General features: G+C 41.3%; 1 protein-coding gene across 3 annotated transcripts; it reads right to left on the bottom strand.

The window, feature by feature from the left end:
• Window positions 1–25,706: 25,706 nt before the first annotated feature.
• On the bottom strand, window positions 25,707–143,328 carry LOC126392819 (neuropilin-2-like). 3 transcript variants are annotated; one of them, XM_050048476.1, is made up of 18 exons: window positions 142,312–143,328; window positions 127,503–127,683; window positions 109,990–110,171; window positions 100,026–100,253; window positions 96,481–96,636; window positions 96,210–96,379; window positions 89,686–89,841; window positions 77,726–77,870; window positions 73,840–74,015; window positions 72,046–72,219; window positions 70,445–70,589; window positions 53,620–53,694; window positions 52,430–52,594; window positions 45,781–46,049; window positions 44,814–44,910; window positions 41,353–41,385; window positions 30,362–30,424; window positions 25,707–27,565 (listed from the first exon to the last, which is right to left on the bottom strand). In XM_050048476.1, the coding sequence occupies exons 1-18, from the start codon at window positions 142,385–142,387 to the stop codon at window positions 27,237–27,239; spliced, it is 2,820 nt and encodes a 939-aa protein (XP_049904433.1). In that variant the 5' UTR covers window positions 142,388–143,328; the 3' UTR covers window positions 25,707–27,236. The 3 variants fall into 3 exon arrangements, with proteins under 3 accessions (XP_049904433.1, XP_049904436.1, XP_049904435.1); XM_050048479.1 differs by lacking the exon at window positions 41,353–41,385; XM_050048478.1 differs by lacking the exons at window positions 25,707–27,565; window positions 30,362–30,424 and adding an exon at window positions 30,588–36,558.
• Window positions 143,329–144,179: the final 851 nt, after the last annotated feature.

Here is a 144,179-nt window from a genome sequence, read left to right as displayed (position 1 = left end):
TACTGCAAAGTCTTACTCAACAGTACAAGCATCAAATATGCTTCAAAGTAAAATTATTAATTGTGCAGAATGGCCTATTTCAGAGTATTCTACATTATATTATTGGATTATTGATGCAGTCATGTGTACATTACATTAATGTTGTAGCTGGTAAAGGTGGAGTTCATTTTAATTACTTCATATAATGCTGAGTAGCTTAACCTATACAATAATATGAAATCATGATTTATTACTTGATTTATATTCTGTATTATTAATCTGAGTCTTCAGAGTAACTTGTAACTAAAGCTGTCAAATAAATATAATGTAGTACAATATTTCGCTCCGACATTTAATGGAGTAGAAGTAAAAATTAGCATAAAATTAAACATTCAAAAAAAGTACATGTGCCTCAAAATTGTATTTAAGTACGGTACTTGAGTGATTGTATGTTTCACCGCTGAAATATTGATTTAAGTATCCGTGCTTATCTGTATTTGATGTTTTAATCTTTCCATCATCTCTGTGTCCACACACACACACAAACACACATATCTGTCCGACACTGAAGTCCCGGAGACGGTTTGCCATCACAGAAAGCAGGGTGGAAATAGCATGAACAATCTCTCTTCTTTTCTGTCACAGGGTCACTGGAGCAGCGCGGACATAAACATAATAATCCCTTTGAGCACCGCGGGGGGACAGGACGCCCATATATGGAAGCGAGGAGAAAGGGAGGCGTGGCGGGCCCTACAGGGCCGTGTTGGGGAACTTGACATAGCGGAACGGGTGAATTATATTGGAAAGCCTGAGAACATTCGAGCATCCAGACTGTTGGAGTGGAGTGACTGTCTGTCTGAGGCTGGTACAAACACACACACACACACACGGACACACACAATCTGCGTGTCTGTCTCCTTTTCCTCTTTCCATTTCCCCCTCTCCACGCCTCTGTCCTTCATGCCTTTTCTTTCTGAAACACTTATTTTTTTCGAACCCATCTGTCATCCACGCCAACTTTTACTTCCTTTATTCTTTCTTTATTTGTGACTTCTCTTCTCTCTCTCCAATCCTCCCACTGTTTCCACCTCCGTGTCCCACACCTGTTAGCTTTCTGTGTAACGTCCAACATCTTACACCAGCATCGGCTGAAACACTGAATGATCACATTTCTCTTGCCAAAACCGTTTCACCTCCCTCGCAGTGCATAAAAACAGTTTTGTGTCAGCCAAGTAACCCAAAACTCCACTATTTAAAATAAATGATGTTTACTGTTACAAATGTCTCACAGGGCTGCCAGCAGTTTGTTTTTCAGTGCAGTTCACCCAAATCATAAAAACACAACAATATACATTTGTCTTCTTACTTTCTACCAAACAAGTTTTTCCAAGAAAAACTGGAGAAAGTAGAGTTTTACGATTATTGAGTGTCACTGAAATGTTGTTCCTGGAAAAACATGTCACTGTGACACTTTCAGAAGGCCAATAACCTACATTGTACTGTGTTGGCAGCAAAAATATCAAATGCATAAATCTCAATAACTGGACAGAGTAGACTGAAACTATCAACATGGCAATACTATTAGGAGTGATTTTTTTATAGGCAAACTGACCCTTTAAGCTCTAACAGCTAATTTATCTGCAAGGCCATGGTAGAGGGGAGGTTGTGTCTCAAGTCCTGCCTGTTTTAGCAGCACCTGGAAGTTGCTCAACGTCTTACCGGATGCATATACTTATCAACCTAATATTTTCATTCTCCTTCTCTATATTGTAATTTGATTTGATTGAATAATTGACTCGATCTGATGTGGGAGGCTATTTATCAAATTCTGAGCAATGAACCTGTGCTTTCAACACTTAAAGTAAATCCACTCATTCATTTCATGTGACCTTTCTGCCTGGGATGATTTACACATCACAGGTTAACATGCAACAGTGTCAAATGATCCAAAATGATCATATACCGAGGCTTTGTCACACCCCTTGGTATTTGATAGTGATACAGAAGGCAGCCTTTAGTGCATCTATGTGACCCACAGCTGAAACACATTGTAACACATTGTTAATGTTGTGAAGCAGTTGCGGTTAGGTTTAGGCAACAAAACTACTTCGTTAGGTTTAGAAAAAAAGATAATGTTTTTGGTGAGAATAAGTATGCTTGTTACATAACGTGACATAAATGCATCATGTAAGTGACATCAATTTGTGACTACTGTATGTAAACTGTGTAACATAACATTAAAACAACAATGACTTTTGGTTTCACTTGAGATGTAGGTATGTAAGTGACCTAGTGTTACGTTCAAACAACTTGACTCCTGGTTTCAAATGGGACATGGATTTATAAAGCGCTTTATAAATAAAGTTGAGATGAGGGACACAAACAGCAGTCACCTGGATGAAAGTCCAATTTCATTTGACACATCCACCTCTCCTTTCGTCCATCCTGTGCTGACTTTGTCACTCTTAAGACTACATCAGTTGCTCTGAGCGTCAAATATTGCTGGATATATAAAAAATAAAAAATATTGCCTCCCAGGTGAAGTCGTGTCGGTGGTTGTTGGACCCATTCAACATCCCTCCTGCCAACCCTACTTGGACTTTCACCCACTTAACTTACGTTGTTGTCCCGCTGCATTTCCCCCGATGCACTGCGCAAGCTCCAGTATTTGACAACCTTGGAGTGAGACCGGGCTGGACAAAGCATCAGTATGTAAAGCCCTAGAAATGAGAATGGGCTGCAGTTAGGGTATAGACAGATGTATGTTCCAAAGCCAGAAACAAAGTCATTCTAATAATAGATTACTTTTAGAATAAACACAGTTGATTAGCTTCATGCACATACAAGAGATTATCAATCTTCTCCACTCACTCTCGAGAAAGAAAGGAAATATATGTACTTGCATAATTCCTCAAATGCTGAACAATTTTTTTTTAAAGCAGCTTCCTTGCCTTCAGAAAACCATCTACCCTTCTAAGACAGGGCTGCTTTCATGGACTGGATTCCATGCTAAATTTACCCAGTTATATCCTAGACCATTTGATTACAACAGGACTGAAATCTTGACAGTACTTTAAAGAACAATGTTATATTTCTCTCTGACTTCCCAGTTGCACTAAATGACTCATAAATCTGTGGCAGCAGGAGCAGGTTTAATTTCCACGCATTCTAAATGGCTTAAATTGGCTTTGATCAGAGACTTTCCTACTTCGTAATGTGGTGAGTCATAAGCAAAATATAGCACTTTAAAAGCAAAGTCAGGTTGTATTGTTACATGTGGGACTTACATTTCTTCACTGGTAAGGAGTGTGAACTGCGGTTGAAAAGAGAGGCTCGACAGCGATGGTGTTGATGTGGATTTCTGCTTATGTAGGCGTAAATTTGATCATTAAGACCCTCTGCACTCTCCATCTTTCTTTTCACTTCTTCTCACCATCACTCTCTTCCTCTCCTCCCTGCTCCCCTGTCCTGAAAGATTTTAAATGTTTAAACAGCGACTGTGGTCGGTCATCAATCACACTGACACAGATGATTACTGAAGGCCTCTGTGCGCGCGCGCACACACACACACACACACACACACACACACACACACACACACACACACAACCTGTCATTACTAAACACCTAATGGACACACAGCCAGGCTTTGGCCTTTAAGCACTACGTCTATCATGTACACTCACACGCACACACACACACACACACACATGCACATTATACTCTCAATCACTCAAGCTCATTAGCCTTCTCTTTCACTTCATCTATCTTTCTCTCTGCTTATTTCTCTTCCTCTTACATTCATTTCTCCACATCCATCTCTTCCTCCTGCCAAAAACACCTTTTTCTATCTTTTTGGTTCTTTCTGTTGACAGGTCTCCATCTTTGCTCCCTCTCTGTCTGTTTTTCTGTCTCTCTGCCACATTTCAGTCTTCATTTCTTTCCAACTGCATCTCCATCTCCCTCTGTCTCTCCTTCCACCACACATGCAGGGCGTCGTCCTCTGTAATAAATCTTGTTTCCTGTCCGTGGAGGCTGATGCGGCCCGCAGCTCTATGCAGAGTGATAGATGATACAATATTGAGCCATTGTAAAGCTGCGACTGAGATCTAGGGTTCTCATAAGAAAAGGGCCTCCGTAGCCTGTAGGGAGGGAAAGACAGAGAGGAGAGAGAGGACAGAAGTGTGTGTGAAGAAGAAAAAGGGACGGCAAAGACAAGCAGAAATGGAGAATTTATACAGAGCTAGGGAAAGGGGTAAAGTAAGGGTAAGTGGAAAAAAATAAGGCATAGTGGTAGGTTTGAAACCATTAATAATTAAGGCGTTTAGGCAAATAAGAAATGGTCTGCCAATTTATTTTTACTACAATGTAAAATGATAATACATACATATAGGAATAGCAAAAATATTACATCTTGAATTAAAAAGCAATATGAAAACATTAACAACCTTTTTTTAACCATATTAACAAACATTTTCCAAAATTAAAACATAAAGGCTTGGATCCAAAAGCCATTCATATGTGAACCTGATATTTCACATGCTTATTTTTCTCAACTTAAAACCAGCGTGCAACAAACAGATGATGAGGATTCCTTGTGATTTTGATTAGGCTGACAAATTCACTTTTAAATTCGGACAATGCGTCTATTCATTTGTGCAAGACTACCCACCTGAATACTTAAAAATAAAAGAAATATAGATTATGAGTCAGGACACTTAATCAGGGTTTACAATTTATGTGTAATAACCAATAACTTTGGGTGGTTTCTCCTTTATTAATACTAATACACCCAATAATTCCATCTTATTTGAGTTGTCCTTAATTTATGATCACGACTGTGTCGACCTCTTTGTCTTGACCTAAATGAGACAGTCATGACCGTATATATATATATATATATATATATATATATATATATATTTAGAGGTGGATTAGCAGCATATCGTTATACAGTGAAAGAAACGTTAGACAACAGTGCATTCAAAACGCTCTGTAAACTCCCTGCATTGCCATAGGTCAGCAAAATATTATGATACCCAATATAAAAAATGGTCATATCTATGTAAATAACATAAAAAAAACAAATGTTTCCATCAAGACACTATTCTACAAAGACCCTAAGAATCTTATTCCTCTGGTGAGCAAAGAGAAAAGGAGGCAAACTAAAAGGAGAGTTACGGCCCGTAAGGTCTGATCTGAGGCAGAATTCATCACCTAACTGGAAGTGCACAGAACAATGTCTTCTGTTAAATCTCTGAGGACGAGAATAGAAGTTTGGAGGAGGATATACTGTACTGCATACAGGGGGAGGGGAGGCGCAAGTGCTGCCAGTCTGTGTCACACTGTTTGCTGCAGTGTTTAGACTGATTAATAGAGCCACCTGTGGTTCTCTATTAGGGATAATGACACTGCACACACACACATACACACACACATACACACACACACACACACACACACACACACACACACAAGCATCCACACTCATCTGAGAGCATTTGGACTACCAAGAATGTACACACACTCACAAACGTGTAAGCAAAACAGGCTGTCCTCACCATAAAAACGACAGCAATGTTCAAATATTTAATATGACTCATGTTTACGTTTTTCTGAGAGGTGATGTCTTGAGGTCGAGACGTTGTTATTGTGCTGCAAAATCTCTAAGGGAGGAGGTTGGAGTGGATGTTTGGCTGTACAAAGTGTCCAACTTTGACAATAGAGATACGTCCTTCTCTCCTAATGTATCCTCATAAAACGGTTCATATACACTCAATAGTACGTAGCCATTCCAGTACACTCGGACATTCTCTGCCATTCTCTTCATTGAAATGCATTACAGAAAGTCAGTTTTGTTCGGTTTTATGAGCTTTTTTTGGAGATTTGAAGTTTAAAGGTCAAACGGTGTGCATGGGGTACATGCAACTCTGACACAAGGTATCCTGAGAGAAACCACATATCAACCAAGAAAAGTGTCAAAGTTGTGTGGTAACATTAGACCACAACATCTACTCAACGTGAATAAGATTAACAAGGATGTCTACATCTGTTTTAAGGTAAGTCAACATTGTGTTTGAGGCAAAATATTGTCAATTTGCTGGAAAGAAATATAAAGTTATCTTTAACATCTCTAGCTAACGTTAGCTAAAGTTAGCCTAACGTTAGCTCCTAGCTGCGTTGTTCATCATGTCACCTTGTTTGCTGGGAGTTCATTAGCCTATTTTGTTCTAGTTTTGTACTTTGGTGATCGTACATCATTGTTAGCTGTTGTCCAAAGGGCTCTAGTTAAGCTAACGTTAACTTCTGGAGCTTAGCTTCATTAACTTATCTGTAATGGCAGAGATAACAAAGGTTGGCAAACGTTATGCTGAATGATTCAGTGTAAATACTGTAGCACCAAACTAACGGAGAGACACTCTTGGTAAAGATGGTAAAAAGGCTGTTATCTTTTTCTCATATTCTGAGCCAAAAACCTTAACTTCAGTGGCACTTTAACTTGTTGTCTTTGATGGCGATGGCAACGAGATGCGGTTTGTCATGCTTACACTGTGACCTGTACATTTTGGCTTGTAATTTAAGCTTTTCATTGACCTTATCAACAATAAAATGATTAATATATCCCTCCAATGCGTAGTTTAGGCCCTTTTGGTTACTTCTCAATGACATCTGATCATTATGTCCCCAAAAAACATCAATTGCCTCCTGCGAAATGCTGTGTACTGTGACACCTGCCATTGCGCCGGTCACTGAATATTGATAGTTTGTCCGAGTGAGTGGAGGGGGGCGTGGCTTAGCCATAGGTCAATTAGCACCCCACAAATGGTGCGAAGATCTTATCGTAAATTTACTTTGGTTTAGGAAAAGAAAATGGTTGGGTTTCTTTAAGTTTAGACAATTTAAGTTACACAAGTTAAGATTAGGCAAGTAAAATTATATAGGTTAGGGTTAGGCAACTAAGGCGGTTAGGGCTAGAGTTATGGATAAGCAAGCAAAGTTACATAGGTTGGGTTTAGAAAAAGAAACATGTTTCGGCATCTTTGGATTTAGTAAAGTAAATTTACATAGGTTAGACTGAGGCAAGTTATGTGAAAAGTGAAGTTACGTAGGTTAGGTTTAGACAATTTAAGTTTCGTAGGTTAGGTTAAGGAAAAAAACATTGTTGGGCGTCTTTGGGTTTAGGCAAGTAAAGTTACGTAGGTTAGGTTAAGGAAAAATATGTCAGTGTCTTTGCATTTAGGCAAATAAATTTACACATATTAGGTTCAGACAAGTTAAGTTACATATTGTAGGCAATTTAAGTTACGTGGAAAGTGGTTATGTAGGTTGGGTTAAGGAAAAAAACATGGTTGGACGTCTTTGGGTTTAGGCAGGTAAATTTACGTAGGTCAGACTGAGGCAAGTACGGACAGTGTCTAAGAACAGCCAGCATCTCCACCTGGCCCTTAACACTTCGTCTTTAAACCTTTAGTCTTTTGTGTGATCATGTCCTTAGTCTTTTCCCTAACCCTGGCTGTAAAGGTTTAGTTACTTATACACACACACAGAGTTCGTAACGATTATTAGAGGTTTGAGGTTGGCAATAAGCTTCCATGACCTGCAGCCTCTTTTCAGCTTACTTTGACTCTGCTGTTTTGTATACTTTTTGCCCCCCTACTCGATTTGATCTGAACTGATTTAGAATACTTTGTTTTAATCAAACAGAGTAAGCAGGAGTTTGCCTACCTTGGTGAAAATCAAAGCCTTTCTGTGGTTTTGAAGCAGGAGTATGACCTGTACAGTTTGCATTAACTGCTGGATACAGAACTTACAGCTTTAGCAGCAAGAGAGAGAAAACTTTGAGACTGTCATCTAGATAACTGTAAGAACAGAACTGTAGTAGCAGACCAAAAATCCAAACTTAAAAAACTGTAGGAAATTTCTAAAAAGATAACTGTTGTCAGTGTTAGCCAATCAATTAAAGGCAATATTACAGAATGGCTTAGCGCAGACTCAGTCATTATTACTTAATGCTGAAGAGTGCTACATCACACCACAGAAAAGGGGCCAGAAATTGCTAATTATGTCCTATAATTCAAGTCCAGTGAACACAGACAGAGCCCTCCAAGGCAAAGCCTTTATACAACAAGCTTAATAAACTAAGCATCACACATCACAGTGCAGTGCAGCTGAATAGTAATAGCAGGATACCAGGTAGAGTTTTCAGAAAGCACAGCGGCATGTAAGCTCAATACTTCCTGCTGCTGTTTCTGAGTAAAAGTCTTTCAGTGGAAACAGTTAAGTAATTAAAATCATGGAGCAACTTATCAAGTATTGGTGCTGGCCACAAACACATAATGAAGGCAAATAAAGAGTTTCTCTGTGTTCTTTACACCAACTCCCCGTCTCTGGCACCATGTCCAGACTTCACCTTCTTTATTTCATCTTGAACTATACTTTTAGTCACCATTTTCCTTTCTGTTTTTGTAGCACAGTGTGAAGGTTCTGTGCTTGTGTTTGCATTTTTGACCTGTTGGTGGTTAGGTGTACATGCAGTAATGCGTGTGTGAGTGTGTCTCAGCCTCAGGTGGTGTGTCTGCTGGATGTATCCAGTCTAATTGTAGTCAGGTGCGGCATAATGAGCCAACAACTCTCCAGGTACACTGCTGCAGTTTTGGACTGGCTTCCCTGTTGTAATTATACTGTGTATGTGTGTGTGTGTGTGTGTAAATAAACTATCAACACCAATATCGCTGAAAGAAGGTAAGAGTTTACAGAACACTTTAAAGCTGAATTAATTTACAGTAAAACACACACTCTAACAGTTACCAGCTGGTTGCAATTTTTTTTATACACATCCAGCAGACATGGAGCGACATTAGCATTCATTTGGAGTCATGTTTCTGTCCAACTGATGACTGTAACTCCAGTATTTACTCTCTTTTAGCTCTGTTTTTGGTCTCCACCAATACCTGAGGGAACTACACTCCCCAGCCACTTTATTAGGTACACCTTGCCAGTACGGGGTTGAACCCCTTTTTTCCTTCAGAACTGCGTTAATTCTTCGTGGCATAGATTCAACAAGGTGCTGGAAACATTCCTCAGAGATTTTGGTCCATATTGACATGATAGCATCACATAGTTGCTGCAGATTTGTTGGCTGCACATACATGATGTGGATCTCCCGTTCCACCACATACCAAAGGTGCTCTATTGGATTGAGATCTGGTGACTGTGGAGGCCATTGGAGTACAGTGAACTCATCGTCATGTTCAAGAGACCAGTTTGAGATGACTGGTGCTTCGTGACATGACACCTTATCGTGCTGGAAGTAGCCATCAGAAGATGGGTACACTGTGGTTATGAAGGGATGGACATGGTCAGCAACAATACTCAGGCAGGGTGTAGTGTTTAAACGATGCTCAATTGGTGCTAAGGGGGCCCAAAGTGTGCCAAGAAAATATCCCTCACACCATTACACCACCACCACCAAATTCTGACCCTACCATCTGAATGTCGCAGCAGAAATCGAGACTCATCAGACCAGGCAATGTTTTTCTAATCTTCTATCGTTCAATTTTGGTGAGCCTGTGTGAATTTAGCCTCAGTTTCCTGTTCTTAGCTTACAGGAGTGGCACCCGGTGTGGTGCTGTAGCCCATCTGCTTTTTGCTCAGAGAACTGCTGCTCATTGGATATTTTCTCTTTTTCGGACCATCCTCTGTCCTCTGAAATGGTTGTGTGTGAAAATCCCAGTAGATCAGCAGTTTCTGAAATACTCACACCAGCCCGTCTGCCACCAACAACCATGCCACATTCAAAGTCACTTACATCACCTTTCTTCCCCCTTCTGATGCTTGGATTGAACATCATTATGATTGCCTAAATGCATGGAGTTGCTGTCAAATGATTGGCTGATTAGCTATTTGGGCTGGCAAGCAGTTGAACAGGTGTACCTAATAAAGTGGCATTTTGGCTGCTAAATGCTTTATTATGTTCACCAGCTAGTCCCTAACGTTGTCTCTTTAATGTTTGGTCTATGTGTAGTGGGCGGGACATAAGGCACAGGGGCCAGATTGATTGAAAGCCACTGTTTAAATCAGAATGAGCCTTTATTTAAAGGTGCACACTGGGGTTCCTCAGGTCTGAACAGTTGTTGCTCAAAATCACCAGCTGTCACTCACTACTACATGCTGAGAGGAGACCAGAGAAGGACACACACACACGCACCATGCTGTGCTGGAGGTGTTCGGGGTCCAGTAACCTTCTCTTAACTCAGCGGGAAATGGAAGAACCTTTGCTACTCTCTTTTTTCAGTCTTGTGCTGACTACAAGCTGTATTGGGTTCAGTGCTATAAATTTGGTAGGAACTTTGAAGATTTTTAATGGATATTGTCAGATAGGTCTGCACTGTGTCGATTTACAGTTGCATGTATTTCACTTGGTGATATACTAGTGTTCACGTGTTTCTCGCTTCCTTCTGTCTTGCAGTTCTTGCATACTGCTTACCACCGACCACGAGATGCTTAAACAAACTATTTAGATCCTTTAGTCTTTTTTTAAAAAAACAAACAAACAAAAAATATTAAAAGTTAATGGTCTGCATTCAAATTATACTTTAGTATCAGTAGTAAAAGTACTTTTTAGTGCAGAACTTCAGGGGGTTCACATCTTGAGTCCTGTGGTTAGGTTTAATCAACAAAAGCACTTTGGTTAATTTTAGGGAAAGATCATAGTTTTTATCAAATGTTAATAAAGTAACACTGGGGTATTTAAGCCAGACGAGTGTCTTAATATAACTACAAGAATGTTAATTATGTATAAGTCAAGATGAGCAGACTTAAGAGGGAAAATAGATGAAGTATTTTGTCTGTGAACATTTTGCTAATATATTCACTGTCAGCATTTTGTAAAAACAGGCAAGAACATGATGTTTCATAGGAAACATGTTTGCTGTTGGAAATTAGTAGAATGTGATTTTTTAGGAGCTCCCACAGGAAAACTTAACTGCTTACAGTAGTCTTATCAGAAATAAACTAGCTTCTTATTTGAAGATTACTAAAATGTATCACCTTAGGAGAAATAAGGTGCAAAATAATAAATCAACACGTGTACTTTTGCTGTGCTCATAGGTTTCTCAGAGGTTTCTCAACTCTGAAAACATTAATATATTAATGTTAAATTGAGCATATTATGTGGCATAAACCTGGTGAAGTAAAAGGAACAGTGTTTGCCTCTGAATCATAATGGAGTATAAGTATAAAGCAGCATAACATAGAAATAAGTGGAAGTACCACAAACTTTCAGTTCAGTTCAGTATTTGAGTAAATGCCTTTGTTTACCACTCATATGCACAGACAAGAAACATAACCTTACCCTCTTCCTCCTCTTCTTGGCTTCTTTTACTCTGTTTTGATTTATAGAGACTTTCTACGCCTCTACCTACCTGTTTCTTATACACACAAAGTAAACAATGACACAAAGAGACACATAGATGTAAGACCATCAGAACACATCTGCACCACCCTCTCTTTATCACTTGTTAAAATGAGCACGTCGATTCACATGCATGGACTCATAAAGGGAGTCATCTGTCACTCTCCATCAGGTGATGAATAATACACCAGTCTGTCACCGAGCCAATAAGCACACACTGCCCCGAGCCGCTGGTAAATGCACGACATGGTGAAACACAGAAACACACTCCCAGGCACAGTCGGGAAACCACACAAATAACCACAAATAACAGCATAAACACACACACACACACACACACACTCTGTGCTGTGATTGATGTGTTGGAGCTCTGTTCACATGTGAAGCCATGGGCGCATTATTAGAAAATTAATGATAGAGGACTTTCATCCCTTAGAGAGGTAAAAGAGTGCAACACACACACTCACAAACACACAAACTGACAAAGAGAAAGACAGACAGACAGACAGACAGACAGACAGACAGACAGACACACACACACACACACACACACACACACAGGAAAAGAGAGTCATTATTAGAAAACTCATGATGAAAGACTTGGCTTGCATCATTACTTACTTTTTCTTTGGTTTTATTATATTCATTATGTGACACCTTTAAAACAAAATACCACAGACCATCAGAAGCCTCTTTTTCAGTCGGAAAAAGTGCAGATTGATCATGATGCACAATGCATGATGCACGATCATGATGGGTTCATGCAGTTGGTTATCAAAAAAATGTCCAGCCAGACTCAAATCCTCTGCTCTGAATTCTTCTGATAGTATATTTAGAGTTTCTCAACTGACCCTTTGCGAAGCCCTGCCCCTTTGCAATGGTCCATCAAGTTGTCCGAGCTGACATGGAACCCACATTGTAACTAACTGCACTCCCTGAAGAAATATTTTCACATTTTTTGAAAAAGAAAAAGCCATATCAGAGAGAAGCAGACAGAGGGGTCTACAGTCTGTGTTTAAAGGATATATTCAAGATGTCAAAACTCACTCAGCAGCAACAACAGGTGAAAGAAGATGAAGATAGTAGGAAGCTAAAGCTTAACTATAGACTATAGATACAGTGTAAAAGTGAACCACCACATCACTGGAGTTGAGACAGAGGACAATGAATATAAAGGGAAACTTCATCAATTTTGAACCAGCTATGTGTCATCGCATTGTGTGCAGATGAACAGTGTCTGGCTTTACCCCATGCGACCAGAGCCTGGGCATCTGCTAGTGGATGTGCGGGGAGCTCCACGGGAAGCCAAACTCCGTTCATCTGCTCACACTGTGATGGCACACAGATGGTTGAACATCGCAGAGTTTCCTTGTTTCCCTTCACTGGTTCCTGTAGTGCAGGGCAGGTCTTTATGTGCTGTTACAATCATAAAACATTCAGAGGGCTAAGCCTTCAGTAGCTACCAACCTAGCTATATTTTTCAGGGTATTTTTGTTTTTGGGATGTTTTGGAAGAAACGTTTATCTCCTTGTCCAGGTAAGGAGTATCATTAAATCAACTCTTACCTTTCTTGCATTTCACACAACACTTATAAAGATTTGAATATCCACAACTCCCGCCTCCCTCCAAAGTCCCATCCCGCTCCTCCTGCAACTCCACCTCCCTCCAAAGGCCTTCTCCCCCCTCCTCCATTACGTCCTCATTACGTCTATGATAGACGTAGGCGTTGGCATGGTGACGTTAGATACACGTAAGAGGAGAGCGAGTGTAACCTTACAACCAAGACAGCAAACGCAACCCCGGAGTTTTAAAACTCAACCGAAGTCAGTGATGACTGATGAGTTTTAGAGTAAGGTTACAGTGCTAACGTTAGATAGTAGCGTTAACGTTACTAGTAGGTGGAAACGCACAAGGAAGATAACGCTAATGTTTCAGAGGCTACATTACAGTAGGCTAACGTTAGCCATTAGCAACTGGATGCTGTGTTGCCATATATCACGTTATGAACTGAACTGAACTTTTTTATTGTCATTTTTATGCGCGGCACATAAAACGAAATGACATTTTGCATACCCCAAGCAAAAAGAAACAAAACATTTAAAAACAATTTGTGCAACATATAAGAAAGAACATATAGTGCAATAGTAAGATGAAAAGGGTCAACATTTCACAGTCAAAAACTCCACATCCTGAGATCCTCTTCACATCACAACACCATAAATTGTTTGTGTATATTGCCCCGTCTGCTCTGTGTAGTGTTAGCCCCGTTAGCTCAACACCAGAGTCTGATGTTACCATTCACCCATGTCTCAGTGAACACAAGGACGCAGCAGTGCCTCACTCCTTGGTGAGTGGATCTCCACAGTCGGATGTAATCCATTTTTGTGTCCAGCGAGCGGACGTTTGCCAGAAGGACGCTTGGAACAGCTGGTTTGATGGGGTTAGCTCTTAGCTAAGAGCTAACCCAATCAATGCAATAATTGGCCAGAGTTTTCTTAGAACCATATGAGAATGGTACAATTATGAGTTTTTATTTCTGGTGGAATTCACTTACATTTTGTGCCATTGGCTTATTAATAGCATTTTAACCTAAACAAAGAAAAGTGTAAAATTTCCAGAAAGGTGAGTGTTGCTTTAATACACATGACCCAGACACAGCGTTTAGCTTGAAATCCACAAAACCATCCTAAAAATGAAAAAAAGAAAGATTGCAAGTCAAAATGCGGTAGAACGCTCTCAGATCATATATTCATTCAGTGGATGTTAAACTCACCTAAACTGGAGTTACTGTTGTTTCTTTCTAGTTCATGCATGTAGGCCTAATAAAGTCCAAAATAATGTAAGAGAAATTGAAATTGTGTTATATATAGGGTACAGCCCCGATAGCAGTTACATTTCAGCTCTAGGTATTAGTAATTTTATCGGTCCATGCACTTTTTATATCGAAGAATAATGGACAAAACACTAACAGAGTAAGCAGGTTTTTCACTTTTGATTTTCTGACTATTGCTTTTACCAGTTCAAATGACAAATATGTCACAGGTTATATTAGCTGAAGCAACTTAATGACAATTTTAAAGGTAACTTGCCAAAATGAAACTTGGCTGCTGTCTGTACCTGGCCAAAGATCATCTGTAAGAGTGGGGAGAGAGAAATAAGTCCTCTTTAGTGAATTGATCCTGCTGGTCACATCACATCACAATCTCCCACTTTCATTCATTCATATCATCAATCATGTTTGCTTCATTAACTTAATAGTTTTGCACCGGGATCTTCAGTATTTGGATGAAGTTGTCAGTGAAAAATAAGATGTGCTATTCTTCTCATTTTTAGGTTGTGAATATAGGCAACCAATAGTGTTTCTGACCTTTTCACTAAGAAAAGGTTATCACAGATCTTAAAATTAACTGATGTCAAGTTGAATTTTCAATCCGGATTATAGAACATAAAAGCACAACTCTATGCATATGTTTAATAAATGACAAAAAGAAATCAGCCCTGTTTCAATTTTCAATTTCAATTTTATTTATAAAGCCCAATATCACAAATCACAATTTGCCTCACAGGGCTTTACAGCATACGACATCCCTCTGTCCTTATGACCCTCGCAGCGGATAAGGAAAAACTCCCCAAAAAAAACCCTTTAACGTTTGCATGTATGGACCCCACATGTTGTCCTGATCCTAAGCTTGACAGGTTTTCACACAAAAGCAGTGAAACTGTGTTTCTGTAAATGATGTTCCTGTTTTGAAATGAACTGTGTGCTCAGTCAGAACCTGAGGTGAATCTAAGAGGCAGGGAATTGCGTTCAACGGAAAGACACAAGTTCAAAATGTTCTGCTTGAGCAAAACTTGTGCATATATGAGAGGAAAATGGAGAGAGACCGTAGGGAAATTACAGAAAGAACGGGAGTTTCTGGTGAGTTCTGAGTTCAGTCAGATGCTCGTCGTGCATCTGTTTCTAACTCGCTTACAGCTAATGTTCGTGCAGTTTGGGTCAAATAAACACAGACAGCACAAATGGTCCGGTGGCCAGATTTGTGCAAATGATGCCAGGCACTGCGGCTACTGTATGTTGGCCTTGGATATACTGTTGATGCTGTAAGTCTTTTTTTAAAACCTAACATTAAGGTATGACTTCACCTAACACTGAACAGCATACAGAGTGAGAAGTTTCTCAGTGGGCAGGTCGGGTTTGATCCAACACATATCGACAGGTATGTGTGGGCATGAGCCTTTGCAGTGAGGTAAAGTTGGTTGTGTGGGTGAGGACAGGGAGTACAAAACACAGGCATTCTGCTGCTGGTGCCAGCAGCACCCGTTGCAACACACACACACACACACACACACATGCACGCCACCTACCCAGATGAAAGCGTTGGCTCTGTGGCAGGCCACTCTGTGGCTCCCTTAGAGGCCCTGTTAAGGGTTATTGTTGCTATTTACAGGATAAGGAGTCAGCAGGAGGCATGCCAATGTGTACTGTACAGTATGTTGTTACTCTTTCTGCCACACACACACATACACACGTACACACATGCACGCACATATATTCGCAGGTGTTTATGTTTACTCATGTTCTATATCTGACGAGAATGTGTGTACGAGTGCTGCACCTATTTGAAGATTTTCAATAAGACTTGCTACAATCACACTGTTCCTGGATATGCATAACACACACACACACACACACACACACACACACACACACTCACCCACAATCCAGTGAGGGGGGAGAAACCGCAGCCTCGGATAGTTTAAGAGTCTTAATGTCAACAACTACCTTTAAAAGCACAAGTGTTTGTGGCTGAGCAGCCGTTTCAGATAAGCCAAAGGCTACCGAACGGAAAGACTGATATCATCATAACAGAATGTGCGCGCTGTAATGGTGACTGATGAAAAAAAGAAGAAAGAAGCAGGCAAGGGAGACACTGATGATAAAATGTTTCATAAGAGAAGCGAGCAATGAAGGACTGAGGGAAGGAAGATGAGATTTTTTAGATTATTCACAGTAAGAGGGAAGCATGAAGTAGAAGAAATATTGTATAAATTTAGGGATTAATGGAGGAAAGGAAGAGAGGAGAGAATAAAAACGGGAGGGAGGACAATACATAATAAAAAAGTACAGTCAGAATGAATAAAAACAGAGACAGGGGTTTTAAACATGCAAATAAAAACTTAATTATATAAAACAAACTAGTTTTACAGGTGAGCCATGCAGCTTTAGAGTAACTTTTTAATTTGGCAAAAATTCAGGGACAGTTGCCAGCACCTGGCAAACAGCCAAACAAATGAAAACCCAGAAATGAGAAAGCAATAAACCTTATACTGTGATTAGATTTACAACAATCATATTTGTACTGGTGTAGTGAGAAAAAAAAGCTTTTGTCTGATGAAATGTAATTTGATTTAGCAGCATGCAGCCAGTGAGTTCGGGACATTAGGAGAGTAGGGTGCTGGAAGCTGCCAAGACCATGAACAGCTCTCACCCAGACGCCCACCCAGGTGGGGGAAGATAAAAAGAATAAATAAATAAATAAATAAAAAACATGTAATGGATTTTATACAGTCTATAAAGGAGACATTTTGCACTTAGCTTACTTTATTTTTCTTCAAATTGAAAAATAAGATTCAATAAGAGGCCGCATGGCATGCAAATTAAATTTGTAGCCCGTTGTTTTAGAAATGCTTTTCAGTCCAGTCGCCTCTCGCCGATATCAGTGCTGCTCTGTTCGCTCCAAATGATATTCAAATAATTAAAGTTTATCAATGTGAGGGAATTAGCTGGGAGCACAGAAAGCAAATGTGGAACAGGTGCAATGATGGAGAGAGAAAGAAGGCAGAAAAGGGGAAGAATGAAACAAATATTGAACGTTACACAAATAATTATTACAGTAAATGATACAATAATCTGGAGGGCTGCAAGTGTGAGGGGAAAAGTTGCAAACAAGCACGGCAGGGGAGGAAGGAAGGAAATAGAGAAAGAAGAAATTGTGCTGTTGCATCAATTTGGTTCCAGTTACTAGTTTCTGTCTCAGCTGAAGGCAGTGTATTTTATCTGCATTGCCAACAAGATGGAGATAATGCAGATAATCAAATCAACTGTTGCTCTGAAAAACTAACAGTGTGGCTTTGCTCACACAAATGAGTGTCAGTGAGGCCAAATGTTGAAATATATCATGCAAATCTTGAGTTTTAACTCATTAGATTTTGCGTATTGTTGTACTGTTGTTGGTGTGGTGACACCCGTTATGCAAATTTGTATTCGTAGTTGACATTATATTAGAAGTAATGGCTCATAATAGAGTAGCTCATTGGTTAATGTTATTGCCTAACAGCGAGAAGGGCTCTGTATCCATCGACTTACTGGGGCCTCTGAGCTCTAGCTGCCTCTCTCCCATTTGCATTTTTGACCCTAGGCAGGTATGGATTCATAATAGAGCACAAACACACATATAAGTCCCTTTCACAGCTGCAGCTTTGTGCAGCACTGAATTTGTTCACCTAGCTGTCAATGCTGCTGCTGAGTATAACTGCGTTCTAATAAGTACCAGGCTGACCACATTTATAAAGGACTGCCTGTTGGTTTATGTGAGAGCTGTGTGCATCTGGTTGTGTGCATTATAAAAGACAGAGAGGCAGGAATGGAAAAGGTATAAGTGGAGGGGGGGCTGAGAGAGGAGGAGTATTACAACAGCTGAGTAATATTTGCAGGGCATTCACCCTTATAAGTTATAAATTGCACCTTATCAAAGCTAAACATGGCCATTAAAATGATACTTTATACTGTAATTAAAAAAAATGTTATTTCTAAAAATATCTTGTCTAAATTGCTAATTCGTCTACAATTAATTGGTTCGAAATAATTACAGGGTTCCTGCAGATTTTCTAAGGTCGCATATTGTGAAAAGTCTGATTTCCATGTCTTTTTTAATATAAAGCAGGTAAATCTGCTATATACATAATGTGAAAATATCAAATCCATCAGTCTAAAGAGACGTCTGTGTTCAAAAACTACGCCTTTAAAAGAGTCATCAGGATCTATGTCGAACTCTGATGTCACAGCTATACTTCAACATAAACATATTTAATGGGTCCATTGCTATTTCCTGTTGGAGTATTTTGCGGTGTATGTGAATTACATCAGCTGACAGAAAGTAAACATGGACCCAAGCTGTTGCCTAGCAATGCTATTTAAGTGAAAAGGTATATAAAGGTACAGTCTGCCGAAACAGTGCTGTTACAGTCATCCCGCAGTTGCAATGATGGAGCAGAGACACGGAGAGTGCAGAATGTGAAAAACCCGGAAACACTGACCAATCAGAGAGGGACTGACTGGGATTTTGCATGAGGGGGGCTTTTAAAGAGGAGTGACTCAGACAGGTGAATACAGGTACATTCATGCAGACAGTATAATTAAAATAAAGTGTTTTTTGAACATTAAAGCATGTAAATGTGTTCTAGTAGAAATCCAAAATACAAGTATGAACCTGAAAATGAGCATAATAAGGCACTAAATTAATTTTTCTGTAACCAAAAAAAGGTCCTAATTTGTATTTAAATGTCTGAAATTATTCTTTCACAGGTCTTTAAAAAACAATTTACAGCATGTGTCTCAATTATAGTAGAAGCAACAACACCCATGTTTTATATCAGCCAGGATGCTCAGAGCAGAGGATCCACTGTCTGCCAGCTAGCTGTCATTGCACCCAGGACAACATGGGCAAGTGCAAATTCAACGGCTGTTCAAACAAGAGATTGCGGCATTGCTAAACTGGTATAAGGCAATGCATACCAGGCTTGGTATATTTAATGCAAAAAGTTTTTAAACCCAGCATGAGGGGAATCTGCCACATGTGAGTGTCTGTTAGGCCTTAATGAGTCTCACAGTCAGTGTGTGAGAGTTGGCAGCCCTGCAGTTAAAGCGGGGACATTTCCTGGGACAGCTCCTTCCGGGGACAGGCCACCAAAAACAGGTACTGTCCATGGAAAAGAGGGCGTCTGTTCTTTCTATAACATACTGTAAAGTGTTTTGCACTAGAGATATCAGTTTTGGTAAATTCTGCTATCAATAGCCTGGAACCTATTAACCGCCAACTAACCTGTTCATTGAAGAAAAAAAAATTTAAATGAAGTGAAATACAAGAGGGCCAGCACGGTGGTGTGGTGGTAAGCACTGTCGCCTCACAGCAAGAGGGTTTCTGGGTCGACCCCAGGAGGGAGCCCTTCTGTGTGGAGTTTGCATGTTCTCCTCGTGTCAGTGTGGGTTTTCTCCAGGTACTCCGGCTTCCTCCCACAGTCCAAAGGCATGCAGGTTAATTGGTGACTCTAAATTGTCCGTAGGTGTGAATGTGAGTGTGAATGGTTGTCTGTCTCTATGTGTCAGCCCTGTGATAGTCTGGTGACCTGTTCAGGGTGTACCCTGCCTCTCGCCCAATGTCAGCTGGGATAGACTCCAGCCCCCCCGCGACCTTCAAGAGGATAAGCGGTTACGAAGATGGATGAAATACAAGAGGCCCTTCCTTTTAGTCTGGTACTCCATTGACTCAGTGAGCTTTAGCATGCTTTAGTTAACCAGTGGAGACCAGAGGGTGGGCAGTAGGTACAATGTTGTGGCATGTTAACGCAGTTAGCCATCTGTCTGTCTCCCACCAGATCATCGTGATGTGCAGTAAACTGAGCAGAGCAGCAAAATTAACCTGTGTAACCTGTCGAAAATTTAATTGGTGGTTAACTGACTAACAGTTAGCATCAATACCATGACAATAAACTATGAATTATATATATGACAGCAAACACAAGTTTAACACTAAAGTTTTTTAAACAACACAATTTTATTGGAGACCTACTTAATTCCCCAGGGGACTAAGTGCACTGAAAACGTACCAACATGACTGCAATACTCTCATTATGTCTCAGAAATGAAGCAAATCAGTGTTTCTCAAAATGTTGAACTGGTCTTTCAAAGGCCCCTATGCAGGATTTGTGGTTTTCGTTAGCAGCTGAAAAGAAAAATCAACCCAAAAAACAAGTGAGACTTTAACTTATTTATGTATTAAATCATAACTAAGGTTTATCTGTGTAACAAATCGTACATTTGTAATACTTTAGAATGCTTTATTTTCTCTTTTTCTTAACATAAACATGATACAAAAAAGTGTGTGTGTGTGTGTGTGTGTGTGTGTGTGTGTGTGTGTGTGCGTGCGTGTGATCAGTGATTCGTGCTGCGAAGCATAGAGTTAATATCTGTGTTAGTAGGTTACACTCTCAGCAAAGGCCGACCACAAGAGACCTGTCTGAAGTGTGTGTTTGCATCTACAGATGAACATTCTTGCTGGCGCATGCGACTGTGTGTGAGCTTGTGTTGAACTGCAGTCAGGATTTGGAAAGATGAGATCTGGAGCACGTCATTATGAGAATGCAAATCATGGATCGGCCTCTACCCTGAAATTCTTGGGTACTGAAACATGTTCTGATCCCCTAGGGGAGGGGACACTGTTAGGCAGAGAAAGCTTCCGAATTTATACACTGAGGGAATTAATCTTTGTCTATCTATCTGTCGAGGCACTGGTTTGAGCTTTAAGTTGGCTAATGTGAGGATCGTTTTCACCTTTAAACCACATTGTTGATGCTTCTGTTCTTGTGTGCATCCACATCTGTGTGCACAACTGTGTGTTTTTATGTCAGGAGAGGCGTGAGAACGGGGTCGGTCTCCTGAGGAGAACAGTAATGGTGAGATGAAGAAGCAATGTATAAATGAGGGCAGGAGCGATGAGAAAAACAAGAAGAAAGAGGTGAAGAAACGCTGATGCAGAGAAATCAGTGATAAGGGCTCTGTAAGCTAATTAGAGGGCTACGACAGGAGTAGCATTGTACTGTATACAGTTACAGCCAATTAGGGAGCATTGTAAAGTGGGCCAGATGGTCAGGGATGTGGGACAGTCTGCAGTGAAGCTATTTGGACCTTAGAAAGAAAGAAAGACAGAAAGAAAAAAACCATGTCTTTAGATTTGAATTCTACCGCGTTCCTGGCTACTTCTTCAATGTGTTGATTCCATAGCATACACACAAACACAAATACTCATAATGTCACACAATCTGTGTCATGAGCAACTGTGCGCCAGTTATCCCAGAATGTCATCATTTTTGTTCCATCATTACTCTCACTTTTGTACTTTTAAAATAAACGAGTTGAGTGGGCGACAAATTTCCTATTGTGATCTTGCAGCTAATCTGCACCAGGCCGGGTGCTTTGGTTTGTGTGTTTTCATGGGTACGTGTTAATTAGGAGCAAGCTTTCACAGCTCGATTAAATGAAGAGAGTCTTTGATCCTTCATGCTTTGGCCTCTCGTGGGTACAAACACTAGAACACCCATGACAGAGAGAAAGGCAGAGAGGGAGAGACACAAAGAGAGATGGCGTGAATGTGAGAGAGAAGGTGAGAGATACAAGGAAGGGCAGTAGGAAAGATGGCAGGAATGAAGGACAGGCCAAGGCAAGTTAAATGAGAGCAAGGGTCACCAGTCAGCACAGTTTTAAGGTGGACATCCAAGATTAGTGTCACCAGTTCAATATCAGACCAAATGTTCCTGAGTCATGGTGTAATATATTGGCCAGAACAGTGTTTTTGCAGAACATCATGATGTCAAAGTCAGGATGACCTTTGACCTTTTTGATATAAAATATCATCTCCATCATTTTATCCTACTAGACATTTGTGTCAAAGATACATTTTTTGAATTATGGCCAAAAACATGTTTTGTGAGCTCACAGTGACCTCTGACTACCAACTTCTGATCAGTTTATCGTTGAATCCAAGTTGGCTTTTGTGCTGAATTTGAAGAAAATTTTCAGGCCTTCTTGAAATATTGCAATCACAAGAATGGGATAGATGCAAGAACGAACAGATGGAAAGACTTATGGACGAATGGACAACCCGAAAACATAATGACTCCGGCCACGGCTGTTGCCAGCACATGGGCATTAAAAAAGATGTGAAAAATGTTATTTAAAATGCAACACTCAACTTTATATATAATGAACTGACGGCACAATGAACTGTCAATGTTACAGGAAGATCTTGTTTCTTGTAAACTATTGTGATCAGTGTCTTCTGTCAGTACGAAACAAAACAACTGTTGTATGTGTGAGGGTGTAAAATCCAAGTACAGACCTGTTTTAATACCCGTCTCACTCCGAAGTTGTTGAAATGGACATTGACTTGCGGCATCATACAATAACGAAAAAGTCATCCTTTAACATTTGGCATCGTCGGGGAAACGCGGTGGGACAAGGAGGAAAGTTAAGGCACCAAAAGTCCTAGTAGGGCAGGTGGGAGGGGTCAAGTATGGTTTCAACAAACACCAACTTTCATCCTGTGAGATTATAAAACCAAACCCTGTTCTGTTTTTCCTAAACCTAACCTCGTGTCTTTGTTGCTTAAACCCAACCACATGCGTTAGCTGTTGAAGGAAAAAACATCAATTTGCGGTGTTGTACCAACGTAGTACATTAGTAAGATTTATTTTGAAAGAGACAGTATGTAAACGGTAAATTTCCTGTGAAAACGGAAGTGTAACTTGAAAGACGACAATGCATGTAACAGGTAGAACTTGACATTGTGTCCCAGAACGTCAACAACCAACGCACCCAGGGTACCTTTCACGTTGTGTCTGGACGTGGAAAGTCTATGACCAAATGTCAAAATGTGATCTGTTGGTTTTAACCCTTTTTCTTTTATAAAAGCATTTTTTTTTATGAAATTTAGTTTAAAACCCCCTAAATTAAGTTCCTCAAATGCTTTGGAGGACTGTGATGTGCTGAGGGCCTGTTCGGAGGTTAGTTAATCGTACTTATTTATCACCAACACTTGAGGCAGTTATGCAAATAAACACACACTTAAAACACACACAAGCAATACAAACACCCAGAACCAAATCACTTGTTATTTAGCCTTTATTAAATAATAATAATAACATTAAAAAAGAAATTTTTCTGTACAAAGTCTACAAACAACAGTTTGAGTTATCTGGCCAGTGCCGTAGGTGTGTGTATGTCATAATGTAGAGTGCATTTGTCTGTGTGTGTACGTCAGCGTGTGCGTGTGTATCCATCGAGACAGAAGAGGTAATACTATCTGGACTTCCAGAAGGAAAGAGTTAAAGTCGAGCAGAAGAGAGAGACAGACGACAGGTGAGTCGTGTGTGTTTCTGTACGGGTGTGTGTTCACGTATAGCCACTGGCACACAAAGTCTCACAATGTACTCGCTGCTTAATGTGTGTTTGCACGCGAGAGAAAGGAAAGGAGTGAGCGTAAGATAGCAGAGGGGAGAGAGGAAGAGAGAGATAGAGAGTATAATGAGAGAGCTCCAAGGCACTTGGAAAACAGTCCAATGAAAATGCAGTTAGATGGACAGAAACCTCCATCTCTCTCTCCATTGTTCCCTCTCTTCATCTCTCCTATGATCTTTCAACACCTTTTAATAACCCCCCTATTTTCTTTGTTTATATCCTCTCAACCGTCCTGGTTGTATCCATGCATGCCCCCAAACAGGGAGAGATGAGAGAGAAAGGCAAAAAGAGAGACCGGGGGCAATAACAAGTGTAACACGTTTAACTCTTTTCCCCCCCTTTCCTTCCTCTCTTTTGCTCTTTCACTTTGCCCCCCAGAGGGGAGCAACTCCTTGACCTTCATCTGCTGCGGCCGAGCAGGGTAAGAAAGCAAAACACTATGAAGACAGGGAGAGGACAGCGTCTGGTCCTCCAGTTACATTTTTAAAGATTTCTGTCTGGATCATTGACTTTCCCTTTTGTTGTGTCTTTGTGTGTCGTCCACTCTGTGTCATGATTGTGTGTGTCTCTCTCACCCTCCACCTGTCCTGCAGACAGTCTCACTTTATCCTTGTTTATCTTATTGGCTGTCTGTCCTCTCCATCTGTCAGCCGAACATCTCACAGGATATGTTTCCATGCAGAGAATCACCTGCCCACCAGCCCTACGCCAACTGTTTTGATGAATATGAATTTTTCATAGACTCAAATTGACTATGTTGACAAGTTAATCAAATGTTACCGACCGAAGCTTGAACAGTCTGCAAGCCAAAAAAATGACATCCATAATTGCAGATAGTTTCCTGCAAATGCAAGGTCTGCTGCCATGTGTTATGTTGTTATTAAAAATGTAGCCATAATGCAACAAACTCACATTATTCAACTTAATTTGCAGCTAGTTTACAATAGTCCTCTGCTGTGTGTTAACTAGCAACATCAATGCTACTAAGGTAGCGTAGCATTCATAAAGCACAGGCAATAGTAAGGGCGTGGAGGTAAGGATGGACGTACAAAGTGCTTGAGTATTACACCAGATTTAAGATTGTACTTCAAGTCAGTGTTGACTTTTTCATTTTCTATGTATTACTACAACTTTTCCCAAAACTGAAAAAAATTATTTGGTTGTTTACAAATAAATAGAAAAACTCAAATAATGCTTTAGTTGTCAGACGTGAAGAAAAAACATGTAAATGTTGGAGATATGTTAAACATAGGCATTTTGTTGATACGTTAATTAGAAAAAAGCATTCTGGTAACCTGTGGAGTTTTCTTGTAAACATACAAAGTTATATATTTACATATGGTGTGTATTTTTGAGGCCTAATAAATTTGTTTTTGTCCTTATAAAAACATTTGCAAAGTGATTATTTTCTCCCGAATAATTTAAAATCCTTGCTAGCTTGCAACCAGTCAGTGGAAGTGTGAAACCATGTTGCTGCATGCTTATGTGCATGCATGAGATATAAACATTGCTCCACAGCGCCACTGGTGGTCAAAAACTCCACAGGGTACCTTTAAGTTCGCCCAAAATGTATCTCACTGAAGCCAATAATGGCATATGGATGTAACTGTGGGGAGAAACAGCTGCATGATGCCAGCCAAACACGTTCACAAGCAACCTGAATATTGTTGTAGGTCCAGGCTCAGCAGGTTTTTGATAATCTGAGTATAAAAATACTTTGATTGATAATGAGAATTCTCCTGCATGTAAACATAACCTTTCTCTCTCTCTTTATTCCTGTCTGTCTATCTTTCTCTGTGGGTATATGTGAGTGTGTGTATGTGTGTGTCCTCCTGTTCATCAGTCTCTCCAGCAGCACTGGCACTCCTCGATGGCTGTCCTCCGATACAGCGTATACTGTAGTTAGCTTAAGGCTCGATTGTGTGTCCAAGAAAGTCGACGGTACGATTTCCACCTCTCCTCCTTTAGTCATTCCTTCTCCTTTGTTTTTTTATTTTCATCTTTTTTGAGCGTCCTTCATTCGGGGGGGGGGGGGGGGGGGGTGACGCTAAGAGCTGTGGATAAAAGGCAGGATGATTTATCACGCTCAGTCCGTTCTCCACCCGGCCTCTTTTAACACTTGCTCAGACCCCCCTGTGCACATACACAGCTCTTTGGCAATCCATAGGTTGCAATAAAACAATCACTGACATTTTGTTCACACAGTGTCTGTCCATCATTTGGGCATCATACAGTCTGAAAAGCAAAAAAATATAGATATATACCAAAGACAAACCCTAGAATACTGAATCTAAAGCACAACTCCATAACAGCATGTTAGATTTAGATAAACCTCTGATTTTCTGTCTTCCATCTTCCTTTACCTTTCCTCTACTCTTTGTAAAGACTGATAAATCTGTAATGGGAAATGTGTGAAAATAGAAAAAGACTGAAGTAACAGTTAAGACCATGGAGTCCAACACAATGCTAAAGAAAGTCTAAAAATGGCGTAAGAGCTCTACAGGGCGGCTACGAACTGAAGCTGGCTTTTCTTTACCTTTTTTTTCCAAACAGACACAAGTCTAAAACATAACAAAAACAGTCACCATTACTCTTCTATGCCACTGGTTTCACAAAGCGCAGACCGAGGGCAGACAAAGGAGCGAGCGAGTGCCATACGGCAGGCTAATGGACGTTTGAAAACTCCCAGAACTCATATCTAAAAACTTTCAGAAACAAACAAAAAGAAAATGTCCTTTTTCATCCTCTTTTCCTTCTTCGCCTCTAGAAATCTAGATTAATTTGAGTAGTGTGGTTTGATATCTTTTAAACTTCTTTAGGGGGATAGGCATTCGCTTGATATGTGTTGATTTCAGTCTAAAGTACCCACATTAATGGTCCACTGGCGCTGAATTCTTCACCAACAGTCAGAAGCTGGAGCTTTTTGATTTCTGCATGCCGTCTCTTTTGGCCACATTCAAGCCGATGAGGACAAATAGACTTTGCCCTTCTGCAAAGTACCAGTCATGGGTACATGTTAATGAAATTCTCGTCTTCATTAAGAATCCCATTACTGACATTTTAACCAAACACACCAGACTGTGCTGTCATTTGTGGTCCAAATGTCCAGATTGTCATGGGTGCTGTAAGTCCGTTTCCTTCCTAGCTTCATTCCAGTGGCTGGTGGGTTATATTCTATGGTAGATCTGTCATTCATATTCATTTATTCATTCCTTCATTCATTCACAGGCTTTTAGAATCGAGCAGGCTCTCTCCTGCAGGCGGAGGAGATGTGGTACTGTGGGTAGGGGAGACTGGGGTCAGGTGTTCCCCCAGTTTAGGCCTCATAGCATGTAGGGGAGATCAAGGTCACAAGTTCCCACTGGTTGGGAGACTCTGGGCTGAATGTTACCCCTTTAGACATCAGAGCAGGATATTAGGTAGGGGACACTGGGGATTGAAATAACAGATAGTGCTTCCTTTTCGTGTTTTCTTTGTCCAAACCGAGAACAAAATTACTTCTGCAGGGGACGTGCCTTTCCCCATCTTTCTCCAGAGTTCTCCTCCTCCTCTTCATGCCTCTGAGCAGCACCTCTGCTGGTTTATCTTTACTTTATGCTTAATCCCATCATACAGCTCAAAGTTGTAGTTCTCCAGTGTTGTGGAGGAGCGCGAGGAAAGCCCGCTGTAGGAGCATGTGCAGTAGAGGAGCAGTCCGGCGCAAACCGCGCCCAGCAGCACGCCTAGGGAGCTCATCACGATGATGGTGAGGAGGATGGGGTCTAGCGTGTACAGCCAGGCGTTGTCCTTGTCTTTCTCTGACACCAGGGTGACAGAGGAGGGGTCCACGTCAGAGGAGGAGGGGGTGGAGAAGGAGGACGGCCACCCTGGGAAGACATAGTCTGGAGAGAAAACAGGAAACTTTAGAAAAGACTATAAATATAATGAAAACATGTTTTTAAAAAAGTTTTTAAAAAAAAGTACAATACCAGTGCTTCTGTATGTGTCAGCCTATTTACTACAAACTCACCTATACTTAATACACAAACTGCACTGATGTAATTGAGGTTTGTGGATGTATTTTTCCTATTATTTCAGGCAACCACTGTGTGAGAATCAAGTGGCAGGCTTTTGAAAGTAGCTGGAGACATGAAATCCATCACAGTAGACGTCTTCATAAGTCTTGCCAGTTGGATTTCTTTTGTTTGACACTACAGTTACGGTACAGATTGATTTGAAAAGTTCACTGACAATTACAACCATAATGTAACAAAAAAACAGACTTGATGTTCATCTCGATGGACTACACAACTGCAGCAAGAACTCTAAAACTATACCGCATGTACTAAAAAATGATAAAAAAAAAATACATATAAATGACTTGAAACTCAAGAGCTGAAACGTTGGAATAATCCTTTATGTCATGTTAGCATCTGGCACGAATAAAACAATTCACGAGAGCGAATTATATGTAAAGTCAACGTAAAGACGCGATTAGATGCAAATTCCCACCAGGTGGCACAATGGACCCAATGAACATTGTGACACAAATGATGCAAATTAAATGGCACAAAGGAAGCCATTTGCGTGATTTACGCATATTTGAGGGAGTTGAAAAACCTGAACTTCAGTGTGCAATTTGCACCGTGACAGCCAATCAGCATTGAGATCCTCTGGGGACGTATGACACAGAGGACGTACCGGCAAAAGTTGATTCATCGATTTATCAATATCATGTGCGTATGAGTCAAGTTATTCTTATGTATGAAGCGAGTCAACACAAAATATTCTAGTGCTCAAACTTAAAAGTGAAACTATGTAACACAGTGCTGCTGTAGCCCATCAGTGCCAATTACAAGATAGTAATGAATGTCAAGATGTAATGTAATCATAGTGCGAACTGAGAAGTGTCATCAAGTCGAAACTGAGTAAGCAATGTCACTTACAAAAGAGTATCCATCTAAAGTTAACTAACATCAGCCACAATAAGCTACTGTTTATAACCTCCCATTCTGGATGTTATCGATCAATTGAATGGCCGTTATTAGTGGTTATCAGTGTAAGATATGGGTTAGAAGGGTCCTGCTACATCGACTAGTATGTTGAGAATGCCGTTATAAGTGCAAAAAATGCCTGTTGCATGAAAAAGACAAAGACTTGATTGATTTCCTGTTTTGAGAAAAGATGGTAAAAAAAGCAGATTGATTACATCATGTACAAACTATGTAAGATAAAAGGAAACCCAACTGAAAATATGTTATTCCTTTGACAGTTTGGTTAAGTTTCACTTTCACTTTTTTTAGGGTTAGGCATCAATACTTTGTGGTTAGCTTTAGAAAAAACACGTCATGGTTTGACTTAAAATAAGTAGGTTGTGACATGAGTCACATACGTCACACAGTTAAAACAATTCAACTTTGCCTTTTGGTTTTACACAAGACACAAACCCCATGAAAGTCCCGTGTTCATCTGATATATGCACCACCCTATGCAGACTTTCTGGCTCTAATATATGTCAGCTGACTTCCTCTGTTGCTGCAGAAACAATTTACATGGCCATTTAATGTGCTGATAACAGCATTCTGAACCTACTAGTCAGTGTAGCAGGACCAGGAGCAATATTTATGAGGCTGATAACCACTAATAACACTCATTTAATTACATGATAACATTCGCACAGGGTGACATCCCAGATTAAGTAAAGCTTTAACAGCAAAACCCTAGAGTGAATTGAAATGAGCAAATTTGGTGATTACATATTTTATTGTGTGAAAGAGGAAATGTGGCATCTCTCCTTTAATGAGTTACATAGTCTCACTTTAAAGAAATTAACATAACTGTAACAGAGGCAAATGTCCCACCTCATAGCTGATTCATTCAAGGGCAGCTAATTCTGTTACCCCAGTTGTTACTGACTTCATAAGTTTGGAAACATAATGAAATTAATTACTGTAAAGGTGCTCTTCGGTGTGTGTTGTGTGTGCCGAAGTGTGCACATCTAGTTGGCATAAGCAATCATGCTAATCCACTTAATGAATGTATACACATGAACAAGCCAATCCGCAATTAAGTACTGCATTTAGAGTGATTTATGGCAGAACACACTGATACACACAGAGAGAGGGAGACACACACAGAGGAAAGCAGTAAACAGACTTGTTTAGTGAGGTAAAGGCTGAGTACTCCTCTTGTATCTGTCAAGGGGCTGGAAGAAACACGGGATAATAACACACACATACACACACACGTTTCACACACACACAGGAAGTAAACCGTGATTGTTACAGACAGATGTTTTCTAGGTGCCCAGGAGGAAGCTGTCTGTCTCACTTTGTCTGCCGCGGAACATGAAAGAGGAGGAGAGGAAACACACACTAGCGTGCCCACATGCGCACACGCAGACACACACAGACTTTTGGATGCTCTCTCACACTCTTCCCCTCTCTATACCCTCTCACGCACACACACCTCGGAGATTGTCTGTCACTGTTGCCACAGGCTTTTTTCTTGTGGAATCATAAGTAAAACGAAGAGCCACGGGCATGCCTCTGCTTAAAGAGCTATTTCACTTTTCTTTGGGTGAGACTTGTAAAACAGCCAGTATAGCCTCAGGCGGAGAGGAGAGGAGAGGGGAGGGGAGGGGAGGAGAGGAGAGGAGAGGAGAGGAGAGGAGAGGAGAGCATGACTCCAAGCCTCACCTCCGTTGATGGGGGGCTTGTGGTTGAAAACAGGATCTTTTCCGAAATCCATAGGCCTGGGATCTGTTAAAAAAGAACGACAGAATAACAGTATTAATCTCAACCATCCAGTCAAGCCAGAACTATTCAGAAGTCCACAACATGTTGTGATAACATCACTTCATTTCTTCTGTTGTCAGCACACAAGCTACATTTGTAGATAGAAATCGAACTCCACAAACAGCTCAGAGAGTGAGTGATCTTATTTAAACTTCCTAAAGATATCAGACAAGAGATCTCCTATAAACCTCCTTTATTTAGAGAGCAAGAGAGAGAAGGGGAGACTGAACCGTTACAAGAAAGACACACAAAACCGTTTCATACAAAAATATCACTTTTATTACTTTCACATTCCCCACAATACATTTTCTTTTTATTCCAAGACCATGAAATTCAACAAGCTAAAATACCACATTATATTTCTGAGGCAGGCCGAAGTGCAAGGCTTTGAAGGGTTTGGAAGCTCAATTCTGCTTCAATTCAGTTTTATTCAAGGAAATTGATATTACAATCCCCAGGAAGAAAAAGTGGAGCAATATCTGGGCAGCTGATAATCATTTATTGCTGGGGCAGAGGAACCAAAAACTTATTATGAAGTGAAACCTGTAATAGATATTCAAAAGACAAGAGGTGAAAAACTAATTTAGTAGATATGAAAAAAAGATATGGGGCCTCATTTCCTCAGTTAGATAAGGTCATTTTTTCCTGTGAGACAATTTTAACGTGGCATCCAGACTATACCTTCTATAAACAGCCTTTACCAACTTCTAATACACTTCAGTCTGTAAATAATAGTAAGAGATGAATGATTTTAAATGAGACTTGCTATCTGTGAAATGAAGATATTTGCTCATGTATTAAATATGAGGTAATTTCCTTGAAATTAAAGATGCAACTCAATCACATCTTTAATTGTTTAAAATTGACCCAAAATTGACTTCCAAACCCATTTAGAGAATAAACAAAAGAAACTGACTCAATTTAATTTCAATTCAAATATTACAGCAACCAAGAAATCCTATGCTAAATGGAGTGTGTTCATTCTCCGATATTTGGTTGTTGGGAATTTAATTATTTAATTATTTGATTGCCTGTATGTGTGTGCCTTTTGGCTTCGTATGTTTCTCTGTAGTTCAATATTTAATTTGCTTGAAGTGCAAGACAGTGAAATCCAGCACAAGTCAAACAAGACAATCATAAAGTTGAGGTCTCTTCTTCACAGAGGCTGAGACAGTGCACAGGAGTAAATATAACAGTGATGTGGCTGCAGCCAGGGATGAAGCAGTTTATCAAGTCAAGGCTGATTTTATTCAGCTTGAGTCTAAACTAGTCATAGTTTGAGTTAAAACTAGTTCAAAAATGATCAGTCTTTGCTGCTTCCAACAAGTTAACATCAAGAAAAGTCTTTCTGATCAACAAGAATAAAAAAAACCAACTCAATTACAGATCAAGAATTGAAAGAATAATCACAACGCTGTTAATTCATTTGATAAAAATGACATCATCAAGGTGGATTTTCCAAAAACTCAACATGTGGTTTCACTTTACCTCCCAAAATATGATGTCATATCACTGAAATTGAGGTTGAAAAGTGAGTGAGCGAAAAAATATCTGACCAACCAGACAGACATCTCAAAGCATGCAAGCTCAGAAAACTCCAGAGTGGTCTGCAGATTAAAAACATGACTTTAAGTAATGTTGGCAGAACCATCTTATTAAATAAAATAATACTGTCATGGTATTCAATGGATAAAGAAATGCAGTTACTATGCAGAGTAGGCAGTTAGCCCTGAAACTATGGATACCTGCTAAGCTAAATATGGCTGATCCCAGGAGACAAGCTGTAAATTATAATGTTCTGGAGGTCTCACTGAAATGTACTCTCCATGTAAGACTATTCTTAGTACATGCACATAAAAGCATTCGATCAGTCTTCTCTCTTGTCTTCTGATAGTGTAAATGTACAGTCTCTCCTTTCTCACAGTCAACTGAAATCACCACAGGAATAAAAACATTAAATCACTTACGCAGAGATAGCAAAAGAAGCAAGATTAAAAAAACAGAGAGGGATGCTTGGACACTCTTTGGACGACTGTTGAACACTTTCTAATGATCCTGGCTTAAAGCCCTCAGGCTAGGATCCTGAGAAGAATCATCACACGGATCTGAAAGGAGATTAAAACTCCCTGTAGCCCCATTTTATCTCCACTCTCCAATTAGCAAAGAGAAGAATAAAAAAAAGGGGGCCTTTTTTTTAACTTAGGAAAAGACATGGATGGCTCTTTGGCACTATACACTGTTCCAGTGGGGGCCTGCGGACCTGTTAGAGTGCTTTCACTCGTAATATTTCTCCAGGAAACAGAGGAGGAGGAGGAGGAGGAGGCAGAAAGGAAAAAAAAAAAGAAATGGCCTGAGGGCTAGAAATGCTTACCGCAGGGTTTTATGAATGCAATCAGCTCCATTAACTAATTAGAAATATTAAAGGGCTTCAAAGTAGTCTGTGATGGAGAAGGGAGAGGGGAGTGAGGGAACGTTGATTTAAAAGCGCCACATGAAAAGACGCCAGCACATTTTCCAAATCTTGCAAAAAGTTTGACAGAGAGAGGGAGAATGGAGGCGAAAAGTGCACGGGTAGCACAACATAAATACAGTCATATATCATTCCTCTGTTTGAATTTCGGACCCACATTGATTGGGTTACAGCACAGGGCTGCTAGAGTGAGTCATATAATGTGTAAATCATACACAAGTCGATTGAAATGGAAGGCAGAGGGGATGGATATGCAAGCATAAAATAAGGGAAATACATGTTGACTAAAGCACAAAACCACATTTTATGAGACACAATCTGATGGAATAAGTCAATATGGAGAGCCGCAGAGTGGATACGCTGTCTGAACATGCATGCAACAATGCATTTAAATGACTGTATTTGTTGGGATTCTTTGCTAACGCAGGTTTGTGTTTGTTCGATTGTGTGCGGCGGCGTGCGCACAGCAAGCATAATGTGCGTCTCCATCACACTGTCTATTCTGCCAAAAGACTTCTTTCATCTGCTTTTGTGTTTGAAACAACCTGCCCTCCTCCTTCAATTCTCTCCCTCCTTCAATCCAAACCCCAACCTGCCTCCCCGTTAGCCTTCCTCTCGGAGTAAAAGAAAAATCTATCTTTAGAAAGTATAGAGAGAGCAGGTTTTTTTTTTTTTTTTTTTTTTTTTTTACTTCTTTCATCTTCCTCCATCTCTGGGCGCATTCTTTGGAGGGAAAGGGGGCTCGCTTAATGGGCCCTTCTCCTCTGAGAGATTTTGCTCTCCTCCATTTCTGCCTCTCATTTTCCCTCCTGTGTTTTTTACTGGGAGGATTTGCGATGAAGGCAAGGAGTAGAATAGGAACAAGCGGGTTTTGATAAAAAGACTGGGGGATTTGAGCATGAACAAAATGATGGGGGGGGGGCACACACAACATAAGATGGCGAGCTGCTGAGAATTCCAGAAAATAAGTACCACAGTGGTGCGCCCAATTTCACAGATGTGGATCTGACTAGAAGTTGATACTGGGCTTCTCAAACCAAAACCAAGCAAATGAATACATATTTAAAGATCATCTGAATAATGTTCACATAACATACTGAATGCTTTCGTTTCATGTCCCTATATGATTTCAACTTGAAGCTAAATGCCTCAAATGAGGGACAAACATTTGTGTTGCCAAATGGCTTCAACCTGAAGATTTGACATCAAATGAAAGTCAAGAAAAGTCGTTAAGATCATCTCAGTGAATACAATCAACATAAAACAAGTCAGTGAGTATAAAAAATAAACATTGTACAACTATTATACATCAGAAGTACATGTAGGCGTACTAAAACATGATTACAAAGGAAGAAATTGTATTTAATTCACAACCAATACATTACTCAACTTATTTTTTTTATATTAAGATTCACAGTAAATGTCATACATTGTCATAAATCGTCAAAGTCTTCAATAAATCGTGACCAAAAAGCAGAAAAGTGCTAAACATTGCAAAAGTAACGTGTAACCCAACTTTAAAAATGCATCGTGGCGCACACATTTTTATGCAAACTCAACTGTGTCAACATAAGGAAATATGAAAAAAAATAATGCTAACACACGTAAAGTCAGACAGGATTTTTAAGAAAACATCAAGAAATCTGTGTGTGGGCTGTGACAGTAGTGCAGCACTGGAATCTGATTTGACAGATCATGGTAAATGAAATAAGCAAAGGAACTGAGGAGTGATCCTGGATCAGTGGTTTATCTAAAAAGGCTTCATAAGTAAGAAGCTCTTTCTCACAGCATATGTTTGGTCTCACCTGTTAAATAGAAACAAAACTGCCAAGTGGATCACTGGGCTAATAAGCAAAACACTCTGATTTCCTCATATTATTCATTTCTTTTCTTATTGGATGGCACACAAATAAAACGGATGTAAAGAGTTCAACTTGCACAGACTTCGAAGAAAAGTAACTTGAGATAGTCAATACATATGATTTTGGATTTCATTCACCCAGTCTAATGTGTGCAGGACATACAACCATGTTTACTTTGAACATTAACAGACACAGGCATTGGATTATCTATGAGATCAAGGCAAAACTGTATACAGTCCATTCATACTCTGATTTGACACTGAGGCACTACCTCGTTCTGGAGGTGAAGAGGTAATAGTTTTAAAGCACATTTTAAGAAAGGCATATCACGATGTAATGAAAAATGCACTCAGGGTAACACGCGATACTCAATCATCAGCCGCTGCAAACTTTTGAAGTGTCCGTGCATATGTGTTTGGGACCTTTGAGCCTTTGTGTGTTTTGATGCTGAGAGAGCGTTCTAGGTCTGCAGGATGCGGTGTAAGCTGTCTCATCCTATCTCTCCCCCTCTGTGTAAACCAGACAGAGAACAGCACAACACTGATTCCTCGTTCACAGACCAAAGGAGCCACCCACGGTGGATGTGTAGCCGTCTATCTGTCACGGCTGGACAGACAGCACTAATTCTCCCCATACCTCTTCCTTCTCTGTTCTTAATCTGTCTCTGTCACTCTCGGTCTCTCAAAGGCTAGTCGACAAATAAACAGCAGCTTCATTCAGACCCAGAGAAATAGCCTCCTTTCTTTATACAGCACACATTCTGACTTCAATCTCCCTGTACCTGTGTGTAAATCCCCTCTCTGTCCGACAGGATATTTGGAGGCAGGCAGTGTCCAAGCTGCAGATCAGAGCGAGGCAGACAGACATATCCTACTCTGACATTTGTAGAAGAGGAAAATGTGCTGTTACAACACTGACAGTGTACGCTGCATGTACATGTGTTTCGTCAACAGTCTGTCACTCTGTCATTTTCTTGTCATTCTGATCACAATCCATTATATTTTCAGGTTGGGGTGCAGCTGTAGAAGCCAGTATGCTCTTAGGTACATCAAAAAAAATGGCACTCAGGCCCTCATCAGCCATCAGACAGATGGAACAGTTGAAGTTCTTTCAACTACTCTCCCCAGTGATGGTTAAGTTTAACGTCAGGAGTTGGTTCTGCCAGTGCCAGCCCACAAGGTAGTTTAGCAAAGGTGCATGCTGATCCGTTAATTAGATCAGTGATCAGCAACAGGAACTGCAGTGTCTCTTCCATGTAGATTCTCGTCAGTGAAGAGTGGCGATTATGCTGCATATCAGGGAGTTTTCACACCCTTTGATTGCTTTAATTTAACAAAGCATTCTAGTAATATTATATCATTCATGTGTAGTCCAGTTGTTTTCTTTTCAACACTGGGAATCACAGCTGTCCTCTTTCTCCAGTCTGATAGTGAGCATGGGGTCAGAACTCAGCCCAGTACCTGGGTACAGGTGGTTTTGGTTGGGGCTCTGGATCAGATTATAGCTCAGGTTTTGGTTCTGGTAGCAGTTTTGGTGATCTTGCTGAATTGGATACTGGTTGTTGTGGTACATCACTGAATGATGATGACTGCTGCTGGTCTTCTTGGGCGCCCAGTGGTACCGATGGCAGCACAGTGTCACCACCACGGTTACAGCGACCAGCAGCAAGAGGGCAACGCCTCCCGCCAACACATAGTACCAGTAGGCAGGGACAGGCTTCATCGCCACTGTGTCTACAGTGGGTTCCATTCCAGACATGGCATCTCCTGGAGGGCAGGAGGACACATTACTGCTTGGCACTATGGACGATGAAGGCAGGCATGCAGGCCGCATTGAAGCTGTTGATTGTCTAATTGACCATTCACTAAACCCCTCCCCCAAACAGTGATTGTCAAATCACAGCTTAGTGACAGGTGTGGCAGGTCTGTCAAGCTTGGATTTCTACACATGCTGAATTGTGTGTGTGGGGCTGTAGTAGGCTAACAGCAAAACTCAGCATTTAACGAAGCATTTATCGGCTCTATCGTAGGATGCAAATTGTTAGCATGTCCGGCTAACTAGCTTACTAACACAGTAGCAACAAGCATTGCTTTCAAGGCCAAGAACCTCGTCATTAACTAGCTACCTTAAACTAAAATGCTAGCTTAGTTTGGGGGGTTTCAAACTGTTTGAAAATACAAACAAGTACAGGAACTTAGCAGCCAGAGACGATTATATTAGAATGTGCGACCTTACTTTTATCCTTAGGCTATCATACGAGGACTTTTTGCTTTGGACATGCTACTTTAATTTTTTTTTTTTTAGCAAAATATTACGCAGGCCTATGTAGCCATCAAGGGCATGTCTAAGAACCAGTCCCTAGTGTTCTCATGTTAAAATAAGTCAGCTGAGGACGGTGTTTTCAATCAACTCATGAAGCTAACATTAGCTTAATTAGCTATCTAGCAACTGCTGATAAAACCTAACCATTTCTGCCAGCAAAAGTGATGAAAGCCCGCTGGAAATGAGAGGCCTGCTTTTGTCTTCAGCTATCTAAAATAAAGAATCTACTGTTTCTGCCCTTCTTATCAATGTAAATTGCATAGGACTATATGCCATGTGAGAATGGAAAGCTTGACAGGCTTAGTAATAGTAACTAAGGGCAAGGTGGGACTTAGGGAATGGTCAGTTTTTGCAGCAATGAGCTGCAATTATTTTGTCTCACTGGTATTTAACTGAACATGAAAGGTATGCTCTACAGCAGGCAAAAAACAAACTGTCCGCTGCCAAATTAAGCTCTTTTTACAATGTTTTCACATCCAATGGCAAACTCTAAGTCAGTCGTCATTCTTCAAAAAATGCCGATGCATATATGTTTCCATTATGCTGCTTTCACTCTTAGTAGTTTTGGTTGATGCAAATGTCACAAGCATTAGCTGAACATTGACACGCAGAGGCTCATGCCATGCGTTCCGACTCGATCAGAGAATGCAAAGCCTTGATTATGCAGTGACTGGCTGATTTGAACAAAGGGTGGGGAGTGTTAAGTGGTTGTATTTGGTAGGACGCAGCTGCTTTTATCAGGGCAAGATCATATTGAAGGGAGTCGAGTGGAGGGAGAAAGAGGTGGAGAGGGAAAGGGGGAAATCAGAGAGAAATTACAGGGGTAGAGAAAGGATAAGAGAGAGAGAGGCATTATCGGAGGAAAGAATGGAGTGAAAAAGAGAGGGGTTGTAGAAAGTGAGGGGAGAGGCTGGGAGGGAGGGGCAGCGAAGGGAGCGAGCTAATCCTGCCATGATATCTTTAATCCTGCATTAGAGGGTTTGTCTGAAACTTCAATACTCTGTCAACTCACTGTGAAAGAAACCCGCTGAGAGAGAGGTGGTGGAAGAAAGAGAGACAGAGAAAGAGAATGAAAGAAAGAAAGAACGTGAAAGAGAAAAGAAAGGATGAAAAAAAAGAGGAAATAGAGCCAGGGCAAGAAAGAACTAGATGGAGACGAAAGAGAAGAGAGAAATAATGAAAGGACAGAGGAAGGAGAGGTGCAGAGAAAAACAGAACCTTAAGGAAACCAGTGAGCTTAATTTTGTCTTTTTTTTTTCTCTAAAGTTCAGACGTACTCTTTAAGGGTTTAAAATTGGCTTTGATTGTAAAGCTTCGCTTTAAGTAGCCTGCACAGAGAGCCTTCCCACCAGTGGATTAAGACACAGATGATTTCTAGGGCTGCAAAATTGACCGTTACTTTGCTTTTTTTTTTTTTTTTTGCTTTTTTCATCAAAGGGGAACAAAGGGGAAAGATTCTCAAGAGCACCACTCATAAAGTGAGCTGAAAAGTGTGGCTTTCAAGGAACCTTGGTTACTAGAGATTCTGAATCTATCTTTCAAGGTCTTACACTTGACACATTAACAATACAGCCTTATCTGAATGAAAGTGGAATTTATTAAGTCTCTCTACAGTCAAACTGAAGCCAGCTTCTTTTCTGTGTGTGTGTGTGTGTGTGTGTGTGTGTGTGTGTGTGTGTGTGTAGCATGATCGGTCATTACGCCACCAACCCTCTCTTTCCAGAAGCCAAATGCCTCCTTGGTTGCCATGGATACAAAAACCCAACAGTGTGCACACTGGCTCATGTCACACCACAATGAAGCTGCCATTATACTGTGAACTGAGGATCATGTTATCAGGCTATAATTACACTTTACTTTTTAATTTTACCTCCAGTTCAATCAACGTTTTTCCCTTAATGTGATTTTGGGTCAACAGATTATTTATTTATTTATTTATTTATTTATTCTATAGAAGAAGATTGTAACAATATAATCAGAATCTATCAGTTGTCCTGGTCCCTGATCCCCCAAGGACATCTCTCTTCACACTGTATTCCTCTCACACATCCTCGCTAAGGATGATCTCAATCTGACTTTTTGATTCAAATTAATTCAATTGAAATTCTCTTCCAATTCAAACTGTCTTTATCACTCAAAATTCAGTTTCAACCTCCCTTTCACCTGCAGGATGTTGGCAGACACTACTGACACCTGCTGCCTTAAAGTCTTTAGTCTTGAATAGAGTTAAGTACATCCACTCACCCAAAGAGAAACACTTAAGTTTTTAGCTCACTTTTCAACAGGCGTCCCAAAGGAGAAATCAAATTCTTCTCAACTGACCTCAGTCTCATGAAAACACACGTATGCTAGAACTGACACTGTTTTGAGTCATATGATACCTGCCCAGGATCTAATAGTCAAAGAAACCCATAAGCATTAGGTCAAATACTTAGCGTATGAGTCAGGTGACTAGAGTATTCTCAGTTCGGCTAATGGCTTTTACTATTTTTGGGAATGGTATTTTTGTTTTTGTTGAACAAAACCAAGTGCTGCTCGAGTTTCTGACAGCATTTAAGGAATGTTTTTGATCTATTCACACATTAGGAACACGTGTACACACACACACACACACACACACACCCGAACTGACTAATTTAAGCACAGGGCAATGGTAATATGGACGCAAACCAACTGAATGGTCGGCAGTTATTTTTGTGCTTTGGCCCATAGCTTAAAAAAACACAAGTCGTTGCATCTACAGTGGTAAAACTTAATTAAAGAAATACATGTAGTCTCTACCATTCATAATCGAAGTGTACACTAATCACCAAATGCAAAAACATCGACAAAGCATAAAGGTCTTGCTAATGAGTGGTAAAGGTCCAACTTTAAGTTCAGTGTCACTGAGGCTCTTTAAAAAATACCACTGCTCATACTTCATGGGTCTCTAAACAAAGGCAGTGTAGCTTTTTAGGTCCCAACCCACACTTTGAAAACAAGCGATCCAGTACCATAATCTGCCTAAGCCTTCTTTATCTGCTCTCAGACTGGCCTATTTAAGGATGAAGGAGAGGAAAGGAAAAAAAGGAAGGAACCGCTCTGCATTTCATTCAGGTGGGATCAACAGCTTGCTAGGCAGAGTTATAAAGTGATGAGAGGAGAGGAGAAAAAATGGAAGAAAAACTAAAAACAAAGGCCAGGAAAGGAATAAAAAAGGAATAGCTGAGATGAAAGTAGAGAAACAAAGAGGAGGGAGGAGCAAAATATAAAAAAGGGCAGAAGAGGGGAATACAAAGTTAAGAGATGGAAGGTAAGAGGCTCCTTTTATGGCACTGAATGAAGAAGCAAATCAGGAAGGAGGAATAAATGAGGAGCAAGTGTGCTGTTTTGTGCATTTAGGAAGTGGTTACAGGTGGACTAAGTTAAGAACACAATAGATTGTCAACACAGTCTCACGAAGCATGTTCTGCTTAGTTCTTTTAGTTTCACTGGTAACCACAGAAAAAGACCAGATGGAGACGGTTTCAATTTGTCTGAGCGGTTCACCCATGACCTCATGATTTAAACCTGTCTGAGTCACATTTTAAGTCGCTTACCACACAGGCAATAGAAAATGAACACTTTCTGTAATTCGCTGTGGGTCTGTGCACGCTTGCTGTGTTGCCTACATGTATACCAGTGACAGATCACACACAACATGGTGCATACCATTAAAGGCTTGAAAACATATCAATCTGTGGGATGTGCAAACACACCCTGATGGCACTCAGTCTGCCAGTGTTGCTGCTGAAGTAAATAATCATGTGTAACTATTTGTTTATGGAGTGGCAAATAGTCATTTTCTCACCGAGGAACATACCAAACTACATAACCAAGAGTGTCAGCCCAGCATGCAGGGAGTCATGCTGGAACAATGCAGTGGATCCATTCCATCAAGTTGCAACGTTGCCACCATCATTTTCTTTCATGTGGATAAAATCCACATATCCAAAATCTATTGATTAAGTATATATCCTGACAAACTCTTACACATTTAAGGAACTTTTAATGTAAGAAACCAAAGGCTCAAAGGTATATTTTTTCTTATACAAAATAACTTTGGTTTATATACTTAGCTGTATGCAACATACAGTATGTTATGCACTAACAAGGTTACTCAGGGCCAGTGCAGTGCTGCGAGCTGAGCTTAGCAACGAGCAGAAAGCACAGACAGTTGGCACAGGAAGTATTAAAATGGAACAGGAAGTAGGACTTACTGGTTATGCCTGGAGTTAAGGCAGGGAAAGGCTCTGGAAAAGAGAGGAAAAGAGAAATGTTACTGATGATGTTTAGTAGCTGATCTTAGTGATAAAGCAATAAAGAGATAAGGACCACTCTGAACCACTGTGATGTAAGTCTCATTTGATGATTAAGGTTCAGATGACTCATACTCGCAGTGAGTTCACAGATTTGTTCCTCTCTGTACTGGAGCTGCTATTGGACAAGACTTTGGATTTTATCATTCACTGTAGTTTAAAGGGGATATTTTATGCTTTACCTTTACCTTTGACTCCTTATTTTCCGTCATGTTACAATGTTGGAGGTTCATTTTAAAGATATCTTTATATTGTTATCTGCTCTAGGTATGTTACTGCAAGTATTAGCATTACGTAGCCTACACTGCTACATGAAGCTACATGCTAAAGGCAGGGAAACATGTAATCTTGGTTGCCAGTATTGTAAATTTCAATCTGATTTCAGATCATATTCCTACTGGAACATGTCCGTGTGTGAAGTTGTTGTTTTAGAAGCTTTTATTGGTAAGTAGAAAGTGGTGCTATTCTCCACTCCACTACAATCATTCCCCAGCTGCAATAATGGTTCAGACTGAGCTTTATCAGGAGGGGGGCTTAAAGAGACAGGCGCTTCAATGAGCATCTCAGATAGAGGGTGAATACAGATGATCCAGCTAGAACATTATGAGGAAAATGAACATGTAAATCGTGTTCTAGTCAAAACCTTTAATACAGTTACGGACATGAAAATGAGCGCAATAGGTCCTCTTTAACTTTTCAACTGCTGGCTTTAAGGTAGATTTTTTTTTTATCCTTAATGTTGTGGTTACTGCAAAAAACTGCAAGACTGCAATTTTGCAAAGGCACTTGTTACTCCTTTTTTGGGGAAATCAGTAAAGATTTGTCGAGGATCTGAGATGATACAGGAGTCTAAAGGCCCATAAATCTTCTTGGATGGCAGTCATTTCTACAAAATGTAGAGAAAATAAAGAGAGGAAGACAAAAGAATGGGCTGATAGGGTTAGAAGACGGGAAGTGTGTCCACCCTGAATGTCTCTGTCTCTCTGTGTGTCTGTTATTTCTGACTTGCTCTCACTTTCTACTTATTGCTTTCTCATTCTGCGTCTCGTCTTCCTGTGATTTCTCTCTTACTCTCTTTTCCCGAGGTGACACACAAGGTGTTAATGGCAGCAGGCATGTCGGGTAGAGAAAGAGAAAGAAAGGGTGGATGGAAGATGGGGGTTAAAAGCGTGTGGCAAGGGTGAAAAGAAGGGAAACAGACGAATGGGAAGGAAGGGTGGAGGTAAGTTAAAGGGTCATGGGAACTGGGAGTGAAATTTACTGCTGTTTATTATTTGCCGGAGGATACGACATCTATTATGAAAGCGAGAGGGAGAGAGAAGATGAAAAAAGGGGAGGAACACAGAGGGAAGAACAGGAGAAAATGGCAGCACAAGTAAGAAGTTGCAGCAGTGCATTGAGAGAAGATGGACAAAAGAAAAATAGATAAGATAAGGCACGAGGGAGTGGCTGATGGAATAATGAAAAAAATTGAAAAGAGAATAGTGGAAACAAATTGGCGGGAAAAGTGAAGGGGGTCAGAGGAAAAATGTTGTCCCTAATAAAAGCCCTCTCTCACTCTTTAAATAAGAGTCCTATACTGATCGGTGTAATTTCTAAACAAGATTATTAAAGGGATACTGTAGCAAGTTAGTACTGAACTTCCTTAAAGTCAGGAGACTTGTAAAAATTAAAATCAAAGCAGCACAGGTCCACATATTCTGACTTTTAGTTTCTAGACTGAGTCAGCTAGAAAAAGCTGAATCCTACTATTCCCATAATGCTACTCGATAACATCTTCAATTAGGGCCCCGACACACCAAGCTAAAGGTCAATTGATGGCCAATGTTGGGCCAACCGTGAGCTTCTGTTGCTTTAGTTCTTGTGGTGTGTCTCACACTGTTGGTACTAGTCAGTCCTTACTTGCTTTTTGGCCTGTTCATCATGATTAATTGGCTTTGGAAACGGCAGAGCCTGTCAGTGAATGAAATTACCCTGATTGGCGATTCAGTTCAGTGCACGAGACGATAAATGGTAGTGAGGAAAGTAAACAAAAGGCTAAAGTCAAGAGGGAGTGACCGAGGCAAACTTGTTATACAAGATAGGATATTTTTAGCCATTGAGCTCTGTAGTAGAAACAGTTTGTAATTGTTTGTGTTATTGTTCACTAGCACATGGTAAATACCCTTGTTCTTTCAACATCGTCTTCCAGTTTCCCTCTCTGATTGACAAATGCAGACTACCACTGCCTGATGGTATGGAGAGTTATTTCCTTTCACACAGGAGCAGAACGTATATGCTAGTTTGCCGTTGGCAGAAATCTGCACAAATTTACCCATTAAGACATACCATCAGCTCCTGACGTGACCAAAATAACAACTGGAGACCTCACCGTTATTTTATTGTATGGATATAGAATTTAAATGAAAAGGACATTGGACGGAGATGAGACAGAATTTATACACGCATTATACATTAGTGTGTATATGCGTATGTGTGTGCCAATATGTGTGCTTACATCAGGCTAACTGCTGCCGTCGTGCTGTGCTGAGTGAAGCGCTTCACTACATTAAATGATAACAATATTCCCATTACTTACCATGACAGGAAGGACAGACTGTGTGTGTGTGTGTGTGTGTGTGTGTGTGTGTGTGTGTGTGTGTGTTGGTGGAAATGATGTTTGTCAAACAAGGAAATGTGAAGGATTTAAAACCTAATCCAGTGTCTAGTCGGTGTGTTTCAGGTAAGTCTGCGTTTTTTTGCTACAGTTATATCGAAGTCTCCATAATTAAAGTCAGTCATTAACGGTAGTCTCACTGGCCAGGTTGTGTCTGACAGACAGACAGACAGACAGACAGACAGACAGTTTCTCAAGCATTTAACACAGAATAACTACATGGGAAAGCCAGTGGGGTTTTTTTTGTTTTTTTTTTGGTCCTCTATGGCCCAGCGATGGCTCAGACAGACTTAAAGACAAGGCTAGGGATGGAGAGAGAATGAGAGAGAGACAGAGAGAAAGCATGAGAAGAATCATAAAGCGTTGGGGTGGGGTGGTATAGGAAAAGACTGAAGGAGATAGAGAGAGGGAGATATGAAAGATAGATTAGAATCTATGCCCGACGGCCGTTTGTGGCCTACTTTCTTTTTTTTAATATTTTTATGTGTGTGTGTGTGTGTGTGCGTATGTGTGTGTGTGTGTGTGTGTCTATGTGTGTAAACGAGAAACATTATGAGTTTTTTCCCTTCTCTCTTGCTCAACCAGTCTCTGGTGAAAACATAGTATAAGCGCTCTGGTGTGAAGGAGTGAAGGAATCAGACAGACAGACTGACTGACTAAATAAAGCCTACACTGACATCTTAGGAGGACAGGTTATGGGACTTACGTGTGCACTGCTCCAGCTCGATGCTGTTGCTCATGTGGATGTTATCTATCCTGATGTGGCCTCTGGTCGGGTGATCAAAGAAGCCCTCAAACACCACCTAGATGATAGAAGAAGAGAGATATTAAATGGTGGTTAATGAATAGTTATAATACAATAGCCATTATAAAAAGTGGGTAAACCCCCAGGAGGTGATGATGATGTTACAACCACCAATAGGCATGAAGCTGCAAGATTTTAAAGGTCCAGTGTGAAAGATTTAGGGGCATCTATTGGTGGAAATGGAGTACAATATAATAAATATGTGTTCTTTAGTCTATAATCACCATAAAATGAGAATCAATGTGTTTTCATTATGTTAGAATGAGCCGTTTATATTTACATAGGGAGCAGGTCACCATATTGGTAGTCACAGTAGCCCAGAGTGGACAATAGTATCGAAAAACACCAATTTTTTTAAAAGTGAAACTGCTTTATTCAGTGTTTTTACAAGTTTTAATCACCTGGTCCATTTGTTTTGGAGAGAAAGACACCATCTGCTACGTGCCAAACAGTGTAGAAAATCACTGATTTATAACGTGAAACCGCTTTATTTAGTGTTTTAACCCATTTAAATCACAGGGTCAGTTTGTTTTAGGGAGGAGGAGACCTCTACTGATAATTTGGCTCCTGGTAAAAACCTCCTGAACAATTAACAGTGACATAATTCTAACCAGGAGAAGATTTATCTTGTTGTAATCTGCAATTCTCACCACTAGATGCCACTAAATCCCCCTAAATCGTACATACTGCTCCTGTAGTAGAAGTGTTCATCTTTCACTTTGCCGTTAACAGTGTCCCTTGATCATATACTTTACATTGCCTTAACTACAAACTCCTCTGTGCCTGGTAATGTGCAGCTAAGATGATTCATCTGCTATGAGCACAGAAGCAGCAAATGGTTGTTTTTTAGTTAAATAACATCACTAACCTGATACTCCTTGGGGCTTTGGGGCAGGATGGTACGGCCCTCCCTCCAGTGAGGCCCCTGGTCTCCTTTTAGAGCCCATAACAGCGTCTCCTCCTGATCGCTATCCCTCAGCAGGACCCTCAGACTCCCCTGTGCCTCCCCCTGGAGCTGGTAGTAAAAGAGGAGGCAGAGCGGGCCTCGCTCCGGCCCCACCTCAGGGCTCAGCAGCCGGGCTCGCTTTCGCTGGGTGTGGGCGCCTGCATCCAGGTGGAGGTAGTTCCCTGAGAAATCTGGAGAAAAGAAGCAGACAGAGAGTTGGCAGATGCTTCATTATTGTATTACTGTGGGACCAGTGATGTATTTCAGATTAATGACTTGTAGCAAATGATAAATTAGTGGCCTTTAAACTGACTCATCACCACTCCTTTTAGCATAGGGGTGTAAATAAGCCGCATATGTGGTTTTCTGGGTGCTATTTGCATATTATTCACTTAATGGATTCCATTTTAATGAATTCTGTGATTTGTGACAGTGTGGTAAAACAGGCCCGACGCACAAGCATGATGTAGTAATGCAATGGAATGTGGTTGCTTAGCGTTTAAGGCATTACCACCATCATTCTGTGGTATGAGGCTTAAACCGCAAATGAGGCTGCCATTTCATCATGGTCGCTAATGGCTATGGATACAAATGAACACACATGCATGCACACACAAACACACGCACACACACAACCGTGCTAAACAGCCCTAATCACTCTGAATGCTGACACCTCGTTCTGTTGCTCTCCCCGTTTTTTGCTACTTAGTCAGCACAGCCATCATACCAATACAGACACAATGCTTATGCGCATCTGTGTGTGTGTGTACGTGTGTGCTTCCCCTACACACACTCACTCTATCAGTTTTTTAAATCTAATTCACTTCCTTTCTCTCCTCACAGCTCAAAGAATTGATGGGTAAAGATGGTAAAAGGAAGGAAGGGGGCGCATGAGTGAGGGAGAGAAAGGCAGTGCCGCAATGTTTTGCCCACCCCAAACAGGACCATAATCATTAGCCTGCTGCTGTGTTTTGCTGTTTGTCTAGTTTGTCTATTATGGCCGTAGAGTAAAAGCTTTGCTAGAGCTGCAAATAGTCTTTTTATCGACAGCCAAACGCTGTGTGTGACACCTCATGAGGAGTGAAAAGAGAAGGAAAAGGAGAGACGAGACAAAAGAATATTCTTTCTATCTATCTATCTATCTATCTATCTATCTATCTATCTATCTATCTATCATCTATCTATCTATCTATCTATCTATCTATCTATCTATCTATCTATCTATCTATCTATCTATCCTCACCTCTGTTCTTCCTCCCTGAGCTAAAAACATTCGACAGGTTTTGCAGCGCATCACACTTAATGAATAATGGATTTGGGTTGAGGTAACTCTGTTTCTTCACTCGGAGGCAGTGAAAAAGGGGACCTCAATTACCGTTGCTCATTAAGTACAGTTAGAGAAAGTTGCAGTGTTTTTCTGTTTCTCCTCGTTTGATCTTGGTGAATGTACAAAGGGAGGGAATTAATTAACAACTCTCCATGGGAGGGAAAGGCAGGGATGTAGAATTGGCTCTGAGGGAGGGAGGGAGATGTGTGTATGAGCGTGTGCTGCTGGTGTCTGTTTGCATGAGTCTTTGCGGGTAACTTTGTTTATGTTTGAATCTGCATGCGTGTGTGTGTGAGTTCATCCGTCAGTCAGTGTGTGTGTGTGTGTGTGTGTGTGTGTGTGTGTGTGTGTGTGTGGGTAATATTGTTTTGCATTTATGTAGATATGTGCAGTATCTGTATTTTCTCTAAGATTAAATGTAGATATGCTATGTCTATGCATCTTCACTTCTACACAGCAAAGGTGTCCACGGGAAAAGAAGTATTGCATGGTGAAGTACACAACATTGTCAGCTCTTGTTTTCACTTGACATAAGTGCACTTAATAAAGCATGAGTGGGCCATTTCTTTTAATGTGCGCCACACTCATTCCCAACATTCCTCATCACCACAAAAAAGTAAATAGCATCTAGTAGCTTCAATGATCTACTTGAACTGAGCTGCCTTCATGGTCATGCTGCATTCATTTCAAAGACGTTTTGAAAATACATCCTGCCTCAAAGCCAAGGATCAACCCTCCTAAACCCAACTGCTCCCTGGATTATTATGTTCCCTGCACAAGACTTTGACACCGAAGGCTGTGGTTGCATGTGTAGTTAGGTTTAGGCTACCAAAACACTTTAACCGAGTGCTTTGAGATGTGCAAACACAATGATAAAAATGCAAATCATGCTTTAGTTGCTATAAGAGGAACAGATGAAGAACATTGTCAGACAGTGTTTTGCAAATTGGTACAATATAGGATAACAAAGTTTCCTCCTTCTGTTTTACAAAATCTGGGCAGCGTTTGTATATAAAAATCATTTTGTTGGAGACAGGTGGTAATTGTTGGCGTAAAATGTTCACTTATGTATTCCTGTCTGTCAACACATCCCTTGGCGAGTTACTGTTTGGTCAAGTAGCAGTAGAGGAGGAAGATATACTTTATTAATCCCCTAGGGGAAATTCAATTCTTTCACTCTGCTGTCATGTACACACAGGCCTGGAATACACACACATGCACAAACAGGACCCACACAAATGGAGAGATGTCAGAGTGAAGGGGGTACCCATGGAAAGGCACCCCAAGCATTTGAGGGTTCAGTGCTGAAGGGCACCTCAGCAGTACCCAGGAGGCGAACTGGCACCACTTCAGCTGCCAGTCCACACTCCTTATTTGGTCTGGATGGGGACTTGGGCCGGCGCCCTTCCACTTCCTGACCCAAGTCCCTATTGACTGAGCTACTGCTGGCCCCCAAATCACATTACCATGGTTACCAAATGATCATGCCTATTAAAATGCAGATTGCTCAAGAGATTTTTTCTTTTATGGTTTCTTCGATCACACGTGAATCGAGTAAAATTCTATAGAAGTTTAGCTTTCCTTTCTAGAGTCACAAAGTTCTGGTTTGCATTCACACCACAAAGTTCACTTGGAAACGACACACACTTATTCAAGCAGTTTAAGTGTAGCTGTTAAGTCTACATGACAGCCTTCACACCAGCCTAAAGGAACCCAAACACTTGCGAAGAGATTGTTTGAATCAAACGTGTATGAAAGCACCCTTAAATTGTTTCAAAATTGATATAGTTTATATCAGCAAATATTTAGTTTTGTATCATTGTACTGCATTATATCATTATTTCAGCAAAAATCTTTGAAAACTCTAGCTGTCAAGATCACAGAAAAGATAGTTGGTTTATAAATTGTATCTCAGCGACACCTTTTGAATCACATCAAAACATCTCAAAGCGACATCACTGGGTGTTAAACTGATATTATTATGTCAATTTTTTGTCTCTTTTTGCCTTCTTTCAACCCCCCTCATACTCCTTTCTTCTCCTTATCAATAACTTAAACCACTTCCTACGACGAGCAGTGTGAAGGGTTTCTTTCGATGAAAATCTCCACAGGGTATAGAATTGCAGTCTTGCCCTATCTGAGATCAAAAGAATAACTTATGAGCTCTGTTCTGGGTCGGATTTTCTCTTTTAAAACCCTAAAAGGGCTTTCAGTGACAAGGGTTGGGGATTTGATTTGCATATCGAGACAGCTTCCAGACAGGGTGCCGCGCTAATGTTGCTGTAGAACAAGACTTAATGTCATGTTGCTGTCGAACACGGAGACAGGGATGCTGCTATGTCAATTACACACACTCAGACACAAGCGTAGACACGCACTCATCACGCACAGCAGCCTAGTGTGATGTAGAGCCCTGCCTTATGTCACGGCCCTGTCTGTTTATAAAGGAGCTGCTCAGTCAACCATAAACTGGATGGCTTCAACAGATACAGAGAGAACCTTGGTGAATGGCAAGGTCGTGTGTGTGTGTGTGTGTGTGTGGGTGTGTATCGGAAGCTAACCCACACACCTTGAGTGTTTAATACACGGGCAGTCCTACCTTGAGTAGTCTGTGTGAGTGTGAGTTAGTGTGTGTGTGTGTGTGTGTGTGTGTGTGTGTGTGTGTGTGTGAGGGAGAGAGAGAGAGAAACGTGGAGAAGTATGTGAGGCAGTGAATGTGTGTGATGGATAAAACAGTCTCGCTTATCCTCCTGCTGTCTTATTAAAGACGGACAGATGTGGAAAAAGGCAAGTACCACTGAGGGAAATGGGAGACAGAGAGGTCAGTGAGGAGAGGAAGAGGTGATTGCAGTGATGGAGTGAGAGGAAAGGAAGAGGAAAGGGACTTTGAAATAACTGAAATTATATACTGCTGTATTAGACAGGACTGAAAAAGTGGTGGACGACTTATAAAGGAAAGGACAACTCAAAAGAAGCGTGGTGAGGGGAGATGATGAGGATTGAGAGCGTACATACATTTGTCATGACATTAAAGGCAAAATGTAGGATAAAGTAAAGCAAAGGGAAACAGAGAAAGAACAAAGAAAGAGTATGAAGTAAGGTAATTAAGTATATGAAAGGATCAAGCAAAAGATGCTACAAGACTGAATAAAACACAGAGATAAAGTGAACAAGAAGAGAATGTGGGAAGGAGTAAAACTCCAAGAATAGACAAAGGAATTTGTGGATTAAAAGGAGGCTGAAAAGTAGCAAAGAACAGAGAATTGGATTACAAAGTAACAAACTAGGTTAGGGAAAGTGAAACTATTAAACCTAACATTTTTTTAAAAACTCCAATTAAGTCATCGTACACACTTTTAGCAGATCAGAGTGAAATCCTTGCATCATAGTTGCTGTCAGTGGTTCCTCCCAGCACTGGGATCTGTAATATTCCACCACAGGACAACCACTTTGCTCTTAATTAGCTACACAAGTCTTCAAACATCCCAAAGTGACGCTGCTTTCTTTTCTGTGTTTATAAAGTGAGAAATGTCTTGAAATGAAGAATGCCCAGAAAGATAAGAAACAAATGGAGTTCTAATGGGAACAGAAAGTTTTCAGTGGTTGAAGTTTAATTAAATAGAAATGATCTTACGGGTTATCTCCCTGTGGGGTTTTTGACTGTTGGTAGGTTTGAGATGGAATTTTGAAAGGGGTGTGTGTGTGTGTGTGTGTGTGAAAGCTTGATAGTGAGGTATCTGATTAACAGTGTTGGGCAGTAGCGTCATTACAAGTAGCAACATTACTAATTTAACTGCATTTCTCAGTAGCGTGGTGATAACGTTACTACTTTCTTATTTTTTTTTAAGATTTATTTTGGGCATTTTTGCCTTTAATGGATAGGATAGTGTAGTGTGAAGGGGGGAGAGAGAGAAAGAAGGGATGGCATGTAGCAGGGGGCTGCAGGCTGGAGTCGAGCCCGGGGGCCACTGCAGCAAGGACGGAACCTTTGTACATGGGGCACCTGCTCTATCCACTAAGCCACGACACCCCAATGTCACTACTCTCTGAGTCAAACACCTTTTCAGTGGCGAAATGCAGCGGACTGTTTTTCGGCAGAGGTCTAGATAAGAGTAAGGATATTTAATCTGAGTATAGGTAATGTGACTGATGCCAGCGCCACACCAAGGCACAAAGACAAGGGAAGCACTTCCGCATGACATCACATACTAATCCTTCAGTTTGTTCTGCCTGCTGCTTTGCTTTTGGCTTTTCTCGGCAAGACCCGCCCTACTCTGCCTCTGATTGGCCACATTGCACTCCTTGAAGCATCTCTAATGTGTCGTGCCCATTGACTGTTGATATTTACTGGATTTGCAGTGGACATTAAAGAAATAGACACAACAAGGGCCAAGAAAAGAGCTCGAGAGACAGAGGCCAAGACAGAGAAATGCATTAAGTAGAAGAGGAGAGCAATAGGCCGACTGATGACGTCATGTTATTGGAGGACATGTTCAAATGTCACAAAGTCTTCAAAAAAAAAGAAGAAAATTTTAATTTAAGTCTGTTGTTTTATAATAAACAGATCAACTGCAATTTTTGCCTACTTTTGCTATTTCCTCGTAGCTTAGCTTGCTACATTTCTCTGGGAATAGCTTCAATGTGGTGAAACTTAACTTTGATGTAGAGTAGCAAGTAGTTTAAAGATCGGAATAATTGGATACCTGGAAGTATTCCGATTTATGTGAGAATAAATTCAGAATGAGAAAAAACTGGGCTAGGTTTCTTTGTATGTGAAATAACTAGTTTCTTTGTAATATTATAAAATGAATTAATATTAGTACTTATTTACAACAGCACTAAACAGTTATACAATTGCTGTAGCAGAAATGAAGTGTTAAGTGTTATGTATTGCTGGTGGTGGAAAATAGGTGGAGTATGCCTTTAAATGCTTGTTGTCAAGCTGGCTTCCACAACAAAAATATGTACATGTCTTTCTGGTTATGCTATTTGGACGTGATTGCTGGAAACAGCAGAGGAAGTGATTCAAATGCTATATTGTTTCAATCCAGAAAAACATGTGTCTAATACAGACTTTAAACTCTCCCTTGCTCCATTTGTGATAATCATAACACATCATTTAGGGAGTGACTGATCTGAAACTCTAGGACAAAGCAACAAAGATTTCCCATGATGTTTCCAGATTACTTAACTGTCTCGCTATAAAATGCAAATGTATGTAATTGCCAACAGATCGGTACTCACTGTCTGATCCCAGCGCCAAGTCCTGCCTCGTTCCATGTGTGCCGTGTCCAGTTGAACTGCTGCTGGCTGTGTGCAGGGACCAGCTAACACCTGACTGGGGATCAGCCGACCAGCCGCACAAGCTCTGCTCGAAGTCGCATACAGCCGACAGCGATGGAGTGGTGGCTGCGGGGCGTGAAAGAGACACAGATTGTGAATAAAGACGTGTGAGAGAGCATCTACTTTGACTAACAGTAAATATAACTGATTATCAACTTCCCTTTTTTGTTGTTAGCACTTTCAGAGTGCTTTTAGCACCATATCGAATTTAAACTTTTTTTTTTTCTCAGTTTCTTTTCAGCCTTTTATGAGTCTTAATGCCATAATGGCTGGCTCCTCTTTATTTTGATACCGCTTTGAGAGGGATTCCCATTGTGTTTAGATGTTTTGGCAATAGTGCTCATGTAATATGACATCTCAATAAATCATGCTGAATACAAATATTAGAGTAAAAGCGAGATTATGTGGCGAGAGAATGGGCTTGACAGAAGAGAGTGGAGAGGATAAAAGAAGGCGAGTCACAGACAGAAAGAAAGTAGTACAGTAAAGTGGGTGTAGATAGAAATCAGAAGGAGAGACATGAGAGGAGAAAAAGAACATGAATAAGAAAGCGTGGGGAATAAAAAAGAATTACATGACAATAAAGAATAGAGAAAGTAGAGCATGATAAAATGAACTTGGCAGTGCTGATGCTGTGTTTAACTACATTCAGTTGAAGTCACTGCATTAAAGTATGTAGCAAACATTTTAAACTGCATCACAATACATTTATCCCAGTAAGGCTGCTTCTCTGACAGTTGCTGACCTATAGCTATTAAATCATATTCTCAGTATGTGTGTGTGTGTGTGTGTGTGTGTGTGTGTGTGTGTGTGTGTGTGAGGAGGTGAGATCCTGACTGTGAGAGCTTATTTTCACTCAAACAGAGCTTCCTGTGGGACCCTTGAATCTAACAGACTTCAAAGCCCAGAGGCCCTGTGGTGCATGATGACATCACGAGTTTGACCTTAAGAGCGCCAGTGTGTGTGCAAGTGTGTGTTGACAAGACACAGAGACAAAATTAATTCATGTTTGCTTGCTGGAAATCTGCATGGTGAGTGAGTGTGGCGATGCTGTGAGTGAGTGTGCTTGAAATAAGCGCGGGAGCGTTTACCGGGTCTCATCGCAGCAGTGGTCTGTTCCACTCTGGGCACGGTGGGGGTCGCGGTGTCAGGTACAGTGGTGGTTTCTGTCAACAGGAGAAAAAAAAAACACTTAAGATGAGAATAGAATAGAATCTGATGACACAGAAGATATCAGATCAGTTAAATGTGTGAGAAATTGGCTGAGCTTTCCTATGGAAGCTCTGTATTCATGTTAAATGGTGTTTAGACCTATTGTTCGGCCCTGCAGGGGCCCACCCAAGTCAACAGCTATCATTATCAGTTAGCGATATGCTAGCCAACAAAAAACAGCTAACAACATGTCAAGCTAACTAGCATGTTGCTATCACTGGCAGGATGCTGCCCAACCATAGACTGTACAAAAATAGTGGACCAAGCCATTGTGACGTGACCCACTGGTTTGTTGACTCCCGTTTTGAAACCTAAAGTTTAGCATTTTGGCCATTGCGATCTTGGATTTCAGAGCAAGTAATGACCGTATTTGGATGAGAGGGTGGAGCTGTGTAGGATCTGACCTAGACCTAGAGTACCAGGCCCCCAGGAAGTGCGCCGGCCTTCGTAGCCAAGTTCTGTAGTGGCCAAACAGTGAAATTAAACCATCACGTGATGCCCTGCGGCCCCAAAATACTTTTTTCCTTTGACTTACATGGCTAAAGAGACGTCTCTAAATCAGTGGATATATTTTTTTGACCATCACAACCCTCACAAAATGATTCATTTCACTATCAAGATCTGATCCGTTCGATCAGATAACATTTGGAAAGTCTAGAAGAGTTGCGCTGTTAAATAATTTTATACCCACTGAAGGTAGCAGAGTGCTCAACCAGAACTTAGCCATTTCTCCATGGAAGTAAGCTGTTTGGTGGCACTTGGCTACCATAAGTCTCTATTGCGCTTGCTCCATGGGCTTCACAGTGTGGAAGTAGTGCCAATTATCCCCAGATCATTCAGGTCATTTTATACACTGTAGTTGAACTATTTTGGCTAAATGCGCCATGGAGTACTCTCATAGGAATTACAAGGGCCCGCCTTCAATGTTGTATCCAGTTCTCTTAATACATCCATGCTGACAACCTGAGGTGACTTCTCGCAGACAGCCTGTCACTCAAAGTGGCCCTTAATTATGAGTAACTTGAAGCCTTAATAAAATTTAAATGGGTGAGTTATATAAAAATTTGCTCTTTTGTAAAGTTGTTATTGACTGGGAAATTAGCAATAGCTTTTTGTAGCAGGCTGTAAACCTGTTCATTTATGCTTTAAAGTCAGGCATTTTAACATGGGTGTCTATGGGGATTGACTTGCTTTTGGAGCCAGCCTCAAGTGGCCATTAGAGGGACTGCAGTTTCTGGCACCTCCACATCAGCTTAATTTTTCAGCCTCAGAGGCTGGCACTTGTGCTTAACCCACCAAGCAATTCTAAACAGTCATCCTCAGCTACCACTTTAGCATGCTGATAACGCATAACACATGTATTACATCACACTGTATTCAATGCAAGCATTGTGTTAAGCTGCTTTAATTATGTTTAACTTCCAACTGCCCCAAACTGTCTAATAAGTACAGACAGCACTGGACGTAGGCTTTTAAATATGTACAATTTGTTCTTCTGCTGCTTCGCCTCACACTGGAAAAAAGTAATATTTTAGCACAGCAGCAGTGATGTTTGAGCAAAGCAAGATAAAGATATTATACGTTAACTAATGATGTTTGTACACACTTCACTGCTGTTTTCCAGGACTGTGTATTAAGGCTGAAGTTTGTCACGATCCAGGCAGTGACAAAGTGAGCTGAGGCAGTGAGCTGGCACTCAGCTGAAGACTGTGCCACACCGCGCATTCTACCCACTGCAGGTTGGCACGCACGCACACACACACACACACACACACACACACACACAAAAAACGCTATGATGATAGATGCTGCACTCAAACTGACCTTGGTGCACAGCAGCATGCGACCAATGTATGATAGATCAAACAGAGGCACCCACACGCAGCCGCGCGCGCACACACACACGTCAGCAGTGGGGTATGTCGGTGCAACCCCAAGACCTTCTGGTCTTAATAAGCAGTTTTCTACTGTTGGTTAAGACTCCTTAAATGGCCCTGAATGCTTTACCAGCTCCCTTTCACACACACTCACACACTGGTCAAAGAAAGTCTATATGTTGACGTAAGGGAACATAAGATTGTCTGGCTTGTGTGGCACAGGGCTGACGCCACAAACCCTCTCGCCAAATTATTCTTAGAAATTACTTCTTTCTCTCTCTTATTTTCTGCCATTCATTTCAAAGTCTGTCTTTCATTTTTCTNCACACACACACACACACATACGGACACATGCTATCTCACACACACACAAAAGTCGATCTCTATATTTTTTCTGCCTCCCCGGCATAGAAGCGAAACCCTATCTCATGTTGTTTCTGTTTTACCACAACCGCAATTTTCTTCTCCATAACTCTTTCTCTCGCTCTCTTTCTGTCATCTCTCCCTGAGGCATATTTTGATTTCCACTCGTCCTTTGCTTTCGTCTGCCCGCAGATCTTTCTCTCTCTTTGTTAAGATTGCATCTCGTTCTTTTGCTCTTTCCCTACGATCTCTCGCTCTCCTCTCAACCTTTCAGCGCTTCTCTCCGTGCTGTAACTCTCGCTGGTGTTATTTTATGTCCGTTCTAACCACCAGCTCCGTAAATCAGAGACCACTGTTGATTTACTGCTCGTTTGGTTGCTCTAGATGTTTCCATGACTCTCTTGGTGATCTGTATGTATGTGTGTGTCTTGTTTAGCGTGAACTCTTAACCTTTGCTAGCTAAAGATAAGAGCTTTGAGTTTACTGCATCCCTAATGTGTATTGTGTATGTGCATAACTTTATTAAGTTGTTAGCACAGTCTGCTCACAGTGAAAGTATGCAGGATTATTATGTAAGCCCAAACAGAGTGGCTTCATATTGCCGTCCAAACACACACAGCACACACACACACACACGTTCATACACAGAATTAGATATCAACATTGGATAAGTAGCTCCCAGCTGCTGACATTAAGCTGTTTTAATTTGGTGCCCTTTACCACTGTAATTAGCCCCCCATATGGAGGGGAGGGAGGCAGGAATGGAGATGAGAGAGGGAGAGAGACACATAGGGAGAGAGGGAGAAAGAGAGTCATGGAGAAGGGAACACAACCCTTTCAACCTCTCACCACCATTTTCCTAATTAGTGACCACACACAGCTCCTGTCAGCCTCCCATTTCTAACTCCATCTTCCCTCCACCCGTCTAATCCAATTTTGCCTTCTGTCTGTCGTCTCGTCTCCTGTTATTTCTCCCTTTCCACACCCTCTTCATCATCTTCCTTCCCCTTCTTATTTCTATCCATCTCTGTAGCCACTGTAAAGGTCAGTAAACTCATATGAATACATTGCTTTATAATTAAACTAATCTCAAATTTCTTACTGTATTATTATGCAGCAAGTCATTTTTAACTTGCTTGTGCAGGAAACTTTTCTGTTATTTGCTGAATGTGTAAGGCTAAAGTGTGTTTAGGTACTTGTGTGGGAAAAGTGAGGATGATAACGCAGTCAGTTATGTTTTAAACATAAGGATTCAAACAGGGATGTAAAAGAAACACCAATCTTTACATCTGTATTCTGCAGATGGGTCATCCGGAACACCACTGAGTTACAGCAACCTGCCATGACTCTGTCTCTTTCTCTCTCTCACACACACACACACCTCAAACTAAGAAACAGAAGGTGTTAGGTTTGGTTAACCATATGCACGCACACGCGCACGCACACACACTGTCATAGGACCAAGGGCTCATTGTAAAGCTGCTGACTGAGCAGGGCGAGGCGGAAACAGAGAGACGAAAACTGTTCAATTATGGAAAGAGCTCTGGGTATAAATCTACCTCTGTCAGCCTAAATAATGACTACTGTCACAGTGTGTGAGTGTGTGTGAGTGTGTGTGCGTGTGTGTGTTTGTGTGCGTGTGTGTGTGTCTGAGGAGGAGAAAATGTCGTCCATACTCAAATTATTGGTGACATGGTGGATGTGTGTGTGGGTAGGGGTTTCCTTTACTTAATGACTATGTGATTGACTGACTGAATGGCAGACTCTCTCTGTGTGCGAGTGTGTGTGTGTGTATACGTCTTATTTATAACAAGGACGTCCACTTATAGTTAACAACCATCAGCTATGTTACCACAGGTTAACCTATCTGCTCTAAGAGTTTATTGACTGTAAGTAGAATTTCCGTTTATAAAGACATTTTTTCCATCCACTGTATTTTCTTTGACTTACTGTTAAAACGGTATCTAGCAGCACTACCTATAGCAGGTTATACTTGCTTTAAACATTATTACTACAAACATTATTCATCCAAATTTGGGAAAAAATCAATTCAACACATTTATATGCAATGCAAAAGTGTATGCATTTGGAAGGAGCAGAAACTGAGCTCTTAGCAAAAGGAAAGCTGGAAACTAGTAGGTGAAATCTGAGTTACGGCACTACCCAGAATGAGGCTGTCAAATGTTAGCGTATGACACCAAGTGAGACGCGCTGGTGGAAAACATGAGTGTTTTTGGATGAAAATCATCGCCATGGATCTGAATGGCAAATCAGACAACTGTACTTAAAAACCAAAAGTGCAGGTTTGATTTATGCTTAGCTTAAAGTGATGGACTAATTATGCTCCCTCTTCTGTAGATGAGTGGGTGGGAAAATGAGTTCTTTACAGCAGGAAACTCTTTCGAGACTAAATGCCTAATTAGCCCATTGTACGGCAAGCTACCAATAATATCTGTTTTTTACGGTAAGTGCTGCACTGGACCACAAGTTTTAATGCCTGGTAGATGGGGAAAGGAGAATTTCTGTAACCCAGTAAAATGTATTGGTGGTATAAGACCAGGCACATGACTGTAGTTAAAAAGCCACCAATAATGGAGCTTAAAGTGTGGCTGAATAAGCACAGCCATGCTTCTACACAGTCGAGATACTAGAAGCAAAGACGCTTTTTATGTCAGGAAGCTACAGACAGTGAATTGCTCATTAGTCCATTGTGCAACAAAGCACCACAAGGTATGTGACTGCAATTGTAGCCTTAAGTGTGAAGCTAAGTGCGACAACAACTGAAATGATAAAAAGAAGCTGCTGGCAATGAATGGCTAACTAAATCAGTGAACAGTAGTCAGCTACAAAGGAAATGAGTTTAAGTGTGGCAAAAGCCATTAAGCTAAGTATGCCATTAACTGCTCTGGAGAAAGGAAAGACAGCTTTCTAGATCAGCAAACGGTAATGTGTTAACAAGGATATGGCTTAAACAATTTCCAAGACTCAATCAGTGCTATTTGGAAATATTAAAGTGAAAATAGTTTTTTCTGCTTTAAATTATCGTCATGAAGTAAATGTTGATTTGTACACTGTAATGACGAGAGAATAATGACACCATCTGTGTTTAGATTGGTTCCCCACAAGTCTCTCTTTCAATATGTAATTCCGTCTGCCACCAGTTACGATCGAAGGCTGGATTTACAGCACAAAGGAAGTGCATAAACCACTGTGCAAAAAACCCCCAGGAAAAGTATAGCCCTTTTGTTTTCCCTGCTAGCTATCAGTAGCTATCCACGTTTACCAAAGAGTATCAATGTAGGTTCTTTGCAGTTACTGTGGAAAAGGTTTCTAAATTTGCTGAGATGATTACTCATTGGCCTCTGTTTGTCTAACAAGAGCCTATCAGTGACTCCCAATCACATTGGAGCATTTCCGGGTCTAAGGTGGCCCTGTGAGACAGTGAACGAGCAGGGGAGAGGACTTTAAGTTGCTCAGTTTATTCTGTTGAAGAGACAGTTCATTTGGAGTTTTAAGAAGCTGCTTGTTGCTGTTGTTTGTGCCTGCAGCTATTTGTAAGTGCCAAACCTTTTCTAGCAGTATTTGTGTGGTTTATTATCCGTTCCGGCTAACAGTGTTTAATATTTCATATTTTCCATTGATACTAATAGGTGATAGTCAAGTCATATATGTTAAAGTAAACATATTTAGTTGTCAAATAATCTGCTACTAGTTATGTTTAATATGCACTGTTTATTGTTAGGGTTGATTAGATTTAGGTAGAGCAGCTTGGTTTATCTCTTCCTTTGTATAGAACCATACACGAACCAACAAGTAGAAAATTGGAGTGTGTTGACTGGTGTGGTGACAGCAAATAGCCTAGAAACACGTTAATGCCTCATCCTTGACCAGACAGCTGTGGTTATTCAATATACCAGACATTTAAAGGTTATAGTGAGTCAGCTCCTGTGTTTTTCTCTGAGATACTATCTGCAGTAGTGGAAATGGCGGACGTAGGAACAACTGAAGTAACTGTGGAAACTGTGGTAGTTGCTAAGCTCTGAGGAAAACGGAAAGCAATGTGGTTGTCTTTGCAATGGCAGCGCCAACAGTAATACCACTTGGAAATGCTGTTTCCAGTTTAATTTACAGGTGGATTGACAGACTGTATGTCATATTTGGGTCAAACATCTGCGTGTTTCTCTGAACATCAAATCTATTGTATCGTATCAGGACAAACTTGAGATGTATTATCTTGTTTTCACGGTGTTCTCAGACCCACTTAAACATTACTGAAAATCTAAAAGCCAATGTTATCCCTATGGATTCACCAACATCGGACATTATTGATAACATGGGTTGGTATTGTCTGCTGATAGTATTTAAGAGGAGGAAACAACAGTGGATCTATGACCCTCTAGTTGATAGAAGGATGGCTGGCTGGCTGGCTGGCTGGCTGGCTGGCTGGATGGATGGATGGATGGTTGATAAAGAAATAAAGAACAGGAGGCAGGCATATCTGGGAATTATACAACAAAGAGGTGGCGAGCCAGGCGCAAATATTTATATTGGAAAAACACAAGCATTTTTGCAGACAGACACGTATAAACACACATGCACCCACAAAGAACCAGTGCCCACTCCTGAGTGTTTCCATATGTGATGTCTCAAGAAGGAAGAGAGGGGAGTGATGAACTCTACTGACATCTTGAAGTGAACGGAGCATGATTGTATACGCTTTAAAATAACTTAAGAACTTTTTTGGGTGTGTGCTTGATTTTCAGGCACTTGACAGTGGAACATCTTTGTCTGTACAGCCTGCTGTGTTTCTTGGAGCATATATGACCAACTCAGGAGAAGTGCTGCCGGGGTTGAACCCTTCTGCAGTGGCGGGCAAGTGATTTCTTCGTCTCTCAAGAGCCCAAGTGTTTTGCCTCGACAGTGAGACAACCACATGGGAACATACTGTTGGTGTCCTGTAAAAACTCCAAACAGTTATCCCTTCAGGAACTCAAAACAGTGTCAGTTTCCATTTTTACACCCACGTGCTTGGAAATTGTACAATGCCTGATCTGTGGTTTGGACTGCTTCTGGAGTTATGAAACATTTACTGTTTGTGGGATAGTTTTAGCTTTGAAGAACTATATAGTAAAGATAGCTCTGGCAACAGGTTTGTTTGCCTTGAATTTGAAAGGCTGGGATAGGTTAGGGATGAAATAAAAAAGAAGGATGTGTCTGAAGACATGATGAGAGAAAAGCGAGAGCAAGAAGAAGAGAGGGAAACAAATCCATGAGGTTAATGAGGTGAGGGGGGAAAAGGAAGGTGAAGACATAGGAGAGAGATGTGTGTGTGTGTGTGTGTGTGTGTGTGTGTGTGTGTGTGTGTGTGTGTGTGTGCGTGTGGTGGGGGGGTTGTTACAGGAGCCTTGGCAGGAGACGTGAGTGATTAAATTCTTCTGATGGGGAGGGAGTGGAAGGGGCGGAGACGCATCGGATACTGCAGAAGCCACAAACATTTGGACACTCTACCTCCCTCTGTAGCATTATTTTCCATCACTTTAGATGTGTTTATACATGCTGGTATAGAAGGGCAGGGTCAGGTCTGTAACTTTATGAATTGAAATAATGGAATTTGTTGCAGGCAGCTTGTTGCACGCAAAGTCATTTCTTATATACTATCAAAACAAGTCACTCTGTTGCTACCCCAGCAATTTGTTGTGCTGTTTTCCAGTACATTTTAATAACTTTAGCTACAACGATAATACAAAATTAAACAAAGATTATTAGTAATGATTACATAATCTGTATTTTCATTGCTTGCCCTTTGGATAGTAATACAATTACCTATTAACCAGTATACAACCATCTGTTTGGGACCTATAAGTTTAAATAAATGCTTAAAATATATTTTTCAGTTTGACTGTTATTATTATGGATAAATGTTGTGTTTTTTCAATCACATTGCCATAATCTCAGAGAAGGAGACAGCAGAGGGAGGAGCAGAGAAGAAAGATGAGTGGGTGTAAGTAAGGACACATCCCACCAATCACATGAAAGCATCTGGACTGGAGCCATGGCTCACATGTGAAAGCGATCAGCAATGTTGGACAAGGAAAACACAGACACACAGACGCAGACACACAAACACACACACTTGGCTAAACCTGAACGACTGGCTGGAAACCTGGAACAGCGGAACACCTCTACAATGTTCTAGAACAAGAACTCAAAACAACGTTTCCTCCTGGGTGCCACTGTAATTATGGAAGTGTGTGTGTGCGCGTTTGTGTGTGTTTTCTGGGTCCAACATCATCTTCTTGTGACGACAGAGACAGCGAAGGTTGTCGGCTATCATTTGCCCTGCATATTAAAGTGTAAGTTAAAACAAAAGTGAAGAGGCTTTTCCAAGAACATACTGTTCACATTCATAAAAATCTACAATCGCACTGGGATTCCTCGAGTACAACGAATTCTTCTCTAGAACTGGCCACTGTCTGTTTTGTTCAAAGACTCGCTGGGAGTAGTTTGGGAGTAGTACAGGTGTTTCCCCATGTCATCTAGAGAGTCAGACTGACACACTGCCGGTCACAGGGTCATCCACTTTGCTGTAACTGGCAACACTTCACAAGGGGAAAAAAAAGCCATCAGCTATGAATGGTGTAGTCTACCAAATGTAGTGCAAATATTGGGCTGATCATTGTGGTTTTGTTGGAACACAGAGGTAAGAAGCATAATTTCTGTCAGAATCTGGTTGGTAGTGTTTTGGGGGTTTTTGACAAGTGAGGCAGGCTGGTGCCAGGATTTCAGTTTTGGATGGACTTAAGGAATTTTGGCTGGGCCTTTCAATTACAGAACTTAATACTGTTTGCTTTCCTTTGACGGTTTCCAACTGGTAGTCTCACTAAAACAGAAATGACTGATATCATACTGTGAGAGGCGATAAGTGTGTCTGTGATTATGAAATGCAGATCTAAAACATTTTCAGTACCAAGATAGCTCATTATTTACTCATGACAGTTTATATGTATTAGAAGCACACGAGTATATTGCTCCAATTGTGCTTAAAAGAAACATAGTATCCTATATCCTATCTATCATGTCTTTTTCTCTGTGGATTGTGTAGACCAGAACATCATTCATTTGAGAGCTGGCATTTTAATTATGTTTAAAGAACTACCATCTTGTTTGGATGATCTGGCTGAATGATTATGTGTTCAAGCTGATTGCAAGAGATCGACTGCTTGCTGAGCAATGTGATCACATCTCTGCTCATCATGTTTTGATGCTTTGGCAGAAGCCTCCAGCCTTACAATGTCTAAGACTGACAAAATAACTGAACGCTGACTTTTAGTTTCACATATGTCTCCTGGATAAAAGTCCTGTGCTTGTTGAACACATCTACCTCCTCTCCCACCCGATCTAAGCTGACTTTCTCTCTGCTTATACTTTGTCCTTTGCTCCGACCATCTTATAATGACATGGATGGGTTTACATTGGAGTTAGCTGGAAGCACACACTAAAGGGTGCATTGTGGCACTGTATTTGATGCCCAGAGCCACAGCCCAAGCAGTGTTTTTGACTCCCTGGGAGTGAGTCCAGGCTGGGGTACACTAGATTGACTTTTAACAAGAGAGAGAAAACAGTGCACTGCACTGTCAGTTCATAAGCTTGTCTCAATAGAAACGGTCTATGCTTTCAAGGCAATGCAGAGACAATCAAGTCAGGCAGGAATTTTCAGCTCTACCTTCCATCTTGCCAACATTGTTTTCTAGTCTCAATTGGAAATGCATTTGCAGTTCTGAAATTAGACAGTGACTGCATCTGCATTCTAAACAACTGACAGGGGCCAGTGTAAAATGGCCTGTTGTGATTGGTCCAGACTTCACACAGAGTTTAATGTGTATTTAAATGTTAATTTTAATAACTAAAGATTAAAATTAAGATAATATTTGTATATATGTGATCCCACTCATTTAGGATGGGCTGGTTGAACATGTGGGCGGGCCCAGGCCTGTAAGGTCCACCCAGAACGCTGCGCCTGAAGTGAGGAATGCGTGATCCAAGAGCAGCACCAGCAGCAGATGAATGAATTCACTCTGAGACACTGGACACAAAGCTGTTTTCTCTCTCCGTTTGTGTATTTTTGTGTCTCTCTGTTATTTTCCCCCTTGTACCCCACCCATAACACTGCAGTTTTCAATGGAGATGGGAACCTAAGCATGTATTTACACAACTAAGAACAAAACTTTGTCTTGTTGCCAAACAGGTGGTGTGTGTGTGTGTGTGTGTGTGTGTGTGTGTGTGTGTGTGTGTGTGTGTGTGTGTGTGTACATATGTGCCTGCCTGCCTGCCAACAACTAGGTGTGGAGTGAAAGAGATGAGAGCATAGCAGATGTTCTGATAGCTCAGTCATTTAAAACATGAACAAAACTGACAGCCTGGCAGCTTTCAGTTCACATTCAATAGACAGGGGTTACAAGACCTAAATTACATGTTGCCTAGCGTGAATGATCAGAATGAGTCCTGCAATATTATTCTGGCTTTTGTTTCTGTTTTTGCACCGAGGGTTCGCCGCAATAATGAGATGCTAAACTACATCATTGTGCGCCCCCTAAGAACCCTGTATCCGTAATTTCGGATTTCTTCATTGTAATTGGGTGCTGAGATTGTCTCTCCCATGTGAGGAAATTGTTTTACAGCCCCGAGGCCAGGTCAATGTGCTTCATTTTAAATACGAAAACAATACAGGGACAGTAATGGAAAAGCAATTTCTTTGTGAGTTTGTTAAAGCTGATGTTTAGAGGATATGAGGTCTGTGATTGGCAGTGTATCAGACTGGCTTTGTCTCTACTTTTGAACAATGAATAAACTAGTCTATTATTATGCTCTTCCATATATTTATGTCATATATATAATGTTACAATGTCAGATGTTCATATTAAACCTGACTGAAGTGTAAAATAATGAGGTAAACATTGAAAAAGTAACACCCGTGAGAAAAGACCTCAGACTTCAGATCATTCTGAATATTCTGTTTCCAGCTGTGTTTTCAGCTTTCAAGAAAAGCTAATATCAGCTTATGACAGATTTCTTCATATGGTCATCTGCTCCAGGCGTGCTACTGGAAGTGTTTACATAGGACACACTGCTAAATGTAGCTGCATGCTAACGTCATAGAAACATGTGGGCCTAATCGTGGTTGCATATTTTGTTAATTTCTCTCAGATTTTGGATCATATTCCTATTGGAACATGTCCACCTGTGAAGATTTAGGTTTAGAAGATGATTAGTGATTTTTCACGGTAGAAAGTGACTGGCTGCAAGTTCACTGCTACATGTAGCTACATGCTAACATCAGGAAACAATGTAATCTTGGTTGCCCATGTTATGACATTTCTTTCAGATTTCAGATCATATTTCTGCTGGAACATGTCCGGTTGTGAAGATTTTAATGTAGAGGCTTTTAGTGGTGATTTTCAATGGTAGAAAGTGCCACTACTTTACATTTATTGGGATTATTGAGAAGCGGCTCTTCAGGAGGTTTCAATGGAGCATCTCAGACAAAGGGTGAATACAGGTGTTCCAGCACAGACAGTATGAGGAAAATAAAATGCTTTTGAACGCTGAAGCATTTAAAAATGTTCTGAACCTGAAGTTCCCTCTAAGCAAAACAACATCATGCCCACACACACACACACACACACACACATACAGCACACCACACTTTTGGACACTGTGAATGGGTGGACAAGGATGCATGTCTTATTTTCAGTAAATGATGTAAGCTGTGACACTAGATTGGCAATTTGGAATGCTAAATGCAGGCGTAAATTATATGATGTCAAACATTTTAAACGGGTCCAGGTTTGTTATTTATGTCGACCAGGAACACTGGTCTGAAACCAAATACTGAATAATGGAAAAGCCACTCTGATTGCTGCATCCACTGCAGGCTGGCCTGTGTGTGTGTGTGTGTGTGTGTGTGTGTGTGTGTGTGTGTTTGTGAGCATGTCAGTGAACATGTGATTGCCTTACACTGCTGATGTCTCCTTTTATTTATTCATCAATTCATTAATTCACTCCTTTACTTCCTGCGCAGCGCGGAGACAGGCGGGGTTGTGGCTTGACTGTATGCTGAAGCTCTGGGGAAAAAAGGTAACACCTACAATTCTAGTCTAATTCTAGGAGGAAGGAAGTCCCTTTTAAATTGGTACCCTCATGGATAGCATGCTGGTGAAGACAAGAATCAGGTCTTGAATAATTTTAAATGCAGCCTATTTAGAGAAATGGAAAGTCTTAGACAGAGGAAGGAAGACTACCTCATAGGATTTCTCCTCATTCAACGGAGATGGAAAGGTGCTGTTGGGCCTTTTCCTGTATGACTTTATATCTTACTTCCTATCTGTAGCCCTGTGTGTGTGTATAGATGTGTGCATGTGTGTATATGTGTGTGCATCTGAATTTATAGGAGAGGGCCACTAGAGTTGAAAGTGTGTGTGTTTTTATGCTTGTGACTTATGTGTAAACAGCTGTGTTCAGTGGACTGAAGCTGATGCACTCTGTTGAATATTTTATCTCCCATTACAACTCAAGCACACACACACAAACACACACATGCACCCGTACAGCGCACAAGCCAGAAGAGAAACAAAGACTTTTTTGTCTTTAGTGAAATGTGTTTTCTGTTTTGTTTTCATTTATAGCACAAGCAAAAATGATTGTGGCTGCACGACTAGTGAGATCATGTGTTTTTCCGTGTTGTTATATAACGTCACTTAACGTGGAGACAATTAAAAAACAGACAAAGTGAAATTTCACAAAATCAACTTGCTCTAAGCCACTAAGATGCTGTATCATCTAAGTGTGTGTGAGTGTGTGTGTGTATGTGTATGTGTATGTGTGTGTGGTATTTAGGGATGGCAGCAGGAGCAGTTGCCGTGGTGCAAAGTGGGAATGAACAGTTATCGTGCACGGATTACATCCAGAAGGCAGACATCTGGCACGCAGGCATAGTGAGCCAGACCAGCAGACAATCACTGAAACTGCAATAGCCAAGAGGTTGATCCGTACTGTGATCATGGAGATGATGGCTGCAGATATGATGTGCATGATGTCATTAGGCGCAATAACAAGCGATGTGTATGGGCAGGATAAAACATGGCCGGTGCAATCACATAGGTTGCAGTTAGCATGATTGGACATTTAGGATGCATTAATCTCCAATAGAGAGAAATCATTTGCTGCCATTCATGATATATAATGTGTGCAAGCTATATAATGAGTCCAAAGCCCTGATTTTTGTGTCAAGGTTTAGCTGTCACTTTGATGAGCCAGAGGTTTCAGTGCATGTTTTACACTTTACAGTCACCTGACAAAGAAATCTCAGGAAAAAGAAAACTATATCTAAACATGCCCCTTCTAATATGCTCTCATTATGGATGCTGTTAACTGCGGGAGGAGTGAAAGTAGAGCTAAAAAGTGTAATAGCTTGTCTGCAATCATATGACTTTCATGACATGCAAATTCAGATGGAGGGCAGGAAGTGATAAATCCATATACTGCGTAAATTGGATATAGAGGAAAGTGACTACATAAAAGGGCTGGACGAACCTGCAGGCAGCAGGTATCATCAGAAAATTGAAACTCATATTAGATATGATCCATACAAAGAAAAGAAAAGGGATTTTTTTACATAACTGGAACTTGGTTTGGTCAGTGTGGACACCGTTATTGTTACAAATGACCTCATCCTGCAGGCCTCCTGACATTACAAAGATTACACTACAAGCCGATGACAGCATACAAGAGTCTAGTGGACTATCACTATTTTGTGTGCTGTTGGGTGTGCAACTGAAACAACTGCCATCTTTTTTTTGCCCGGTGAGTAAACGTGCCTGAGTATAATCTCAGTTCTCATGGACGTAATGCTGTCAGGCTAATGTTACTAGCTAACATTAGCAAACTTTAGCTACAATTTTCTACCATCTTTGCCTCCAATTGCCTGCCCTTCATCTGGAAAGCGCACCAATGTATGATGTCATATGCAAAGCTATCGGACAAACTGTAAAAGAGATGTATACAGATGTAAATGAACTATATGTGCAAATTATACAGCCTAGACCTGTTCTCCTTTCAATCACACTGACTGATAATGGATGAAATGTGTTGCTAAAATTTGGCTACATTTTCAGTTTTCCCCTGAAGAGCTTTATCTCTCTAGGAGATGAATTAACATAGATAACCTCCATGTTATCTCGGTGGTAATCACAGTACACACTACTACAGAGTAAAATCCTTCCCTGAGGTAAACTGTTGATTTTAATCACTTTTTATTGATGTTATAATTGTGCTATGCCTGAATTACATTTTTAATGCAGTCGTGGTAACTTGTTAAAACCTGTGTTAACAGCAGAGGATGTCCCTTCTTTCCCCATCTTCACAAACCTCTTGGAAACTCCTGACACATCTAGGATATATTGTTCCTCTCTCTCTTTCTCTCTCTCTCTCTCTCTCTCTCTCACACACACACACACACACACACACATGTTCAGATATTCAGATTTCCAACAGCAGGCCATCAGTTGCCGCCAACAGCCCACTTTGCATCCACTGGGAACAGGTACGTGTCGTTTCCTGTTCTTGTCTTTACCTCTCACTTGTCACAAAATGACTAAAGCAGTAAGATCTGATGGCCCATGAAGGAGAGAGAGGAGAGGAGAGGAAAGGAGAGGAAAGGAAAGGAAAGGAAAGGAAAGGAAAGGAAAGGAAAGGAAAAGAGGGGAAAGGAGGGAAGGAGAGGAAAGGAAAAAAGACAGGAGAAGAGAGGAGGGGAGGAGAGGAAAGGAAAAGAAAGGAAAGGAAAAGAGGAGAGGAGAGGAGAGGAGAGGAGAAGGAGGTAGGCCATAACAGCAGCACCTTTAACAGGCCATTTACGAACAAAGCACAGAGGTCTGATTAAGAAACATTTGACCAGAGTACATTTACTGTTTTTAGGTGTATCATTATTGAGACTGTAACTGGGCTCTGATTTCTTCATAACATAGGATATTAAGAAAAATACATTGCTGCCAAATTTATGTAGCACATCATTACTGCTAAGTAATAAATGTGGGGAGATTTATACAATGGCCTGCTTCATTATTGAAGTTATCGTGCAGCTGAGGATAATTTGCTTGCCACTGCTAACAAGCGCCGTTCAACAGTAACACATTGTAATAAATGGTGCTTACACAGCTCAGTAAAGAAACATATAGACTAATGGTCTGCATCCATCACTCTTTACACTAAATCATCACTCATTTTACACAATGTTTACACAAATCCTCGAGTAGATCATGGATTGATCATAAATACCAATATTCAGCAGACCATGTACTGCATCTAATCCGTCACTACACACTCACTACATGTTAGTAGCATAATAGGCTGTGAACACAATATAGTGCGACTACACAGCTGGCCACTATTAGTGAAAGTCCCATGACCTAGACATGTTAATCCCTGTCCAGACATGCTGCAATACCTCCTATAGGGCAAGATGATTAACTTCAACCACAATGCAGTACACACACACACACACACACACACACATACACACACATACATTTACTATACACTACATACATAAACAGTGATAACCCCCCCCCCCCCCCACCCCCACACACACACACACCACACACACACACACACACACAGTCAAGTACTCACATATACATTTACTATACACTACATATATAAACAGTGATAACCCCCCCCCCACCACACACACACACACACACACACACACACACACATAATAATGTACAATTTGTCTTAATTGTTTTTTCTCCGAGGCTGTGTGGTCATTTTTGTGCGGGTCATAAACGACTAACTGTGAATTAGTGTTGTATGCATGTATTTATGTGCTTGCATTTGTATGCATCATGTAAACAAATATATATTCCTGTAAGCTCGTGTTTGTGATTGATCTGTGTATGTGTACGTTTCTGCCTGTAACATAGTGGACATAGCAACCGAGATGTCAGCAATTGGTTTGGGGATTCCCGTTTTGAAGCCTCGAACTTGGCGTTTTGGGCCTCACCATTTTGCATTTTTGGAGCCAGAAGTGACCTGAGGTGACCGTATTTGGACAGGAAGATGGAGCTGTGGAGGAGTGAGGGGTGGACCTGACTGATAGACTGTCTTGCCACACCCTTAATTATAAGTAACTCTAAGCCTCCAAAAATCCACCACCGTATACTTGTCATAAATGAGGAAATTTGCTTCAGATACCCAAACTGTTTTTCTGTACCAGGTTGTAATCATGTTTATTTCTGCTGCAAAGTTAGGTATTTTAACATGGGGGTCAATAGGGATTGACTCACTTTTGGAGCCAGCCTCTAGTGACCATTCGAGAAACTGCAGTCTTTAAGCGCTTTTACATTGGCTTCATTTTTTTCAGCCCCTTAGTCTGACAATGCACTACTGTTATCTTGTGTGTTCTTACCTGGCAGGTCGCAGCCGAGAACCTCCATCCTCATGCCGATCCCAGCAGGCGACCACCTCTCTGGAAAGACCCTGATGTACTGGGCCACTATCTCCTCGAACCTCCGGACCTCTGGAGTATCATAATGGCTGTTTCCCTCGAAGATCTGAGAGGAGGGAGGCAAAGGCATGTTGATAGTGATGTTGTTAGTGAGTAGAGAGCTATTTCAGAGTGCTTTCCTATTTTCACTTCACAACAAGGCACGAGTAAGGATAAAACATCTCCCCTCCAGTATAAAAGATGTTTTCCTGCCAATTTTGACATTCCTAAGATCAATACACTCAATGTGAAAATACAGCAACGCTCTGTAGCCTGTTCCACTGATGACAGCTGCTCTTTTGACTGTAGCACAACACAGTAAGATCCTGCTGTGCTTTAAAGGAGAATGTGTTACAAGTATCACTGCTTGTCCAAGAGTTTGTGTTAAAGCCAAAGCTGTCTGAGACGTGTCTTAGATACAACAAGATGAGTGATAGGCTTTACTCCATGTTTGTTTGATATTTCTGGCATCTGTCAGAGTGAGTGCACGGATACATTGTTCTGCGGTGAAGACAGCATTGAGGATGAGTATCCTTGAAACAATGGAGAAAGACGTACAGTAAACGCTGCAGAGGTAGTTAATTTTGTCATTTCGCCACTCCACTGTTCACGTCTCATTGAAAAACAATAGCAAAATCATGAGCCTGTCTTTCCAGAGTCATATAACACTCCTAATCACCATTGTTTCCAAGCACAGTACGACATGTGTCACAAAAATAACAACAGAGGCTGTGTTTCCTTTGATTTTCGAGTAATTTTTTTGAGGCGGCTTGCAGCAGCCTCTGGCAAAAACACAAGATTTATTACAAGCTGAAAACCGACTAGACTGCAGCGATCCTTCCAAAAAATGTGGGCTGTGAAAGTTGTAATATTGGTTTCATTAATTGAATTGTATCTCCTGTCTTCCCCATTTCTTGAATTTTAAAAAACGTATGATGAATTTCCCAGGATGCTCATTTAAAAAGACAGGCAGATGAGAGGGAACAGGATTTTAGCATCAGGAGAAAAGCCTGGCACTCAGTAGTACTATTAAAGCATTTTAAGACAGAGTCTCAGAAAGGAGAACAGAGTTTAAAGTGCCCTGTCTCACAGTGCGTTAGACTGCAAGCAGTGTTGAGTGGTGATGCAGGAAAGACATTTTTAATTAACACCCATGAGAGACAAATAGAGGATGAGTGAGCAGGAGGCTGAGACACAGAGAAAAGCAGAGAGAGGGAGGGCACAGAGGACTTACTGTAGAGAGAGAGGCAAAGACAGAAGCAGGGAGAATGAGGAGTGAGGTGATTAAATTGAATTATTATCAGAGCTGAGGCTGTAATAAAATGGCTTTTTTTCCTGAAAATGACAAAGCCGAAAGAGAGAGAGACAGAGAGGGGAAGAAAGAGAAGGAGACGGAGGGAAAGCAAAGAGGGATTGAGTTGAAAGACAGCTATAAATAAACTACAAATGAGGGAGAACTGACAGCGACAATCGGAGAGAGCAGAGTACATATGTATGTGTCAGAGAAAGTTCCCCTCATTTACCTTCGCAAACCCAGTCTTGCTGTCGGTGATGTAAGTCCAGTCTTTGCCAGTCAAGCTGTGAGCCAGTTTGTACTTCCTGACGAATGCTCTGTTCTCAGCACTGGTGCTGCCCTCCAGCCCTCTTGCACCCTGGGTGATAATGCCACGCACCATCTTGGGCATGCCGAGGTCCGCCTGAAACAGACAAACATGTTAGCTCACTGTCTGCACCACAGAAACCTGGTTCTTTCCAGATCCCCTGCATACTGTGACCACTCTAACTTTCCCTATAGCCTTCACAGTTCATCAATACTGGTTTTCCATTAGAGATGCACTGATCCAGCTTTTTCAGTTTCGATGCTATGGCTTTGAGTATCAGCCGATTATGATCCGATACCATGGTTGACCTAAAAAGCTATATACCTTTACATGTAGAACAGAAAAGACTAGAAACAGAAAAGACTAGAGGCATCAGGCATTGATGACTATACAGTTCTTTCCTAAGATAAAATGAAACTAAATGAAACAGATTAACCTACATTTACGTCTTGTAACTGTTGAGACAAGTGTCTTTCTCGTACATTTCTGACAGTGTGGTCTCGGAAAAATATTTGTGCGATGGCAAATTGTACCGTGGCTCCAAGTGATCCAGTAAACGTTGGAAGCCCACGTTTTCAACAACCGTAATTGGGTGTCCATCCAAAACGATGTACTCCAGCACTTTCTCAGAAATTTTCACAGCTTTTGCGCTATTGCTGCGGAATTTCTTTCTTCTTTGCAGCGCATCTGCTAACGTTAACTGCTGTGTAGTATATCCCCCTGCTCCTTTCGACCTGCTCAACTGCTGGAACTCTTGGTGCTCTGTTTGGTGATATTTTTGTAGATGCTTTATGAAATTGGTAGTATTATACTTGGTGGTACTACCACCACCCCTAGCAACATTCACAATTTTCAAATTTCAAATTTTAAGATCCATACTTTATTTAGGTGTCTACTAGAACATGTTTACGTGCTTTAATGGTCAAAAACACTGTATTTTTCTCAAACTGTCTGTGCTGGAACACCTCTGTTCACCGTCTGTCTGAGGTCTGTCTGTTTTAGTGCCTGTCTCTTTTAGTCCCCCTCCCAAAAAAGCCCAGTCTGCTCTCATTGGTCAGCATTTCCGGGTCTTTCATATCTCAGTGTCTCTGCACTGTCATTGCACCCAAAGGAATAACTGTATCGGAGAATAGCGTGAAAAATCACACATAAAAGCTTCTAAATACAACCGGTCATGTTCCAACAGGAATAAGATCCCAAATCGGGGTGAAATTAAGAACATTGGTATCCAAGATTACAGGTTTTCCTGATGTTCGCATATTGCTTAATGTAGTGTATTTAATGTAAAAACTTGCAGTAGCATTACACATTTTGAAACTTTGGCCATGTTTAATATGAACATCTGAAACTAACATTACATGTATGACGGAAAATAAGGAAAAGCAGACTAGGTCAGACTAGGTATTGTACCCTTTTCCCCCCAAATGGGTTTAAGTATATTCATTTGTCGAGAATGTAATCTCCAGTGATTTTGTTTCAGATGTTGCTATTGCAGATGTTGTAGCAAATGATGGCAACCGTTTTGGGTTTATTCTATTACTCATTGTATTTATGGGATGACACATTTTTACACAATTGTCTGATGCAGTAAAATGAACCCCACCTGCAGCCCCTCATCTCCAGCTATAGTCTATTATATTGGAAAACAAGCAACCAGTTCTACATTTACTGATACTGTAATAAAACAATATAACTCATGTGGTCATGGTGATGTACCTGTAGCCACTCTTCTCCAGCTATGGGCTGCGTTGGGTTGGGAAACCAGCCCGAGCGACTGGCCACCAGCCTGGCTGCCCCCATGGAGCCGTGGATGTCTCTCATGGATGACGCAGAGATCTGGGAGTCGGGTAGCAGCCCAGACAACATGCCTTGCAGCTCTGAGCAGGGTGCATCTGAACATGAGACAGAGAGAGAATGGAATACTTGTTGTCTAAAGCATGAAAAAAATCATGTTTTTCAAAGAATATAACCACTGCACAGTAATGCCATTCAAAGCAGAGTGTGAAAACCTTCCTCTCTCTTAATGTTTCAAAGATCAGTACAGCATCCAGGATTGGACAACTAGTTGCCAAAATACACTGTATTCATGTGTCATCTGAGAAGCAAGCCCACAGGATGAGAACACTTGACAAGAATATATGAACTGGTCATTTTCTTGTATTCGGATCAATGTTGGAGCTTTCCTCAGTGAACCAACAACACAGTTTTTTCAAAATGGTGTCTGCATGCAACTGCATTACCGCACAGTAATAAAATAAAATTGACAAAAACAGTTAACCATATGTTTACTGTGGCGGATTTTATATCTCAAGTCTGTGAAATGAAAATATGTAATGAAATTAGATGCTGCTGGGAAGGTGGATACTCAATCGAAAAACTGCTTTGGAAACGCTCATGAGGGATGGAAGTAAACGGGCATATACATGCCATTATTATCATCATCCTTTAAAGTCTATTGGATTTTCTGTTCTCTAAATCCACTCTGACTACATGAGGCTGCTGCATTACTAAACAACTTCTAATTTAAAAACCCTTCATGAATCAATGTGACTTTAAGGTCAGGAATAATTTAATATCACCGTTTGATCTCACCTTAGAGCAAAACTCTTGTGTGATTGTGATGTGAATTGTTAAAGCGCTGCACTCCGCTGCTCTCCATCAACCCATTTCATTATTTTTCCTCTCTGCCGCTGCAAAGTTGATGCATAACTTTAACCGAGCTTCCAAAGGGGATTCTTCTCGGGGAATTGAGCCAGAGAACTCCCAAATGGAAGAACTAAATGAGAGCATGTTGCAGATCAAAGGGATGCTGTTTATTATACTGACAAATGTGTTTTAGTCTAACAAGCATCAGAATATGTTATTGCTCCGAATAATGACAAAAAAAGAGAGGAGACAAAAACAAGGTGACCACTTCTATTTGAAAATGGAGCCAGTGCGAAAAAATGGGGATAAAAGAAGAGAGGGTGTGAGGAGGGAAGAGAGGAAGAAGAAGCAGGATAAAAGGCGAGGAAGAGGAGTTAAAGGACAAGCAGGAGATAAAGAGATAGACAAAAGGTCAAATAGAAAGATGGAAGGTAGAGAGAAGAAGTGAATGGAGAGGGCGAGAGGGATGACGAGAGATGCTGGTGAAAAGAGAGAGAGAAGAGGAGAGGCAGATTGACAGTGAAGGGTGATGGTGATTGATGGTGACATTCTTCGGGTCTACATGGAGATGAATGTTTAATGCCGTGACGTCTGCAAACGCGCCTCACTATAGTAAATAATGAATCAACAATAAACAACAACAGCCAAGCCATGCTAGATGAGCTCCCTCGAGCTCTATAAAAAAACATGAAAACTGATTAGCCAGAAGAAAATTCTGTTATTACACTTAATGTTTCTTATTTTTGCATCTGTCTATTCAAGCAGCTGCACTCCAGCAGGACTTTTCTTTTTTTTTTTTTAAATATATATATAAAAAAAAACAGGAGTGCGGTGGGAGTCGATGAGAATATCATCTCTGGAGATCACAGAGGCAGAAATAGCGAGATATCACACACCAGCATGAGAGCCCTTAAAGCTCTTACACACATATACATACATAGACACACACACAAAGTGATGCAGGCACCAGCACATAGACATTGAACAGACAAGGTCTCTCACACACTGGTTGGAACACACTTTCACTCGCACATGCTCTGATGTTTAGCCCACACACACACTCCCACTGTGCTTTTTCCTGATAACAGGGTCTTACAAAAGCTGTAAAGTACACCATTGAGGCTCTACCTAGCCGATACACTCGCACATACACACACATATAGCTTTGCAAACACGCACGCTACATAAGTCTGGTGAGAAAAATGATAAAGGTGCTAAAAATAAATGATTGATAGGTGCTGCAGGGCTAAAATAAAATAAGATTAAGGAAGGAGGGATGGAGGAGCGGAGAGTTGAAAGAGGCAGGGACAGGGGGAGATTTAAAGGAACGGATAGGGAGGAGAAAATGAGAGAAAAGTGGGGATGGAGGCTGTTAGCAAAGGCAATAGAAGGACAGAGGAGTAGAAGCAGAATAAGAGGGAAGAAAAAACAGAGCGACGTCGAAGAGGGATAGGTAGAAAGTGAGAAAAAAGTAGGCAGAGGCATAAAAGTGTGATTTAAGTTAATGACATGTCACTGACTGACTGCTTTATGTCTGCCTTTATAGGCCTGTGTAGGGCATTATCACATCCCCCCCTGGCAGTGTGTTCGGCTGTGTGCTTGTCAATATGTCTGCGTGCAGGGAAAGAGAAGATACCGCATAGCTATTAGGGGATGTGTTTGGTTATAAAGTTTTCTATGCAGGTTATAGAACAGCGTGTCTTTACTCCAAAGCAACACATTCTGTCATCCTTCTCCAACAAAAGACACAGTAGTTGGAAACTGTCACGGTTTTGCATATAAAGTCAGTGTTTTCCTCAGGCCACTGATGGATTGCAGACATTACAAGGCAGCAGAGATTGGTGATACACGGTGAAACAGGAACGGCCAGAAGATGTGTTGAATGGCTCCTCACTGCTGAGAGTTTAGTGAGAGGGTGATATATAATGCAATTTCGGGTGTTAAAATAGGGTAAAAAATAGGCTATTGGTGGAAAAGAACACAGGCAAAGATACCTATGCCACATCCCTGTCTCTTTGCCTGCTTTCTCTCTCTCTCTCTCTCTCTCTCTGTCTTTCTATCACACAAACACAACACACGGGAACACACACAAGCAGTATCATATTGTTTGGGTGTGATTGTGATTTGTGTGGGTGCTGAAATAGCCCTCCTAGATAAGAGCATATCTGTCCCTCTCAATGGCCACTACGATGGCAGCAGAGAGAGGCTCTAACCCAATAATGATACAGTGGAGCTGGGACACACACACACACACTAAAATGGATTGAAACTCTCTCTCTTTTACCATTTCTATAACACACACAGAGACACACACACACACACACACACACACACAAACACAGACAGTCTAATTAAGTTTTATCTATTTATAGTATTGAGCTGATTATGCTGGTTGAAATCGTGTTTGTTTGCCAGGGCTGCAGATGAAAGCTGAGAGCCTGTTACTCTCTGATGTTATCACCCACACATCACACTCTAGTATTATTCTATTAGGACTGAGTGTGTTTCTTTGTGTGCGTGTGTGCGAGGTGTGAGTGGGAGCCAGAGAGGGAGGATATGTATATGAAAGAGCGAGGGCAAGAGTGTGAGTGCACATGAGAGTGGGTGTGTTGTGTGCGTGTGAAAGACAGAGAAATTGATGCGAGGACGGGGAGGAAAGTATGAATAGAAGCATGGGATGGATTGATGGATGGACAAATAACTGAATTGTTTATCATTAGGTTATATAAATGAAGACTAAAAAAAAAGGACTCTGTACATTTGCTTGCTTGTTCTTTTCCAGGAAATGTTTTCTGACGGAGTTATTTTTGCTGTGACCCACCTTCTGACCCGGTGTAAAAGCCAGTATATCATTGGTATAAAATCTGGCAGGACCTCTACCGTGTTTTCACAAGGGTGAGTCCCAGGAGGAGAAAAAGTCTGAGAAACTCTACAAAAGACACTTTATCTTTCTTACCCGTGATCTGACAGCCGTAGAGCTCGAACCGTAGGGCGATGCCGTTCTTCCATGTCTGAGGTCGGATTCGTACGAAACGAGCCAGGACCGGCTGTGGGATCCGATTGAGAACCACCTCGGTGGCGTCAGTGTTGGCATGGAAAACCTATATGGAGAGAGAAAGAGACGGGATTTAATGATACTACATTAATGGCTGTTGGGATTTTCCCTTGTTACCCTCGACAGGAAGGGCAGAGAGCAGAGTGAATGACACATGGGAGCTCAGCCTCAGGGTCTTCTTGAGGACACATTATGACAACACAGAGGCCTCCATGGACAGAGGAGGACGAGTCAACGAGACAAAGTCTGATAAAATTTTGTTTGCTCTGATATATGTATATAACTGTTTTCTGTGAAAAAAGTGACAACAGCAGAGAAGCCTTATTAACCCCGATATAGTTCAGACATTTTGTTAACATATTGAGGTTTCATCCTGGCCGGTCCACCACTTTGTCGAAACTGAAATGTCTCAACAGCTATTGGATGGATTGCCTTGAAATTTATGGTTCCCAGATGATGCCTCCTAATAACTTTGATGATCCCCATCCAGCAAGACGAAAAGTTCCCCAACTTTTCCATGAGGTTCACATTTGTGGTTTTGACCGAAATGTCTCAACAACTATGGATTGCTATAAAATGTGGTACAGACATTTACGTCTACCTCTGCATGTACTGAAATAACTCTGGAAATCCCTTTACATTTCATCTAGCTGGTCAAAATTTCCATTGCTCTTACACTTTGGTTCATGACTAAATATCTGCAAAACTCCCATCAGCCATACCTGTTGTTAAGTGCTAATTAGCATATTTTAGCATGCTAACAATTTTAATTAAATGGTGAAGATTGACTCCTAAACATCAGCATGCTAGCATTGTCATTGTGAGAATGTTAGCATGTGTATGTTAGCATTTAGTTCAAAGCACCACTGTGCCTTAGTGCAGCCTCGCTGAGCCTCACTAGCATGGCTGTAAACTCATACAGTAGTCCCGCTCCAACATAAACACAATTATGTTCACCTCCAGTGCAAGTGGGAAAATAAACCCCTATTAAAAATAGTTTAACATAGGGAAAGATGAGAATGTGGAGCTGTAGTCAGAATGGGTGTAGCCTAGCTTAGCATAAAAATCTCATTTTCAGTGCATCTTGTTTGTTTAACCTGTTTGTTTAACCTGTGCACATACTGGCGACAGTAACGTGGACAATTTAATAGTCAGAAGTTTAAACAGTCTAAATTAATGCACAGAACATAGACTAATAAACAACTGGTATCCACAGCAACAGTATTTATGGTTCATACTGGACAGTTTTACTGTTAAACAAACTCAGGACAACATTAATTAGCATGAGTTTAAATTACAACAGACTAATTCACTTCTATGTGCACATAAACAAACACACACACACACACACACACACTGTATATGTTGTGTCCGTTCACAAAGGAAGAAATGAGTGCAAAGGTTTTCCAGCACACACTCACACTCACACACACACACACACACACACACACACACACAGTCTGAGCGGGCATGCAGTGTGTAATAAATCAAGGGTGTAAGTATGTGGGAGAGCATCCTCTTCTCACGTCCTCTTGACTTAACCACACAACCACATACACACAGGAAAACATCCTCTTCACTCCTTCACGCACAGAAAGCAAAGAAAAACCCCACTGTCGCCCCTCAATGCACACACACACATAGACACACCACAGAACACACACTGTTTTACAAAGTGCCCTCCGAGCTTTCACACTCCCCACCACACACAACGCGCACACACACAAAGTAATTTCCTCTGAAAACACACACAAATACAGATAAAAAGGAAACTGAATGCAAGCGCACATGGCCAGAAGCACTCTTTTTGTCTCTTGACACCAAGACTTTATATCTCTGTCTATCTGACAGAGTGTCATGTCTCTCTCTCTATGACTGTCGTCTCTATTGGGCTCACCACAGGAAAAACACAGCTGGGCTGCTGCTCCTCTCCCTATCATTTCACTTTCTGTCCTCCTTTCTGTCTTTCTTCTCGACATCTCTTTCTTCCCCCATCTCTCCCTCGCTGCCATGATGATACACTGCTGTAAATTTAAAATATATCCTGTTGTTTCATTAGAGAACCTCAAAGACTGTTTTCCCTCTGTGTTTCCATCACTCTTTCTATCATGTTACATCAGTGCTGAAAACACAACATAGTGTGTTTATTACAGAGAGCTGTAAACCTCATTCAATGGAGCCAAAGGCCTTGCAATTACTTGCTTGGGTACTCATTTATAGATGTTCGCTTTGTTTTTTTGTGATTCTGTGTGTGTGTGTGTGTGTGTGTGTGTGTGTGTGTGTGTAAATTCACTATTTTCTTCCTGTTTCCAATCCATTAAACAGCAGGACCCGTCAGGGGTGACAAAATATGGATGAAAGGGGTTTCTGACTTGTAGGAACAGAAGCGGGCTTCTGGGCCAGCTGGGATTTGAACCCATGACCCACTGGGTGTTTGATACAAAGTCAGATGCAGTGAACTCGTGCCCTTACAATGGCCTTAATACCAGAAACTGTGACCAGTTAAATGATGGAAAAATGCCTAAAGGCCCCTAAAGACTTAATGGGATTGTGGCAGCGGGCTGTAATTACATGTGTGTGTGTGTGTGCTAGTGTGTCGGTGTGTAAAAGTGTAATTATGAAGTCTCACTCAAAGGAGTTGGGGGCTGGTGGGTCCTTTCTGATTTCCCTTGGTGTGCACTGAAACTTTCTCAGCAAATGTGTGCACACACACACATTCACACACACATTGGAATGCACTGTGTGTGCTTTTACGTATGTGTACATAAGAGTGTACACACTGTGTGAGTCTTAGATTTTTTTTGTTCGCATGTGTGTCTGTGCGAATGCATAACCTTGCTACTGTCCTTTACCAGCTGTTTAAATTGGTGATGGTGTGTTTGTGTGTGTGGCAGGCACTTCTGTATACATGCTGCTCAGGCACACGTCTGGTGTACATTTCTTTTTTTTCCCCCAATATTATCAGCTTTGTTCAGGGTCACCAAACAGAGCTGCAACTCTATTTCACTTTCTGCTCAGTGCAGACCTTTCCTTGTCACAACTACTGCTTTACTTTCTTCTTCGAACTGAAATCCCTTTAGTAGCAGCCCATTGAGAATCCACAGTGTCAAATACGGTAGCTTGGTCAGTGGCGATCAGACGATGCACAAGGCACCCTTTAGCGTCTGTATGAGATGCATCAGGCCTTTAACTGACTCCAATGTAAACTCATCCACAGCAATTGAAAAAGTGTGGGCTTGAGGGAAGGGTCAAACAAACACAGGACTTTTACTCATGAGGCAGACCTTAGTTCCTGCCCTGTTCCTGTTATTTAAGAAACATAACAAATGTACTTATTTCTATTCAAACCGTGATTTTTTTATTGCCTAAACCTAAATTAGTTGCAGAAAACTATTTCCTGAGAACAATAAAGTGCATTTTGAATGGACACTGTGTCGTTTAACAAGTGGAGATTGACACGCCATCCCTGAGCATCCAAAACTGACACTAGAGGCATACTGTCAGCCTCACGAGCACTTTTTAAACAGAGATCACACTATAAGGCTGCTACCATGTCTCTTCTTTATGCCAGCTTTGTATTTTTACACAGAACCAAACAACAGCACCATCATTCCGCTCTAGTGTGTGATTTTAAACAGCATGCTGTCATCAAAGAACCAAAAGAGGCATATATCATAGATGGTGACATATATCATACACCTCGGCAGCATTTTATAAGCAGTAAAAGTGGCATTAACATGCAATAACAATCATTTACTGTCTCTGTTATTTAATGGCTGATCTCGTCCTCTGCTTGGAGCATAAAGAGTTCCTGAATCTCATTGTTTTCCCAATTTGCAGACATTTTTGGCAGCTGTTCTTCTTCTTTGAGTTAGCCACTAACTGCTATTAGCTGCTTTTTAAGTTTCCCACAGTGGTTCACACACATAACACACTGTCAAAACGTCACACCCATCCTGCCCATGGTCCCATCTTGCCAGCTGTCCCCTTAATACAGACACTGTTTTGGAACTGTTACTACCTCCTGTGGCGGCAAGACCACTCTGTACCCCCTATCCGCCCTCGTACATTATATACAAAACGGGGAGGCTGCATAATGGCGTGATATTCCCACAGTGAACATTAAGTGTAAAAGGGAATACAGTTTGAATATGTAGAGCCTTTGACCAAGCTGCTGTATTTGGAGAGTTGTCAGTGAGTACATGTTGTTAGTAGCAGGCTGAAAACATGATAAGAAAAGACCAGCAGTGATTGCTTTCAGAGCTCACCACCACACACACCCATGTTCTTTATAAGAACTGCCAAGAAATTGTCTGTTGAATATTCAGAATCAATGCTAAGCTGACCCCACTGTCAAAATTTAAATATGTTTTCCAAATAGTGCATAATTTAAACTTCCCTGTGTGACTTTATCTTGAGTTTTAACCTTCCTGTTTCAGTCCTATCAACCCACGTTGGAGCAAAAACTCACACTAAGTACAATGTGTGTAAATTGTTATTGGCTATGTGTGATGAACAGCCAGTAGTGACAGGCACATTCAGGTTTACTCTCTTTTAAATTGCAGAATATTGCTTGTCCACCCTTTTTAGGTTGGCATTTGCCTCCCTGCCAGGTTTTGGCTCAGTAGTGAGAATCCACAATGAGGAGGTGTAAGGGGATATATCGCATCTCTGAGGTCTTCAGCTTAAATACACTGTTAACAGTCTCTTCCTAAAAGGCTTCTGCAACAATCAGCTAATGCACTACAACCGCAACCCAGCTCGGGTTTTTCTGTGTGTGTGTGCGAGAGAGAGAGAGTGTGTGTGTGTGTGTGTGTGTGTGAGACCTTCTCTGCGTGCGTGTGCAGGTTTGTTAATGGTCCGATGTTTCCACCTGTGTTAAGAGACAAGGCAAGCTGACACCAGGAACACTCGAGTGAACAGATGCTTAACTTTACACCTCCTCTCTTTTTCTCTGTCTCATCTCTCTCTCTCACACACACACACACACACACACATGCATGCACAGACACACACAGGCCAAAACAAACAAGCAGAAACGTTGTTCCAAACCAATACTGTGAGAACAATTCAAACCAAGAGAAATCTTCCCGATTCAAATGGTACTTTCATCTCTCAGTGAAGGTCAAAGGTGACAGACATGGAGTGAATACTGTTTTCTCCTTCATTTACACACACCTACTCCACTGAATAACAATAGTGTGCAGGGCAGAAAGACACATATTGTGTAGCTGCCTCCGCTTGGTAGTCAAAAGGAGGCTAACCAGGGCTAACGCGTAACTACAGGATAGAAAAAGAGCATGACGAGGAATATGTTCACCTCATGGGAAAGAAAAGAACAGGTGTGTGTGTGTGTGTGTGGCTGTGTCGTGAGCCCACAGGGCCTCAGTCAGTCAGCCAGTGAGGACCAGCGCAGACACGCTGAATTATTCAAATGTCCGTCCTGTGTGTCGTGTGTATGCGTGTGGATAGTTATAAAATAGTAAACCCCCCCCCCCATCTCCTCTCATTTCATCACACAAGGACAAATACGCACACACACAGACTTCGGGGAGGTAACCTGTGTTTGACAGCTGAATCCTGGTGTGTGTGTGACAGTCCAGTCCACAAATCTCACAGACCAAATGACACATGGCACCCTTATAATATCCCCCTTTGTCCCTTCCCTCTCTGTTTCTCGCAGCTTTTCTTTCTTCATTTGTCACAAACTCTTTCCTCTCTCTCTCCTTTGACCTCACCCTCCCTCCTGCCTTTCCCTCACCTCGCCTCCCACCCTCCCAACACTCTGTCGTTTTATTTAATTTCCCGTCTCCTGACATCCTTGCAGGCTGTGTTGCTGAGACCTCTGATCTATCCAAAGGGATTTGTGGTCAACACCCTTGTCTGCTATTCTCATTATTCCTCCTCTCCTCTGTGCCTCCGTTCATCCATCCATCCCTCCTTCTTTTGCTCCGTGGTTCCCCTGTGAGCACTCCTCCCCCCCTCTGCCTCCTTCCTTCACTCACTTGTTCCCCTATGAACCCTGCTTTTCTCCCTTTGGTTCCCACATCTCTTCCTCCCTCTGCACAGCTCACTTTCTCCTCTCTATCACTTCAATGCTTGACTGGTTGACCTTTTGCTTGTGTTTTCTTTCTGTCTTTCTCTCTTAATTTTTTTTCAACTTTCCTACACTTTCCTCTCATCACGATCCCTCTCCCTCCCTCTGATTCCACCCACGTCTCCCACCTCCATCCCTCTCTCTCCATCCATCCTCCCTCCCACAGATTAAGGTGGGAATAGGAGGTTTTGGTCTTGGCCGAGGTCCAGTGTTGTAATGGCCACAGACAGCTCTGCCTGCAGCAATTCAGGAGGACTGCGTAATGACATTTGTACCACGCCGTGCTTAAATGTACCTCTACCAGCAGAAGGTCTCAGGCTCCTCCAGACGAAGAGTCAAACTAAGACAACATCATCTCTCAACTCGAGACCTGGGGTCACGGAAAATTGCTGCTTTTCTCTTGTCATGCAGGCAACCTCCCATAACCAGGCCCACGGCCAATTTTGTGCACTGAATCATAGAATAGTTAAAGTTGCACTGATAGTGTCATTATCTTTTTTCCTATTTCTGTATAATGCTCACATTTTAGTGCTCTCATGATAGCCCACATGAGCATTCAAGTGATCTGACATGACCTGATCATCAAGACGGGATACGAAAAATGGCTTCTGCACAGTAAAAAACAGGAATAGAGAAATGCAGAAATGGTAATGAATAAAAAAGACAAAGAAAACTTTTAATACAAATTGGCTAATAATATTAATCCTAGAGAAATGGCACGGCATATTGGTTCTGCAAGATGATTTCGAATGTAATCTTGTTCACCGCATGGCATATACTTTGGCCAAATCCCATTTAATATTTTAACCCCTATCCCACATTGCTCCTTAGAACAGACAACCCTTCAAGACCCTCACACCTCATTTCCTCACCGTTTTGTTTTGTGCATGTGCTTCTGTATAGTATATGGGGTATGCTCCAAGTGCCCAATAAAAGAAAATGCATACGGGATACATGAAATTGCCACTGCAGAAATGGCAGAAACGAAAAATTTTGTGTGTTTTTCGCCATTCAATTTTGTGGAATATGAGCACGGAGCAGTACAGAGACAAAAACAGGACAAACAATGCATGGCGGCAAATAAGTGAGGAGGTTGTGCGTGTCAGATCTGTAGCCAGTTTTGTGAAATATTTTGTTAAAAGATGTACGATCCAATGGATGCATTCTATATGTCACACAGCAGCTACCGATGTAAACTGACTAAACAGGCTGTTGACTTTTCACTTTAAACTTTTCGCCAAATAAAGTGTAAACAGAGCTGAATCATGTTCACCAATTTGTTACCTAATTTGTTTTTATGCTAATCTTCTGTGGCACAGTGCACACGGTCTGTCCATGTCATATGCCATCAAACGGCATATAACATGGACAGGCACAAATCAGTGATAACGGTGTAACATTAGCTAGCTAGACAGATAGCTGCCAAGATATCAGCATGTTAGCAATTTCTTTTGGTATACTTGATGTAAGGAAAAGGACTCACATTGGAACAACATTAAACTATGATAAAAGCCTATAATGGTTGACGTCGTTATAAATATTTTTTAATAAATAAAATATATTTGTGAGTTTCTTTTGTTGCGTATACAACACTCGTGCCGACGAATGCTATAACACTGATTTTGGAGGGTCATGTTGCCCTTACACTTCACCCTACCCCTCTATCCCAACAAGAATCTTGACACCCTACCCTGATGTGAATGTGCAAAACAGACGGGTGAGGGCTAAGTGGTAGGGGGCAGGGTGTGTGTTGGGAATTAGCCTGTCTCTGCTTCTTTTTCCTGTCTCTGGTGCATGTGTCTTGAGTCAGTACCTGTCATTTGTGAGCCTGTCAGTACAACGTAGGAGCAAATGCTGTATGAATATTACTTCTCCTTCTCTCCAAAAAGTTCCCCCAAGTTAACGTATATTCCATATGTCCCATCTGGTTCACAACAGGCCTTTAATGACATTATCAAATACGTTACAGATCACACAAATCATCGTGATGTTGTGTGACAGTGGCGCCGCCCCCATGGGCTGGCTCCCAGATGTTAAAACCCGAAGTGTGTGTGTGTGTGTGCGTGCACAGTTGCTGTGTTATTAAGACTTATCCATCTGAGACAAATGTTAACATATGACAAGCATGCATGTGTTTGTGTGTGTGTTCTTGCTGTTGTGTTGTTCACAAGTGTGTGTGCGCACAAGCACAGACAGTGCTACGCTCATACTTTTCCTTTCTTAATATCCATGTGGCTCCCATTAATTTCTGTCCTCCTTTCATGTCTCTTGCTCATAAAACACTAATTTAATAATTCTTCCAGATTAACACACACACACATACATACACACCAAACAGCTGTAGCCAAGCACAAAAAGTCATTTGTTCAAGCAGCATAAACTTGCCTGTCTATCTCATGATGACTTTCTCAGAAACATATGGAGGAAGAGGGAGCCCAAATGATGGAGTGTCGAGGGAGAGCAAAGAGGAGGGATGGAAAAGAGTGCAGGAGTGGAAGGATGAGGTGAATGAAGATGTGAGGAGAGCAAGTGTGTGGACAAGCAGGGAGGATTTGATGGATGACAGAGAGATTTTGAGAGAACTCGTGAAGGGGTGAGTGAATGAAAATGTCAGGGAAGAGATGGATGGATAAATGAAAGGTTCAGAGCAGGTTCAACAAGTTAAAAGGAGATGGGACACTTCTATATATCCCTCAGATTGGTAGAAAAGCTACTTGATCTTGAAACAAAAAAATGAATAAATCATTCTATGTGGCTTTAAGTTTAGAAAAAGACATATTACATGCTTACAACTGATCCCTGTATGAAATGATCTAGGATCTGCTCTCAATTATGAAAACTATTTCCTTGGATTATCCTGTGAATGCAGACGCAGCACTTTACACACCCAAGCTATAAAACACTCTGCCAAGAGATCTTCTTGGCCACTGCTGTTGAGTTATTTATATGTCTTTCTAACATAAAAGACACTCTCACTTTACACCCCAAAAGTTGGAGTTGGAGTTGGGATGGCGAGGCCATTGCTGATTGGCCGCCTGGGGCATGTCAGCTGAGAAAGGACATTATAGGCTCCAAGATGCTGACACCATAGTTTCATCATCGGATAAATTACCATCGCTCCCTTCGTCTTTTTCAGCTCTCTCTGCTTCACCTTTACTCTGCTTCCTCCTTCATCTCTCCCTCTCAGGACAGAGGAATCACCATGACATGAATACCAAATTGTAAGTGTGTATAACAGTATATTAAAGTTTTATTTTTGTGTCGTCCAATATCAGAAATCACAAATTTGACTCAAGGGGCTTTACAGTCTGTAAATCATACGACACCCTCAGTCCTTAAAGTCACTGAAACTGCAAGCCAAAGGTAGGCCGTCAGTCAATGTTGGCCTGTTGGTGAGCATTTGTCACCCTAATTTTTGAGTGCGTCTCACACCATTGGCACTAGTCGGACTTTGTTGCCTGTCATTCAACATGCTGAATCGGTGTTTGAGCCAGCAGAGTCCATTGGTGAGTGAAATCCCTCTGATTGGCAGTTCAGCTCCATGCACAAGAAGAGAAATAGAAGTAAGGAAAGCAAATGAGCAGCTAAAGACAAGAGGGAGTGACATTTAAACAAATTTGATATGATTCTAGCCATTGAGCTACTTTGTAGTAATAGTTCGTAATTGTGTTACTGTTTGCTTGTGCATGGTAAATATCCTTTGTTCTGTCAACATCAGGTTGTGTTGGTAATGTGCTTACTAGCTAACCAGTGTCTTCAATCTGTCCTGTCCGTCTTGCGGCTTCTCCTCTTTGAATGATGAATACAGGCTACCACTGCCTGCTGGTATGGAGAGTTATTTCCTCTCATGCAGGCACAGAAAGTACGTGCTAGTTGGCCATTGGCTTTAGTCTTTGTGGTGTGTTCAAGTGCAACTTTTTGGCCAAGACACAGGCGACAAGCCAACGCAACAGGCAGCCTTCAACACCACTAGTTCTTTGATGTCAGTGTGGTGTGTCTGGGCCTTTAGAGTCTCCATTTGGATCAGGAATCACTCTCCCAAAAAAACAGTTTAATGGGGGAAAAATCGAAGACACCTCAGAAGGAGCAACAAAAGAGCGACCCCCCTTCTAACAGACATGCAATAGATGTGTGCACAGAAAAGACCAACAAAGTAAAATGACAGTATGAACAATCAGGATGACAAAATATCCATGTATCTGATTAATATCCATAACGTACAGATGAGACTATGATATACAGTAGTGGATCAACGACCGACAACCCTGAGCTGAACCATCAGATTACGGCACAGACTGTCTCACCATGGGGGGCTCAACAGACTGTTACCAGTCGGTTTGAGGTTGTGCATGTGTGTGTTTTTGTCTGTGTGTGTTGTAAAGAGATATTCTACCAGAAGCTGCTGCTGATGTATTCCAAAACCCTCCTCCTCCTCAAAGCCACGCATTCATATGCACATGCACACACGCACCCCTCTGTGTCTCTGTCGGCATTTAGCTCTGGAGCAGCTTTCCAGGGTTACGGGGGAATCAAGGGGATTATGGGTGGTGACACCAACAACCAACCTCACAACATCATCATTAATCCCCTTTGCCTATTGGATTGCCACTGTTTGATAGCCTGGTGTCAGCAGAATATTGTTATTTGATTAAAATGATTGATTATATGGTTGGGCAATTTCCTGATAGTTAAAAAAGGTGGATTTACTTGCACCAATTAAATTCCCAAAGATATTGTTTTTTGATTCAACTTAGCTGCTGACTAACCTTAAAGGCCATGAACCTGATTAAAAAACTGCTTTACACTCACCTCCTTGTCCTCATTCTTCTATCATCCCTCACTTTATTTATTTTCTCCCTGACTACCTTTCTCTACAACTCCCTGTGTTTTATCCATCAATCATTTCTCTGGGAGTGAGCTACAGCTATAAGCCTTATGGGATCTTTAGTCCGCAGAGGAACCCCAGATGGTTAGACTGCATCTCCTGTTTCCTTCTCAAAGCAAAAGAAGCATTTGCAATGTATGTATGCAACTGTGAGTGTGTGTGCATGCATTAGCGTTCATGAAGAAAAAAGGTTTTATAGCACAAAGCTAGACGTGGTGTTAGACCGCAGGACAAACACATGTGACCACTATAGCGGTGGGAGAACGGCCGTGATGGAAAAAACAGCCCTAACCACTGGAACGCTCCTCTACTTTAATTGCAGTTGCAACCATTTTAAAGGCCCTGGGTACAGTCTGCTTCGTTTCTACCCGGCACCCCCAGACTGCAGCACACTCACTGATGATTCATCATGCTTTAACACCACTGAGAGGAACAGCTCAGAAACCTGTCCAACCAGGTCGACATTAGGCAGAACTCTGACCAGTGAGTAACAGAAACCAGATGGGATGTAAAAAGCAGACTGCGCAGTCTACTGTAAGTGTAGCACGCATTCAATGATGTAAGGTATCACTTGGAGCTGGGAGACGTGTGCTGATTCTGGCTTGGTCGTAAACCCTTAAATGAAGCCAACTGAGCGGTGGTGGAATGGTTGTAATTGCAGACACCGGTTGAACGTTGGGCTTGTGGTCAATTCTAGCTGCATATATTCCGTCTCATATTTTTCCCTGCCTCTTCCATGTGCATGTCCAGGCATGCGTGTCACCTAAGAGCATCCAGACTTTCTGGCTTGCCTTGACTATGTTGGGATTCATATCATGGCAGGAATATATGTCTTAGCGCATGTGCTGTGTGTGTATTTGTGCCTCAGTCTCAGCCTACCTTATGGTTCTTGCCATGCCTGTAGACCATCCAGTCCTCTCCATTGGTGCTGACCTCCAGCTTGAAGGTGGTGACATGGTAAGTTTTTTGAGTTTCCTTTGAAATGGCGCCCTGGGTGGCGATGCCTGTGAGCACCTTCAAAGTGTGGAGGTCCACCTGTTGGCAGAAAGAAAAGAGGAAGTTTAATCAAAGACCATAGCAAAAAATTTAAGAGAGAGAGATTCAAGCTGAGAACTGATCAATCAGCTGATTTCTGAAGGAGAATGTGATCCATGAAATGTTGAAACACAAAGTGATCCAGTGCAGCCCAGTCACCAGAATAAAATGTTGGCATTGTCTCCAAAACGGATATGTTACATTTGTACATTTCATAAGTATCATATTAACATTTCTCAAGTAATGTAGTTCAGATTACATGTATATGAGCTGAGGGAGGGTGGTGGATGGCATGAAACCTAGGCAAGACAGCTGCCAAGAAGCAGACCATGGTTCCAGGCCAACAAACAACAAGCCGTATTTATGGGAACAAAATTGGGTATGTTTTTAATGAAATGTCAGGACATTTTCATTCATATTTGTGATAACAAACCAGATATTTTTTTAACGAGACATTGGAACATTTCCAGCTCTGTTTGTGGCAACAAAACCGGGCATTTTTTTGAACAGGACATGACATTTCCAGCCATATTTGTGATGAAAAAACTGGGTATTTTTCCATCCACATTCGTAACAAGTAAACTGGGTATTCTTTAACAAGATGTTGGGACATTTCCAGCTGTGTTTTTGATGACAAAACCAAGTTGTTTTTTTTACCAAGACGTCAGGACATTTCCAGCCTAGTTTGTGGCAACAAAATTAAGTATTTTCGACGAGATGTAGGGACATTTTGAGCTGTGGTTGTAGCAACAAAAATGTTTTAAGCCTAACCCTAATCTCACAGCAACCACAGATTTGTCACAACATAAAATTGAAGATTGAATTGCAAAGAAACACAAAGTTTCAACATATGAAATGTACAAATATAACATATCCTTGTTTGCATGAAACAAACAATGCCAACATTTATTCTGGGAATTTGGTTACCCAGTGGCAACACTACTGAAATCCAGACCAAATTCCCTAACCTTTCCTGATGTGAATGTAATTCTTATTTTAGCCCACAAATGAAGTCATACACCTGACAAACTGCCCTCATGCTGAAGCTCTCACAACATTAACTTGGTAGACATAAACACACAGATATACACCCAAACTTATCAGCATCTATCTCTCACCTTCACTGCTCTACTTCCCTCTCCTTCTCATCTCTTGCCCTCTTTCTCTCTTTCTCTCTCTCTCTGCTCCCTGTGCCTCTCTCCTGGCAGATCGATAGTAATGACCGGGGGCTCATTTTAATTTCCTCCCATACAATAGCCATAATCACCTCCCCATCCTGATTGTGGATGCTACGCTACGTGTCTGGCATGCTGCTAGCTGTGTTGCATTATACATGGACAGCATTGTGTGCTGAATGCAGTCTTCAAACTCCTTCATTTCAAGGTCCCTCAAGTAGATACGCATTTCTTTTGTTCCAAAATGAGTAGCAGAACAAAGTTGCTCTCTAAATCACAATCAAAAGTCACAAAAAGATATTTTCATAGAACCTCTCAATTTGTAAATGATATAAAGAAGAAGATATTATATTGTTTGGTATATTTTAACAGATATATTCTTATTACATATTTGCACTTTTATCTGGGCTCTAACATGATTTTGTGAGAGGTTAAAGTAGTGACATTTCCTTACCAGAAACAAAGCCCAGCTGCAATTGTTTAACACAAGTATTTCACATTTTTAAGCCTTCACTTTTCATGAATTATGTTCTCTGCTTCGTTGGGACAGTGACTGGAGGTCTACGCCTCTACTTTAAAAAAAATAAGGATTTGAGACAAAGAAAGGCTGCAGACAAATGAAGAGCAAGAGATGAGAAAGGTTCTACTGTAGGTTATAACATTTATTCTCCTCCATTGGAGCTGTCCAAACCTGTAGATTAATCAGAACTTGTGGTGTGTGTGTGTGAGAGGGAGAGTGTGCTGTGCGTCCCACTGGGGTATAGTACAAAACACCGGGGGAGGTAAAATGCTGCGTTTGTTATCTGTCAGAGAGACAGGTGTTTTAGATTACTTCCAACACACACACACACACACACACACACACACATACACACAGACACACACACACACACACACACAGAGGCCTGCACGCTTACGGCCAGACAGAGATCCACCAAGACAACTAATCGATAGTCCGAAACTGAGGAGAGTAACGGATGAGATGAGGAGGGGTAAGGAGTAAGGGAATAAGAGAGAAAGAGAGAGAAATGCTAAGTGAGCCTTCCTCTGGAAGGTTCTCATCAATCACAGAGTTGTTAGAATAACGGAGCCACCAGAACTCACATCATCAGTCTGCACCACACCTCACTGTACCAGACCAGAATGGAATAGAACAGAGTAGAATAGAGTAGAATAGAAGAGAAGAGAAGAAAAGAAAAGAAAAGAAAAGAAAAGAAAAGAAAAGAGAAGAGAAGAGAAGAGACGAGACGAGACGAGACGAGACGAGACGAGACGAGAAGAGCTTGTTTGTAATCACATGACTATGGAGGGCAGGAAGTGATACATCCATATACTGCATGAATTGGATCTTGAGCAAAGTGACTACATAAAAGGTTTAGACAAACCTGCAGGCAGCAGATATAATCAGAAAATTGAAACTCATGTTGGATATGATCCATGCAAAACGAAGAAAAGTCATTTTTTCACACAGTTTGAACGGTTTTCCTGGTGTGGACACAACTGTCGTTAAAAATGACCTCATCGTCCAGACCTCCTACTTTTACTAATGTTACACGGCGAGCTGATGACAGCATACAAGAGTCTAGTGGACTATAACTATTTTGTGTGCGGTTGGGTACACAACTGAAACGACTGCCATCTTGTTTTTGGCCGGCTGAGTAAATGTGGTAAGGTCCTTTTTAACTTTTATATCTTAACTCTGTATATGGATGCATCACTGTCAGGCTAATGTGACTAGGTAACATTAGTTAACTTTAGCTGCTATTTTCTACTTGGTCAACCGTTTCCAAAGGTCTCACGTAACTCCAAAAATCCAGGGTGTGGCTAAAAACATGGAGAAGTTGTCACAGCACGTTGTAACTGTATCCAACTCAAGGCACGTTTACCACAATGCTTCAACATTAATGTTCAAAATTAGTTGACTCCGCTACTCTTGAATAAAGACTGGGGTTTTTGATCCACAGCTGCTGCTGTTTTTCAGTGAGATTTTCCCCTACATGTCCTACTGTTTCCAGGACATAAAATGGCCTTTGTTTTTTCCTAATTTGATCAATTGGAACAGCCATTAAAAGCGCATATTGTAAGCATTTGTGCAGTGACGGTAGTCTTTGCCTCCAGTTGCCCGCCCTTCATCTGGACAGCGTACTAATCAGTATGGTGTCATATGCAAAGAAGCTATAGAACAGAATAGAATAGAATAGAATAGAACAACAGCGTAGCTAAATCAGAGAAAGTGCCCTAGAGAGAGATTTAAACCACACACGTGGCCCTTGAGCCAACATAGCGAAGCGCACATGCCTGAGCTGCATGGGCACACAAATCAACAAACACACACTCACATAGACATGCATGAACACACGCGCACACACTCAGTTATAAGAGACCATGGGGTGTGAGATGCAAGAAGGAGAGGCATGTTGGCATTTATGACAGCTGCTTGTCAAGCCAGGAGGTTGCGTGCGCACACACACGCACACACCTATGTACACACACAGATGCAGGGGCCTTGCTCTCAGCTAGGTGCTAACGCAAGTGAACAGCTGAGAGCCTCTGTGGAACGCAGCGACCCCACCACAACACCGGTGAGCAGAGAGAGACAGAAAGACAACGTTCGAGGAGTAGAAGGTTCCTTTTCCAGCCAATTTTTTTTTGCAAAGATCTGATGTCAAGAACAATAAAATCTAAATCACAGGTCTTTTCATGAAACAGGGAGATTATATGTACAGTCTGACTGTCAGGGGACAAAAAAGAAGTACATGAAAAAAAATATGGAGATTCTTTTAAGTCATCCTTGTCGAGCAAATTCTTTAATGTCAGCTAATTTTGAGAGATGCACCGGAGAGAGTGAGCTGTCAGCTGCAGCTGAGGTGAAACAGGAAGGAAGTGAGAGACTGATGGGTCCTTGGCCTCACGCTGCCTGTTGGCCACAGTCCCTTCCTGTGTTTGCTGGCCCAGACTTTGGAGCTCTCAGTGGAGCTCTGACAATCAGAACTACTGCTTCTCTATTCCACATCTGTCTGTGGCTATCTGCAATTGTGTCATTGTTCCTAAAAATTAACAGACGGAGTGCTCGCCTGGTTCTTGTCTCTTTGAGCAAAACACTGATCCCTCGCTGGCCCTGTTACTGTTAACGGAATGGTTTTTTGATCATTTCTTAGAAGCAGCACATCTTGGGTTGTCTAATCACAGGGTTTGGGGAGGATGGAATATGCTGCTGCACAGAGCAAGCCTAACTCTCACAAGCTTTTTTGCTGTGGTGTGATTGTGCTGCAAGATTTTAGTCAGGAAAACTGAGACTCATGCAGCTGGCAGCCGTACCAGTTGGCAAACTATGAGAAACAATTCAGGCGATGATGAGAGTTTCTGGCTCTCGAAACTTGCTTTTAGAGAGATGACTGCATGTGGCACTGGGCATAGGGAGGACTCAAACTGATATCTTAATGAAGGGAAATCATGCCTGAGATTATGCCTGTTTCAAAAAAAGCTTCCAGACAATGAGTAAAGCAAACCTGTGTGTAGTCTTTGCAAGGCTACAGGAAGGTGACACCCAACAAGATAATCTGTTGTTTACAGAAGGTGACTCAGTGAAGAGCGTCTCGCAGGCTGGTTTGAATTCATTTCTGTCGGAGGGGTGAGTGAACCTCACACTCCCTTTCCCCTCTCACCCAGACAGCCTCATAACTCACGCTTGGCACAGGGATGGCAGGAAGTTGGCACTGTGATAAAATACGGGAAACAATGCCTTACCCAGGCATCTAGCTGCTAAACCTTGATATCACCACACCTCCCACTCGCTCTCTCTCGCTCGCTCTCTCGCTCTCTCGCTCTCTCGCTCTCTCGCTCTCTCTCCTGCACACACACGTACGCTGACACAAATATAGCCGTGGCGGAGTTATTATGTGTGACATGTCGACGCGAGAAAAAAAGATGCTATTAAAATAGGAGTGCAATCTGTTTTTACACTAGGTAGAGTAAACTTTTTCAAGAATAAGATTCTGTATTTCAGGATCAGGATCTGTGCCACATCCTGATGAAAAAGAAGAAACCCACCAAATCTTTAACAATCTACTTTTGATGTTGCACCATAGTACCCAACCTTGTCTCCTAGAAATGGTCTTTTTTTACATACTACTCAATAGTTTTCCACTAATACTGTCAGTATGAACATTTTTCTGACTTGCCGGAGGCATTAATTAACAACATTTCCTTTTTTGTCAATAGAAAATGTAATCCAGTCGGCACTATATCCCCTTAGAGGAATACTTCACCCACAAAATGTTCTTTGTACATCAATTTCTCAACCCGTGTTATGTTGAATTGGTGAAAAAAAAACCTTTACATTTCTCACATGCTTCCTCAGTGAACAAGAAATACAAAAAAGAACATTCTTGATCCTCCTATCCTCTCAAACATATGCATTTTCTCTAACACAGTGCATGCACTTGACCTTTGCTTGTGCATTTCAAACACAGGCATTTGCCCCGATGCGCTAATTGTCCCTGCGTGAGACTGTTTATGCAGAGGTGTTTTAAATAGTAAGGTTTTGGTAAAAAGGCAGGTGTTTGGGAAGTACTGAGCATATGACTGGATAAATAAGACTTGGATTACACTGTGAGAATTGTATGAGAGTTTATAAAAGATGTTTTGATAAAGTATGTTGTTAAAAGTGCCCCCCATTTCCTCCAGTTCATCAAATACTAAATCTCAGTTTCTGAATTCTTAATTCACGATGGAGGCATGTAAGAAAACTAAAGTTCTCTGCACTAATTCATAGTAACACAGGGGGAGTGATTGATATATAAATGGTCATTTTGAGGGCGAAGCATTCCTTTAAAATGTATTACTGTTGCAAATTAGTTGTATGGAAACACGATTTCCAGTAGATGGGTTTACGTCACCTACTGAGCACTAGGTGAGAGTTCACGTTTAACAAAGATGAAAACATCAGTTAAACTTTTTACATGAACATCTGTTTGTTAGTTTTAGTTTAGGATTTGTGAAGCCATGACGCATTTGTGAGCAACTGTAAGTATCAGTGATTCATAGCTATAAAGCCTTGATGTGACTATGGCACCCTCACCAAATAAATCCAAAAGACCATCTGTGGATAGAGTCATTTTAAATGTAAGTTTGGGGAATCCCTAAATTCTTCTTTGTTTGCACCACAGCTCCAGGTTTCTTGACAACTCGTACCTGTATGTACTCCCTGTTGCTGTCTTCGTTGGGCGTCCATCCGTTGTGATGGTAATTGAGTCGGGCCTGTCGTGGCAGCCAGTGGTCATCATAAAAGCTCGACGAGGCTGAGATCTGGTCGTCTGTGATCTTTCCTGACTCCATACCAAATGCATTACTGCAGTGGAAAGCTACAAGGGGGGGCAGGAGAAGGAAAGGAAGAGATTAACACCCATATTTTATCATTGATTTCATTTAAAAATAAGAAGATGCAGTACTAAATCAAACTTACTCTCAATGACTTCCTTGTGCGTCATGTTGTATCGAGCGGAGAAGCCATCTTTAGCCACAGCCATGTCAGTGTGGAAGGACAGAGAGAGAATCCCAGTAGAGGACTGGATCTCAGGAGGCACCCTGGTCCCACAGTATCGACCAATCAGAGGGCCCACTGTTGATCAGACAAGAAGTATTGGATTAGCCATCAGTCTGCTGAAATTCTTCTATATGTCATCGTTTGCTGGGGTATTTGTGTGACTGTGCTGGTTACACAAGATGTTACCAGGATCTCACTCATCCAGGTGTCAAGATGATTGATTAATTTTCCATTCCTTTATCAATCCCCTTAATCCTCATGTTTGTTTGTCTCTATCCTGCTACTTGCATTGTTTTTTCCTTTCTTCCATTATCTCCATCACTCCCTCCTCCACTGACATCTCATCACTCCACCCTCTCATGTCATCGCCTCTCTTCCCCTCATCTATCAACTCTATCTCTGGACTGGACATGCTTTTACAATGTGTATTATATATATGCTATATATATGTGTGTGTGTGTGTGTGTAAATCCAAGGATCTAAGTGATTCCTCTACTGTCCTCTTCTCTAATACCACAACTTGTGTATGTCAACACAAACAGATGAGTGTGATTTAGAGCCCTCAAGTGTGCTGGTGTGTGTGTGAGTGTGTGTGTAAAGGGGTGGGAGCACAGATAGTAGATTCATCCTGCTACTCCCTGACTTCTCTCTTACACACACAGATACTGTACACACACCAGGAGGCTTGTGGAGGAGGAAGAGGAAGAAAATAGCCACCAATCGATCAGTGCTATTGATTTTTTTCCCTTCCTTTTGGAATGGGTGGATATTTGAAATAGGGCTCTTGAGCAAATAACGGTAATAACTCTTTTCTTGATGGTGGTGAGGGGGAAAAGGGAAAAAAGAAAAGAGAAGACAGTCGAAAAGAAGAGAGAGAATCTCTGATCAACCGAGATGATTTCTATAAATAAATGACCCGTGTTTGCATAAAATTCTGGTCCAACAAATTGAAATTTTTTTCTTGAGGATTTAATATTTAATATTTCTAGCTTACAGGCAAAAATGGTCTCATTTCTCTTTCTCCCACTGTGTTTATGAATTTAATTTCAGCAGCGCATAAACTTGACAGAAGGCACATTTGTCCTTTGCCTGACCCCGGCAAACAGATACAGTATGTGGTAACACACACACATTGCCCTCCCCTTAATGGCATCATAATGTGGTATGTGCATGAATTACCTCGCTTTATGAATGGATGGGAATGAGCAAGCAGTTGAGTTCCCTCTGTCACAAAACACAAACATACCCAACATGTCCAGGCTATTTGTATGTTGACCTACAACAAGTAATGCTACCTTCCATGATCTGGAAGGCTGTGATCACCTAGCCTATGCCCTGACAAAACTAATAGCATTAAGAATACTATTTAGAAGTAGAGTATTTACAAGTAGTATAAAGACAGAAAGTCCCTGTAAAGAGGCAGGTTGGGGTGGTGGATGGGTTAAACAACACGGGACTTTGCCCCAGGTGACCAGTGTTTTAAACAGTGCCTCAACCTAACCTACATAACTGTACTTGCCTCAACCAACCCTACCTTACTTTACTTGCCTCAACCTAACTTACGAAACCTTATTTGCCTAAATCCAATCGACATAATTTACTTGCCTCAACCTACCCTACGTAACTTTACTTGTCTCAGCCTAACTTACGTAACTCCTTTTGCCTAAACGTAATATACATAACTTCACTTGCCTCAGCCTAACCTACTTAACTTAACTTGCCTTAACCTAACCTTAGTTGTTTTATTCGCCTAAACCTAACTAAGATACCTTTGCCTGTCTTAACCAATATGTTACTTTACTTGCCTAAACCTGATATAGACTATCTAACTTTATGTCAAGTACGTAACTTTAAGTTAAGTATGTAATGTCATGTCGAACCATTGTATGAGGGTTACTGACACGTCAAATTCCAGTTTTCTCTCATTGTACTTCAGCAAATTCTTACACTCGCTCCAATCATGTTAAGACCTGACCTCTCTGGCTGTTTATCATCTGTTTCTCTTCTCTCTTTCCTTTGAATAAATAGATGAATGCATAGATTTTTAAGCCGGTGCTTCCTTTTTCAACCTCTCTTCCCTTCCTTTGACACATTTTAATCTTACATGAAACAAACATGGTCATTCCCTTTCCTGGTTTGTCTTTTTTTCTTGTCCTGTCTTCCTGTTTAGGACTCTGCACTTCAACAAGTCCTTCACCTCTGAATCTCATCCCGTGTATCCCCTTCCCTTTCAACCTCCTCCCACTTCAGTTCACTTTGCTTCCTGTCCTCTCATCCTGCTATCCCTCTTGTCGTCTCTGTCCATCACTCAGAGCAGAGGCCTTTTATCTTCTCTTTTTCTTTCATCCCTCACTTCTTGCCCTTCTGGTCATCTTCATTTCTCTTTTACTTTCAACTTTGCCTAACCTCTCTTGCCTTCTATCTAATTCCCTGAAAAGAAGGCGTAAAGATGTTGTGGCTTTTTTCCTGTTCTCGTTTTAACTGCCCTCTTTTCTGTCTACCATCTCTCTGACTTTTCATCCCTCCTCAGGCTAAATTCATATTTACAGCAAAGTTATTCATAAGAACAAGAGCACCAGTGTTTGCTCTCCTTTGCTACTGATGCTGTTCAGTCTTTGCTGGGTAATTTCTAATTACCTTACAAGATTTTGGATTTAAGCAATTAAGAATGTCCCCATCCAAATTTTTTAATTTGTAAAACTAAAAACTGTGGCATAGAACTAAGAAGTATTACACAAAAAATACAAACTAAAATAGAGCAGTATAAAATACTACAGAAAAGATTTATTTTCCAACACGACTCTTTCTTCCTCTTCCATTCCCACTTTCTGAACTCCCTTCAAATCCTCCTATTTCTCTTTTCTCCCATTCTCCTCTTGAAGGCAGACCAGAGGTCTTCTGGCCTTTATTTATTCATCTCAACTTCTCCTTCCTTTGTTCAAGTCTTCCCAGCAGTGGATGACCTTTCCCTGCCCTTCCTCTGCTCTTCTTTCTCTCTCTACCTCTTCCATCTCTTGAAACTAGATCCAAGGTCTTCATGCCTTAGATTCGTCCTTCTAAACTCTTACAGTCCTTCTAGCAGCTAGACCAGAAATATCCTAACCCTCTAACGTTCCTCCTCTCACCTCCCCTCTTTTCTCCCTCCTCTCAGCAACTCCTATTTTATTTTCCCCTTGAAACGTTGTGTTGTTTCTCCACAGCAGGAGCCAACATCCTGCCTGTAAGCTTAGCTTTCATCTACCAACGCATATCTACTAAAATAGTTGCTACTCCACCTCAGTCAATAATGATGTAGGCAGGGCAGAATTCGCACCATTTTAACTTTGCTCTGTGTATTGACTCGTGAAATGGTTGAATTATCGTTGAACATCTCCATCAAGATCATCATCAGCAAAAACAACATCACTGCTGTTAACAGATGATCATCACGAATCTTAAACACATCCAATTGATCAATGTCTCACCTCCTGGGAGCCCGTCCCACACTTCCAGCCAGTCGTACTTGCAGTCTCCATCTCCACCTGGCAGGGGGTCGTTCTCCAAGTCAAAGGTGAGGAAGGTGAGGGTCACGTCCATGCTGGGTGGGACAATGATGATGAAGGAGCACTCCAGGTTGTGGGGGTATTTGTCAGGGAAGCCTGGGGACTCAATGAGACCCGAGGGACTGGTGAAGTTACGAGAACAGTCTGAACCTGGAATGAAGACACAGACACAACATTTATATTAAGATGTATATTAGATAGAAAACATATGTTTATAGCAGTTTGAGGTGGGTGTAACTCATTAGACGTGACTTTATCTGAAAAATGAAACATGTTAGCACAAAATATATTTAGAAAAGGGCATGGACTCCGTGTGATTACCTCAGACTAATGATATTATTCTGGGCTGACACTCAGAGGTGCTGTTTGCTTACAAACTGAATACCTGTCTCACAGTTTCATAACTCCCACTACAGCTATCTCATCTTTATTGACCAAATAGAAGTCTGGTTATGTGAAATTAACTCAGACTCCACATTATGTATATTATGCAGTTAATGTGATTGTTGGAAAACATATAGAAGATGAATATCTGGTATTTAGAGCACATTTAGGTCTGCAGAAGTCTTAACTTGTGTGCTGAGGTAATGGTAGTTTTATGTAGATGTGACTCTTGTGGGTAGAAATCCTACCCAAGAGTGATGTAACCTCAAAATGGCCATGTAGGGAATTAGATTAAATGATTTGAAGCTGATTCAGGTGCACCAGCTCCAGAAAAAAATGTAACATACATTTTAACCAGCAGGCTTTTAAAGTAGTAAAACAGTAACCTTTTTACACTGTGTCGCCTGTAAAGACAGAGATACAGCAAAGAATGAGTGAGAGAGCAACACTTAAGAGGACTGAGTGCCAGAAAGCCCAAGTTCATGTGTCCATTACAGGAAAAATGCATCTGCTTGTGTGTTTAAAGTGCACTTGGGCAAGATGTTGTGTGACTATCAGCTCTTGGGAAAAATGCAGGGGCAACCTCAACCCCAAAACCCCATTGCTCTGTGAGTATTAACAAAGAGATTGAGGAATTCAAGTGAGACAAAAGGAAACAAATAATAACAGAGAAAGAGAAGAGGAAAACCAGTGGGAAATAAAACTGAGTGAAGAGGGAGAAATAAAGAGAAAAAATGAAGATATGTAAGGGAAAAAGATGTAAACAGAAAAATAAGAGTGAGAAAGATGAATGTAGCATCTGTTGATAGTATCATGGTTGGGTGGTCTAACAGTTATGAGAAGCTTTAGATATCATCATACGTACACACACACACACACACACACATGCACATGGTGATCTGGGAGTAATCTGGGGCTCTTCATTTCTGAATGACTGTAATACCCTCTCTATTAATACTCACAGACACACACACACGTTATGGAGTGGGATGTGGTCGCACCAACTGGACCATTATTCCAGTCCACCCAGCCATGTATGACCAAACACCCCCCCCCCCCCACACACACACACACACACATACTGTCTAAGCCTCTTATTGTAACCCATTTCTCTCCAGTCTGTTTGGGTGTCTGCTATTGTGCTTGCGTGCTTGCATGAGTAAATGAAGAGACAGGGAGTAAGAACACATTAAGAGAGTGTGTGTGTATTCTGGCATGCAGACTGCATTAAAATATGTGTGAGTGTGTTCATGTACAGTTATATGTAACAACCTGTCTACATCAGATGTGTTTCAGCCCAGATGCGCGTTGATTTTGATCAATTCAGCTGTCTACATTGGCTGCTTACAGCTTCCACTTTATGCTCATAACTGCAACCCAAAGTGTGTCTTTAGGCTTTAAATCCATCTTCTTCTGACTTATGTAGCATTTACTGGGCTTTGAGCTCTGTCAATAATGAAATTGGTCCACAACTAAATGTCTAGTTTTGCCAGAGATCTCCTTGGAAACTAGGTTGTTACACCAGTATAAGTACGGACTCAGCCAGTCTGTCAGTTAGCAGGCTAAGAGATGCTGTCAGAGGCAGACAGAATATCTGAATATGTCTGTGTGAGACGTGGTCCTTTTTAAAAAAAAAAAAAAAAAAAAAAAAAAAAGATTCAGGATTAAACAAACTTTTGTGGAAATAACCAGGGATTTTCATTTTTATTTCCTTGTCTCCACTTTTCCTTTTCTTTTATTTTGAAGGTCTAGTCTGTAGCATTTAGTGGCATCTAGTGGTGAGGTTGCAGAATTCAAACTACTCCTATGTGACAAGTGTGTAGGAGACTAGCGCTAATGCGAAACACCCAAAATGCAAAAACGCGACTGGCCCCATCTAGAGCCAGTGTTTGGTTTATCCTTTCTGGGCTAGCGTACTGAAGAACAACATGGCGGACTCCATGGGAGAAGACCTGCTCCGTATGTAGATAAAAACAGCAATTCTTATTTTGAGGTGATTAGAAAGTAATGAAAACATGGTAATGAATATTATACACAATTTCTGCCAAAAGATTCTTCTAAATCCTTCACACCTAACCTTTAAATCATCTTAACTTCCTTCTGAAATATCACTGATTTTGTATGGCAGCTGTCTAGGAAAATGGTTAATGATAATGAGTATCTCGTTTATGTGTTTGAGCATTTAAACACCACATCCTGTTATCAGAAACTAGGATAATACCCGAAGATGCCACCTGAAGTACCCTGAAAGATTGCTGCTGACTACCTGCGCAGGCATGGCTCTAGCCAAGTGAAGTGACAGAAACACAAGACAATGGCTACAGCAAAAGTAGAAGATAGAAGGCTATTTTTCAAGTACACAGTGTATGAAGAATCTGATTTCTCTGGGCTCATGTAAACACCATATCCCAAATAATCATAACCAGGTTATGTGTTATTAAATGTCCATGTAAATGCACTCAATGTGATCATCAGTCCCTCCAGGATTCGTTTGATGCAGCGCTGAAGTACTGTCCCCTTGAAATGCTCTCCTCCTGTTGTCTCTGCCTTGTTAGCAAGAGCTTAAACAGCACAACATGATCGCATCCCTACTCGTCATATTTTTCACTTGGGCAGAAGCCCTGCCGCAGCAGTAACATACAACAGTCTTGTTGGGTAACATTAGCTTTATGATGCTAACAGTTAGCTGTGTCACTGTGTGCACAGAGCTCCGGTCCTGCAGTGGTAGTCTCATGATAAACAGTGGGAGAGGGGCTGAGTGAATCAATAGGCTGCGTGCAGCTCTATAATGAAATTAAATTTTACCTCTTTTAAATAGTCACATTTTCAGTAATGTTGTGGTGATTGGAGAAAGAATTCAAAGACAAAGAAGGTGGAATTCAAGGGGGATTGGCTCAATTTGTGTTAATTGTTGCGAGTGCAACATCGTGAAATCCTGGAAGTACTGGATCATCCGTTTTCCACTGCAACCATCTATTTTTAGTTAACACAGATTGTCTTGATATATCCCAGTTTGTGTCTTTTTCTGTCCCACTTTCCAGTCTGATTTGCTTGTTATTGTGACCTTCTCCCTCGTGTACGTGACCTCTGATACAAGCAAACACACTCACACACACACACAGTCTCTCACGGGGTTCCCCTTGCGTCTGGCCCCCCTGCAGAGTCAGTTGCTGGATAGCGCCGGTCTGCGTGACTATGAGCATGTGTGTGTGTGTGTATGTGTGTGTGTGTGTGTGTAGAGTGAACGCCTGACCAGTTCTGTTGCCGACAGCAATTTTATTCCCTTCTCATTACTTCATGTTCATGAACATCGCAAAAACACTTGTGCCCTCCTTTCTCCTGTCTGTCCCTTCTCCACATTCTCTCTCAGGCCCGTCTCCACCTTGTCCCTCCTCCTTGCTATTTTTCAAGTATACTCAAATCCAAAAAGACTATACTGGAAATGTGTTTAAAATATTCAACACTGCTTGTAGTCCCCTCTGTACTAAATTGACGTACATCTGTCTGTTTTCTGTAACTTTCGTTCCGCTCAACTTCTCTCCTCATTCATTTCTCCTTCCTTTTTAAAATCGTGTATCCCCCACTTCTCTGCTTTTCTCTTCTGATCTTTCTTACTCTCTTCTCTCCTGCTGTTCTTTTTTTAACAGTCGTCCCATGCATCTTTTCATCTTCCACAGCTCCATCATTCCCTTCCCTCCCACTGTCTCATTTCCTATTCTTTTCTCCTCACTTCCCATCTGTTTGAATTGGATGAGTGTGAAAGAAACACGTGTTTCACTATGGGGTAAGGTTAGAGGAAGTGTGCGTGTGTGTGTGTTGCTGGGTAGATCTGGCGCTCTTGCTTATGGCTCACTGATCTCGGGGAGACGGGATAAGTTCTGTCTGTGTGTGTGAGTCTGTGTGTGTGTGTTTGTGTAGCAAGCTGGCATGCAAACACTTTCATTCATCTAAACTGTGAGTTTTATTTCCTATATAAATGTGTGTGTGCGATTGTGTGTGTGTGGTAAGCTGGCATGCAGACATCTACTTTCATTCAAACTGTCTGTCATGCCAATGGGCTATTAGTCGGATCAAACCCGCAATTATTCTCTCCTTCCCTCCACCACGCACACACACACACACACACACATCAGTCCACATGCACAGGAGACTCAACATGCACAAACTGACAGACACACACACCGCAGGCCCACACACAGCTCAACAGTTCAAAACCACAGCTTGGTTTTTCCATGTATGGTTCGATTCCACCTCAACGTCATTTAAGTCGGAGGCTTGCGGCACTGAAACTCCTCTGACATTACATTTCAGCCTCTGTCACTGAATCACAGCAGGGATTTCCCTTCACAATAAACTCCCTATTCAACCAAATTAGCGCCGGCATATGAAATCAAACTGTCACAAGACAACCACCCCTTTAGCTATCCCAATGCAATTTGCTAAAAGCTCCAACCCAGCATTACTTTGATGATGTAAATTAGGGAAATATTTTCAGATTTATTCTTGAGTTTGACATCTCGGAAGACATAACTCAAGTCTGCTTTATTTTAATATTTACAAACCAACCCATGTAAACACATCTTTTACAGAAAAAAGACATCTCCAAATTCTTCATTCATCCATCACATTTCTCCATTATAAAAGTCCCATCTGTAGGCGGTACATTGAAAAAATACTTATAAATAGCAATCTGAGCAAAGCCACTATTTGAGAGATGTTTCAAAAAGGCACATTATTCTGCACTTAACACCAGTAAAACATTATATTTCCTTCAGGTCTGTTGTGCATTTTAAGGTAAATCATACCTCTGCTGTTTGTTACAGTACATCAGCCCTACCACAGAGCAAACTTTCGCTCCTCACTGGGTGCGATCTGGATCCACTTTCCTCAGTGGAAGCCAAAGGAAGGAGGAGCAAGTAATCTGATTGGTTAGACAGTGTAATAAACTGGCTTGATGGGTAGTCCGACAGAAACAGAGAGGAAGTGCCTGAAGGTATTTGGTAGAATGTAAACAACAGCAGTTATTGGAAGGATTGTCACGATAGCTTCCACATCACACTGCCACAGGAGTGTGTGTGTGTGTATGTGTGTGTATCTCACAAAAATCTGTTCACACGGTGGCACTATGAAGACTCATTTCTAATTTATGTCAAAAGCCCCCACAAGGTAAAATTTAAGGTTAAAATTATTTTCTTTTTGGTTATGGTTAAGTTAAGGGATGGGGTTAGGTGTGCAAAGTTAAGGTAAGGGTTAATGTCCAGGACATTAATCAAAGTCAATTAAATGCTCTTCTAAGTGACAAAAATAGGTAAAATGTGTGTGTGTGTGTGTGTGTGTGTAAGTAAGCGTTTGCGTGCAGACATTACAAGCTGCCCTGCATTTGTGAGTAACCGTCCAGCCTGCATCAGTGCATTCATATATGTGTGTGTGTGTGTGTGTGTGTCTGGAGAGTTCTGGGTCACAATAACAGCTGGGGGCACACTGCCTAGACAGTCAACGTTGATTGGTCGCCACATTCTGGCGGCTGTGTTCCTATTGGCTGGAATTTTACTACAGTATCCATAGTGACTAAGCTGTAAACAAAAACAAGTGTAGCATGTACATGTGCTTTTTGTTTTCAAGTATTTTTTTGTGTTTGCCCAAGCCCTTAATTTTGATGTCGGTTACTAGCATGCGTGCAAGAATCTTTGTGCATGTGCATGTTTGCATCAGTGCATTATAGGTCCATATTTAGAAGCTGTATATGTGTACTATGTGTCCGACGAATGTCACTGTAAGAAGACAGGAGACACATTCATGGTATTGTGTTTTAGGTGGATGTTTTCTATGGTAGATATGAGTCTCTGTAAATGTATGTGTGCCATTTCCAGACTGATTACACTGTTAATCTTTGAGGGGTCCAGTAATTAGGACACCCAGAGAGTGGGGGACAATCTCCTCCAACATGCATGCACACACACACACACACACACACACACACACACACACACACACACACAAACCCTCTCATTACTCCAAAACACAGGCCCCAGCAACAGGAAGGGATCGTGGCAGAACGTCCCTGGCGGGCCCCAAATATAGAGAAGAAAAGCAAAACCATTATCAACCCAAACAACGCAGGAAAGTGTAACAGATTGAATATGACTTCTGCTTGGTTTAAGATAATTTTCAAACACATCACATACATAAGTTGACTACCTGTCCAAAGACAATGTTCTCACTCCAGGAAAGCTTTCAGTAAAAGCACCCAGAATTGTATTTTTACACCTTTTTAATGTTCAAAATAAACACAGATAATGGAATAGATATATATAAAACCAAAGAACTGTTATTGCAAAATTTTACAAATTTTTTTAAAAAGCTAAAAGACAATATCACAAAAAGCATAAGTATGCTTGACAACTATTCTTTTGAAGTGCCTCTATCCTTGCTTTTTTTTAAAAAAATTCTGTCTATCTATCTATCTATCTATCTATCTATCTATCTATCTATCTATCTATCTATCTATCTATCTATCTGTCTATCTATCTATCTATCTATCTATCTATCTATCTATCTATCTATCTATCTATCTATCTAACAACCCCATCTGCATTTATGAGTACTGTCTGTGGTGGAAAAGCAAAAACCAATCTAGGGTTTAGGTACACGTCCGTACAGGTTACATATGGGTTTATACCAGAAGTGTTTGGTGGAAAGGCAGCTACACTCAGGGAGTTCACTGTGAGACGATACAGTATGTAAAACACAAACACATACACACAAATCTAGTCACCCACGTAACCAGACGTTCTGCTGCACCTTCCAGGATAACAAGATCTTGTTAGCAGTATGGCAACAGCTTGAATGTTCCAAATGGCTCCATTATCAGTGCCAGGGAAGGCTGGATACACACACACACACACACACACTCACTCACACAATCACACACACAATTACACAGACAAACTACAGGAAGTCCAGTATATAGTAGAGTTATCATTTAAAGAAGCTGACCTCACAAACAGAGAACTATGCAGCTGATGGTAACGTGGGTAGGACTCCCTCTAAATACAGACTGTCCAACCACGAAAAATATCAGAAATCGTCATTTTAGCAAAATGCCCCCAGAAAGCATTTGATCACATGTAAGTGACAGAGCCCTGTAATGGCCCCGAGCAGAAGTCAGGATGGATGGATGGATGGATGAACAAAAGGTCAGACTTTAACATGGTAGACTGCTCTTCACTTCCAGTTTCATACCGAAAGTCAGTGTGGGTTTCTTTTCCATGACCAAGCTTGATCCATAACCTTAACCAACTACTTATTTTATCCCAAACCATGTTTGCCTAATCTTAAACGTAAACATTTTCACATCATAAAGTTGATTTGTTATTTAACAGTGGTTTGAGACAGATATCGAAGGCACATAAAAAAAGTCATCCTGCCAGTAGAGGCTTTATGCTGATCAATTAGTGTATGGTTGTGGTCATGTAAAATCATTTAACTCCAACACTGGATATGTTGATGTTTTTAATCTAAGTTCAAGGAACTGAATGCTCATTTATGAGACATTTTAACAGCTCTGGATTAACAAAAACCTTTTAAAACTTGTTGCACTGAATCTTTATGATGAATCACTAACTATTGTTCCTGTAAGAAAACTGTAAACATATGGACTTCATCTGAATGTCTCACATGAAAATACCGTAACAGTGTTTCATGTTTTAGTTTGGTTTTCTTCAGAAAGTCATACATCAATTCACTGATTCACAAATCGCTCTCTGTCTCTCTGTCTTTCTCTCCCCAGGGTGCCAGGGTGTGAACACTGACACCCTTGTTGTTTTTAAGTCCATCAGGTGGACTGTGTCAGGCCAAAAAACACGCAAACACACACACAAAATCCCAACAGACTGGTGCCAGCAAGTGAGAAACACCGACAACCGCACGTGTTGTGTTAGTAACCTCAGCCCTCTGTGTGTGTGTGCGTGTGTGTGTGTCCCAGGGGAACAGGGCTCAGGACTCAATTAAGCGGGCATGTGTGGAATGCTTTCAGGGGGAACGGGACAAGATGGCTGTGGGGCCGACACTATGCGCCCCTCTGTCTCACTTGCCCTTGATCTCAATTGGTCTCGCTTTGGCTGACCCATGGCAGCGTGAAGGGGAGCCATGTCAGGCGCACACACACACTCGCACACACACAAAGTGCCATGAAGGGGAGAGATGTCTCGCCTGGACAGTCTAAAAGGCTCTCAAGGGTCCTCTGCTGTGTCTCTCGTCTCTTTCTCTCTGTCTCCCATGACACTGGGGATAAACGAGGCTTGGTCACCTAATGAAGCATGCTGAGTCCTCTATGAGTAGCTCGTAATGCAGTTACTAATAGCCTGTTTGTAAAAGTGCAATCCTCCTAAAATCCTGGTCACTTTTGTGAAGTCTGTCCATGTCTGAGGGTCAATTACAGGGATAATGTTCATCTTGTGAGTCTTGGATTTTGAAAATACAAATTTTAAGTAGGGTATTGCTTCATTAGAAGAAGAAACCTATTCAAGGCCATACAACAATGTCACATACTGGGGCATCCTGAGGTTCATGAGAGGCTGACCATGTAATCACAGTATTATTTCTTTAAGTCTGGCCTGAGACCTTCGTTGCATATCATCACCAATGTCTTTCAACTTCTACTGTCTGCCTAAAATAAAAAGGAGGAAATAAATGACAGTGTTCTGAACACGTACTGCTTATCTGTGTCTGCTTGTTCCAATGCCTCATTAACTCTATATCGAGTAATATATAAACTTAAAATGCCCTGTTTCAGCTGCACCACAAAAAAAGTTTACTCCTGATTTGATACAAATTTCCTGTACAATATACAGTAGACTATGACTTTAACTGTAACTTAGAAAAAAAATAAACTATGCCTATGCATTCAATGCATCTTCATTCAAACGTTTGTATGATAACCTACAAAAAAGCACACACAACAGTTCATATGATATCTTACAAATTAGTGGCCCACGAATCACGTTACGTCCTTAATATAAAGTTATGTAATTAACATAAAGTTATGGAGGTTAGGTTTAGAAAAGTACAATTATGGAGGTTAGATTAAGGTGGGGAAAAAACATGGTGACAATGTACTTTAAAATTACTTAAAGTTCACACCGTGCCATCACACATCTCCAGGGGTAAGTCCTGTGTTTTTTGACCCACCTACCACCCCAACCTGTCTACTAACTGAACCGCTTTGACCCGCTTACTTCTTTATTTCCGTTGGCTCATTGGTCACCTTATTGCCTTCTAAAATATGTAGACTATCCACAAATTACTGGCTCATCATTATTTATGATGTATTTACAAATTTTGGTGCATTACTTTTGGTAGGAAAATGAACCAACAGTGCATGAGAACAGCCTGATGTGTATCCCACCCCCTACTATCACCTTGTCTGTCCCAAAAGTAAAGTAATTTTCTTAGAGCGAGTCCAAGTAAAAAAAAACATGTTAGGAAACAAGCATCCACTTACCCGTTTTGAAAATTTCATAGCGCAGTGAGAAGCCCGCCCCCTGGTGGGCGTAGTCCGATACGAACTTGATGTGGAGTGAGGGCCCTGACGATATGATTGGTGCAGGGGCGATGTTGCTGCAGTGCTTCCCCAGGAGGTCAGCTGACTCTGAGTTTCCATCATGGATCTCTACATAGTCATACCTGCAGAGTAGAGACAGATATCATTAAATACCTTCTCTCCGACATACACACATGTGATTAACTGCACTTAACGAAATCTGTACACCATTTTATTGCTATTCTGATATTTGCAGCTTATGGAAACAGTAAATGCAAATATCACATTCAGTGAAATGCAATACCACAGGGACATTATTAACCCACAGTACTAAATATCTGCTACTGTACACGCTTGATGTACAGACATTTAATTAATGTACTGATGAGGTGTTTGGTAGTAGAAGGGAGACGAGACTTTAATTTGAGGAAGAGGAAATTGTTAAATCCTTTCAAGCTGCTTCGCCTCTGCTGTTATTAGGTTTTTTCATTTTTTCTTTATTAGTTTTTTCATCTGGCAGGCATCGCATTGGATTTGGCTACAAAACGGAAGCAATGAGCAAATTGTTTGCATCTATCAGTGGCTAGAGGGACTTCTGAAAGCACAGTTACTATCGGCAGAAGCATGGGTGTCATTACAATTCAAATGAATGCAGCAGAAGACATTGGCAGATGGTGGAGGAGGAAAAGAACCACCTGCATGAGGCAAAATAGAAATAGGAACCTTTTTTTAAATTCAATAACTGCACTGTAATCAAGTGATTATATACTCCGACTGCTACGGGCTTCATGGTCTACAGAACACCATTTTATGGATTATAACTCTCATATAATACAAACAAAAGGAGAGTGTGACTGTAAGATGATGCGCTTCCTTTCAGCTTGCATGAGGAAACAGTAGTGTCACATGTGTGCTGAACTTTATAAATGCAAAAGAAAACCAATTCCCCATCTCATGCAATTAATTAACTTATTTTCTACTTGTTATTCTCAAAGTGACTTCTACGTTCCCTGATATATTTAAAGCAACAGAAAGCTTTCAAAAGAAGTTACAGCCAAACAAGTCCTAGTTGTGCAAAAAATTGATAGAAAATGAGAAAATAAGCCTCATATGTCTTGTGCTTTATGTTACACTGGGGCCAAAGTCAAAGAGTGTGAGGGCTGTATGAACTATGGATGCACCCTACAGCCTTTGATGCTAGCGAAGGATTAATCTGGAACAAATGACTCCAGTTTACATCTTTGCCCAGGTCTAATTCAATAATGTTTGTAACTCAGGCAGTTCCCGGAGTTCTTGGAGAAATGCACATTTTTCACTTTTTACAGTGGATTTAGGTCACTTCTGCATTTCCCTGGTTCTATTTCCCTGAGAAATATTTCACACTTTTCTGCCGACTACTGTACAGTTTGTAGAAGGAAGGTGCTGAGTATGACTAATCATGTCAGAACTAAATGAAGGAACAGAAGGATTATGATTAACAAGGAATCCTCAAAGACTAAAATGGGAACTATCAACAACTAACATTAAAGTGACAATATTCCTGTCATGTCACATCAAGTGCTCCAACTTCTTTATAAGCCTTTGTACTTTTCATACACACAAAAAGCCATGAAAGATGCACAATCAAATCTGAACTGATCTAAAAACACAAACAGAAAAGCAGAAAGGCTGCATGGGACCCTTTTTATCCATAAGTGAAATGTTCTGACTTGAAATCTATTTTTATTCCCATTTCTGTCATGTTTTCTGACCACAAATGTTGGGACCTGTCTCCAGACCCACAGCAGGAGTGTTGCCTCTGTGTCTGGATACCAAAGACACACCTGTCCAGCTCTAAAATAGCTTCCTGGAGAGAAATTCCTTAAGCAACTTGACATGAAAGAAGACATAAGGTTTGACTCCTGAGCTGAGTGAATTTCAATTAGTGTTTCTCTTATGGCTGGACTGTATTTACACATCTACGTCCATCATATTGATCAGTCTGACCACAGTGCCTCTAACGCTCCAATATTGAACCCAACATATCCTGTCTTATCTGCACAGTTTAAGAGGAAACATTTAAGAACAAAATAATTTACTTTTTAAAAATACCATAAACCAGTGAGAGAGGAACTCTCAGTATCTCAACAGAAGTAACATGCACCATGGGATGATAGAGGTACCACACATGGTGTTTTAATGCTACTGTACAGACACATTAAGGACACACAAATATAAAAGGGGTGTTAATCTTTTCACTATTTATTAGCATGCATTCACAGTTATGTGAACTATCATTCCTCAACCCGGGAACCAAAACACACACACACATATACACACTGGTATCGAAGGCTCCATCTGTGGTCATATACGTATCTAAATGAGGTCTTGGAGGGTTTTTTTTGTGCAATTTGGAGGGGCCTTAATACACCCTGTGCTCCTTCAGAAGATCTGGCTATATCTGCAATGTTTTTTACTCTTTATTACTATCATGGTGTAACTCTGTTTCGCATGGGTGAGTATGTCAAAGAGAAGGAATAGCTGGTATTGTGTTGGGTGGCTTTGTTTGTTTCCCATTTAAAGAGCCAGGGCTGAACACCAGATCTTTTTTCAATGAACACACAGAACACACAGCTAGCGGACTGTGGTTTGCTGAATTTACGAGGGATAATATTAATTCCCTGGACACTTACCCCAACCATTAACCATAACCAAGAATTAAGTCCTGAACGTGAAGTTTAGTGGTTTGAATTTTATTGACCACTTTAATGTGACCAACACATTTCCGCTCAGACACAAACTTACATATACTTAGACACACACAGAACTCGTTTCACATGACTTGACTTGAACTGACATGGACAGGATTACATAGGTGGTGGATATTTGATGTTGTGTTTCATTGTGATCCTGTGTTACTCCAGCTGTCAGAGTGACAGTTATCAAACGTGAGTGTGTACACATTTGTCTTATTACCTCTCGTCTTGTAACAATAAGACAATAGGAGCAGACTTAACACTACAGAACCCTCATAGCTTTATAAAAGGCTGCCAAGTCCACAGACAAGATCTCTATTGTGCATGGACACAGTGTAACTTGTGCACAGACACACAAAAGAGTGTGTGTTTTACGCTCTGGCTCTCACCATGTATGTGCATGCAGTTCATGTCTGAGTGTGTTTTTGTGTATGAGTGTGTTTTCGGGGTGTTTTATGACAGGTGAGCAAGCTCCCGACATAATGAGGGTCATACACCTCCCACTCTCCCATCATGCTTTGTGTCTGCTTTGCGTGGAACTAACACCACAGTTATGACGCAAGCTGTCACTGCACGGTGAGCATGTGTGTGTGCATCTGTGCGCGCGTGTGTGCATGCGTGTGTACGTGTCACAGTTCTTGTCATATTTTCCCAAGAGAACGCCTCATCCCAGCGACAGTTTCCTCCTCCTCCTTTGTGAAATGACAACTTTGTTTAACGGCTACTCGTATCCTGACAAGATCTCTTTTTCTTCTCTTTTCTGGCAATTTGTTTTTTGTTTTTTTTTGGTGTGTGTGTGTGTGTGTGTGTGTTTCACTTTTTAACACTCATTCTTTGACTTCTTCCTTTTCTCTATCCATCCCCTTTTCCTCTCTAGCTTTCTCTAATGCGCTGTCAGGCACATAACCAGTGGCCAAGAGCCAGTGTGTGGGTGAGACAGTGGAGGCAGAGATGGGGAGAGAGAGGATGTTAGAATTTTGTGAATATTTGAATTTCAAATTACAGTTTATTAATGATGCTGAGAGAGAAGATGGAGGATGAGACAGACAGACTGACAGACTGACAGAGTGATAGATAGATAGATAGATAGATAGATAGATAGATAGATAGATAGATAGATAGATAGATAGATAGTCATTTGATTGCTTTCCTCACTCTTGTTTCTCTTGTACTGAGCTAAACTGCCAATCAGAGTGATTTCATTCATCGATGGGCTCCGCTAGGTCCAGTGCCAATTCTAGATGCTGAAACGGCCAAAAAATGAAGCCAGCAAGGACCAACTGGTGCCAACGGTGCAGGGCACACCGCAAAAACTGGGGCGACTCACTGCCCAACACTGACCAATAGCCAGCCGTCGGCTTGGTATGTCAGAGCCCTCATCGACAAACAACAGGAAAAGGGATAAATCTCTTCTTCTTTGTCCCATTTCTTTTGTAAACCAATAAGATTGTGTATCACAGTTAACATCTAGTTAGAAAGCAGCTCAGTTACTCTGCTGAGTCTCTGCTGGTTAAATTGCTTTTGTCCCCTCCTTCTTTCCATCATCACCTATATGTTAATAGAGCCAAACAGCTTTACTGTGTGATAGGCTATATTGACATGAGTGATCAAAGAGTGGGTAAGAGCCGACAGGCAGTTACATGCCGTCCACATGTTTGTATGCACATTTTCAATTCAAAAACCTGAGTGGAAACGCCAAAAATTAAGAAAAAATATATTACAAAAAGTGGTCAGGTCATTTAGTAAAAGGCAAATGGTAAATGCAATAGAAGCAGATTTGGCAAATAAATGATGATGTACACAAATCATGTGACTTAAATGTCACCTAAGCTTTACTGGCGAGACGAAAGATGGCAGCAGATGAAACATCAGGTATGTGTGGACCAATGAGGAGATTGCTAATGAACTATTGAAAACGTATGATTTCCATTGTTCACTGTGTCCGTTTCTATACATCCATTGTTTTCCTTTCTTTAAGCTGTAACTGGCATTCTTTAAATAGCGTCATCTCTTGCTCCCTCTTCTCATTAGTGCCACCCACTGTTAATCTCAATGAACCACTTCCCAATATTCACATGACAGTAATGAATGGAAAAATGTGTAAATTTGCATTTTCGTTTTCCAGTTTTCTGAAAATGTTGCACTATATTTGGATGAGAACCCAGTGATAGCCCCTGACAGTGTCTGAGCAGCCTTACATAATGGTTTTACAAAGCTCATTTTTCCTCATCCATACTAAAATGGGAGGCATTTTTCAGATTCATACACAGTAGAGGTATGAATCTGAAAAGTGTAAACGAAGAGAAAAAAGATTTCAAATTCAGCCGGCACAGTGTGGACGTAGTCAGTGTGAGAACATGACACTGCATTCACCCTGCCAACTCCTCCCCTCAGACAGACAGAAACAGGTGTCCCTCCATCCCTTCCTCCCTCCCCACAGCCCTGTGCCTCAAAGACATTCACTGCTACCTCTAAGTCAGCACTCACACACGTATGCAAGCGACCTGCACAAACACACAGACCTTCTGTCCCACTCATAAACACACTGATACACACACAGAGCCTGTGGCCATGCACTCAGATGGATCTATAGAAGGGTTTGAGGTTTCCTCCAATCTGTCTCTGTGTAGGAGGTACACAGCTTCTAACAAATCCCATCGTTTAATCCCATCATCTCTCTCTCTCTCTCTCTCTCTCTCTCTCCCTCTCTCCTCTTCCCCAATATACTTCACTGCAGCCAATCAGTGATTTTCTGAGACTTGCCATAGGGAATGACAAGGAGTCTGAATTTGTTTCTCCCACACTTTTCCCGAAATTCCCTTGTCAACAAGCAGTGTACGAGATGTTTTTTTTCCCTTGCTAACATGAAGGAAATGATGAAAAACAACTGTTAGTTCCAAAATGTGTAGCATGGGAGGATGCAGCTGTAAACAAGGACAAGAATTTGTGTTGGATTGTAAACACAGATTAAGGGAGTAGACTTAAAGCTGAATAAAACAATGGTGCTTATGAGAGATTAATGTGTGCTAGTGGGTAGGGGTGTTTCCTGAGTGAGAAAGCTCTGCAAAGCCTGTCTGACGTGAACCAAGGAAAAGGTTTGGATACAGACGCACTTCCACCCCTCCACCCTTCCTCGTCCCCCTCCTCCTCCTCCTCCTCCTCCTCCTCCTCCTCCTCCTCCTCCTCCTCCCTCCTGCTTTGGTCTTAATTGCCTTTCACACGTTCTCTCTCTTAGGTCGGGAGTTGTCTTCTTACACCTGCACATTTCTTTCAAACGTCAGTGGTGCCCTTAGTGGTAGACAGAGCGTCTGCACACACACACACACAAACAAGAGCTGAAAGCAAGCCACACGAGAAGTGATATGTGTCAGTGTTTTCACAATGTTGAAAAAACACAAAAATGCACATCCATTAAAATATTATTAAGTCATGAAATCTTAATTGGCCAAAATTTAAATTTCTTGTGTGTTTTGTTGTCGTTACTTGTATGTATTTGAGCTGCAAATATGGGGAAAGTCTAAGCAACAATTGAAATGGACTAAATTAAACTGAAGTTGTCTAAGAGTGAGTACACTAAGAACACACTATGAAGTTAATTATGGATTTTACTGGAATTTGACATTAATGTTTATACACAAGATATTACTGGGTATTCTTTTTTTAACAAATACGTCATTTCCATTTTTATTTTGTTGTTGTTTTGTACTTTGTTTCCAACTTAACCATCTGCTCGTGCACATTTTGCTGAAAGAGAAGTGGGATCATGGGTGGGCCCCACACAAACATTTTTAGAGGAACTGAAACACTGAGTATTTTCATTCTTTCCTGCTTCAGCCACGTGAATGACACAGCACAATTCAAGCTAAATCGTTATTTTATAGGGAAGTAAAACTGGACTGTTAGGCTCACAAGAACAATTATGGAGCTGCTGGATTCAGCCAAGCCCTCTGACTGTTCAAAGATGCTTCCAGCTGCACTGATAAGTCCCATAAGGCATGACAGGCTCTGGTTCAGCAGCTGCTACTGATGATTCTTCCTTACTCCTACTTCTCGTTCTCCTATATACTATATACATCCCTGGAGACCAAGAATTTCAAACACTACATATTCATAAGCATTATGCAGCATTTGAAACACAGAGCCTGAAAGGGTTTTCTTAATGTTCACAGGCAGTGCTAAGAATCCATGCTAGGAGAGCTTCTTGCATATTACTACTGAATTAAGAGCTGGGGGTCCATACATTCAACATAGCCATTGCCTTGGTCTAGAAAGTGGTTTATTGTCTCCATTGGACTCAGAAAATGCATTCATTTTCAGTACCTAATGTGATTCACCAACACATTCTCACTCCGACCTTGTTACGTATTGGTCAAGGACTTTCCACATCTACATATGACATGCCAGGTACCCTGGTTGAGTCTGTTGTTGGTATTCTAGGGCGCCATGTCAACTTCTGCCTGTTAAATGCATTGTATGTTTTCAAAATACACTTCCATCTTCACAGGAAATTGCTTGCATGAAGTCTATTTCAAAATAATTGTACTATGTCGGAAAAACACCGTAAATTGACAATGCACGTAGTTACATTTAGCCAACACATGCAATTGGTAGGGTATAGGCAACAAAAGCAAGTGGTTAGGTTTAGAAAAAATACCAGCATTTGGCTTTACATTCATACAGGAAGCTAACACTAGCCTCCTACGTGAAAGTCGTTGATTGTTGGATCCATCCACCACCCCTCCTGCCCACCCTACGTTTACCCCTGACACCATCAGGTGCCATTACACACCGACAGCGCCCAGCTGGGTATAATGCCAACGTGAAATGACAGCTTTTTTCGTCGGTGTCTGATGTGGAAGTCACTGCCCAAGTGCCGGTATTCGATGACTGGAATGAGACCAGACGTGGATTCACAGTAATTAAATCATAGAGAAATGTTTTGTTTGCATGGACCTGTGGACACACTAAAGCTGTGTTTTAATTTGGTGTGCATTAATTTAAGTTTATGAGTATGACCCACACGCTCAACCTCTGCATATATATTCATATACCTGTATAGAGGAAAAGCAGCCGTAGTCAGTCTGTCACTGAAGCAGTTAATAGAGAGTGAGGAGGATGACTGACTTCACTGTTATCAAGTAATAGGCCTATTACTGCAGACAGATGGACAGTGTGTGTGTGTGTGTGTGTGTGTGTGTGTGAGTGAGGGNTGAGTGAGAGAGAGAGAGAGAGAGAGAGAGAGAGAGAGAGAGAGAGAGAGAGAGAGAGAGAGAGAGAGAGAGAGAGAGCGTGTGTGTCCGGCAGTAGTCTCCAGGACAACCAATCGATTCCTCATTATGGCTTTAACACACATTGATCAGGGTCAGTCCTTCAAAGACACACACACACACACACACACACACACACACACACAGTCATTACAGTAACAGACATTGATCAGGCAGACCTTCAGGGCCTCGGGGAGTGTCTGTAAATCAGACTACTGATATTATCATCATTACCTGCATTACCTGAGTGTGTGTGTGTGTGTGTGTGTGTGTGTGTGTGTGTGTGTGTGTGTGTGTGACAGAGAAGGAGGATTTCCTACAATCACCACCTTGGAGCTTAACGCATCTTCAAATTTCAGACCTACTTCAGTAACCTCAGGGTTGTGTCAAAGTCACTAATGTAGTGCCTATGGCATGTGCACTACGTCCTGCTAACAATCCCCCAAAGTGCAATGTGTCACATTTAATTCATGTGAAGGTTAGTGATGATTAGTAAGTGTCAGAAATCTCAATTCACTCCTCAATGTTAAGCTATTGAGTGTCTATCACACAGACAGGGGTGAATGGGTGAAAAAGGAAGTGATTCTGGTTCAAGCCAGGTCTCTTGGTAAACAGGGTGAGGTGTTGATTACACTGGACGTGTCTTAAGCAGTGGAGGATGCCTTTTCCTCACTTCCAATAGTGAAGAGGTGTCTGGAGTTCATGCACTTTGGGCATGGAGAAACAAACTGCGCCTCAAGTTGATTAAAGCTCCCTATCATTACTGATTTATCTCTGCGGTTGAATTGGAAGAACACAATGAAATGCCTGCCTGAGTTAACTATCAACCACAAAAATGGAGGAAAGCCTAATAGCTCTTGTTACTGACCAGTCAGAGCTGTTTAATCTCACAGAGTTGTTTCCAAAGCTTAAGCATAAACTTTAGGTGAAGCCTAACGTTTGTAGTTTCAGGTAAGTTTTATTTGGTTGAGTTATTGATTGCCTGAAAGAAGTTGCTGTTGAAAGTTATGGCACACGGGTGATTAACCCTTGATTTACGTTTCTTAACACAGCAAGACGCCTCTCCCTGTGAGAGGTAATGTGATCATGATCACAGCTGCAGGATGCGGCATGGTTTGCATCTCTACACAGGCATCCATGTAATCTGCCTAAAAGTTTGCCTGGTGAGGAATTTTGATTGAACATAAACCTAAACCGTGTTGTACCACACATCTGGGTCCCAAGGTGCGCTCTCCTCTCTGTAGCTTTCTAATAACAGTGTCTTCCAGCTTTGTGCTGGGATGCTTGTCTGGATGCACGGCTCTCCTGCTGGTAGAGTCGCTGTGATGTTAATTCAAACATGCAGGCAGCTGCTAAATGCCCACAGCTGGTAAATGAACATCCACTGTCACACCAAATGCTGCTTCCACTCTCTTCCTCTCTCTGTCATGTAGTCTCTTCATCTCTCCCTCCAACTTTCTCTTTTTTCCTTCCTGCCCTAAGGCCAGTGTCACATCACATCACTCTACCTTTTGCTCTCCTCTCGGTCATGTCTCCGAGACTTCTGCCTGCCGGTCAGGTTTGTCTGTGTGCATGCATATGATGAAATATTCCAATATCACAAAGCATTTACAGTATGTTTTACACAGTGGTGGAATGTAAGTAAGCATATTAACTCAGGTACTGTACTTAAATACAATTTTGAGGTACTTCAACTCGACTCAATTTTTTATGCCATATTATGTATACTTATACTTCACTAAAATTCAGCAGCAAATATTGTACTTTTTACTCCACTACATTTATTTGACACTTACCAGTTACTAGTTACTGGCTACTTTTACACATAAAAACACATGATATGATATGATATGATGCAGTACTATACTCCTTATATATCTAAAGTTGGCTACAAACTACAACTTTACAATGCTCCTACATGTACAGTATTAGTTAGTGACAATAACTGAGTAACATAATATTCTTTAATAACAAAACCCTTTAAGGGGAGCCATTCTGAATTATATGTACTTTTACTTTAGATACTTATGTACATTATATTTTGTTGATAGAACTTTTACTTAAGTAACATTGTGAATTCAGGACTATGACATGTGATGTATTTTTTTGTCTGGGGTATTTCTACTTAAATGTAAAGAATCTCAGAAGGTTTTGATACTACAATGCTCATAGTGAAGGGACAGTTCACCCCAAAAATTCATATTTTTCCTCATATCTGTAGTGCTGTTTATCAATCTTAATTGTGTTGGTGTGAGATGCCGAGTGTTGGAGTGTTGCAGTTTGTAAAAGGAGAAATGTACTGTATATGTATGGCAACACAATAAGACTTACCTTTAAGAGATAGTTCAACCCAAAATCCTGTAGCTATGTCTATCAGTCTAGATTGTTTCAGTGTAAGTTGCTGAATGTTAAAGATATCAGCCATAGAGATGTCTGCCTAATGTAACTAGATGGCACTTGACTGATCAAAGCACCAAAAATACCTAAATCTTCTGCTAGCACCACTGAGCTAGCTAATGCTACGGCTCAGCAAAGGAGGAAGCCATTAATGTTTACGTCTCATGCTGCCACAAAAACAAGTGCCTCGTCTATGAGTAGTAGATGCACACTTCCTTCTGCATGGTGATACTGTTGGCAGGTGTAGTTCAGTATAAATAAAATGGTTCCTACATGAAACTGCTCATGAAACCTGGTCATGATTTCTGGAAAGAGAGATTGCTGTTGAGTTTTTCAAATAGTTGCATTATATTGAAGAGAAAGCAGAAGATTTTGGGGTTAACGATTCTTTTAAGATTACACTTGATACTTGTGTAAGGTGTGTTACTGAGAAGAGAAGAGAAGAGAAGAGAAGAGAAGAGAAGAGAAGAGAAGAGAAGAGAAGAGAAGAGAAAAATAGACCTAGCATGAAGTTAAATGATTGATTGAGGCAGAGTACAAAGACAAGGTCTAAATCATTAGTGAAACCATTATCGTTGACTGCAGCTTCTCCGTCATATAAATCACTTCTTAACTCACTGCCTTACTCCACACTTATTGTGTAAGCCACATAACCATGAAACTGCCTACGTGCCTGTCTGCTTGTTGTTTTTTCTCTCTATATGAGTTTTTATGGGAGCCAAAAAAATGCTTGCACCTTATGTGTTCTTATTTATGCACGTAAATATGAGCCTTATATTGTATGTATGTGTGTGTGCTTGTCTGCACATGTGTGTTTCTCTCTCTCAATATTGCAGTCAGCATCTGACTTGGGTGTGATACAAGGTAAAGGAAGGCTGGAGAGGGTGGAGAATGAGGAGAGGATGAGACTAAGAGACACACATATAGAAAAGGGATTTAAGTGATGGATAGACAGAAGCTGGAGGATGAAAGAGGATGAAGACAGATATAGGCTGAGGAAAGAAAAGTCTATAAATGATGAAGAGAGAAGAATATATGCATTTTAAAGAGGGAGACAAGAGGAGGAGAGGGAGATGAGAAAATAAGAGAGGAAGTGAGGAGTGTGGCATTTGGCTCTCTGTCTGTGTTTTCTCATATGCAATACTGAATAATGATTTGGCCTATAACAGATTGGCACACTGCGGAAGGATGAGGGTGAGGAGATGCGAAGGAGGGAAGGAAAGGGAGAGGAAGAAGAGGAGATTTTAGATGGGAGGGGAGCACGACAGGAAGAGAGGAAAGGTGATGAAGAAAGACAAATGAAGGGAGGAGGAGTGAGAAGAAGGTGGGACAGAGGAAGGCGCAGGAGCAGATGAAAGATGATAGATGGGGTCCATTGGGCAGTGGTGAGGGGGCGGGAGAGGTGAGAAAGGGTGAGATGAATGGAGGGGAGAGGAGAGGGAGAGAGCCAGGAGGAAAGAAGAGAGGAGAGAGAGAGAGAGAGGAGGTAGCTGTCAGGATGATTTGAGCCTGCCCTCAACGGACCCTGACGCTGCACTTTTCCCTAAGCAGCTGTGTGTGTGTGTGTGTGTGTGTGTGTGTGTGTGTGTGTGCTCTTTCCAAACACTCCAAATAGAGATCTTGCTTTCTGAGACAGAGCAGTGCAGTGAGCTAAGAGGAAAATGTGAAGCAGACAACCGCTGCCGCAAAAAGGCTGCACGCTGTACACTTTAATAAAAAAAAGGATTTTGCAGCAGTTCTTTGACCTTAACCATCTTGGCAGTTGCCACATGGACAAGATGAATTTGCCTCATAAATATTCATCATTTAAGAGAAGCGCTTTCCCCTTTTTATGAATACAAAAATTAAATTAAGTGCCATTTCTCTCCAATGCAGTCTTGGAAAACTCAATGAAAAAAGGAATACATCTAAAAATACTGCCAGGGAATTGAACTTGTTGCTATGTAGACCTGGGTTTAAAATGTTGATGTGTTACCGACATAGTCTAACATTTTTGGAAATAAGCTTATTTGCTTTCTTGCAACCCAATTGCCCGAAAAATGTTGGCATTGTACATTTCTGCAAACTACAGTTACATTTCTAGTTATTATGTAGCAAATATGTTGACACTTTATATTTCTTTGGGTTTCAACACTGTGGTTGACTGTGTGGTTAGCTTTAAGCACAATACCCACTTGGCTATGGTTAGAAAAGGTCATGCTTTGGCTTAAAATACTCAGAATAGTTGACACTATTTCAGCTAGAGAAGCAGCAATGTCTCAGTCAAGAACAACTGCTTTTCATGGCACTATCCCAGGTGGAACAACAGCAATGGGGTGCTAGAGAACTCCGACATTTGGTACCTGAAATGTTGCTTGTAAAGCAGTGACTGGTCGCCTAAACAAAATTGGTTGTATTGTTTGTTGGTCTCAAACAATGGTCTGCAGTGGTGTCAGGCCATCCGCCATCCCCTTCACCTCCAGATGATAAAGTCAGCTCATACACTACGTCACTTTAGAAACTTCATATGATATGTTGTTGGTTGCAGTAATGTACAATGCCAAAATTTTCTTCTGGCAACTGTGCTGCTTTCTTGCCAAAACTTAGAGGAGCATATTGATACCACTCTCAGTACAGAAAATATGAAGCTTGAGCCAGCAGCAGTTAGCTTAGCACAAAGGCAACATAGGAAACAGTTCAGCTCGCTCTGTCCAGAGGTAATAAAAGTCACCTATACCAGCACCTGTAAACATAACTCCACAGAAAAGCTGTCAAGTTGTAGCTTTACTGCAAGTAATATGTCAGACTCTCTCTTGGCTGGTCGCAGTGACCTCCAAGAGTCTTCTCATCACTATGAAGCTGCTCCTGATTCCAGTCTTTATACTAAACTAAACCAACCATCATCCTGGCTGTAACTTCATATTTAACGTACAGATATGAAAGTTGCATCAATCTTGTCATCTAACTCTTGACAAGAAAGCAACTAAATATATGTCCCAAAATGCCAAAGTATCCTTCAAGCTGCTGATTAAACGTTGTGCCTAAAGTGAGAGTGATGGTTGAAAATAACTGCAGAAAGGAGCTGTGACATTAAGTGAGAGACTTTACAGTGTAAACAATACTCTCTCCGATATAGCTCTCCCCAGAGTACACTCAAGTTGAAGGTTAAGGTGTGCTCACTAATAAAAGTCACACCAAACATAAGGCTCTTTCACATTAAATGATACGGACATTTTTTGAACAATTGCACACCTTACACTGTCATCAGCTGTAACTGCTAATAACGGAAGGTGACTGATTATGGTTGTGAACTGCAGCGCTACACTCACAAACACATCCACACCCACACAGAGCCTCCTCTGTCTGTGTACCAGTCCGTCATGTGGTTTTCATCTACTCAGCCGTTTCCATAAAACACACCAAGTCTACAGCTGCAGCTGCTGGGTGATAACTGAAACCTGTCACCAGTGACGGACTAATGTTGTACCATGGTGCCTGTCAGGTGAAGGGAAATGGGAAGTCATGGTGAGTCATGACTGGCCATGGCTGTACGGATCTTAGCGGGGGCACATGCTTTCTTTTTATCTCACTCCCTCCCTCCAGTGTTCTTGTTGCACTTAAATCGCCACTGTATATGAATCTTAATGAAAACATCTCTCTCCGTCCGACCACCTCTCCATCGATTTTGCCCGCAGAGCCAGCGGAGTGCCTGACAAAATGTGATGTGTTATAGATTACAGATTACCATCTTAAATTGCAATCAGCACCATAACAGATGAGATTGCTTCAACATAGTGACATAATAAAACAACCCTTGTCTGACCGGGGCACGCAGATTCATAACAGCGATGTTTGTGCGAGTGTGTGTGTTGATGAATGTTTTTGTGAGAGAGAGATGAGACCATATCATGAGTTTTTATGTGATTAAGCGATACACAGAGGGAGCATATTGCCTGTTCATACTGTAGTCTTTGTCTACAAACACAGATGACTCCTTTGTCTCAACAAAATGCATGTGTGTGTGTGTGTGTGTGTGTGTGTGTGTGTGTGCACGCTCTCTATAAACTGAAGATTTACAGCAGTTTTCTGTTTCTCAAAGCTGTAGTTAACAAGTTTTAGAAAAAAAAAATATTGATAATGTTCTTATTACCATATCTGATGGTTCTAGAAAAAATGTTGAATGAAAAAATTACAGACAGGGAGAAAAAAGGGATCAAACAAGACAACATTTGACATCTAAAAATGAAGACAGAGACGGAGACATAGGTAGGTATGTGTGTGTGTGTGCATGTCAGAGTTGCTGCTGACAATCACTGAGTGATCACGCACGTTTGCCCCCCTCCCACAGACGCACGCACGCACACTCTGCTTCTTCTCCTTGGCCTCTTTGCCCTCTGAACCTAACAGCTCAGTTTCAGCCTACCCCTGCAGACACACGCACACACAAACACAGACACATACACTCTAGGCATTGGGCGCCTGCAGACCTAAATAACTCTGCGCTGTAGGACACTTGTAAATAACAGCCTATTAGACTTGAGATGTTACCACCAACACTGCAAAGATCTCGCTCCTACTGGTTTAACAGTAACTTGAAAACTGAAACTGAGAACATGTTTAGACATGTACCAAAAGTACTTAGAATACAGAACAACCACTAATACACACATCCTGTATGTATATAGCATGATAAATAAATCAGAGCCTGTTGTTACCAGCAGTTCAACCAGATTTTCCCCTCCTGGGAAACTACCGGACTTTAAATGGATGTAAGAAATTGAAAGAGAAGGAGGAAAGAAGTGCAGGGGGAGATGGGAAAACAGAGAAGGGAATGAGAGAGGTGAACAGAAAGGGAGCGAGCATTTAATAACACTGGTCCGAGGATGAGAACTGTGGAGTAAAACTGGGAAAAAAATGACGAGGACGGGGAGACAGAGAAGTGTGTTTTTCATTTCGACAGCAAAGTGCGAAAGTACAGCAAAACAGAGCAGAGCACAGTGGGCCTTTTCAACCTTTCAGCCTTTCAACAAACAGCCGGCCGGTGAAATATTGATGCTTCAATTCCAACAAAGAAATGTCTGAATGATTTCGGTACATCTGAGTGGGGAAATTCACCTATCTATAATTGATACGGCTGAAATGTTAATAACTGGACGGGAAAGCACCGGAACAGAGAAATAAAGGGAGAGGGGGGAAAAGTATAAGTGTGTGTGCTTGTGTGTGTATGTGTGTGTTTCTGCCCTCTTGCCTGTGGCAGTGGGTTTGTATCTGTGACCCCTTATGCACATGGTGTCCATTAGACTGTGGTCTACTATGTGTAGGATGCATTAGGATGCATTCATACATGTGATGGCAGTCCTGTGAAGATGAGGGAAGACCAGTAGTTTGATTTACAGTCACTGGGTGCGGTTACATGATGGCTTCTCATTCGGAATGAAATCAATCTGAATGAAATCATTTGGAATTAAAGTCTTTCCAGGTAGTTTACATGGGAACTATTCATTCCGAATGAGGGTTTACACGGGAGATCAGTTTAATCGCCTTTTAATCGCTTTTATTCGTGCAAGGTCCGTGCAAGGTTTGGGGCAGGGAAGGTTTCTGATTGGATAGGGGGCGGGGCAGATGTTACATGTTTACGTTTACCGGAAGAAAACACTGTAGTCTTCGTTCCAGATAAGATGCTTGACGATGCTGTTCTTAGTGCCTTTTTCGGGCTTGTTTTGCTTATTTTCTTAAAGCAGCAGTACGACAACAACCTTGTTCTGCTAATGCTTCAGAGAAGGGAGGTAGAAGGTCAGAGAAGGGAGATAGAAGACCATGCTTTGGCGAATGGAGACTGGTTAGTGCAACGAGTCGCGCACGCTATATACGTCATCGCGCCAGAAGGGCAAGGAAACGAGGATGTGCAGAAAGACCGGAATGAACTTAAAGAGGAATGAGTGTATACAAGTGCGAGAAATTCTTTCAGTCAGAATTAGAAACTGAATATTCCAGCCCCTTACATCGGATTGAATTTTCAATCTCATTGGCCATTTTCATTCCGAATTAGATGTTTACAAGATCACTTTTAATAGGAATGAACTTTCATTCCGAATTCAAAGGGAATTAAACTGTCCATGTAAACGCACTCATTGTTTTAGAAATCTGTGGATAGGGGATCTCTTTTTTTGATGGCCTGGCCTTAAATTTCTCTCAATTATTATATGTTAACTTTATCACAGTGATTGTTCTGCAGAAACTATCGCAGGTGCTGGCTCAAAAAGCCCAGTGAGACGTTTTAACTGTATATGAACTTGGCTCTACATTTCACTTATATTACACTTCTCTCAAATGTTTCCATTTTGTTGTGTTTTTATCACTTTTTTATAGTTTTTAATTTCAGATTCCTCCTCAAAGTGCCTTGTAACCCATGAAAAAATGATTTTACTACTATCATGTTATTCAAACTTTCTGCTTGTCTATCATTCTTTCAGCAAGCTTAAATGTGTGTTCACTTCTTAACGAGTCTCATATCTCCCTGCCAGCATTTTGTCCATGATTTCCCAGCCTGCCTGTTTGTTTTTCTTGATCTCTGTCTGCTGTATTTTCATATCATGCTGCAGAACGGCCTGCCTTTCTTTCAGTCTTACCATGCAACTAAAGCCAAACAGCCCAAAACAATGATGGACACCAAATCCTCTAATCTGTGTTAATTCTTCCGAAGTGTGAAAACCATCCTGGAACAGTGAATGTGTTGTAATTAGACTTTGATAATTAGAGACAGGGGACCAAGGGAGGTCCCAGAGTGATTATTATGGGGATAGCTAAAGCCAAAGAAAACAGGAGGAGAGTGGGCTGAAGTTCACCAAATACACCAACACCAAATACACCAACTCTCACACTGAGACAGGCTGGTGGAGGCAGAAACTCCAAAGAGACAGTGAGAGAAAAATTAGTTTTCACAAGATCGCCTCACTTCCCCTCCTTCGTTAGTTGCAGTCTAGCTTATTTTATTCTTCCCATCACTTAATTCACTCTTTGTAACCCTTGCTATCCAAATCTCTTTGTTTGCCACCCATCACATGCTTTTAAAATCCATCCATCCACCCGTCTTTACCTGCAGTCCAGTTTCTCTATCTCAAAGTGTGGGTTGAAGTTTAGGACGATGCGTTGTGAAGGCTCGGGTGCTGTGATGACCCAGCGGCAGTTCTGGTGAGGCGGGTACTCCAGTGGGTAGCCGGGGGTGGTGATGTAGCCGGCATCGCTGGCATCTAAATAGCCACCGCATGGCTCAGATGCTGTATGGGGAGACAGAGAAACAGGAAGTTAGATGAAGTCATGTAGATGCAGAAACATGTTTATTTAGGAAATCTTACTGAAAGCTTTGACAATTTTCAACCAGCTTTGTATCATAACAGTGTGGGCAGTATGTGTAAATGAACTGTGGCAAACTTCCCTCCATCTTACCAGCAGCCAGATCTCCCTTCTACCCTGATTTTCGCTGGCTCTAGGGCTGTTGCTCTAACTACAGATTGTACTTCCACAGTTTTATATTCCTGCCATCACTGACAGTCTCTCTCTCTCAAACTCAGACCAAACACAGATCAAATTGCAAAATCAAGCAGTGCAAATATGAACCAAGATTGTGTTACTGCGTAACCTATTTCCGAAGCATATTTTAGCTTACAGTCTAGCTGTAATTCAAGATAGTTTGTTACCAGCTGGCCACCATATTGCTTCCTGTTTCAAAACAGCAAGCTTGCATTAATTCACCCACCAGCGGGAGCAGTTATTGGTCATTCTGGTTGTTGTTGGTTTTCTACTTCTTGAGTATAAGCAAATGCCACTTTTTCTGTATTTTCTCTGGTCATGTGGCACCAATTTTAAAAGTATTTGCATCTTTCTATCACATAAACAGCCCTGGTTTATGAAGAGACCATCATTCCAGCAGTGAAGCACTTCTTTAATATTTTTCCATAGGTTAAAACACAAGTTCACACATCAGACAAAGGTCATTGATTAGTGTTTCCCATTGTAATACAAACATTTAAGAAAAAAAAGAAGGGGAGGATAAAGGGCAGACTTTTAAAGGGAAGTGTGGGATAAATTATTATTGAAAGCAGACTGATCAGATAAACCTCCAAGAACAATATGCAACTTTAATAACTTCCCTCAAAGCAGCAGATGTAAGTGTAGAGTACCGTCAGGGTCAATGCTGTTTTCTTATCATCGCTGACCAGAAGCATGTCAACATTATAAACTCTTTTTTTATCACATATTTGTTCATCAAGCATGATTTCACACTACGAAGACGGCTCCAAACTGATAAAATGCAGATAAGAGTTGTGTTTGCAGACACAGGATATGAGAAACAAAGACGCATGTGTCTATGTGTCTTTATGGATGTGATGTCAAAGGTCAACTCAGCATCATGACATACAAAGACTCCATTCTGACCCACGAAGCCCGACACACTGACACACAAAGAGTGAACAAGCCCTCCAGATGCCACAGTTACTGTCACAGAGCGGATCCACTTGTCAGCGGTTTTACGTCTGCATCGTGTCATTAACAATACCCCTCATTCAATGCCACAGATGCACTCTGGCATAGATGGGTAACTCATATATATCTGTGACACCCGACAGCATAACACACACACACACACACACACATACACACAACGCTACTGTATTACATCTATGGCATCTATTGTGCACCATGCTGGCTGCCCTGTTTGATGGACTGTGCAGACTTTCTACTTGAGCTGAACTCCTCCATTGTTTAAGATCTGCACAACGTAAGTTAAACCATCATGGTGGATACACTGAGTACCATCTTTGTTAAGTCCAAGCACTTCCAACATAATGACACAGTATGAGCCACCATCTGCCAGAGGAGACTCAAGAACCAGGGTTGTTAGATTGTTCATTTAGCATCCCCCAAAGTAACACTGCACCAGTAATAAGTAATAATATGATGTCTGGTTTTCAGAAAAATGACTTATTTAAGTCATATCCTGAGTGTAGAGAGAAAAAACTAAAAAAACAAGTGCTTTGTTTTTGTTATATAATTTGCTAAGTAGACCACTCCTTTGAAAAATCGACCTCATCCAAGGAATTATATCTGTGATTGCACCGTACATGTGCACCAAAGCAGATGGATTTTCAATAAATATTTTGGGCAATGTGATGGCCACGATGGACCAGGTTATGCTAATAAAAACAGCATCTGTGAATGTCGGCTGCTTGCTGGGAAGAATTTGGCCGGTGAGCAACCCCTTAGATAATTTCCTGTTTATGAGAGAAAAAACAAACTCACAATCAAGCTCCTGACGGCTTATATTATTGTTTCAATCAGGGCCAAATGTCCCTGAAGAAACCTGCCTCATTACAAAACAAAAAAAGAAAAAAGAAAAAGAAAAGAAAAAAATTATGAAGAAGTTGGGTAACTTCTTGGTCTGTGCCACCGTCTAGCCCGCTGTGCTATGTGACGTTTTATTTATTGCCACTGTGCTGAGTGGGGTGACATAGCCAAGTCAAACTACTCAGCAGAACACGACATATTTTAACACTATAAATAGACCGGCTACTGTAAACCTACTCTGAGAGGAGTCACACAAACATTAACACACACATGCACAGCATAAACACTTTATCAGACACCATCTTCAAAACAAATTCACATGGGAAGGTAAAACAAACATGCAGCATACATAATTTTTTTAGCATGGTTGCAAATATGCACAGAAACTGATGCATAATACTTTCAAGAGTCAGCAAGGGAGGATTAAAGTGGAGGTCAGCTCTCAGCACACAGTACACACAGTGATTGGCACTTTGGCATCTATATCTAGTGTCTACCTCACACCGCCTGCAAACAATTAGTGATCGCCCCCTCTGAATCTCTTCCTATCTCTCTGCCTCCGCCTGTCTCTCCCTCCTCTGTCATGCTGTGAGCCAACTAGTCATGTCTATCTCCTCCTATCTGTTTCCAATCTCCCTGGTGACATACAGTAATACAGGAGTAGAGTTACAAGGCCTGTGTAACCCGGCCAGACGCATTTCATCTCAGCACCACCTGGATTAGTGTTTAACCACTCTGGAATCTCACAGCAGCATCAGCCAAACACCACTTTTAGCACACGGGCGTAGCTCTGACTCTAACGAAAAATCCGGGATGTGCTGAGACTATGTGAGAGGGGAAACATGAAGAGCAATGTAGCTGATTAATAAGCTTTTGCTTGGGACTCTGTTGTTACTAGTTAGTTGGGATAAGTCTTAAAATGAGAAGAGTATAAATGTGTTTTTGTTAGATTCAGCCCCCCTTCAAAACCTGCTTTCTGCCTCCTTAACCAACCAGTGGATAAATAGTACTGGGGATGGACAAAATAACATGAACACCTGTACAATCTAAGCCATTCAAGTGCAATAAAAACATGAGGCTAGGTGTCTAGGTTTTATACATTTATCAACATTATTCTTATATTCCCTGTTTATGAAATGTGCTAGTTTTCTTTGTCTGTTTATGCATTTTTGATATTTTCACTGAGACTAGCTACCCTCTCCTCCACTATCCTATTTTCACCTCTGGTGTTCAGACGATAAAGACAGCACCTCCAAGTGTCTGATGAATAAGGCTGGTGTGATAGAGAGGCAGACACTGTGTGTGCCTCAAGTATTGTGTCTGCTCTGCCTCAAGGGTCTATCAGTCTCTGGACACACACAGTCATTCAATGACTATCGCATGCAAACGGGGCAGGAAGTGACACACACTAAGGTGATATGTGCATTAATAGCATCACATCCTGTTGCACGAGATGCCACTAAACATATTTTTTGTGAATATTGATATTGTTTATTTGGTTCATGCATGTGTGCACACACACACACACACATATACATTACACACATTAAAAGTACGCTGAGGCTGAGCTTATCAGTTATTATACTGTGGAGTCCCCGCGGTGATAGACCAGTGTACTGAAACTGCAGTGTAGTGAAACATTTTTCTTTCAGGAAGGACAGTTATCTGCCAGCTTTATGCCTATTTACCCAGAAACTGTATGAATACAGCTTCCAAAAGTAAATCTATAGCAGCACTCATTTGTATTCTTCAGCAGCCTGACCTGCATGCTGGGAAGAAAGTGTAATGTCTGTGTATGTGTGTGTCAGAACAGAGGAGATGCTGAGTTGGGGGAAAAGCCTGAATTCATGTCAGGAATTATCAAACAGGTAAAAGTGACAGAGAGAGAGAGACTGTTATAGAGAGTGAAAGAAATGAAGCAAAAGAGATGTGAGGCTGAACAGAAACAGATGATGACAGGAAACGGAAGAATGGAAGAAAAGAAGAGCATTACAGCTTCTTTGAGTCTTAGGACATCATTTACCTGTCAGACTTTGCTATGGAGTTGCTGCAGATCTAATTGTAAGTAAGTAAATGTTATCATGGCCAATGACAAAATGATGGCCAACGATTTTAAAAAAGTGTAATGAACCACAATAATCCTTCAGAGCAGCATCATATTGGACTCTGCCCTTAAAGCTACAGTTGGTAACTTTTATAAACTACAATCACAGTCTCGAGGTTGTATGCCTTCGCATTGCAGTCAAGTTACAGTTTACATCCATATCTGTCCAGACTCACATGTCGCCGTGACAGCTGACAATGCTTTAAATATGGATGTTGCTGCAAATAAGGTATAAAAAATATTTAAAAAATTGGATGCCTCACAACCATCTTCAACCTGACAGCACGGATGATCAATACAATCACAGAAGAAAAGCCAGAAAAGTGTTTTTGCAGCAAATTATGATGTGACAGTGAGGTTGACCTTTGACCTTTGGATATAAAAATCATCATTTTATCCTTTTAGACAAGAGTCTGATCATAATTAGCATATGAATACTTTAGTTAGGCCAAAACATGTTTTGTGAGGTCACAGTGAGCTTTGACCACCAAAATCGTATCAGTTCATCAATGAGTCCAAGTGGAAGAAACTCCCTCAAGGCGTTCTATATTTGCTATATTTGCTGAAACTGCCATGATTCTGTTACTGCCTTTTATTCAACTCAGGTATTTTCAGAGACATATTTTAGTGTACTGTTTAGCTGTAAAATGAGAACATTTTGAGCTACATGGGCTACAGCTGATCTGTACACTAAAATACGTTTCTGAAAGCATTTGAGGCGAGAAATAGGCAATGCAGTAACAGAATCTTGATTCTTATTTGATCAGCACTGCCTAGTTTGACTGCAGTTCATGAGCACTGATTGACATGATTGACAGCTGCGTTGGTTGTTGCTGCCGCGCCACAGCCTGATTGTAGCGAATGCCAGTAGAGGCGGTAGGAAGAGGAGGAGGGACATGATTTTTGTCACAGATTATCGATTTCATGTACTTCTTTCAGAATATAGTGACAGTTTCAGCAAATATGTTGAAAAAAATATTTTCATTAAAGTTATCAACTGTAGCTTTAACTTCTGTGATGAGTTCGTACCTTTACATTTATAAGCTGAAGGAGAGTAATTATCCTCACAAACGAAGGTGCAAGGCTATCAAAAAAACAGCCTGCACTACATGTCACAAAAGTTTATTAATGACAGGGTTTTAATCCTACTTAGATCCTTGTCAGGTCAAAAAAGGTCGTATAGTGTAAGAGCCAATATTAACGTAGGATGAAACGGAAGCACCACATCAAAACACAACCATTTTCTCTGTCCCTTACAGACACGCACACATCCATCGTCTTGACCCCAGACTTCACACAAGACAGCATTCCTCCCAACCACATCAGCATGTGCGATCTTCACAGAGAGGTTGTATTTAGACCACAAATTCACAACAAAATGCACAAATACAAACCGCTGAACATCGCTTATTCCCCCTCTGGCTTAGACATCACTGAATCCAGACCACCCACACACACACACACACACACACACACACACACACACACACACTGGGAATAAGCAGCAGTAAACGGTGCTAAACAGTCAAGCAGGGATATAAGACAGGTCACTGCATTATTTATGTCTCTCTGCCACGTTCAGTATTGCATCCTGATAACACCCATTCAGCAACTTTTCCCCACTTCAACACACACAGATGCAGCCATACGGAAATGCAATAAAAACCTGCATGCACAGCAACACGCACACTGAAGGGCACACAAACTATTGCACAAAGTCTCAAACATGTAGAAAAACAAACACACACACTGTGTGTGTTTGTGTGGAGCTGCTTTGCAAAATTGAACTAGATCATTGTTTGTTGGCCCCAAATGCAAATTTCTGACCCTGTTTCTAAACTCTCTCACAGATTCATTTTCCCTCTGAGTAGAGAGTCTGATCTACTCTAAGGAGACATTTTTTAGCCTGTCGCAATCCATTTAATAGTCTGTGAGAACTTTGCTATTGGACCATATTCCACATTCATTTCCACTTGCCAGAGCTAATAATGAAAGCCTTAAAGGTTTAGCAAGTGTTTGTGTATGAGAGAGAGAAAGTGTCTAACCCAGCTAACTAGAGAGCTTGTTAAGAGTGAAGCTATTATTTGGCAGATCAACTTATTATCCACCAACACTGGCCCCAGATATTCAAACAGTACAGCCAGGCTCACATTTTCATTATTGTGACCTTGTTGGAAACAGATCCCCGAATTTAACAATCAATATACTCTGACCATCTGTATCAAAGCCTGAGGGAAAGTAAATGCTAATTTCCCCATTGATTTCTATGCATTCTTTTCTGTTTACAATGCATTTTCAGTGGGACGGCTCGGTTCCAATATCATGGAGCACTCACAAAACACTTTAGGTGTTGTTACTTTAAACGGCAGAAATACAGATACATTTGTAGCAAAAAGCTTTTTGTGTGACTCCGGGAATATGAGAAACACTGAAAATAACAGGCTGAAATGTCTTCTTTGGATCAGAACCAAGGAGCTTTTAGTCATTGAAACCTGGGAAACCTCGGGAATGGACAGAGAGAGAAAGAAAGGGAGAAGGAGGTAGAGCAGGACGAAAGAAAGCAAGAAAGAAAGAGAGCATAATGCCAGAACATCTGTCTCTCATCATCTGAAAAGAGAAAGTCAGCAGCTCCGAAAAGCTCACTGGACAGAAAATGCAACTCTCTTGCACACACACACACACACACACACACACACTCATACGCTGACACACAAACAGGTGGGGTAGTGCTTTTCTCCAGGTGCTCTGCATTAAGCCACAGTGGAAAACTACAGAGAGAAAAGACTATGTGTGTGTGTTTGTGTAAGGCAGAGAGAGGGATGGCGGAGGACTACAAAGGATCGGAGAGACAAAAGAAGTGATGGGAAAGCAGAGAGAGGAGAAGAGAGACAAGGACTCATAAAAAAAGAAGGATGAGCGTGTGACACAGAAAAGGAACTGACATGAGAACAAGCTTCTCAACTCAGGAGCACAGACGCCACCTGATCTATGGGGCTTTAGTGAGTAGAGCCAGAATATGACAGTGGACAAAGGAAGATACAGAGAAAGATTTTAGATCAATAACAGTGTAACAGTGAAGAAGTGGAAAGCTAACTGAAGGAGAAGAGTGTTAGGAAGGGGACAAAAAAGAAAAGTGTAACAGGAAAAGTTGGATATAATGTTAAAGTAAGATTAGAGAGGAGGAGCTGTAGGTTAAAAGAATTGGTTTTGGACATATCAGACTGCCACAGCTGGATTACTGATCAACCAAAGCGGACAACTAAACCACCAACACAAATTCAACAGTGCCTACAAATTAAACGTCAAAATACATTGTCTGTCCACGACACATAGAAGCTATTTGTGCCCCTTCTATCAGTGGGAGGACATCATGTGTCTATGCCTTCCAAAACCGTAACAAATCACTGTTGAAATATAAATCCGTTTTATGATGTGACAATGCTGTGGCCTGACCTCCTCCATATGCAGAGGCCATATGACAGTTTTCCATTTGCTCCTGTCATAATTACTACAGCCGCTGGAGGGCTTTGTGACTGGAACGTAAATGTGTCATTTGCTGAAATGACTGAGTTGTCATTTTTCTTGTAAGGACAGTCTCTCACCATCAGCTATAATCACAAGAGCCTTGAAAGGGCCTCGGCGTTACTATCACTTGACATTGCGTTTATGCATTCCTGTTCAAGTTTAACTTTAATCATAACACTGAACATGAGGTCAAGTGCTACGCTGTATTCAGTGCATAACTCTGCATGTTCCTGCCTCAGTTTTCGGGTTAACACAGCCTTGCTGTTGAAGGGCCTATATGCTCAGCCAATCTATATAAGAAAAGGTGAAATAAACAGGTATTGGTATAGGAGGTTGCTGCATCTTGAAAAGTAATTTGGGCACGTCTACCTCAGAATCTTATCTCAAAAGAATGCTGAAAATAATACTCTTATCAACTACATCCACACACAACCCAAGCTGCGTCTTCAGGTTTTACTGCACTCATCTTTATATACTTAAGAGTTGATTAAGTAAAGATTGTGTGTTGATAAGAAGGATTCAAATGTTGTCTATCCCCAGGAATACTTGACCTACAAAATGATCATTTGTAGATCAATTACTCACCCTGTGTTACATTGAATTTGTGAAGAAAACGAAAAAAGAAAAGAAAAAAGAAGGTTTTTCTTGCATGTCTCTATGGTGAACGAAGAATCCAAAAACAGAAAATTTTTGATGAATCTGGGTAAAAGGAGCCGTGTTTAACAACAGCAAAGCTATATCAAAACATCTGTTTAAAAACTCTCACATAACTCCTGCAGAGATTTACAACTCCTGCAGTATAATTTTAAGTGTCATTTATTGAGTCGTATGCTCAGTACTTCCCAAACACATGTATCTTCGCTAAAACTTTACTATATAAAACATTCTGCAGAGCCTCACAGGTGGACGAGTAGTGCGCCAGGACAAGTGTGTGCATTTGATCTCTGCTCAGTAGGATGCATTCAAACGCATGTGATTGTCCAGGCCCGCCATTCATATGCAGAAGTGTTTTAAACAGTAGCGTTTGAGCAAAATTGCATGTGCTTGGAAGTACTGAACACATGACAGGATAAATTAGACTTCTAATTATACTGCAGGAGTCGTGTGAGAGTTTAATAACAGACGTCTTGATATAGTTTTGCTGCTGTTAAATGTGGCCCCCTTGAACTTTAATTTATCAAGAATTCTTTTTAGTTTTTGGATTCTTCGTTCGAGAAAAACAAAGTTTTCTTTACAAATTCAGCGTAACAGAATGTGAGTAATTGATATACAAATGATCATTTTGTTGGTGCAATATTCCTTTAAGCAACCTTAAAAACAAATGTAAAAGCAGCCTACCTAATTCTTTACATAAGCCTTTTAAGATGTGTATGAATGAAGTCACTAACAAACCATGTGAATGGATTTCCAACAGTTGAGCTTTATTCTCTCACAGGCAGAGAGAACAAGGATGAGAAAACATAGATTGGCACAGACTGACAGAGTCAGACAGACTAGACAAGAGTATAAAAAACTGTGGATGAAAGGGTGAAAAAGATTTTCCACCGTGCAAAGTGGGGCGAAAAAGAAGGTGAGGGAGGTTTCCTAATCGGAGCGAGGGAAAACACTGACAGGGGGAGGTGTGGAGAAAGAGACAGAGTGCGCTATTAAAGGAGAGGTGAAGTGCCATGAAAAGAGGAAAACAACAGGATGATTCAGCGTGAAGGGAGGGAGAAAAAAAAAGAAAACAACCTGTGGCCTCGCACGGCACTGCTCTGGAGGGACTACTGAGGACACAGAAGGCTCAGCTTAACGCACAAAAACACACACTAACACTTTTCTTTGTGAGGATGATGGTTTGAAAAGAAGCAAGGACCAGCAAATGTCCTCATTTGAAGGATGTCCATGATCTCCCCTTCCCTCTGAGGACATTTGTTCTTCACATGTGTGCAAAACCAAGAACACACTCACACACACACACACACACACACACACTGATCTCCCCTTCCTCTCTAATTACTCCAGTCATTACCAATGGCCAATGAAGACACTAGAATACTAACAGTTTACTAATGACATGATAACTGTAATTAGAACATCCTGCTGGACCCACTAATTGTCCTTTCCCTTTTACAGACGAGAGAGACTGTGCCGAGGGTTAATTTGCTTAATGTTTATTCGCTCACTGCAAACTAGCTTGTTGATGTCAGTCGACTGGCCCCTCTGTTGTTCAACCACCATTATTCTAATGACAGGAAGACTAATGTTCCCTCATTTAAATGCCAAATTTCTTCTTTTTTTTTTTTTTTTTTTAAAGTTGTATGGCTAATTTGAATCTATTTTCTTGAGATTAGCCTGAAAAGAAAAAAGAAAATGGAAAAACACAGCAGACTGAATGCCTGGATGAATGAAGGATAACCCTTAATCCTTAAAACCTGGTGGAAAACACCTGCTACCTGCAGGATAATTAAAACGAAATCAGTTTTGGAAGAAAGTCTCCAGGAAAGTGTCACCTGCCACAGATTAGCACACTCAGTTATCACATACAAAAAAAGTTTAAATCTAACCCTCACAGCAGAGGGACTGCTCGAGAGGTTTTCTTGAACAAATTGCACGCCCTCTTTGTGAACAAATTTGTCTGGTTTGTTCTGTGGTTTCAAGAAAATAGCCTCTGTTCCAAGCTATTACACTGATATATCTATCTAGTATACGCCAAATGAACCCCTCTACCATAGTGTAATTTCATTCTCAGGATAATTATTTAGAAAATGAAGTCTTCTGCCTATATTACAATCAGAGTATTTATTAATAATGTACTTTACCTTGGCCAGAAACCCTCCTGTGCTCGACAGAGGGGAGGAATAAATCTGGGTTGGTTTACTGCAGGTGGCTCCACTCAACTACTGCTTCACACTCTGCTGCTTTCCTCTTATTTCACTAATGCCCTCTCATGCTCTCTCCCTCTCTGCTTCTCCCTTTCCCCCCTCTCCTCTGCACTACCAAATGCTCACGATGCCTTGCTCTCTCCATCTCTTTCTCTTCCCCCTCCACTTTCTCTTTTCACTGCTTCATTGTGCTTTATTGGGATTAAAGTTTGCCAGCCACATTAGCAAAGTGTTTCCTGGCCTTGTGTATCAGCAAATCATCTGACACATCTGATAGTACAGCAGTAATAAAGAACGACTCGCATGGGGGAGGGAACAATCATAGGAAATTACGAGGAGATATGGGAAATACTGAGACAAATATGTATGGATGAGCTGATTTCAGAGGCACTAATTGCCCCTTCTTTTTATAGCCAGCTGCAATACATTTTGCTTCTAATATTGAGCATTCACTCACTCACTTTTTTTCTTACTCTGTTATTTGACTTACCATAATACGCTGATGTATTTCTAGCCCTTTCTCAAGTACGCTTGCCAGTCTTCATATGCACTGAGTAATTATCCATGGAAACACGAGATTACAGTGAAAGGAACAAATACGGTTAAACATGTATTTATAGAATATAATATCTGTAATATTCCAGGCTAATAACTAATCTTTTTAAACGCAAAGTAATTACACAGAACGACTGTGTTAGAGGCAGTGAGTCGATTCATTATGGAGGCAGCTAAAAAAGGGTATAACCCCCATTGTGGGAACAAATGACATGGATGGTTTGTTTTATTGATGGCCAATTGAAGCTTACAAAGCATTATGACCTCCATCAATGTAACATTTAATTATTACAAGCCGGCCCCCACGGGGCGACACAGCACCAGGTTGTGTTAGATGTGGGGCAAAAGCTCGAGGCTAGAAAATAACTAATGCATTAGAAAGCCTGGTCACAACCAGGATACGTGGTGTGCATGGAGCAGCAAAAGTCTTTTGAGTTCTGCAGCACAATGACCTGACAATTAAAAGCAAATGAAAGCACGCCTGTTCTGGCTCATGCAGTCATACTGCACAGTCAAGATGCAGTCATTTGTAGCATTAGTCAGCCTTGAAACTATGCAAAACTACTTTTTTCTATATATATGTAGGTGGAGTTGACTTTTTCACCCCAAAAGCTGGACAACAAATGTCTTCCCCTCTGTTCCCCGTGTTTCTTTCATATCACACTGGATTGGTTGCAGCCAGCAAAAACAACCAGTCCTTAGTGCATACCTGTGGGCAAGTCACCCCACTGCTAGCTCTACTCCTCACACTGTGCATCACAGTGAGCCTGTTTCATCATCCAGCATATTTCAGCAGAGACACTATAGAGGCAGACAGCTGGTCTTGAGTGGCCAATTATGTCCGTTTATCTCCCTTGCAGGCACAGCTGTGATCAAACGGAATGAAGAAACAGGATCAAACAGCGAGGCTAAAAATCATTCTTCCGTTTCGCTCACTTCTTTTTGCAGCTTCCCTCTGCCTGTTACTGTCTCTGTTACTTCCTCAGCCTGTGCTTCCATCCCTCCCTCCTGCCTCTATCGCTCCCTCTCTCTCTCTTTATATATATATATATATATATACACACACACTTCTTAGTCTCACTATGCTTTCCTTGCTCATCTCTCCGGAGACAGCAGAGCAGAGGCATCTGTAAAAGTTTACTGCTGAGGAAGCTTCATCCTGCATAGCTTACTGCTGAGCATGTGTGTGTCTGCTCCAGTGGTTCTCAGGGTACCAGCGGAGAGATCTCAAACTGAGCTGAAGGGAGTTCCCCAAAAAAATGTTTTTTTGTTTTTTTTTAATCTGCCATCAACAGATACATTGTTGTTGTAAAAAAGTGTCATCTTCGGGAAACAGATCATGATCATAGTTAAAAGCAGAACCACTTGGTTCCAAGGAAAGATTGTGGTCATGTTTAAAAAAAGCAATGACGAGTGTAGAAGATGGAAGAGAAACTGCGGTCTCTGGTGTCTGAGGCACCACACTTCCTACTTTGGTGGTGAATGTATACATAGACCATCTTAAATGGCTGATCAAATGACCAGTTGTCATGTCTAGATAGGACAGTCTTGGAAATACTATAGATTTTACATACGGTGTCAGCAGTAATCAATATTTGTGAAGATCTAAACCCCCAGAGGTGAAATCACCCCGTCGGCACGTATCTTGTCACATCAGAGGTTAAGTGTGATGTTCTGTAAAGAATGCCTCCTCTGTGCTCTCTGTTTTTTCTTCAAAACAACATTTGGCAGACGGGCCACTCAATCCAAGTCATGAGATCTGCAAAAGCCCCGGCTAGCCTCCTGAATAAGCCCTAAACCAATAAAACCTAGAATGCAACCAACTTTTCTACAGCTGCCCTCTCTCAGTTCCCTCTTTTGTAAATTGAGTTCACACAGAAATATCTCAATGCAGAAAATAGGCCCTGAGGTGGAATATAAAATATATATTATCTTTCACAGGCAGTTCTGAGAAACCATTAAAGATCACAAAAATAGATGATTTGCTTCTAAATCAGTGAAAGGAAGCAGATACCCACTGTTAAGTATTACACACATGGTCATTTCTCAAAGCTCATTTGGTTTGTTAAACAACTAGTGCTGCCTCTTAATTCTCACTGCTTGAGACACTTGAAGTTTCCCATAAACGCACACCTGTAGCCGCGTAACAGCTAATTTAAGTATTGATGCACTGACCTAGAGTCACCACATGTGGGTTTCGTTTTTACCAACTCGACCAGGGGACTTCTCTATTCTGTGCAGCAGAGAAGATCGGTGATAAAAGGCGTTTACTTGTGTTCGCACTGTGCGTAAAAATCTTTTGTTTACGCACACATAATGTCCAAAGACAAAGACCTGCGATATTATACCAGCGCAATAAGCGTACTCTTTTGCCTTGCCACCTTTCATTGAGAATAAATCGCAGAGCTTATACCGTATCTCACAGCAGAACGCAGCTACCCTCCGCGCACACGGACTTGGGGAGTGACAGAGCTCCGCAGCCTCGGACCTCCATGCGCCCGGAGCGCCGGTGCTGGCCTCCGACAGACGGAGACAGAAGCCCGGTCAGATTCAGCGCACAATCGACAATAGAAAAAGGGTTACCCTGTTGCGTGAACACACCAGCCTCGAGGTAAAGGTCTTTCAAGGAATGATATAAGACTGCATCAAAGTGACACCTTATGAGATATAACAAGCGCGATAAAGTCACTGTTAACTCCACCGAGCAGCGCTGCCTGGCACTGGCATTAGTCCCGGTAGGAATATTACAGAACCATTATAGTGATTTTTCATTATTGAAGAGCTCTCATGAGAACAGTCATTGATTAAACTGCAGATTAAAATCCATCGCATGTTTAAGATGTTGTTCAAGGAGACAAAAATCAATATTGATACCTCGCCAGCATCCCTCAGTTTATATAGGACGGAGTGAAAGCAGCAGTGGAGTGGGGCGATGAAAACGTTGCCGGGGATGATAATACTTATGTTAGAAAGTTGTCCACGTATAGAAACGGGCGACATCAAGAGGTAACCATAACGCAAACGTCTATCAGGTAATTAGGTGAGGTTTTGATAGAGGAAAATAATAACTGATGTAGTTTTGGTGCTCATTGCAAGTTGTTTATTCACTTTTTTTATTTTACTTTCCACCTCTGGTGCGAGATGGGTCAATGAGAGTTAAAATACAGGACATCCCGTAGCATGATCTCCCTCCAAAGTGTGAACTAATCAGGGTCCCTCGGCACTATGAGTATCAAGGCATTATATGAACGGGAGTGAAGGCTGCCTCTGTAGTCAGGTGCGTAATGATTGTGGTTCATCCAAAGTGTTAATTTTTACATTCAATACGCGGTTTGGTTTGACGGGGTCACACCTCTTTCCCTAAACGAACCTCTCCATCTCTAATGTGTTTAATAACCTCAGTACTTGTGATGTGGATTGGGAAATGTTCTCTCAAAAAGGCGGTTTAATTCCCATTTAACACCTACATGTGACAGTGTGATTTGAGCGGGCAGCAAAAGTGTCAAACTTACCTCCTTCCTCTGCTTTGACTGCTGAAGGCAAGAGAAAAGCCAGTAAACATCCACAGAGCCATAGGAATAAATCCATCTTTTCTCCTCGGATGTGAAGAAAAAAAACACCTCTTCTCTCCTCCTTTGTGGTTTTATTCTGTATATCTGAGACACAGCTGCAGTCCAAAGTCCCCCTTTCCTTCTCCTTTTCCACAGTTCTCAGTTTCTTTGAAGCGCAACACAAGTAGTGACCAAAATCCACCACAAATGCCGGGTTGTGTTCACCGGGCTCTCCAAGAATATCGCGCTGGTAAAACACTGTTTGTACACGATTTGAACGAGCTCTGTCCACGTGTGCTTTTAAAGACAAACTAATCTGAGCAAAGTGATCCAAAATCAGCGCGATATCTACCCTAAACACATCTTTAAAGCCTCAAAATCCATTGCGGTGCGCACAGTCGGCAGCACTGTGTCCCCCTGTCAGTCTCTAGGCGCGTGGGAATATGAACCTCGTCGACACACTCTTGGATAGACAAATTATAAAATTCAAAGAAAGTAGAAATCACTGGTTGAAACCACCAGGAACCAACAGAAACACAAGCAAACCACTGTTAAAACCTGAAATAAAGTAACATGAGTGTTTCCCCCTTCGTCACGATAAAATATCCCCAAATCTTTTGCTCTGGTTCTTTTTCCCAGTTGCGCATTTACTTGGTGAAAGCACATGTGATTAAGAAAGCAAAAACATGTTCCTATCGAGTATCCTCTTAATTTACTGTCCATATATCAGTGCGTTCTTGCGCAAAAGATAACACAAGATCTCCTGGAAGAGGCAGCTCCGGCGTGCGTGCGTAAAACTGATCGGGAAAAAATAAACGTGCAGCCTCTGCGCTCTCCTCTTGCAAACTGTGCGTCTCCTCGCTGGAACACGCTCTTCTATGTCCGCTCCCCTCTCTCTCTCCCTCTCTCTCTCTCTCTTTCCTCCACGCTCAGTGTATGTCTCTGTCTCTCCGGCAGTGCGCTCCTTCCCCTCCGATCTCCGCCGGGTTTGTGGCAGCGAGTAGGACTGCTCACTCAGTCCCCTGTCTCGATGTGCGTGCACGCCGTGCGCGCGAGCGTGTATCGGATTACAGTAGGCACCTCGGCCCGCCTCCATATAGCCCCTCACTGATTAAAGAGCAGTTTCATCTCCCTCTCTCTCTTTTTGCCTCACCCTCTCCTGCCTTCCTGTAGCTCCCCTGGATTCATTTATACCAAATTTCATTCCCATTTCCCTCCACTCCTTTTCCTTTCTCTATCCAGATACTCTCTCTATTCCTCTCTTATTCTCCCCTCATCTCCCTTTTCTTTTTCTTTCACTTTTCTCTCTGTCTCCTGTATTTAATAGAAAGGAGGGAGGTGGAAAGAAGAAAGGCAGAAAAAAGAGAAAGAGGAGACCCACAGCACAGCTTTATGAGCTTTGTAGTAGTGCTGGGAGCTTTAAAAGGAGCCTGGTGCTGGTTTACAGCATTACAGCGGAAACACTGACCATGTGCATCTATAAATGAATTAAAGAGGAAATGAATGTGATAGTAATCAATTACCAAAAATACTTTTTGGTAATTGAATTGGTGTTTGTTTCCTGTGAAAGACACATTTACTTGTCATGCAGAGCACCCTTTGTGTTGACAATGGTTGAGCTCTTGGGTGCGGGTGCAAAAGTTTGCACACACCTTCATGCACACACACACGCACACGCACACACACTTGTCTGCAGGCCAGGGCAAAAAGCTGTTTACCAAGGGCACATGGGTCAGTGGCAAACAGAATCTAAATAAGGGGAGGAAGATATAGACAGCAATACAATGCTGACACACACACACACGCGCACACACACACACACACACACA

This window comes from Epinephelus moara, chromosome 7 (genome assembly GCF_006386435.1).
Source record: "Epinephelus moara isolate mb chromosome 7, YSFRI_EMoa_1.0, whole genome shotgun sequence".
NCBI lineage: Eukaryota > Metazoa > Chordata > Actinopteri > Perciformes > Serranidae > Epinephelus > Epinephelus moara.
This window is presented reverse-complemented; position numbering and strand designations above follow the sequence as displayed.

Bases quoted from the DNA above. Each gene is read 5' to 3' on its own strand.
- LOC126392819 (XM_050048476.1), bottom strand. From the start codon at position 142,387: ATGGATTTATTCCTATGGCTCTGTGGATGTTTACTGGCTTTTCTCTTG. The intron at 77,871-89,685 runs GTAGGCTGAGAC...CTCTCCATATAG, and splicing joins GGCATGGCAAGAACCATAAG to GTTTTCCATGCCAACACTGA. The intron at 74,016-77,725 runs GTAAGAAAGATA...TCTCATGTTCAG, and splicing joins CTACGGCTGTCAGATCACGG to ATGCACCCTGCTCAGAGCTG.